Below are 144,179 nucleotides of genomic sequence, written 5' to 3' on the forward strand. Positions count from 1 at the left end.
ATGGCATGTAAACGTTATAGTGGGCCCCACGTGGGACCCACAGTGATGCATGTGTCTTACTCCCACCATCCAGGTGGACGGTGGAATCCACCATACGTGTTTTATAAATGCCGTACAGGCATTTGCTAGACCGCCAATAGGCCCCACCCTTGATGTCTTTGTTATATCCAACCGTCCTTCCATCTAGGAGGCCACACGTGTGGGGCCCTACCTTGATGAATATTTTGTATCTGCACCGTCCATTTGGATGGTGCCATGTGGGCCCTGATCTTGATGCTGGTCAGGCATCCAGACCGCCCATTCATGTGGGGCGTGTCCTGAGACACTGACACTCCCACTCTCACACATATATATGTATATGATGCATATTATATTATAATTTTATATTTTATATTTCATTGGTGGGCCACTCCCACATGGTACCCACCTGCAAGTGGATGGGCTAGCGTACGAATACACCAGCAACACACTTGCTGTGGTAGGCATCAGTAAGTTCAGTGACCCAGACCGTCCCTCTTTTCTGATGAGCCACATGTGTGGGCCCCAACATGAGGTTTGGGTCATATCTACACCGTCCCTTCGCTTGTTGACCTCAATCCAAGGCTTGGGTAATGAGGCAGATCCATCAGGTGGACCACACTGCAGCAAATAGTGGAGGATTGAACGTCAACCATTGAAATCCTTTTCAGACGTTTTGGAGTAGTATAATAATATGATTCTATATATTTACATATATTATATATATGTAGATATAATATATTATGGTGGGCCCCATGTGGGACCCACCTTTGGTGGAAACTGATGGACGGTGTACCCCCCCCCCCCCCCAACAGTAATATAGTTGTTGTATTGCCTTTGGCTGACCACGTGGACCCATCATGTGGTCCTAGTTATATGCAGCCATGTCTCCATTTGCTGTGTGGAGTCCACCTTTATTAGGCCGTCCATTTGTTGGTGTGGCGCGCACCATGATATATGGGTTTTAATCCACACTGTCCATGGGCGTGGGTCCCACCTGATGTGAGTGTTCTATCCACGTCATCGGTGGGATTCCACCATAATTAAGTGTTGTATCCTCACCGTCGGGTTCAAAGACGGTGGCATTCCACCATGATGTATGTGTTTCTCCACCCTGTCCATTCATTGGACGTGGTCCCACCATGGTAGCGTATGGGGCCCACCTTGATTTAATGTATTGCATCCATACTGTCCAATCCATGGATGGTTGATGCAGGTTGACTGGGGTACCTCACACTAGCTTGATAGCTAAGGTATTGATGCCAGCAAGTTTCGTGGGGCCCACTTGATTTATGTGGTGTATTTCACACCACTCATCTGTTTTACATCCATGACCATCCTTTCGTGCAAACTGCCATGATGAAGGTATTATATATCTATGCTGCCCGTTGATACGGCCCACATTGATGTATACGCGACACAGATATGAGGCCCATTATGATATATTTTGTGGCCCATTTGTCGAGCCCACCTTGATATATTTATGACCCATCCCTGAGGCCCACCTTAATATATTAGTGCAGCCCATTGATGCAGCTCATTTGATGTGTATGATATGAGGCCCAATAATGTGGTTTATTGATGTGGCCGACTTGATGTATATAATGCCGTTAGTGTGACGTGGCCCAATGAAATGTATACACGGCCTATGTTCGAGGCCCAATATGATGTATTTGCGGCCCATTCGTTAAGGCACAATACGAAGCATTTGGGGCCCATGAGTTAAGACCCATTAAGATGTATTTGAGACCTAGGTGCAGGGCCCACTTATTATGTATTTGAGGCCCGTGCGATGAGGCCCATGGGATGTATTTGAGGCCCAGGTGCGGGGCCCACCCGTTATGTGTTCAAGGCCCGATGTGATGTGTGATTTTACCATAATGTATGTAATGATGTCTATATGGGCTACTACTTGGGAGCAATGTTGGTTAAATGTCCACTTTGATGGGCAATGATGATTAAATGTCCATATTGTGACCTTCCCATAGGCCATGTTCGACCAATCAATGAGGCTGATTATTGATCGATTCTAATTGACATGACTGATTTGCCGATTTTGATTATTGACTACCGATTCCGATTGTCATGGCCGATTGGCCGATTATCGATCGAGGTCAATCATCGTGGCCGATCGTGGATTCCGATTGTGATGTATATTCTGCCCGTGGTTTGAGGCCCATTGCGATATATTTGGGACCCCTGGGTTAGGCCCATTGTGATGTATAAAAGCCCATGGGCGTGGCCCATTGTGATGTATATGTAGCCCATATGATGCGTATTAGCCCTATGTGACGCGGCCCATTATGATTGTACGAAACCCATTGTGGTGTATTTAAGGGCTAGGCTATGGAGCCATTGTGATGTATGTTAGGCCCATGTAAAAGGCCCATCGTGATGTGTATTAAGCTCTTGAGTGAGGCCCATAGTGTTGTATATTTGTCCCTTGTGTGAGGTCATGGGTGCACTATATGTTAGGATCTATGTGGGTCATTCCTTGGGGGCAATGTCGGTTAAATGTCCACATTGTCGAGGTCGATTGTCGATGCCGGTTATTGATACTGATTATGAGTATGTGACAGCATAGCATCATGATACATGCCCATAAGCATCATCTGCATGTTTGTTATGAGATGTGGTTGATCATTGCATATGTCATTGAGCATGTTGTTATGAGACTCCCTGATAGGCGGAGGTTATCTCACTTGAGCACGCAATATGCACAGGATTGATGCATGATTGGATTGTATGACTCATGCATCTCATGTTATGATTACTGTATACCCTAGCGACACCAGGGCCGTAGCCTCCACAGGCATATTGTGGATGGCCAAATGGGATACCGAGAATGTTTGGTTCTAGCATACGGGCGTCATAGATGTCCCTGGGTGAAAATCCCTAAACCTCCGTGGCCAGGAGACGCCCCAACGTCGAGACCGAGTGGATATATATGAGCGCATGAGGGCCGTATACCAGTAGGCCGCGTCTCCCACTGTGTCGTGGTCAGTTGGGAGGGGGTGTGACCTTACCCGCCTGAGTGAGGGGGCAACATCGAGGTTGAGTTTGACCAGCTTGAGAAATGGGTTCCCTATCGACGAGTCGAGCCCGATATTGACAGGCGGATAGTGAGGTCTCTTCCACTTACCCAGTTGTGCGCTCGGATAAGGGCGACAAGCTGACGTAGTGTAATAGACCTTGGTGATGATCCCAGAGATGAACTGTACTAATATGTGGATTTAGTGAGTAGGAGTTGCATACTCATTCATGCAATCATTTATTCACTGTCCACTCGGGTTAGTGGTGCACAATTATTTTTTACGTGTCTCTTCGCAATGGCCAGGATTTCGGTTGGGGCGCGCGACTAACCTGAAATCAGGAGTTTACCACATTGAGTCTGACTATCCAAATTTAAGTATGGGACTGGTTTGGATAGAAGTCCCTTGTGATGGACCCCATAGCCCGCGATACTACGTACTATCATCCCGACTTCACACTCCAGTATGGTTGATGAGGGTCGAATATTGCATATCAGACCCTAATTATTACCTGATTTTACGTATATGATAATGCTTAACGGAGTATTTTAATTATATTTTTGTTGCAGGATGAAATCAGGAGCGTTAATGGAAAAGGAGTACTACAAGCGTGGATTTAATGTTCCGAAGTCACCAGAGCAAGGGATGCACTCCAGAGGACCTATATTGAATAATTTACAGGCCATGGATCCGAGGAAATCAAGCCGTTCACGCCAAAAGGCCCGAAAATGGTCCAAAATGCAAGATCACAGGGTTCCCGCCATCCACTCGGCCCGAAACTTCATACATGGCCTGAGGGCCATAAATTAACCGTATATATTAAATTTCACCCATTGGATATCGCCAGAAGTGGGCCAACGGCCAGATCATCCCCTTAATTCAGTAAGTGGGACCCACCTGATAACAGTATATGCTTCAACTTTGGTCTCAACCCCTTAATCGGGGAGACAAAACAGATGGACGGTGAAGATTTCTCCAGAACATTGTAGTGGACCCCACCTAGTGCAGCGTGTACACAGTGCACATGTACACCCGCGCGAGCATCGGACCGGAATGCATTAGTCAAAGTCGGTTTGACCGACGTCTTCCGCAAAAAATGGAAATTTCCAGTTTTGAAACGGGTTCGCACATGCTTTTAATCGGTTGTAGTTGTGGGCCCCACTCATCGTCCGTACGGTTGATCCAGACCGTTCATCCATTCCCTGTGGCAGCCACAACCAACGCTTAGCTGACAGAATTTGAAGACATTACGTTATTAGTTTTTCAACTGTTTAAAAAGCAGAATAGACAGTAGGTTTAAAACTCTATGGGCCGCATCAATGAACACCCAAAAATATCCCTTCCCAAATGTTTTTTCGAGAGGAATCCAATGGACGGCTTGGATTTATCAAGATAGCAACGAAGTGGGCCCCACCAACGTCACAGCACGGTCAGTGCGAAAGAAGACGTCAGATGCTGTCCGACTTTTGCAGCGGTTGTGGCCCACCATATTTGATCAGATGGAAGATCTGATCCGTTCATCATGTAGAGAACTCGAAAACGTCCTAAGGGACGGTATTTATTTGGAAACTGAGCGAGGAAAGAAAAGCGGTTTTGCGTCTGAACTTGGCTGCGAAAAGGAGTACGCATGCTGTTGCGGAAGATCTTCCGTTGTTGCTGCGTAAATAGCTGTCCAGCTCTCCACCGCACCTAACAGCTATAAAAGAAAGAGAGCAGCAGAAGGGAGGGGGCGTTTTTGGGGAGAGAGAAGAAAGCAGAGAGAAGATAGGGGATTTTGGAACGTGAGAGCATTGAACGTGCGTGCATTCAATGTGGAGGAGCTTCCCTGAAGAGAGTTTTTTGTCTTTTTATTCTATATTTTTTTTCTCTAGCTTAATCATGTTCATGCTAGGCTAAACTTCTTAGCTAGGGTTGAGATGAAGCCCCTAATTTGAACAACTCTTGCATGTGTTGATTTTATCTGAATTTGATTGGGTTGTTTCTTTCTCTAGTGTGCTTAACCGAAACCTCTGTACTTCTCCATTCTATGAGCTTAACCAAAGTCTAGTTATGGATGTTGTTTGGAATCTTATTCTAGGTGCTTGTGTCTGATCATGAACAGGTTTCCTATAGAGGAAGAAACAGGAATCTACATCTCTTCATACCTGACCATGGATGGAAAGATGTGATCCATTTGCTTTAAGGGATTATACATTCCGTGTGCTCGACCAAGGACATAGTTTGTGATTTCTTTAATTTATATCAATCTGAATAGGGTGAATCAGCAAGTAAAACAATGGTTAGGATAATTAGGGGTGGATTCGAAAGTCCTAGTCTTCTCCTTGATTGAATATTGCTCCTTGTTCTTAGTTATTTTCCATATATTTGTGTTAGTAGTTTGCTCAATTATTTATTGGATTAGTTAAGAAGAATCGTGGATTTAAATTGTGACAACCAGTCCTCGTGGGAACGATCTCATAATACGTACCATATTTACATCTGATTCGTATACTTGCGAGTTTAAAATCAGTTAAATCAGATTGATTTAAAAATAAAACATCAAGTTTATTTAGGATAAAATAAAGAAAAAAGAGAATAAAAAAAAATGGTTCCGTTGCCGGGATCTGTTTCGGTCCAATTGGATTTAGGATTCTCTCTTATTATAATTCATAGACTTAGGATTTTACTAACTTTAGATTAAAGTTTTTTTTTAGAAACTAACCTATTTTCTGTTTTGTAGGGTCCTGACATAAACTTCTAATTTGGTAATCCCTTTCTAAATTCTCTACTTTTTCTAATTTTTACTTTTAGAATTAGGGTTTTATTTTTTAGAAATTTTCTAATTTTAGGCTTGTTTTTTTTAGAAATTTTCTATTTTGTAATTTTAGATTTAGATTCTTCTTTCAAGTAACTTTCTATTTTCTAGTTTTAGAAATTTTTCCCTTTTTTAGAAACTAACTTAGCTTTTTATTTTTAAGATTAGAAACTTTCTTTTTTAGAAATTAACCGTTGCTTAGGATTTTTCTAGCATTATTTTAGGAAATTTAATTTATTTTTATTTTTATTTTATGTTTACAGGAATTGAGGAAGGAAGCTGCTAAATAAGATTGTCTTCAAAAGGAGGAGCTCCCAAATCTTCAGACATCCATCATCTCCTTTTCCGGGTTCTTCCTTCTAATTCTCGTTTACATAGCTTTCTCTTGTTTTTAGGAATTCATAATTTTTATTTTTTTTTCTCTTAGGTTACATCTTAGTTTAGTTTTCTTTCTTACATTGCAATAACATAGTTTATGCTAGGACGTAGATCTCTGAACATAGAACTAGCACCTTTCGATCCTGAAATAGAAAGAACCTTTCGTAGAAGATTTAGAAACATCCTATTTGAAATGGTGGAAGAGAATGGAACTAAAGCTCTTAGAGATTATTCAGCTCCTGTCCAATTCAATGCGCCTTCATGTATAGTGTTGCCTGCCACCATGACAGCACACTTTGAACTTAAACCTGGGGTCATAAAATTGTTGCCCTCCTTTTATGGTTCAGATAAGGAGGATCTATATCATCATGTGAAAGAATTCTTAGACATTTGCTCCACCTTTAAGTTCCAAAACTTTTCAGACGATTCGATCCGTTTACGCCTTTTTCCTTTTTCTTTGAAGGATAAGGCGAAAGCATGGTTGAATTCTCTAGGAGTTGGGTCTATCACTACATGGGACCAACTGTCTAAGAAGTTCTTAAACAAGTTCTTCCCAGTTCACAAAACTAATGCTCTCCGTAGAGAAATTATGAATTTCACAAAAAAAGAGGGTGAGCACTTTCATGAATGTTGGGAAAGATGGAAGGATTTACTTCTTAAATGTCCACACCATGGTTTTGAAAAGTGGCAACAGGTTCAATACTTCTATGACGGTCTGACACCCCAAAACCGTCGCATGGTTGACGCCACCAGTGGAGGGTCATTCATGACCAAAAGTGATATTGAAGCTTGGAATTTCTTTGAAACCTTGTGTGAAAATTCCCAGCAATGGGACTATTCAAATAGAGGTGAAACTAGTCTTCAACCACTGAAGAAAGGGGGTATCTATGAGGTAGGAGTCACGCCAGATCTTTATGCCAAAATTGATAGCCTGACAAAGAAAGTGGATGCTTTAATGTTAAACAATGGACCTCCACAAATAACTCAAGTCGAGTCATGTGCCATATGTTCTAGTCTCACCCATCCTACGCAGTCTTGATCATCTAGTTCAGCATTTTCAGAATTTCTCTCTGAACAAGTGAACGCTATGAACACCTTTAGGAGAACTGAGAATGATCCTTACTGAAACACCTACAACCCAAGGTGGGCTAGACATCCAAATTTCTCTTGGGCAAAAGGACCACAACAAGGAGGACCATCTGAAAATCCTCCTATGCAACCTTACTCCCAAGTTGGCAGTCAACAACCTCAGCAGTTCCCACAGTATCAACAAGTACCTCCACAATCTAGGAAATCATCTCTTGAGGATACACTCAATCTTTTTATGCAGAGTTTACTTCAATTTCAAAAAGACACCCAACATACTTTACTAGCTAACCAGCAGAGTTTACATGCAAATGCGCAATCCATTGCCACTTGCTGCCACATTGAGTGAGAGAGAGAAGGGCAAGTTTCCTAGTCAACCTGTGGCAAATCCAAAAGGATAGTATGAGATTGGCTCAAATTCAAACCAAGAACAATATCATGAGCAAGCCAAATCAATCATTACCCTTAGGTCTGGTAAACAGATTGATAACAAAGTAGAGATGCCTAGGGTAGAATCAAAGTCCAATGCGGAAGATCAAAATGAAATGGAGAGACATACTAGTGCATCCAAAGTCCAACAACACTCTGACTCTCCAGGAACCACTCATGTGCCATCTTATATGCCTAAAGCACCTTTTCCTCAACGTCTGGCACCGGTTAAGAAAGGAAACAACTTTAATGAGATATTGGACATGTTTAAGCAAGTGCAAATCAACATTCCGTTGCTTGATGCTATCAAGCAAGTTCCTGCTTACGCTAAGTTTCTTAAAGATTTATGCACTCAAAAGCGTAAGATGAATGTTCATAAGAAGGTCTTCCTTGCGGAGCAACTCAGCTCCATGATTCAACACAACACTCCTCCTAAATTTAGAGATCTAGGAGCTCCTACCATTTCTTGGATCATAAGGTTGAGAAAGCATTGCTTGATTTAGGGGCGAGCGTCAATTTGTTACCATATTCTGTGTATGAGCAGTTAGGACTTGGTGAACTGAAATCAACCAAAATAACGCTCCAACTAGCTGATAGATCTATCAAGGTGCCCCGTGGTGTTATTGAAGATGTGCTAATCCAGGTTGACAAGTTTTATTTTCTAGTGGATTTCATCGTTCTAGATACTCAGCCCGTTCCAAAATCCCCTATCTTCTCTCTGCTTTCTTCTCTCTCCCCAAAAACGCCCCCTCCCTTCTGCTACTCTCCTTCTTTTATAGCTGTTAGGTGCAGTGAAGAGCTAGACAGCTATTTACGCAGCAACAGCGGAAGATCTTCCGCATGCTGTGGAAGATCTTCCGCAATAGCATGCGTACTCCTTTTCGCAGCCAAGTTCAGACGCAAAACCTCTCTTCTTTCCTTACTCAGTTTCCAAATAAATACCGTCCCCTAGGATGTTTTCGAGTTCTCTACATGATGGACGGATCAGATCTTCCATCTGATCAAATATGGTGGGCCACAACCGCTGCAAAAGTCGAACAGCGTCTGGCATCTTCTTTCGCACTGACCGTGCTATGACGTTGGTGGGGCCCACTTCATTGCTATCTTGATAAATCCAAGCCGTCCATTAGATTCCTCTCGAAAAAACGTTTGGGAAGGGATATTTTTGGGTGTCCATTGATGCGGCCCACAGAGTTTTAAACCTACCGTCCATTGTGCTTTTTAAACAGTTGAAAAACTAATAACGTGATGTCTTCAAATTCTGTCAGCTAAGCGTTGGTTGTGGTTGCCACAGGGAACGGATGAACTGTCTGGATCAACCGTACGGATGATGGGTGGGGCCCACAACTGCAACCGATCAAAAGCATGTGCGAACCCGTTTCAAAACTGGAAATTTTCATTTTTTGCGAAAGACGTCGGTCAAACCGACTTTGACTAATGCATTCCGGTCCGATGCACGCGCGGGTGTACATGTGCACTGTGTACACGCTGCACTAGGTGGGGTCCACTATAATGGTCTGGAGAAATCTTCATCGTCCATATGTTTTGTCTCCCCGATTAAGGGGTTGAGACCAAAGTTGAAGCATATACTGTTTATCAGGTGGGTCCCACTTAATGAATTAAGGGGATGATCTGGCCATTGGCCCACTTCTCGCGATATTCAATGGGTGAAATTTAATATGTACAGTTAATTTATGGCCCTCAGGCCATGTATGAAGTTTCGGGCCGAGTGGATGGCGAGAATCCTGTGATCTTGCATTTTGGACCATTTTCGGGCCTTTTGGCATGAATAGCTTGATTTCCTCATATCCATGACCTGTAAATTATTCAATATAGGTCCTCTGGAGTGCAATCCCTTGCTCTGGTGACTTCGGAACATCAAATCCACGCTTGTAGTACTCCTTTTCCATCAACGCTCCTGATTTCATCCTACAACAAAAATATAATTAAAATACTCCGTTAAGCATTATCATATACGTAAAATCAGGTAATAATTGGGGTCTGATATGCAATATTCGACCCTCATCAATAGTCATCCCATTCGCACCGTATATTGCATGACATTCGCGGCATACGACATTTTGGGTTATCGTGTCCCTACATTTATATGGTCTAGGTTCGGCTGACGCTATTTGTATTACTCATCAGGAATGTATATTGTATTGCATCCTCTGCATCTGATATTTGACTATCTATGATTCCTCATTTGCATAGTTGTTCTACATTGCATATTCTAACATTGATTGACTCACAGACTTGTCTGTATTTTCGCTTACTCTGTTATCGTATGATTTATGATCTTGTCAATATTCTAATTACTATGATAATTCATGCTCTTGTCAGTATTTCTGCTCATTTCGAAATTATACAATTTATGGATTACCAGTACTTTCGATATTGTGTGATTTATGACATTGTATCCTCGGCATCTAATATTTGGCTCGCTTTGACTCCTCATTTGCATAGTTGATTTGTGATGTGTACCCTGATGTTGTATGATCCATGGACTTGTCAGTACTTCCGCTTAATTTGATTACTCTGATATGGAATACTTAGCACTTACCTTGTGAACACACTTACACCACCCTCTAAGCTTTTTATAAGCTTATGCACGATAGATGCGTGCAGGTGATGTTAGGTTGCAGCAATGTTGAGCTTGGAGCATGCGACGGTCTTCTGGGGCTTGGTTTTTTATTTATGTATTTCCTTCCAGCATTGTACTCAACTGATTATATTATTGGATATGTGATGATGATGTTGCCTTTGTGAATTGGGTAATCTTGTGGTTATGCTTATTGCGAGTTAAAAAAAAAAAAAACCTCCTTATAGGATCTCAGGATCGGAATCTGGTATATAGACGCTGGGAGCCGAGAATGGGGTACTACGGAGGCTGTCGGCACCGAATTCGGCGATCGGGATTCCTATGAATCCGATTTTTGGGTTTGGAGCGTGACAACCCTTCCTCGTGAGAGCTTAAACAGTTAGGTTCCTTGTGTGGATCATTGGCCGGTGTGCCTAAAACTATGTGTTATGTGTTGACCCCTGCTCAGGGAACATAAACAGTCAGCCTAAGTGTAGGTTGTAAAGGTTAGAGGTGAACCTGATTTAAAACCTTGGGTTTGGGGTGAACCATGTGAAACCTCCTTAGTGAAATCCAGTACACTCAAGGGTTGAGTGCGGTTACCGGGAGTGGAGTAGACAAGTAGTCGAACCACTATAAAAATGATTGTGTTTGGGATTGCTATTGTGTTATATTTGTTTGTGTGATTTCCTTAAATACTCTTCATATTTAATTATCTGAGATCATACCTCACACACACAGTCATAACAATCATAAACTAGCTTGCATATTGTTTATCTCTTAAGTAAGCTTGTGATTGGATCCTCTACTAGGCTTGGAAGCCGGTAGGGTTAATTTTGAGTAATCTTAATATATGCTTGTTATTAGGATTAGAGTGATAGAATTTTAAATAAACCATAAAACCTTTAAAATTTCCTATTCACCCCCCTCTAAGACATATTGGCATATTCCTACTTCAACTAAAGCGATCTTCACCGCAATTTCAGTTATAAGATTCGATAACTATTAAATTTTTTATTATAATTAAATACTTTAAATTTTAATTTCTAAAATTTATCATATTTTTCTTTAAATTTACTCTAACATGCAATGGTGTGTAGAAAAAAGTAAATTATAACATAAATTTCTTAAGGGACAACATAAAATTTTCAAAATAAATTAAGAACCTAAAATTTTCAGATTTAAAATAATTAATTAACAATTAGGGATGTTTGCTGAATTTTAAAAAAAATTATAAAAGAGACCCTATAGATTTTAGGATTTTAATAAGGCACAATTTAAATCTCATATGATTATCGGGTTTGGTTTTGGGGATAATTATCGACTATATTTCTTCACGATTTATTTTATAATCTAAACCATTTAAATTTTTTTCAAGTATGTTAAGCATAAGACTTTAAAAGATATTAATTTAAACAAAATTCACACGTTATTAATTAATAATAATTTAGTTTATGAAATTTAAAGTCGAAATAAAATAATGAGAATTGATGCTTAACTTCACAGTAGAGATAATTATTAATTATAAATTCATAAATATTTTTTATTATAACTTAATAATTAATTGATCAAAATTATTTTATTTAAATTCAAATTAAATTTTTTTTATAAAATTGTAAATAAACAAAACATAGGAACTCCTAAAAGTAATTCTTATTAAATTCTGAATCTAAATAAATTAATGTATGATTTAGAATTTAACTATTCTAATTTAATTAATTTAGAAATATATGAATAAAATCTAACTATTTTATAATATTTTTTTACTTCCTTATAATAAATTGAAGGAAAATATCTACTAAATATATTAATCAAATTCCCTTTCTCTTCTCTCTATTTATTTCAAACCCTAATAATTGAATTTAAAAGATATATTAATAGATCTTAATTCAATATCATATATTAGTACATTTCGAACTATTAGGGTTATGTAAAAATATAGATTGAAAATCTATATTAATCACTAATTTTAAAGATTTAAAATCTGATTGGTTAGATATCAAATTACTAAATTATAATTAGTTATTATCTATTTATATTTAAATTTACCTAATCGAAATTAATTCTATAATCCTTAAAATTTGTAATTAAATTGCCATTAAAAAAACTAAGTTAAACAATGCTAAATTAAATATAAATTTAAATTAGTTAATTATACATAAATATTCCTAAAATGAAACTTTACATGAATTATGTTTTAGATCAATAAGTTATTAAAATTATTAAGTTTGGACATTAATTATTATTAAAATTTACGTAATATTATAAACATTATTTTTTATTAGTATGAATTATTGTAATATATTACTTTTAACTAATCTTGAAAAAAAAATCTAAGATTAATAATTTGAGTCACTTCACAGATTTACGTAAGCAAAATTAATTTAAATTTTAACTTAAGTGGGATTAAGAATAATTTCTAATTTAATTCCTACATATTTAAATAATTTATTTTTTTCGTATTAAATTCACTAATTTAGAAATTCAATGTAGATTTTTCTTTAATCTTGTTTAGCTAATTCTTTATTTTTTTATGTATGTCAGCAATAAAAAATATCAATAATAAATAATTATTTCCTGCAAATTTCAAATTTTAAGTTAATTAACAATAAAAATTAAAAAATAATTTCAAATACAAACAACTATAAAATTTTCAGATCAGGAATGGATCACCCACCTTGACAAAATTTTCACAAAACTTCTTTTATTTTCTCTCATTTTTTATTTTATTTTTTCTCACACTTTTCCTTCTCGTGCCTACACCTACGACTCTATTTATAATATAAAGGTCCCACCATATGTAATACACACAAGTGAGAAAAATAAAACAAAATGGTATCTTTAAATTGCATCTTGTGTAAGTGAAATACCTCCATCTTTTAATTTTATTTATTACAAAAAATATATCACGTGTGTATATGAAGTGATGCATGTGGTATGTGGTTGTGAATGGGCATGATCATGAATGTGCGTGGTTGTACCTGTAATTTTATTAATGTACAATGGATGGCTGATCAAGTGGATGGGTTGCCGGATCAATTAATGGATGAATTCGGTGGTTAAGGAGTTCTATAGACGGTGCCGATATTGTGTATAAATTTAACGGTTTGATTCTGTTGATTTGAGTTAATAAACAGGTGGTTGGCTAATATTATAATAAAACTAGACGATTTGAAATTGTTTGATTGGTCATTGTTATGGGTTGTTTAGATTAATAATCTCTGATCATACTCACATGCCTTTTTTTTCCTAAATATAACACTCACTTGATAATAACCTTATACTAATTAATATATATTTATATTTTACTAAAACATAATAATATTTAATACATGATATTAACTCTTTGAAATTTTAAAACTTAAATGGGCATATTACACACGTTTAAGACATACTTTATTAGAGAGTTATATCATACATGGATTGATGATTGAGATGTATTGAAAATCATATTTAAGTGGATCATACGGTACCTCAGTGAGCATAGAGGTAAATGTACAATTGGTTTTATGAATGGGTTACCCAGTTATATATGGGGCATCGGATTTACAGTTGTATATATGGATACATGGATGGTCTTCTCCTGGATACATGGATGGTCTTCTCCTATTTTAAACTTATAAGTTTACTATCAAAATATGTATATGGCTTGTGGACCTTTAAAACTTGTTAAATCATGTTTCAATGTAAGAAGTACTCCAATAAACTTGTCTAGAGAAATGTAAGAATTATCACAGTGATTTGTTTGATTTTGTTAGTGACCCAATTGGCGAATCCAGGTATGATATACGGTTGGATAATAAAATATATGTAAAATAATCAAACGATAAAGATTATAATCCAATATATACATTAATGTATGATTACTTTCATACTTAGATACGTGCAAGATGGGTTTTATTTTTAGTTGATCAGACATGTGAATCATTATATAAACGGCTTAGATGATTAAATTGCAATACTGAAAAACATATGTATGAGTGGGTGACTGCATACCCTACACGGCATATGAACGATTGGATTTAATGTATCTTTTACGGTTAAATTTGAGCTAGTTAATGAATGAACAGTTGATCTTAGGTGTATAAGTAAAGAAAATACTAAAACCATACAATTATCAATCAACGATACACTATAAATAAATCAATTACACATATCACAGCTTACATACTTTATGTATATATGAATGCATAAATAAATGGAATGATCATGCATGAATGCTTAGATTAATGTAAGTGTGCATGTATGCAGACGCATGCATATGTACCAAAATCTCGTATTATTACATTTTATCCCCTTATAAGAAATCTGTCGACAAAATTCAAACACACCCAACTTGTGGACGAGAGATGATACTCTTTTTGATTAAGGGTGTGTTTAAGTGCTTGCTAAGTTCCATATGTTGTAGAGTTTAAGTGGGTGCTAGAGTGTGTAAATCGCTATAGAAATTAGGGTTATTACAACTTAAGAACTTTTCAACGCAGCTGATTTTCTGGCAGAATCGATTAGGGGACATATTACAACATTTTTAGAAGAAGATGGATTTTAGTGAGATATAATGGTTTAGAGGAGATTTGTTGAAGTTTATTGGTCTTGGATCAGAATGGTCTAATTTATATAGGCACTAGAAGAGTGGACCGTTGCTAGGTGGCTATCAATGGTTAAGAATGTTTGAAAAACGTTTCTGACCATTGATAATGAATTTAAGCCGTTGGATTGAAAGATCTGACCATTGAATCATCAAAGTCCGTCCGTTTTTAGATTGTTGTGACTTTTAAAGTTGCTAGTTGCTCTCAAATTTGTTAACTGTTTCAGATCAATAATTTAACCATTCTTTGTAGCCTATAAAACCTAAGCTTATCTCAGATCGCTCACACCACGATTGCCTTCGTCTCGTGACAGTTTGCATAAGGTTGCGAGGGAGCGACCACTGTGCAAAGTGCGCTAACTAGAGCCATTAAAGCCACACTACCACGCTCATGCCCGAGCATGCGTGCGTTCCCGTGCATACGCAACTTGAACATCTCAACCTCCAAAACTCCAAGTAAGAATACTACATACACTTCTATATATAAAGTACAAAATTTATTTTCTTATTTCCGATGTAGGACTAAACAAAAGCCGCACTTTATAATTTTTATTTTTATTTTTAATCTCAACATCATTTTAACGACAAAACGAAAATTTGAATATTTAATTTTTTGAGTAACTAAATTTCAACTATTAAAAGGGCTAAAATTGTTGGAGCTGACCTGAAAATTGATCGGGTCATGCATATGAGGCCCATGCCCAACCTATAAGTCAAGCTTGTCCCAAAGTTGGAATAGGCTCATTGGGCAGGGTGGGTACCCAACTCAATGACACCCTTAATGAAGCCCATTACTCCCAAACTATCTATCTTTTTATTTGGTTGCTAATTGCCGACCCACGATGGCAATGACCAAGGATAAATCATTTCCTAGTATAAAAGGAATAATGATTAGCTACTGCTTTCTAGGGGTGTACATCGAGTCGAACCGAGTTGAGCTGACCTCAGCTCAACTCGGCTCGAACACTGGCTGACCTCAGCTCGAACTCGGCTCGGCTCGATCCTCGAGCCTGACTGGCCAGCTCGGTTTGGTTTGGTCAGCAGCTCGAGCCGGGTTTGAGCCAAGATCGAGCCGAGTTCGCCATTAAGGCATCTCCACAAACACTTGAACTGCAACTTCAAAATCCTACTTTTTTACAAACAGAGGCAATGATTTTACAGGTATTTTATTAAAAAAACCTTCTAAGTAACATAAAAACAAAAAATAAAAAAGAAGAAAAAAAAGGTATTTGTTTCATGTACATACCTTGCTTGCCACCAGCCAAACCTTCCTTGCCACCAGCCACATTTTGTTGAGTCAATTTTATCAAACAATTGGTGAGCAACATCAATGGGAAAGTAACTGAGTCACCGAACTAGTTTCATCTGAGTTTGATTCGAGTTTGATTCGATCTAAGTCGAGTCGAGTTGGACCTGCTTGAACTTGGCTTGAACTCATTTTCATGCTCAAAAAATTAGCTCGACTCGGTTCAAACTCAACTTCGAACCGAGTCGAATCGAGCTTTTTTGAGTCGAGTCGAGCAAGCTAACCGACCTAGCTCGGTTCATGTACGCCCATACTACTTTCCTTCACTATCTTGTTACTTAAGGGATGTCACCAAGTTATGTGAGCCCATTATGATTTATGTATTGTATCCATGATGTCCATCCTCTTGGAGAGATTATCTTAAGGCATGAGCCAAAGATATGAGATGGAAAAAAAAAACGTAAGTGTTTCCTACCTTAGAAAATAGTGAGAATTTTTCCTACCATTAAAAACTTTTTGGGCCACATAAGCTTTTGATCAAGCTGGTGTTTATGTTGTTTATGTTTTCTTGTCCACGTCTGCTTGAACTCATGAACAGGTTGGATCTCAAATAAAAATCATAGTAGCCTTAGGAAGGCTTCAATGGTGAGCGTCGCCATCCGTCTGCTTTGTGTAACGGGTTCACTTGAGTTTTTGATCTGCCTTATTCTATTCTATGGCTCATGCCCTAGAATGATCTATCCAAATGGATGGACAGTGCCGATACAACACACACATCATGATGGGGCCCACGGAACTTGGTGACGTCACTTCAGTAGTTAGATAGCCACTACTGAAGGCGTCTGTAGCTAATCCGCGTCCGTATAAAAGCCCCCCTCCTCCCGCTTCCGCGCCAACGACGAGCCTTCGCACACCGTCTCAAAAGCTAGGGTTTAGGGTTTAAGGTTTAAGCTTAACGCTCCTGAACATTTATACGGTTTCAGTTGAACAATCCTCCTATTCAAAACACTAAAAAAACCTTACAGCCCCAAAAGCCCTCCGCCAAGCATTCCTCCATGGCTTCAACGCTCGCATCTCAGCTGCAGAGGATCAAACCCTTCGTACAAGGAGAAGCAGATGGAAGGAGACCCTTCACTCGTCCTTCCGTCATCTTCGATCCCAAAGAAGCCGCCGACATCGATGTGGAGACCATCCTTTCAATTGCAGTCTCTGGTAAATTCAGAGTCCTGAAATTTCTTGCTTTTTTCATATTCCAATCCGTTCAGAGTCAATTTCGAAATGTTTGCGAGTCGGAAATTGATTTGCAGGTTTGGAAGTTCTTATAAAGTCGGATACCCGATTTGGGAAATACAAAGATACACTTTTTAGCCACAAGAGTCGTGAATTAGATAGGGAAACAATGGGAATAGAAGAAAACAAGAATATCGATTTTTCAATTGCTTCATACCTGCGGTTACTTGCTGGATACCTGCAACTCCCTTCAGCGCTAAAGACATTGGAATATCTTATTCGTCGATACAAGTATGGACACCTATGCTCTTGAATTTGGAACTCTTTGTACTATATTTGTTGTCTTTTTCTGGGATTTGAATGGGCATTGGGCATCTGCAGGGTTCATATGTACAACGTGGATGAGCTAGTTTTGTGCGCTTTGCCTTACCACGACACCCATGCATTTGTTCGGATTGTGCAGTTACTGGACTTGGGGTGAGGGAATTATCAATGGTCTACTTATTTTCATCTCTACCATAGTCAATTCATGTAGAATTCTAACCTGTTGAAGTGTGTGGGTTACTGATCCCATACCCTGTCAGAAAGTTGGATATGTCGCATGACGGTCCAATGATCAGACCATTCATCTGGTCTGTCCTACTGTGAATTGGCTACATCAATGAGTTAGTTGAGGGGATGAGTAAAACTGCATGACTTTTGAAGGGTTTGACCCCACAAAGTAGGCTTTTAAAACTGCTGGTGTTGGTCTGTGGCCTTCTCATGGTGGGGCCCAGTGGATGCATGGCCTGGGCGGGCCGGGCTGATGGATCAATGTGCCTTGCATCTGATTTGTTTTGCAGGGCACAGGATGATTTAGTTGTCCATTGGATATGGGCTAGAAAACACTTCAACTCACATTCTTTTTCTCCCTGCTCTTATGCAGAAACAAGAACTGGGCATTTCTTGAAGGTGTTAAAGCTTCAGGTGCACCACTACCAAGAAAGGTTATAGTGCAACAGTGCATTCGTGATATGGGGGTTTTGGAAGATTTATGCAACTATGTGAGTATTTTGACTCATTATTATGCTAATTTATTTAGTTAAATTTCTGATTGATTGAGCAATTAGCTGTTTTTAATAATTTCCAGGCATTGCCAACAAAGAAGTTCCAGCATTCGAGGCCGGTGTTTTGTTTTTGTTCTGCAGTTCTTGTTGAAGCTCTAGGTGCTATTCCTACTTTGGACAGTGATACTGTGAAGAGAATCATTCCTTTTGTGTTTTCTGGACTCAGCTCTGCACAAACCGGAGGCCCTGATCACAAGGTGCAACTCTGGAAACTTTTATGCAGCTTATATTAGAATTTCCCCTGCTTCTCTTCTCCATTGAATATTGGAGATGTGGTTGGTTTTATGGTGCTTCATGTTTGCATTCTATGCACTTTGCTTCTTTTGTTTGGATTGACTTGATGCTCATAAGCTTCAGTATCCCTTCTATCACGGTAAGAAAATATGAATCTCAATATGTGGTGTTGCCTGGAATTTGGATGTTCTGACTGCAGCTGCGAGCCAATGAACAGTGACACGTGTGAACCAAAAATTCCAGCTCCCTTGCCTAGTGGTTCCAACTGCTGTCGTCAGGACATGATTCTTCTTCAAACCTCAGGGGCCCATCCTCCTGTATACCTTCTTAAGCACATTATCATTTTTGGGTGTTTGTTTAAAGAGGAATTATGGCTCATATATCGAGAATTAAATACACTTTTTTTTTTTTTTTTTGTTTTTTAAAAGATTGAATTTATTAAAGCCAAAGGCAACCCGAAGAAACAAACCAAAAAAAGAGACAAAGGCCAAACAAAACAAGAAGAAAAGAACTGTAATCATTTCATTTGTAAAGTATGTAAAGTTAATTGTAATCATTATATTTTCGCATTATAAAACTACCATTTTTTTATGTAGTGATTTGTGGTTGAAACAAATGATGTAGCAAAATAATCATTGCATTCAAATGTAAGTGATATCACCAGACAATTAATTACGAGAGTAAATAATCATTTACCCATTTACAACCATTTACCATTGTAATTAGAAAAATGTGAGTTTGGGAAAAATCCCGACAGTGGATAATCTTAAGAAGAGGGGCATGGTGAAGGTTAATTGCATTGTGTGATGTGCCTTCATGAGGAAGAATCAGTCAACCATCCTTTAATCAGGTGCAATTTGGCTTGGGAAATTTGATCGAAGGTGATCCAGATGTTTGGCTTGTCCTGGGTGCTCCTGTGCTCAGTCAAGGTGGTTATTAGGGGCTCTCATCTTATGGCTTGGGAAGGCAGGGAACCCTTGGCACATGGCTATGATATCCACCATTCGGTGTATATGGCAAGAGAGCAACAACTGGGTCTTTAAGAGCTACCTCTTCAACTGCTGGGATGGTGAACAAGGTGCATTGAGCTGTGAGTGAATAGGGTAGAGTCTTGTCTGGTACTAATCAGATCGCCCAAGCTCTCCTCGATTGCGACTGGCCTGAAGTGATTAAATGGAATCAGGTCACAGGAAAAACTGCTTCAATTGGCATCCTCCCCAAATTGGTCATTTTCAAGGCTTTCGTCAACCTCAGTTATTCTGGGATTGGAAGTTTCATCTCCAATCATGAAGGCATGAGTTTGTTCGAATTGTCTGGTCCGATGGGAATTCAGGAAGCTTCCTTTGCAGTGGCCCTGGTGTTGCATTGCTTTGTTGTATCTTTATTTTTTGATTCCTTTTTTAATAAAATTTATCCTTCAGTGGAGGCTTAGCTTGTTTGTGGTCTTATGGGCGATTTGGGCAGAAAGGAACTAAAGGTGCTTTCAAAGTGCATTCAATAGTGTTGAGTGGGTTATGAACTTATGATGACGATGATAGGTTTTTTTTTTTTTTTTTAGTTGAAGGGGTGTCATACATTAAGGGTTGAAAGATTATTATTATTATTATTATTTTTCTTTTTAGGTTGTGCTTTGCACCATCTCGGCATGTCTTTTCTTCCTTTTAGTAAAGTTTTTAGTTACCTTTCAGAAAAAAATCCTTAAAAAAAAAATCACGATCAACTGGTTGAACCTTATAGTTCTTGCTTGGATTATTATATACTGTCAAACAAATTATCCTACTTGTATGTGGATAACAAAGACTCTTGGTATTTGGTCTCTATACACCAGGAGATAAAGCAATTCTTTCTGTCTTATTGTTGGTCTGGATATCACATGTACATACTAGGAGATAAAACAATTCTGTCTTCTTGTTGATCTGGATCTCACATGTACACAATGAAGCAAATTTGAAGGTTTCAGAGACAAGCAAACTTTGTAGTTGCATTCTCGTAAGTTGTAATTGAAGTGGAATTCTACAGATGGCATCTTTGGTCTGTCCTGTTGAATCTGTTCCCTGCTTTATCGAGTTTCATTATATCATTTAATAAAAATTCTCTGTTTTACATCTTTCCAAAAAAAAAAGGTTCTCTATTTGACTTGTTTTAGAAAAAAAAAACCTCTACATAGATAACATGCCTATAAAAACATAACTCTCGATGCATTCCGGGCCATGTGTAGATACCATGGAAGTTGGAATTTGATTGGATCCATGGACTCCACGGTCTAATCTGATAGAGATTCCAATTCGCATCTTTGCCGCCTATGTAGTATGTCATGTGTATACAGTAATCATAAAAGCATTTACAGTCATACGATTGACTCTGTTGCCTCATAAAATTGGCAGTCTACTCAAATCTGCTTTTACATTCAATCTGTTGGTCCTCACTCAACCCGGGGATTCACCCGACAAGCGGCTGATTCGTCTTAGCCTCTTAGGATTTGGATGGGGTCTCACTCAACGGGGGATTTGGATGGGCAAAGGGTTTTAGATTAATAAGGATGGTCAGATTCATAGATAAGATCAAAACGGTTTACTTCACCATTCAACATTGCTCACGAAAGCAATTGAAATGATGGTTTTTGCTCGGTTGATCAAGAACTAACTTCAACTACACTACACTAAATATGAGTGTTGTGCCATATCCATGGTGCGCCGTAAAGGCCGTTACGTAAAGGTAACGGTGACAACCGTTACACGTTACGGGGTCGTAACGGCCGTAATAGCCGTTATGAAAAAAAAAAGACCTGTAATTGCCGTTAACGGCACATTACGTGCCCTATAAAGGTCATAATAGCCCCGTAATGGTCTATTACGGGATAAATACATGTTTTTTTATACTTTTTAATCAACATTACGAGGCATAGACAAGTTTTTCGGGGGTTTTTTCAATAAATAAGAGAGATTGTAACGGCTGTTATGGGGCCGTAACAGCCGTTATGCCCCGTATCATAAAGGTAACGGTGGTTGCCGTTACGGCTACCGTTACCATTATGGAACACCTTGGCCTTATCTGTTCCAGAAAGAAGAGTAGAGTAAACGTAGCATGTCAAAAAGTGAACCCTTGGATTGCTATGAAAAACTCCATTGGATTTCAAAGTAGCTAGTGTTCAAAGTATCAATATCGCTATAGGTTTCGCTAGCCAGGGATATAGAAACAATATGGATATCATCGATAATATTGTTGATTTTCAGAAATGTGGGGAAACATGGGGAAAAGTTGAGTTTTTCAGTGAAACTTCAGGAGATGCTAAAATACATATATTTGCATATTTTGGAATAAAAAAATTGCAAAAAAGAATGTTTACATAATAAGTTTCCATTTAATGGGGCCTAAAAATGTGCTATCATAAGAAATCAATCAAATAATAACAAAATAGCACTTAAATCTCATTAAACCAATTAACAAGCAAACAAACATGCATAATGCATTCATACATTGTAATCCATGCATAAATCGGCATATAAACACGATATACATGTTTGATGATCCAACCATCCATCCATTCACCCGATCATCCATCCAACCATCCAATCCATCCATCCCATCTAATCATCCATACATCCATCCATCCCATCCATCCCATCGATCCATCCAACCATTCATCAATCCAATTATCCAAACATTTTTTTTTTTTAAATTTTATTTTAGTGAATAGATTTTTGGCGATATCGATACATTGGTGATATTTTCGAAATAATGTCGATACACTGGCGATATAAGTGACACTTGGAATTTATGTAGTAAAAAATATTGGTAATACATTGGCAATATTGAAACATTGGCAATACAAGTGTAACCTAAAATTTACACAGTCGAAATATGGGCGATACATTGGCATATTTATACATCGGCGATACTTAGCGATATATCACTGATCCGTAGAATTTTTGATACTACTAGTGTTACCGGTATCATCGAGCTAGAGATACAGATAATATTGGGGATATTATCATAATATCGGGGTACTATGAATAATGAAAGTATCACAATCTAATTAAAAAATTTCACGAGCGTAGAAGTCACTGGGTTCGAACAATTGAAAGGAGAATATTCTGCATGCCTAGACTTTCGAAAAGTGTACACATCACTTTTGGAGGACTAGTCGATGAGTGATAGTGGGGTTGTCTTGATCGATGAATTCTTATTTAAAGGCGACAAACTATGCATTCCCTGTACCTCCCTCTGGGATTTTTTAATTTGAGAGATTTATGTTGGAGAAGCAGTTGGTCATTTTGATAACAACAAGACTATTGCCCTTGTGGAAGATTTGTTTAATTGGCCCAGTTTTATGCTAGATGTTGCCAAGATTATTGGGCAATGTAGGACTATATATGCCTTTGCCAGTGCCACATGCTCCTTGGCAGGCATTAGTATGGATTTCGTGCCTAGACTTACCATGATGATTAAAAAGCACAATTCCAGCTTTGTGGTTATGGAACTTTTATTTATTTAAATGGCCCATTTTCTACCATGTTCTCTAACGTCTGACGCATCCAACATTGCAAAGCTATTCTTTGGGGAGGTGGTTCGCTTGCATGGATCGCCCAAAACCATTGTGTCTGATAGAGATGTGAGATTCATGGGTTATTTTTGGAAGACACTTTGGCACATGATGGGTATGAGACTTTAGTTCTCATCGGCATACTACCCTCAGACTGACAATCAAACAGAGGTGGTTAATCGAAGTGTAGGAAATCTGTTGTGATATCTCGTGGGTGACCATATTAGTACTTGGGATTTAGTCTTACTAGTTGGAAAGTTTGTCTATAATAGTTCGGTCAATAGGACAATAGGCATGAGTCCTTTTGTAGTGCATGGTCACAAGCTTAGGAAGCCTATAGATCTCATTCCTATGTCAGTCTCCCATAGACCATCAGAGTCAGCAAATGCATTTGTATGACATATCCATAATTTGCATAATGAAATTAGAAAATAGATTAATGTGAATGACAAAAAGTATAAGATATTTGCCAACTCTCACACAGAGTTGTACACGAGTCGAGTTAGCTTGGTCAGCTCGCTCGACTCGACTCGACTCGAAAAAGCTCGACTTGCCTCAGCTCGAAATTGGATTCGAACCGAGTCGAGCTGGATTTTGGAGCTCGAAATTTTTTTTTAGTAGAGTTCGAGCTTGCTCGAGCTCGACTCGACTCTGATCAAACCTCAACTCGAATCGACTTGGTGACTTGATTATTTTGATATTGATGCTGCTCGCCAGATGCTGCTCGCCAAGCGTTTGATGAAATGACTCAACGAAGTGTTGTTTCGGGTGCATACATTCTTCGCGGGATCGGCTAGTGGCGAGGAAGGAATGTATACGAAATAAATCATTATAAAAAAAAAACTTTACATTATAAGACTGTCCTCATATCTTGATTTTGATGTTGCTTGCCGAGTGTTTGATGAAATACCTGTTAAGTGCTGTTAATGTTTTGCATTCTGTGAGATATTGAAGATGCACTTTGTGTTTGAGAAAATGTCGCACATGCTCAAACTGGTCTGAGCTGTTGACCAAACTGATCCGAGTTGGCTAGTCAAGCTCGACTCAGTTCGACTCGTGTACAACTCTACTCTCACCGCAAGTTCAATGAATTTGAAGTAGGCGATGAAGTGATGATAAGGATAAGGCTGGACCGGTTTCCGCAAGGAGCTGTAAAGAAATTACAAGCTTGCAATGCTGGACCATATAAGATATTGAAATGATTAGATCCTAATGCGCATATTGTAGATCTTTTACCTCGTATGAGCATTAGTTCTACATTTAATGTGGAAGATTTTGTGTCTTTCCAGGGCCCTTTCCCTAATCCTCACATGGACATAGATGACGACACACCCAACATTTCTCATGACCCTTGGCTATTACTAGATCCCTTTTCCCAACCTTTGCCACCTTTACCATCTATACATATGAGAAGAGGAGAGATGGATGATATTTTGAACGAGCAAGTGGTTTCCACTAGACATGGAGGATTTCAGAAATATCTTGTCAAGTGGAAGAATTGGCTAGTGTCAGAGTGTGCGCGGATCATAGAGACAGAGCTTCAACGACTTGATCTAGACTTCTTGGAGCGTTATCACAACTTTATTTCGCCAAAGGCGAATTCTTCTCAGCCCGGGGGAATTGATGAGGACATCTGAGCACCTTACAAGGTATACCAGAGGAGGAGATCAGCTCCAGTTTCACTTTGGCTTAGTGACCACTACATGGGCCCAGGTGGGCCACATTGAAGACCTCACATACATGATTAGAGCTGGGCACGGGACGACTCGACTCGTCCAACTCGATCCGAACCGAGTGGGTGAGTCGATTTGAATCGAGTTGACTTCGTCCAATCTGAACTCAAACTGAGTTGAGTTCGAGTCACCTAGTAACTCGACTCGACTTGACTCGAAATCCAACTCGGTACTAACTCGACTCGATTTGAAGCTTGACTCGTACATATATATTAAAAAAACTCAGATATGACGTTTCATATCTGAAATGCCGTGTAACTGATGGAGAGGTTGCAATTCTGGCAAGTGAATCTAGGTTTTGAGTTGTGATTTCAGCCAGTGGACCTGACTTGGTGTTGACTCGATTCGACTCGGTACTTGTGACCGGGTTGGACTCGGTCCGGATTAGTCCAGGCCAGACTTGGACTCGGATCGGGTCATGCATGCTGGACTCGGTACCGAGTTGGGTCGAGTTCGTGTCAGGCCTATTTCAAAATCAGATCGAGTCAGGTTAGCCCTAACTCAGTCCGACTCGACTCGATGCCTAGCTCTATGCATGATCGTGCATCTTCGAAGACCCTACACTAGGAAGATGGATGTGGGTTACTTATTGAGGAGTTTGGACCTCTGGATTGCGAGGACACGTCAATTGGACACTTTGATCTTGAGGATGCTTTGATCGAATGGTTGGATCATTGTGATCTTAGATCACATTGATCGTAGACTTTATGTTGTTTTAGATTTATTTATTTTATTTAGTTGATTATTCATGTTGGATTTATTTTGATATTTTGTTGAGATTACGTGGTTAGGAACAAATGTTATTTTATTGAGCATCCTTATGTGAGGATTTTCATCCGAGAGCGTCTTTTCTTTCTTTCATTGTTTCTTTTTTTAAAAAAAAATTATAAAATCCCTCTTAAGACTATAAAAAGGTTTGGACGTCCAACCTTAGCCCATGATTAAACGTTTTGAATAAAAACAAACTCTCGCTTGCTTTGAGATAGAAAATCTCTTGTGAATGTAGGTTGATGGTGTGATGCCAAGGTGTGAAGCCTAATCTATCATCTTTGTTTTTCTTTGAAAATGTATTTCTCTCGTCTTTCTCATCTTCTTCTCAAATCCTTCTTTTCTTCTACTTTTCTTCTATAAACCCTAAATCCCTTACCTATTTCCTTTTAAACTTAAACCCTAGCCTAAAACCCTAGTTCCCATTCACATATAAACCCTAATTTTCTTAATTTTCCTAAGCCCTAATCCCAATTTCCTAATAAACCCTAACCCCCTATTTACTATAAAATCTTAAATTTCCAAATCCCTCCAAAGCCCTCCAAATCCCTCCAAAGCCCTAATTCCTTTCAAATCCTTTCAAATCCCTAAACTTACATGCCCAAACCCTAACAGGAGATTATCGTATCCTTAACCCTAGAAAAACCAAATCAACCCCTTTGAATTAGACCTAAGCCTATGCTAAAGCGGAAGTTCTACCTTCCATTGATCCTTTGAAATGCATGTTTTATATGGTTTAGTTCATTGTGGGATTGTGATTCGGCTTAAAATCTGAATTTTATTGTTTATTTGATTTCTTAGATTTGTGGTAGGTTAGTATATCTTATGCTTTGAATTGCTCTTTAATCCATTTATAATTATGTTGCACCATTTTTAGTCTAGGTTACACGTCTTGCATCATGAGATCATGTGATTTAGATGGGAAAATGTAGGAGGCTGGCAATTTTGGTAACATCGAGGAAAGTTTAGAACAATAGGATCTCTTTTGGGGTTTCTTATCAAGTGTGTAACCAATGGGGTTTGTCCTGCTATTAGAACTAAGCATGATGGATAGTAGTTTCATGTTATTTTTTGAATGGAAAAGAGTTCCTCTTTGGGGTTTTAAGCATGTCTTGGTTCTTGTAGGCATGTGTTGCCATCCCCTACCATCTGTTGCTTGATTCCAGCTTTAGTTGCTGGATTATTTATCATAGCATAAGGTGTATCTAAGATCTTCAGTGAGAAATTTGGCTTTTTATGGTTCCTTTGGATCCAAAATCTGGTACTCGCAGCGTGCGTGAGTACCAGATTTTCATCATTGTGCCTTGCAGTTTAGAATTTATTGCAATTAGTGTTGATTGTGCGCGCGCATTTGTGTTGCATTTTATACTATTGCAATTACTGTTGATTTCAACTCTAGCTGCATTAACTCTCAACTTTGAGCCTTCAGGTTGAGAGTCAAGTTGGTTAGTGCGCACCACTGCTAGAGGCTCCGCTTGTGTCATGATGAAAAAAATTATCCAGAAAACATAACATGCTGATAGGATAATTAGCCAATGCAACCACAGAATGCGACAAACCTCTTATCTTGTCATTTATTTTTTTTGTTTTTATTTTCACCATCTTTTGGAAATTGGAGTCAAGTTCTCAATCGGTGGTTCTAAGGAAGCTCTTCTATTTGCAGGCTGGTGCAATGATGATAGTGGGTGTACTAGCAACCAGAGCAACATTGGCTTTGAATCTTATTCAACAATTAATTCTCCTCATTGCAAAAGCAATTCTACAGGATGCCAAAGAATCGGCTGACTTGCCATGGCTTCGTACGTCAGTTATGACCATTATTAGCCTTGTCCAGGTAAAATGCCAGCTTCACTACAACAGTCAATTTTTCTTTGTTGTGTGTGGGCCAACTAGAATTTTGGGATCGATGCCGGCTTATCGAACTTTTTGAGCACCATATCATTTGCCATTACTTTGTAAAGAAATATAAAGCTGGTGTTCCACTATTTGTGAAATACTCGAGTTATATATTTTTTGTGTATCCTAACACTTCCTGAATATGAAGTTTAGAAGATCATTTATTATCTCTTCACTTTTATTGTTTCAGCAAATATAAATTACTGCTCATGGGGGCTGTATTCCTGTCTCTTGTTCTAGGAGGGATGTGTCTGTGCTTGTGCTTGTTTGGCATGTGCATGTCCCTGCCTGCCCTCTCCTTCTCTCTCTCTGTGTGGCATTGACAAACTGCCACTGATAGTTTAATTTATGCCCATTTGATTAAATTTTCCAGGGGTGCGTGTGACTTCTGCCCATTTGATTTACTTTGCTGTATGAGTGTGTGTAATTTCTGCCTATTTGATTTACTTTGCTGTATGAGTGTGTAGTTCTGCCCATTTGATTTACTTTGCTGTATGAGCATGTGCAGTTTCTGCCCATTTGATTTGCTTTGCTGTGCGCGTCTGTGTGTGCATGCATGGGTGTAGGGGCGTGCGCATGGCACTGTGTGTGTGGACATCAATCTGACGTTGTCGGGGATCATAGGTGTGCCCACTTGGTACCCACAAAGGAACTGGCACCGGATCTTTGCTCTCTATGGTCGTATACAACATACATCTACTCACACGAATTAGCATCTCTCTCTCTCTCTCTCTCTCTCTCTCTATATATATATATATATATATATATATATATATATATATATATATATATATATATGGGAAAAGGTTCTATGCGGTCGAGCTCATGGGAACTTCCCATGAGGTCAAGTTGTGTGGGCCCCACTGTGATGCGTGTCTACCATCAACACTGTGCATTTGATGGGTCGCCTTTAAATTATGGGATATTCCAAAAATCAGCCGTATACGGAACTCAGGTGGGCCATACCATCTAAAATCATGTGAAGACATGCCTAAAACATATAAAAGTACTTGGTGGGGCCCACCTGAAATATGGATGCATCTGAAACTTGGCCTGACCCCTCATCCAAGTGGGACACACAAAATGGATGGGCTGGATTTGTGAACTACATCTCGGTGGGCCCAACAAATGATTATGAATGTTTTAATGGAGGGTAACCCCTCTCACTTTTGCATGTGGTGTGGCCCACACAAGTCACGGATTGACTTGATTTTTAAGCCCCAGGCCCACCATGGAATGGTGCATCTGACTGATGGGGTAGATGGTCGACACGCATCACGGTGGGGTCCACATAGCTTGATCTCATGGGAAGTTCCCATGAGCTCGACTGCATAGAACCTTTTCCACACACACACACACACACATATATGGAGAGAGAGAGAGAGAGAGAGAGAGAGAGAGAGAGAGAGAGAGAGAGAGAGAGAGAGAGATGCTCACACAACTAGTTGGACATTGCATTTTGGTCCAACTAGCTGGGCATTTAATGAGAAATTTTTTCTCTTAAATATAGTGTACACACCTAGTTCGCATTAATTATTGCTACTTAATGTTAAGAGAGGGCATTTGCTTCACGTTAGCTTTTCAAGAGTTCTTTTGAAAATGATCCCCGGCTTGGGTGGGCCCCATCGTGGTGTTAATGTAAAATCCACCCTGACCATCATTTGTGTCACCCCATGTTATACCTAGGAACTGAAAATCAACTCCATCCATGGTTCAAGTGGACCGCACAATTGGAAATAGTGTGCAAAAAAAAAGTTCACCTTACAAAATGATTCCTTTGATGAGGCACACTTAAATCAAGTATGACCCTGATTTTTGAGTTTTATGCCTAACCTTTGGTGTGGCATCTAATGATTGGAATGGATTTCACTTACTCATAAATGTAGGTCCTGTAAAAATCAAAGGTAGACATCTCTCCCTTTACTGTTCTATTGGTGTGGCCTACCTGGATCAAAAGTCTGTATGATATTTTGTCTTGAGACGTAGAATGAGATGACACATCTAAAGGTTGTGGTGGATCTCACATGCACATCACGACGGGCTAATAAAAATAAGGTTATGCGTTCCTCTGCTGCTGCCGTTAAACTTCTTTGGCTCCGTTACAAGAAAAAAGGGCCATATTAGAAAAGTGGATTAAGTGCGGCCCCTTCCTCATGCAACACAGTTCGTCCCTGATTAGGCCACCCACCTTGATGTAGGTATTATATATCCACTCTGTCCATTGGATTTTTCAACTCATTTTAGAACATTAACCAGAAAATGAAGCAATTATAGGTCTCAAGTGGTCCACACTATAAGAAATAGTGGATATTGAACTCTTACCATTAAAATTTCCTAGGGCCCACTGTAATTTTTACTTGGCACCCAACTTATTGAATAGGTCACAAAGACCTTGATGAAGTAAAATAAAAATAAAAAAACAAATTTCAGCTTGATCCAAAACTTTTGGACCACAAAAAAGTTTTTAATGGCAATCACCAGTTTCTGTGGTGTGGTCCACCTGAGAATTTTATCTACTTCATTTTTTGAATCATGTCCTATGATGAGCTGAAAATATGGATGTAGGGCATGGATATATAGTACGTATATCAAGGTAGGCCTAGGGTTAGGGATGCACAGTATTGCGAGATAATAGGTTGCACCTAATCCACTCACACTTTTTTGGGAAGACGCACCTTTTCTCTCGGAATCGGAAGAAGTCTAACAGGAGGAGATAAGGCGATCCTTGATTTTTGATATAGCCCACCGTGTCATGTATGTAAGATCCACTCCGACCATCAGATGTGCAATCTCATTGTAAGTCTAGAGGCAAAATATAAGGCAAACTTGTAATTCAGGTGGGCCACACCAATATAAAAGTTGAAGTAGCGATGTCTACCTTCGATTTTTACAGAACCCCAATCATGATTATGTGAAATCCACTCCAACCATTAGATCCGACAGCAAAGGCTAGGTGAGGGACCCAAAAATAAGATCCACAGGTGATTCAAGTGGGCCTTATCAAACGAACCATTTTGGAGGGTGAGATTTTTCAGTACACTGTTTCCAATTGTGTGGTCCACCTGAACCACCAATGGGGTTTGATTTTTAGTCCCTAAGTCTAACATGGGGTGACACACGTGATGGGCAGGTGGATTTTACCTTAGCACCACAATAGGGCCCACCCAAGCCAATGACCATTTTGAAATGCCTGTTTGAAAGATACCGTGAAACAAAGTCCTATCTCTCTGTCAACATTAATTAGCATTAATTAATTTGAACTAGTTGGATGGTACAACTAGTTGTGTGTGAACATTTCTCTCTCTCTCACACACACACACACACACACACACACACATAGGAACTGGCACCAGATCTTTGCTTTCTATGGTCGCATACAACATACATCTACTTGCACGCATTAGCATCTCTTTCTGTGTGTGTGTGTGTGTACATAGTATGTCTATATGCATTGCTCTCTTTCCATTTTTTATATTTTGTTTTGCATGCAGAAGATATTTCATAATGCTATTCTATCTGTTTTTATGTGTACTAATTCAGTGAGGTTCTGTCTACCTCTTTTTTGGGGCATTTTCATATTATCTTTGTATTCCTTCACTTATGCTAATCTGGGGTTTTCTCTTTTTAGTTGCAGTCAGTTCAAAAGCTTACCAAGAAGGTTTTGGAGGCCCTTAATGAAATTAGGTACTTCAGATTGACTGCTGTTCGCTTTTTTTTTTTTTTTCCTTCTTGTGTCAAAGGCTGTTTTAGTGTTCATGTACTGCCAAATGAAAATTTCTTTGTTTTTTACCATGCACATGTCTGCTTTAACCCATCTTTTCCTGAAGGGATCTTGCTGCCCTGCTTATGGGACTGTCTGAAGAATTCAATATTGAGAAGTTCCTTCTTGTCTATCTGGAAGCATTGGCTGATTACAGGTGAAATGTTGTCTTCTTATTCTCCCGAGTCTTTCTTTTTACACAATAAGGTATTAACTCCCCCCTCCCTTCTTTCTCCTTTCTTTTTTCCATAGTTCCTCTGATGATTCATGCCGCCTCGCCTTGATTACCACAATAGAGACCATTCCTGTAAAAGATCTTGTTGATAATATTGTCATTAGAGTGCTTGCTGCCTGCATGAAGTTGTCACAGAAGAAGGATAATTCCAAATTATGTGAATCAGGTACCTTTTATTCGAAGCTACATTTCTTAGTGATGGTGATTCTTTCATGCACATTAATAATCTAGAATTTAATGATGCTTAGAGTTCCTGGAGCACTGGCCTCCAATGTGAATGAAAAGGTTTCAGTGGTCCACAACAGGGCAGGAGATAAGGCCTTTTGGGTCTTTTGTCATGATTTGAAGTGTTCTCTGTGCTCTAGATGTTACGATTGTTAGAGAAAATACTTCCCAAGGACTGCAGCCGATTATATGGTACGATTGTTCTACAACTTGCTGGTAAAGTTTTGTTCGTGGTGAAGGCCAAGTTATCTTTTAAAAAAAAGAAGTTTTGTTCATGGTGAAGGCCAAGTTATTCAATGGCAATAACAGTGGCCATAATGGCCACCGCTGTTACTGTTATGATATGGGACGTAACGGTCGTTATGGCCTTAATAAAAAAAGTCGGCCTGTAATGGACCACTCGCCAATTCTTCTTTCTATGGAGGAGGAAAATTGGGGTCCGAAGCCGTTTCGTTTCGATATCTCGTGGCTGAAGATTGAGGGTTTCGATAATCTCATTTCTGATTGGTGGAAGGAGATGAAGGTAGATGGCTTCGCAGGTTTTAGACTCTGTAAAAAGCTAAGCCTGTTAAAAATCAAACTTAAAGCTTGGAAATTGGATTTCCTATTCAAACGGTAGGCCGAAACCGAAGACATTTTGGGTCAAATCCATTCCATTGATGTTGCAAACGAAGATGAGTCGATAGATTGTAACATGTGGTCTAGACGTGCTGAGCTCATCAATGTTTAATCAGCTAGGATTTTAGAGGAGGAGATCTCTTGGAGGCAGAAGGCTAGGTGTAAATGGATAAAGGAAGGCGATAAAAACACTCGATACTTTCATGCTATGCCGAGTGCTCGGGCAAGAATTAATAAGATTAACTGTCTCTTGATAAATAGGGAGCGTACAGAAGATAAGCAGTTGATCTCAGATGAGGCCATCTCTTTCTTCTCCAATCTTCTCAAGTCAGACACCCATCACAGGCCCAATTTGGACTTTCGGCCTATGGATCGGATTTCTGAGCTGGATGCTGCCACTCTAGAAGTTAGTTTCTCTCCTGATGAAGTAAAACTAGCGATTCAGTCGTTGGCAGGGGACAAAGCCCCGGGCCTAGATGGCTTCCCTATCTTATTTTTTCAGCATTTCTGGGAGTTGCTGCAGGGGGACATCCTCGATTTCGTTAATGAATTTTATGAAAGAGGTCACCTATCAAACGCGCTTGGGGCTCCCTTCATCGTCCTTATTCCGAATGTACAGGGGGCAAACTCTCTCCATAACTTCCATCCTATCAGTCTTCTCGGTAATCCATACAAAATTCTCCCAAAAATTCTCGCCAATCGCCTTCAAGGAGTTATGGACAAAATTATATCTCACCACTAAAGCGCCTTCATTCAGGGTAGGCAAATTGTTGATAGTGCTCTCATGGTTGCCGAATGTCTGCACTCCAGCCATAAATCCGGGTCCAGAGGAATCTTATGCAAACTGGATCTAGAGAAGGCCTACGATCATGTTGATTGGAATTTCCTTCTGTATATGCTACAATAGATAGGATTCAATACCAAATGGTTAAATTAGATAAAGGCCTGTGTCGGCTCAGCTATATACTTGGTCCTCATCAATGGATCTCCAAAAGGCTTTTTCAAAAGTTTTATAGGTCTTCGGCAGGGAGATCCGCTATCCCCGTCCTTTTTTCTCATCGTGGTCGAGGCTTTTTCGCGTATGTTGAGGAAAGGGCAGGCGGAAGGTATTATAGGGGGTTTTCAGATTAAAGATATGGAACACCCCATCTCTCATATCCAATATGCAGACGACACGCTCCTCTTTTGCCAGGCCGACTGGGATAAAGTGGGTAATTTGCGTACAACTATTCGTTGTTTCGAAGCGGTTTCAGGCCTTAAAGTTAACCTCAGCAAGTCGATAATGATAGGTGTTAATATCAGTGAGTCCGAGATTCGTAGTTTTGCTGATTTCTTTGGTTGTTCCCCAGGCAGCCTCCCTACGAGTTTCGTTGGTCTTCCCCTATGTACTGGCAAGCCTCCGATGATGTTTTGGGATAAAATCATCGATCGTTTCGAGCTCTATCTCGCATGATGGAAATGCAGATATATTTCGCTAAGGGGACGTCTCACTTTGATAAAAGCGGCACTCTCTAATCTCCCCTTATATTTCATGTCCCTTTATAAATGTTTGACAAAGATGTTAAACATCCTCGAGAAGCTGAGACGGGATTTCCTATGGCACGGTAGTGAGGACAGAAAAAAGTTTCACTTGGTTGCTTGGACAGATGTGTGCAAACACTTTCAGGACAGAGGTGCTGGAATCAGAAATCTCAAAACCATGAATCGCGCCCTTCTCGGCAAATGGTGGTGGAGACTTGGAACAGAAGAAGGGACCCTTTGGAACAGGTTGATCAAGTGTAAATATGGGAAATTGGCTGAGGGCTGGTGGACTAAGGGCGTGCCAAGTAGCAGCGCTTCTGCTGTTTGGCGAGGAATTCTATCCTGCCATAGGGAGGTGCAGAGTCAATGTCGTTTCTCCATGGGGAAAGGGGACAGAATCCGATTTAGGGAGGATATTTGGGCGGGTTCCCAGGCGTTAAAAGAGGAATTTCCAGACATTTATAGGTTAGCCCCAAACCCGCTAATCTCAGTGGCCGATTATTACTCCTTCCAAGGAAATGTTGTGGTCTGGTCTCCTCCCTGCAGGAGAAATCTTTATGATTGGGAAGTTGAATCTTATGTGAGTCTTCTCTAGCGGATAGGGAACTGCCATCCTGACCCGAATCAGGAAGACAAGCTCGTGTGGTCCCTTGACAGCAAGGGCCTGTTCTCGGTTAAGTCTTTGTACCGATTTCTTGATAAGAAGATAGAAAATTCTGAGGAGGTGCCTACTGTGAAGATCTGGAAATACAAGGTTCCTCCAAAGATTGCTGTCTTTGGGTGGCTGGTCGGAAAGAGAAAAGTGCTCACTATAGATAATCTGAGGAAAAGAGGGATGATATTAACGAATATCTGCTGCTGCTGCCTGTCAAATGAAGAAACAACGGACCACCTCTTTGTTCATTGCCCTTACTTCAATACAGTTTGGTCGACTATCCTGTCCAAATTCGATATTTCCTGGTCCTTTCCTAATTCCACAAATAGCGTCCTCGCGGCCTGGCATGGGGTTCCCCTGGGAAAGAACAGATCCGCTGTGTGGAGATCCACTCTTCTTGCTGCTTGGTGGGCCATCTGGGAAGAAAGAAATTGCGGTTGTTTTAGAGGCGAGTCCCACTCCGTCGTTTACGTGATCAAGAGAATCCAGCACTTTCTCTCTGAATGGGCCTGCAACTCCACAAACATCAGCAACATTCCTCTTCCTTCAGACTTTCAGTCTAATGTGACATAGCTGTGCTGTGTTTTTGGTCTCTGTTTTCGTGGGTTTTTTGTTTCTTCTGTGTTCGTTCTCGAGGGGCAGTCCTATGTTTGTTTTTTTCTCTTCTTTCTCTTTCCCGTTGTGCTTTGTGTTTGTTTTTTGTTTCTTTTTTGGCTATTCTCAGTTCGTTATCTCAGCGGTCTGCTTTATTTCTTTTTAATGAATTCTTCGTTGCCTTTCAAAAAATATAATAAAATGGACCTTTCAGGCCAATTTTCCATAACAGCCATTACGGCCTCGTAATGCATAAGAGTGTCCACCTTTACTGCTACATAACAGCTATTGTGTAACCGTTTTTGCATACCATGGTTAAGTCCCCTTCTTGGACACTGTAGTTGGATATATTCTTCAACTGCCTCCCCTGTGAGAATTCTCACCGGTGACCACTTACAGCACTGAAGTCAGCAATTCCCTAATTGGTGCTTCCTTTGTTGGATGAATGATGAGACCATGAATCATCTTCCTCCTCATTGTTTTTCTGTCGCAACATCTGTTTAAGTATATTGGAGACCTTTGGGATAATCTTAGTTGCCCCCAAGTGGTTTCATTGCTGGTAGAAAATTGGTCTGATGGCGATCTGCTGATGACTGGGAACATCCTGTGAGGATAATCGTTCCAAGCGTTGGGATAGCTGGACGGAAAAAAAGAAAGGAATTTTCAAGGAGTGGGCCCTCATAAGAGAATCAGGCAGAAGATCATTGAGTGGGAAATAGCTAACAAAGAACTGAAATTGTCCAAGAGAATTATGGTCCCTTCAGTTGCAGGCTTTGATTTTAGATATGATAAGAAGCAAATATTTGAGAGGTGAAGCCTTCCACCTAAAGGTGTTCTCAAATTGAATTTGGACAGCTAGTTGTTCTTCATTCCTAGAAGAACTAGCATTTGGTGTATTATAGGAGATAGGTGTTGGAACATTTTTCTCATTATGTAGGAGTTTATCTGTAAATATGCAAAGTAGGGTCTTATGTGTAATTTCATATTCATTAGGATGTTTTTTGTAAATAGGGGAAACCCTACATATGAAAAGATAATAAGACAGAATAGGGCTTTCATGTTTTTGAGCTCCTTAATTTTCCCACCCCTCTCTCTCTCTACAATCTTTCTATTTACAAAAACTTCATGGTATTAAAGCCAAGTTGCAATTAAGGTTAAAGAGGAGAAAGTTTCCCATCTGAGCTGTACGACAATTGTACGGTTGGGTTGGGTCAAATTCCATACCCCTTGGTGTGGCCGAATGAGAGGAGCTTAATGGTGATTTTTCCTCTTTTTTTATTTTATTTTATTTTATTTTATTTTTTAAATCGTTCGATTTTTTTCCTGTATTTTCTAAGTTTTTCTAGAAACCGGCCACCCATTGTCCATTCTTCAGATATCTTCTTACTCAAGGGTTTTTTATGTGCAAAACCTATATTTCTTGGATCTTTTTTGGATGATCTACACATCGGAAGTGGTTTCGGGCAGAGTTGACGCATATACATGATGGTTTGGTAAAAAATAGGGGTCGAAATGGCTGCGTTGGGTAAGAATGGCACTTGGGACCTTGTCCCCTTACCCGTGGGAAAGCATACCGTTGGATGCAAATGTGTGTACTCTATAAAGTATCAGGCGGATGGTTCAATTGAAAGGTACAAGGCTCGCCTGGTTGCTAAGGGTTACACTTAGAACTATGGCGTGGATTATACTGAGACATTCTCTCCCGTTGCCAAGTTAAATTCTGTTTGTTTGATCATTTCCTTGGCAACGAATCTCTCCTGGCCATTATTTTAGCTAGATGTCAAGAATGCCTTTCTTTGTGGTGACCTTACTGAAGAGGTGTAAATGGATCTTTTGGCTGATTTTTAGCTCAAGGGGGAGACAGGGAAAGTGTGTAAGCTGAAAAAGGCCCTCTATGACCTTAAGCAATCTCCAAGAGTGTGGTTTGCACGGCTTAGTTTTGCGATTCTCTCGTTTGGATTCAAGTGATGTCAGTCAGATCACATTGTGTTTATTCATACTCAGAAAGAGGGTCGCACCATCATACTTGTGTATGTGGATGATATTGTCATCACTGGGGATGACTTGGAATTTATTGAACATGTCAAGCAGATGCTGGGCAATGAGATTGGCATTAAGGATATTGGTCCTCTTCGATACTTCTTAGGGATTGAAGTTGCTCGTTCGTCCAAGGGCATCTTCATATTTCAAAGAAAGTATACTCTTGATCTATTGAGTAAGATTGATAGACCGGGAGCCTGTCCCCCTTTATCTCCAATAGATCAGAAGCACTCATTACATGCATCTAAAGGTGATATTATGAATGTTTTGGGTATGTACCAGAGGTCGGTTGGCAAGTTGATCTATTTAACTATCACAAGACTAACATTACTCAAGCAGTTGGCATTGTCAGCAGATTCATGCATTCACCAAGGTCACCTCATCTAGATGCAGTATATCGTATTCTGAGATATTTGAAGTCATGTTCAGGACGTGGCATTATCTATGCTAATCATGGACATGTTGATATTATTGGGTACTCTGATGTTGTCTGCGCAGGTTGCCCAACAGATAGAAAATCTACCACTAGCTATTGTACATTCATTGGAGGGAACTTGGTGATTTGGAGAAGCAAAAAACAGTCCATTGTGTCTAGATCAAGTGCAGAAGCAAAAAGTTGACCTATGGCTCATGGGGCATCAAAAATTTTGTGGTTGAGATCCATATTGGTAGTAGTTGGATTCTCCATTTCCTCTGCGAGTCCACTTTATTGTGACAATCAAGCTGCTTTACATATTGCCTCTGATTCAGTTCTCCATGAGAGGACCAAGTATATTGGGGTCGATATTCACTTCATTCGGGAGAAGATTTCTTCTGGCGTGTTGAGTACACCATTTGTCAAATCAACAGAATAATCAGCAGATATCTTTACAAAGGCTCTTAATTCTCATATACTACAAGATGTGTCTGGTAAGTTGGGTATGATAGATATTCATACACCAACTTGAGGGGGAGTGTTGGAACATTTTTCTCATCATGTAGGGGTTTATATGTAAATATGCAAAGTAGGGTCTTATGTGTAATTTTGTGTTTATTAGGATGTTATTTGTAAATAGGAGAAACCCTACATATAAAAAGATAATAAGACAGTAGGGCTCATGTTTTTGAGCTCATTAATTTCCTCTCTCTCTCTCTCTCTCTCTCTCTCTCTCTACAATCTTTCTACATTCTCTACAAAAACTTCAATAGGCCTAGTTATAAAAGCTTCTCTAGGCCAGTTGGGGATTCAGACTCAAACGAGCTGAAAGCCTTGGACTTACTGTTGCTGTTCAGCTTTCAGGATATTTAATGCTCACTGTTTGGGCACCCTGGTAATTAAAGTGGCAACAAATTCAATTATTCTGGTTGAAGGAGGTCTTTGTCCAGCACTTAGCTGATATCATGTAGGAGGTCATTAGTTTGTGGACTCTCATCAATTCTTTGCCATGCAAATTCAGTGGGAGGCAAATGCTGAAATGGATATCCTTGGTAAACTAGGGCAAATAGATCTAAGCTTCCTGTTGGCCAATCTTTTCCTCCTGGATCATATTGTTAGGATTCATGTTGGAAGTTTTGGCGCTGGCTGCCAACCTGACGCATCCTCCTTTATCTAGGCTGGGGGACTAGCAATGAGAGCACAAAAGTCCCACAGGCGCAATGTAATAGACTATTAACTAGGCTTGCTTAAAATGAAGCGCTATCTAAATTGTCTATCGCATAGGTTGATTACAGTGAATGGGCATTTCCTCCTAGATTAGTGTCGAGGCTTTGTGTGTGTGTTAATTCTCTTATTTGTCTTCTTATTTTTCCTGTTTACTTTGTTGGGATTCTGTCTGATGCATCTTCCTTGGTGTTCGTCCCTTTAATTTTCTTCTCAATAAAGCTTTTGATATGCTTGTTGAGATGGATGAATGGTAAGATGTGTAAGGATATAATTACAAATGAACGCATTTGAGGGAACTTAGGAATAGCACCAATGGCTAATGAGATGAGGGAAAGTAGAGTTGGATGGTTTGGTCATTGTGACAGAGACTAAGAACTGCACCGGTTAGTAGAAGTGAGTCGGTTCAAGTTGAAGGCTCTAAAAGGGCAAGGGCGAGGCCCAAAAGAATGTGGGTGGAGCCGTGGAGGTAGGAAGTGAAGACTTGATGACCTCCGGTTTAACCGAGGATATGATCTTCAATAAAGTGGAATGGCAAAGCAGGATTTGTGTGGCTGACCCTGATTAGATGGAGTAAGGCCTAGATGACGACCATGATGAATAAAGCTTTTGATATCCATAAAACATAGTACTTGTTTAGCCTATGCTAATTTATCCACTTTGTGCCTCACAGCTTTTGGCTCTTTCACGAATTTATTGTTTTTCTGCTACACAAGTACATCTTGTCCTGCTTCTATTATTGTTACCCACACTTACTATTATCATCTAGTGTTCTTGTAGCATGAAAATCTTAGCCTGTTCCAACTATGATTTTGCTTTTCTCTCAGGAAGCTGGGCCAAACAAATTCTGGGTGCAATTGATAAGCATTATCCATCTGAACTGCGTGGAGCTGTGCGCAAGTTCCTTGAGGTATGGACCAGAGGGTTTTACTTATCTATCCACTTTATTGTTCTAGCGGTCGTCTGAATTTATTCTTTGATTTCTTGCATTCTTAGGATCCCAAAATGAGCTCCAAGAAAGAGGGGTTTAAATTTGAGAATTTATGCTTGATGCTTGATGGGAGTTTGGAAATGTCACTGGAGATATCGGATTCAAAAGTTTGGTTTTCCCTAGAACATCCACAGGTAGCATATCGTTGCAATGCCACATTTAAAAAATGGTTCTGTTTTCTTCAGTGAGTTTGCATTTCTTCTCAAATGCTTTCCTCTAATTTAGTGCTCCCTGGACATGACTTGTGAATGTTTATGTATTTCTTTCAATATTCAATTTTCATTAAACTCTGTTCCCTTTTACTAATTTTTTGGTAATGGCATAGGCTGAGGTTCGTCGAGCTTCTCTTTTAGGTTTAGCTTCATCTGGTACACTGAAAGCCAGTGCTTTTGATCCACAGGTATCTTTTGTTTAATTGCTTTTATAGCAAAGTGGCTCATCTTATGCATTTCATTGTTATGGTTTTTTAACAGGGGTGATATGCTGAACTTTTCCTTTTATATTCATAATCCATATTGAGTTTCTTCCTGCATCTTATTTTTAGTATTCCTTCAGCTGTTTTTTATTTACTTTAACTGGGTTCTCTTTTGTTAGCTTCTGAAGTTCCTCTTTACTACAAGTTTTGTTGTCAGTTTTGCCTATGGAGAGAGATTCTAATGTCATATTTGTTCTCAAATGGTCCAGAAACTTGTCAACGTTCAAGAAGCAATATTGCGAAGGCTTCATGATGATGATCTTAGTGTTGTTCAGGCAGCTCTATCTGTGGATGGATTGTCTGGAATCATTAATCCTGCTTGTCTTTTCAAAGCCTTTGAAGTTGTACTTTTAAGATGCATTGATATTCTGACAGGTGAGCGTTCATTATAAGTGCTTTCTCTAATGTCTTGGCTGCTTTCTTTTCCCCATTCCACAATTTTCATTGCTATGGTACAAGAGCGAGGCTCTTAGTATTCCACGACAATTAAGACTATATTCCATGACAATTAAGACTATGTACTGGATCATTGGCTCCTTTCTTAAGGTCCAAGCTGTCATAACTTTTGTTAGGTTGCTGTTGCTAGAAAACTGAGTCAACTTTTGGGCGTTAACTGAGACTTGCTCTGAAAGAAATTGGTCATGCTCACCTGGATTTAATTGATTTGCAGCCAAAGAAAGTGGTAACTTAACCAGGTTATTGTAGCTTGAGTTTTCATATCTACTTAAGCTGGCTGTAGAAGGTGTTGGTTCCAACTCTTATGCTGATGACCAGAATGCTCTATTCTCTATGCGATGGTTCTTCCTGTCTTCTTTTATATCAAGATGCTGTATAAAAATATACTGAAAGACTTATATCACATACGATTTATTTGTTGGTCTTGGAGAAATCTGCTGTTCCCTGTTTGAAGGGGAATTTGAAGAAATTATTAATGTGGAACATGCAGGTCTAAATGTCTAAATAGTGATGCCTTGACTAGTTGGTTAGCCTATCTAATCATTTTTTTTTTTATTTAAAAATTTGTATGTTAACTTGGATATGCTAGGGCTATGGTAATCGCATAATCAGCACATAATGAGTTGGTAGATGGACTAGCTTGTTATCCGACTTCATAGTTTTAAACATCTTCTGCACGGGTTTTCACCTCTCTCCAAAGCATTCTTCAGTATGTTCTGGCACACATTATGTTCAAAATGAACCTTTCTTCGCCATTAATTTTGTTGCGTACAAAGTTGAGGCATCATTGGCTGCTACAGGACAATGTTCTGCTCCAACCTCTTTAACCATTGAATATAGGAGCCTGAACAAATCTTTAGTGTCCTTCAAAATATAAAAGGTATCTATGGACCTCAAAAGCAGCAGTTCCAAATGGCAAGTGTGATGCTGATGAGGTTGCTTAATGGTGACTGCAGAAACAAAATAAATGGGAGAGGGAAAAAGCCATTTAATTTCTCATGCTTGATTATCTTTCAAAAATTAAAAATAAAAAGAAGAAGAAAAAGGAAAAGGAAAACTCGGAAAAACTCATGCTTACTTCTTAGGGGTGCACATGGGTTGGTTCGGTCTGGTTCTGGGGTGAAACCAGAACCCAACCGTTCCTAACGGTTCCAGGAAAACCGGAACCGGACTTTTCGCATCCTAGAACCGAACCAGAACCGGACCGTAAAAACTGTTTCGGTTCTATGGTTCTGGGCTTATATGTATATAATTGAGCCCATGTCCATTCGTGTTGTGATCTATTTGATGAATGGTCTAGATATTTTGTAAGGTGTGCAAAAAGACATTTACGGAAACAATCAAAGGGCGCATTGTAAGTCATAAATCATGAGTCAAATAGACAACTAAAATATATTGTAAACTAATAAAATAGACAACTAAAATATATTGTAAACTAATAAAATAGACAACTAAAATATATTGTAAACTCGGTCCGGTTCCATGTTCGGTTCTACGGTTTGGTTCACGGTTCGGTTCGGTTCTACAGGACCCCAAACCGAGAATCGAACCGAACTAATCGATTCTTTGATTTTCGGAACCGGAACCGGTGCACTTCAGAACCGGACCAAACCGTGCAGTTTGTTCGGTTCCGGTCTGGTTTTCCGGTTCTACCGGTTCCATGTGCACCCCTATACTTCTGATTGGAGTTTGTTTGGCAATTAGGGTCCAGCTAACACCGGTATGATCGGGCCCAATTGGTCAAAAGATACTAATGCGTCTGATTCATTCTCTTGGAAGCTCTCCTAGTTTATTCTAATTCCTTTTCAAGATATTTCACCATTGAACTATTGAAGGGATATACAAACGTCACTGCATAAGCCGTGGTGAACTGCTCATATGTAAAGATGGGATTGACTTGTCTGAAAGAGCAGCTATTTCTTTTAGATGCTGTTTTTTATTTCAAATTTTATGGATGTCATTTCTGTTGGACACATTCATCAGTATGCTGATGAAACCACTAATTAATTTGCAGTGAAGTGTGGCTTGATCAGCTTTATCTTTTGGTCATGTTTTGCCCCCAAATATGAGCAACGATTTTATCTCTTGCTAATAAGATGCCATTTATAAAACATGCCAGTTATCGTATCGGACACATTCATCGGTATGCTGATGAAACCACCAATTAATTCGCAGTGAAGTGTGGCTTGGTCAGCTTTATCTGTTGGTCATGCTGTGCCCTGAGCATGAGCAACTCTTGTATTTCTTGCTAATAAGATGCCATTTATGGAAAAGGTGTTTAAGCCTCTAAGGACGGAGGTTAATACCTTGCTTATCAATTTAGTAAATCTTTTACAAATTAAGCTCTTACAAAGAACCTTGTCAATGATCTAGTATTCAGACTGTCCAGCCATTGCATATGACGGTGCAGCTTTCTCATGTGATTTCACTCGGCATTTTGTTCTTCCCCTTAGAAATGTATTGCTAGTCTGATGAAAAGTCAAGACTTTAAGACTGTTAAAATTAATTAAGTCAAGGGCTTCCAGAAAGAATAGATGAACCTTTACTTAATTCAAAAGGCTGGAATATAGTCTTGAAAATTGTTCTATATCAATACGAGTGCTATCCCTGTTCTCCTTTTTGTAGAACAATTACTCTTGTATAAACATTATTGAATTTTCTCTGTTTGTAAGCTTTTACTCCTATCTTTTTTTGAGCAGTAACTTTGCTCCCTATCATGACGTACTTGAATGGATGAAATGCATTAAACAGCATGATGAGTCTACGAACTACGATCACCTAGTTCTTTTGTATGTATTGCCATAGTTGTTATTGAGCCTCCCAGTTTAACCCAAGGCTTGTTTTTACTTCCATACCCATTAATCATTTACAGTACTGTTTGAAACTTCAAGCAACATGATGCTGGACAACTAACCACTTGCTTTAAAAGTTCGAACTGATAGAGCATGGGGATTAAGCTTGTTTTTACCTCCATACCCATTAATCATTTACAGTATTGTTTGAAACTTCAAGCAACATGATGCAGGACAACTAACCACTTGCTTTAAAAGTTCGAATTGATAGAGCATGAGCCACCAGTCTCACACGGGTGGGGCCCGCCTCACACGAGCTACCCACCTCACATTGGCCGCCTACCCGAGTGTGCCCTTGCATCCCACAGGCCACCCCACTTGAGCCCGATGTGAAAATACTCCTGCATTAATCACCTCCTGTGAGGAGTCTTGAACACGAGACTCCCGCTCTGATATCAATTTGATGCAGGACAACTAATCACTTGCTTTAAGAGCTCGAACTGATAGAGCATGGCGAATTAATCACTTTATCTCATAGCCCAGGCCCCACATTGCATGGGTTAGGACCTCGGCCGAACCTCCCTCATGGGCCCCACTTCATATGGGTTCTGCTTCACACGAGCCACTTCCCTCACATGGGTTGCCCACCCTGAGTGTGCACCTGCATCCTACAGGCCAACCTACTCGAGCCCGGTGTGAAAATGCCCCAGCATTACAACATCTCTCTATATCATATATCGGTTGCTACATTTTTTGTTTTCCTTGGAAGGTGTGGTGCATCAAGAAGACAATGCTAGGGTATGCAGGTTGGCAATGACTGTTGTGTGAAAATTGCTTATCAGTAGGATTGCCGAGAGGAGGCTCCCAAACTGAATCGTGACACTTACTACATGATCATTTCTTTTTACCCAGTGGACATTCTATTAAACAGGAAAAGGTTGCAGTGCTTGTATATCTGAGGCAATTTTTTATTTTCTTTGGTATGGCAAAAAACTTATTAAATTGCAGAGAGAAAAGAGGGATACAAACTAGGGAAGAGGGAATGCCGGCCTAGCAATGAGTGACCCTCTTGTTGCTGAAGGAGTACATTCTACTCTATAATTTGTTGATATCTTCTCAGTTTATTTGCGTTTGTGTGTGGGTTATCCTGGCAATTGAATATGGGGTGAGAATTTTGTCTTTTTTCCTGGCAAAATTATCAGTGAAGCAATCAATGCCGATCAAGTGTTGGATTTGGCGCTAAAATCAAACAGCCAACAGTTAGGAATGTAGTAGTGAATTAGTGATATTTTGAGAGAAGCACTGATGTTTTTTTCTTCTTCCTTTTTTGCTTGACTCTTGTATGATGGGAAGAAAAGCATTGTTAGGAACGTAGGGGTCATGCACCACTTAACTGCAATTATGGAGTGTATATTTTGTTAGATTCGGTGGAAAATCTAGTGAATGAAAAATAGATTTTGCTGTTTAGAATAGACATGGTCATCGATTTGGGGTTATATGCTCACTGGAGTAGTCAGGTGTGGAATAGCATTTGTGGGCTTAGCTCACTGACGTGGTTATGTGTGGGGGCATTGCATAATATTTCCTTTCATTTTCACCAAGAAATCCTCCTGTGCTGGGTGCATTGAATATCTTGATGGCAACACTATTTACAGCACATATCACTTACATACTCAAGACTTGGGACATTCTTCATATTGACTGTGGAATGCATGGAGGAAGAGGAGTAACAGTCTATTCGTTTGGTGAAATACAAGCTTGAAACTGATTCACATGAAGTCTGAAAAAGGCAGTTCTGTTTTACATTTCTACTCTATGTTGCATGCAGTATTAGTTTATTGCAGCAATTTCTGTCATGTGTCTGACTTCTATATTGATTTCCATGGCTCTCTGATAAACTTGTCACCTTTTCTGGTTACACACTTGCAGGTACTTCATCCATATCATCACAAATTTGCGATGTTGCTGTCTCATGCCTCGAGTGTGCTTTGACCTTCCAACAACAGCATCCTGACTTTTCAAAAGGGGTTGCCACCATGGTGTTTCCTTTACTTCTCATTCTTCCCAAGGTCGCTTGTTTTCTCTTGAGTTGTACTGGTTTGAATTCCTTCAGTTGTTATCATAATTTTATTCATTTGCTTGCACTTTCTTTCTTTCTTTCCTTCTTTTTTTTTTTTCTTTGTTTTTTTACTTGCAGACATGGAGGATAAATATGAAGGCTTTGGAATTAGCCAAGGAAGTAAAATGGCCATTTTACTGTAACCTTTGTGATGCATGTGATCATATGGCCACTTCACAAGTGAAGGTATTGCCATGGACATGATCTTTGTTTTATCTTTTTTCTTCTGGTCATTATTGGGAATGATGATGGTCTATTTTCCTACCTTTTGTCTGTGATGTGGTTGATTCAGTTGCAAAATACCAAGCCTTTCCTTTTTGCACAAGCTTGACATATTTCTCTCAAAGATTCATTTTATTAACTCCCAAATTTCAAACTCATGATGGATAATTTTTAGTGCTCTTGGTAGTTGGTATATATGCTGATGACTCAAAACTTCCTGTGATTTAGTTTTACAGTAAGAGAATAAACAGTAAACAAATGCATTGGAGTGTCTTTGACTGGATTATAATTATGTCTTTAAAATTGCTAAATACATCACTCGCTTTGAATGCAAAAGAGAGATCACTACTGCTGTAAGTATAAGCATTCGAGAAACAACTCGATAGCTTTGATAACATGCTTTTGCTTTCGAAATAAAAGGAAATTATTAATAAGGAACCTATCTCAGTGGGCTGTGATCAGATCAGATGATTATTGTGTCTACCAGGTGGGACCCACGTGTTCAAAAGAGTATCCAATCAGCTCTCAATGTGTCAGTGCATGTATCCGTACCCTTGAAAGCCTTCAAAATTAAAAAAAAAACCCTATCTGGGAGTCCTCTGAGGTGATGCCAGGTGTCCTTATGCACCAAAGGTTCTATGATGTTATGCCATGTGCCTTTGACCTCAAAACCATCCCAAAATGACCAAAAACCTCTCCCAAACTCTATAAATAGGTCCTCTCTACAAGCAAATGGCCTTTGACCTAAAACCTTCTCCACAATCTTAGGTTCTTTACCCTTCTCTTTCTCAAGCAGGCTTTCTCTCCCCCTTTGCTAAAAAGAGAGATCAAAACTAAAGGCTTATCCCCTGGAATACCACCGTCATGAGAGGAGTAGAGATGACAAAAGGCCCAAAGAGAGAGTGGGGTGAGAGGATCTAAGAGCTTCAAGAAACTTCTCTTTAGGCATTGGAACTAGGGTAACACTTTGTCCTTGAGGAACAGCGTACTGGCCAGGAAGAGTTTGGGATCTTTCTTCCTTCCCCAAATCTCTAGTTAAGTCCCATTCCTTTAGAAATCCACCTTTTCGAAGAAGAGTAGGCGAGCTACAATGCATTAAAGAGAGTAGGGTAGGAGGATCTTAGGGCTTCAAGAATCTCCTCTTCATGTATTGGTACGGGGTACACCTTACACCTCAATCTGTACTGGTTTGAATCCTATAAAGTAGAGACTGTACATACATATGGGCAGAGAAGGTGGCTCACACCTTCCTCCGTAACCGAGGCCCTTTCTCGAATCTTTGGAAAGCTAGACCATCTGAGTTACTGAATTGAACTTCTAATCTCAACCTTTGGTTGTGTGGTTCTACGGATTCTAGCCTTCTGTAGATTCAAGATTTCAGGCCAAGTTTGGCTCTGTTTCCTGTATTTGATGGAGGCTATATTCCTTCTGGGAACTCTCTTAAACTTTCTTCTATCTATTACCATCTTGTACTTATTTGAAAAAAGAACAAAAGAAAAAATGGGAAGTAAAAGAAATTCTATTGCCACGTTGTGCCATATTTCTTTATTGCTTTCCTTTCAAAACCCCAACAATTGATTGCATTCTAATATTGAGAGTTCAAAACAATGCAGAATTTTAAACCTAGGTTTGCAGCTGCAATCAACATGAAGACAGTTGGAGCTCTGGCTGAGAGCTTCTTAACACACCCTGGAGAGTACATGCCATGGTTGGTCGAGTGCTGCAACAGCTTTAAGCTGTCAAAGACCTTATTCTTTTTGGTTATACTGCAGTCATTCACAAAACAGAAGAAAGGTATGCACTTTTTTTCTCTTTAATTTTTGCGTGATGTTTTTATGGTTCAAGCCTTAATTTCTGAATTGTTAGTTGAGCTTTAAAAAAAAAATAAATCCGAATTGTTAGTTGCATTCATTGATTGAGTTCTTAAAGTAAACACTGTAAGAAAAATTTCATTGAAAAATTGATATAAGCCTAGTTTTCCGTAACTTTAATTTATAAACTACTACAGGCTAAAAACCCTTTAAAGATTGCATTAAAAAAAGAAGAAGATTTCTTTTAAAGATCAAATGGAACATACAGATTGCTCCCTCTCTCTCCATTTTGCTCGTCATCTCGTTGCAGTGGATTGCAGGATCACATTGCCTGGCTGTTCTATTGCCCGAGCTGCCTTGGCAGTCATTCTTTGATTGGAATAATAATAACAAACTGGATTGGACTGTTTGTTTGTTGATCCTTTTCTTTTGGAATTGAGTTTATATGTTCATACTAATTAGGATATATTTATAACCCTTCAGTACAAACAAGGTTCAAAATATCAGTTGATAGCCGTTTTTGTTGGTGCAAAAATTGATTCAAATTGGTTTGTATCAGCCATATTTATGTGCGTATCAGCTGAATGGGTGTGAACTTTTTGAAGTCGGAGAACAATATGAAAAATGAAAATTACCTACTTTTATTTTGTGTTTGCTGTGGGTTTTATGCATGTATTGGTCCAGTCTGTGTAATGGACGCCATTGCTGTCTATCCATTATTCAACGTTTAGTTTTGATTTTTTCAGTGACCCTGTTAGATCTGTGGTTAACCGCTTCCCAAGCTAATGGATCTGCTATATCATTTGCCTCTCGCCTAACATGATGAAAAGAAACAGTGTGTAATCTTAGTTTTTTAGATTTGCTGTTTTAAGGTCTTTAGTATTTCATAGATCAGTCAATACAGGAGAAATGATAATGTCATCGAGCGTATGGAGAGGAAACTCTCTTCATGGAAAAGCAGGCATCTATCTTTAGGTGGAAGGATTATGCTAACCAAAGCTGCTTTTCTAATCTCCCTCTTTATTTTATTTCTCTGTTCAAATGCTCGAAATCGGTCCTGGGATTTGGAGGTAGGATCTAGAAATGGGCAAACAATGGTTAGCCTTGAATGATTACTAGGAAGAAATTTAATTTTACGGCCACTTTCAAATATTTTCACTTTATAACTTTCATGTACAACCTCCCTTCACAATAATGTGGAGACAAATCGCAGCCAGAAAAGATTTCCAACAGGAATTTCGAGGTAGGAAGCAGTTTCAGATTCCGGTTGGGAGGAGGAAACGAAGGGAAGGGTGCTAATGATGGTGCAAAAGAAGCTTTTGTAGAGGCGACTGGGGATGGATGGACAATGGTATCTCGTAGAAGATTGGAGCCATTGAAGAAGGGCAGATTCATAGCTGATGTATCAGAATATCTTACTCTGTTCGTGCAAGGATTCCCAGAGGGTTGGCTGCCGATTAACTTCTTGAGGGTGTTCGGCAGGGTGGGGGTGGTAATGGATGTCGTTTTGCCCAGAGATAGGTACACTTATGCTCCTCGGGGGTTTGCTTTCGTGCGAATGAGCACGAAGGAGGAGCTAAGTTGTGCGGTTGAAATGCTTCACAGAGAAAGCTTTAGAGGGTAAAGCTCATGGTGTAGAGAGCTAGAGAGCTAGGTTTGGGCTAGAGTTAAAACATGAGGAAATAGAAAACCCAAATTTGACGAAGAAGCAATACCACACATCAGGTGAGCGGGCAGGAAAACTTATTGGTGTACCTACCGGTCACAACCCCTCCGTAAAAGAAAGTATTTCCTACAAGTAAAAGAAAGAAGCTTCCGTAGAGGCAACCAAAGTAGCAATATGAAGATGCATGGAGACAGATGGTCGACGGCGAGAGAGTGGTGCGATTAAAGCAGGATGAGATCAATTGATCCTGGGAAACCTTGCAGCAATTGGTTGTCGCCAGTGTTTGAAATATTGATACTATCGGCCGATATATCGGCCAATATTATCGTTATTGCACCCCTGCGAGATGAAACCCTCGCGATAACCCCCGGAAGATACCAAAAAACCTAAAATCCAGATATCGGCCGATATATCCTCGATATCGCACGATATATCGTCGATATGGCAACAACCGACCATAAAAAACTGCGTATATGTGAAGAATAAAAAAAAGAAGAAGAGAGAAATCGAAGAGTACCTATATGCTGCAGCAAAGATCGGTGATCGGAAGTGGGCCATTCGACAGCAATTTCCCTCTTTCTTGGCGAGAAATCAGGCCGGATCGAGGAAACCTCACCGCGAATGTCGCTCCGGAACGCATGCGTTCGTGAAGGAGAGGGAATGTGAAGGAGAGGGGCGCGGATGGGCGAAAATGGATCGCGCGGATGGGTTTAAAGGAAATCGGGACGCGTACTGGGTTACTCAGTGCACTCTCATCGTACTGAGTAAACTCTGTTGGGCCCACTGTGAATTCATATGGTTTATCCACACCGTCCATACGTTTTTCTAGATCATTTTAGGGCTTGAGCCCAAAACCAAAGTATATCAAAAGCTCAAGTAGACCATACCAAAGGAAACTGTGGAAGGATTGATTTCCACTGTTGAAACATTTCTAAGGCCCCCGGTGATGTTTATTAGTCATCCAAACTGTTCATAAGATCAAGTAGACATGGATGAATGTAAAACACAAATATCATCTTGATCTAAAACTTTTGCGGGCCTTGAGAACTTTTCAACGGTAGACTTCAATTCACACTATTTCAGGTGGTGTGGTCCACTTAAAATTTGGATATGATTAAATTTTGGTTTAAAGCCCTAAAATTATATGATAAAGCTGATGTACGGAGTTAATACAGTGCATGAATGACGGTGGGCCCCAAAGAGTTTACTCAGTACGCTGAGTTACTCCGTACACAGTCCGTTTTGTGATAATCCAATCGGTGCATGGTGTGTTACTCAGTACGCTCTAATGGTACTCATTAAACTCACTTGTGCCCACCTTTAATGTATATGGTTTATCCACTCCGTCCATTCGTTTTTACTGATCATTTTAGGTGTTGAGCCCAAAATTAAACCATATCCACAACTCAAGTGGACTACATTACAGGAAATAGTGTTGAATGAGCGTTGACCATTAAAAACGTTTTGGGAGCCATAAAAGCTTTGGATCAACCTGATATTTCTTTCTTCCCTTCATTTGGGTCTTTAGGACCCAATCAACAGATGGTGTCAAATAAACAGTACAGTGGGCTTTAGGAGGATTTTAATGGTGGATATCCAATCATTATTGTTTTCCTGTGGTGTGGTCCACCTACGATTTACATCCCTATGATTTTTTGTATCAATCCCTAAAATGATCCGTAAAAATGGATGAATGGAATGGATGAAACAAATACATTATGGTGGGGCCCATAGAGCACTGACCACCAGCATTAAAGCAACGGACATTTAATGCTTTGTGCATTTTAATGCAACCAAGCTTATTATTTGGTGTGGTCCACTTGAGCGTTGGATCTGCCTCATTTTTGTGCTCATGCCTTAAAATAACCTGAGAAAAGGGATTGATGGCTTAGATGTACAGATACATAACGGTGAGCCCACCCACAGAACTGCCCGTTCGGAGCTAGGGACGGGCGGGAGTAGTACGCAATCCGCGTCCGGACGTAGAAGATACTGACAGGTTGCGTAGCCAGACTGGCTACTGAAGTGATGCACGAAGTTGTGGGGCCCACCATGATGTATGTGTTGTATCTACACCGTCCATACATTTGGCTATATCATTTTAAGGCATGATGCAAAAAATTAGTCAGATCCAAATCTGGAGTGGACCCCACCATAGAAAACAGTGGGGAGAGGGACGCCCACTATTGAAACCTTCCTAAGGTCCACTATGATGTTTATCTGAGATCCAACCTGTTTATAAGTTAAGACAGACATGAAAGAAGGGAAAAAACAAATTTCAGCTTGATTGAAAACTTTTGTGGCCCTTAGAAATTTTTAATGGTGGGCGTCCCTCTCTCCACTGTTTTCTGTGGTGGGGTCCACTCGAGCTTTGGATCTGACTCATTCTTTTTCTCATGGCCTAAAATGATATCTCCAAATGGATGGACGGTGTGACACATCATGGTGGGCCCTATAGAACTTGGTGACGTCACTTTAGGGTCCACCATGTCATTTATTTTCCATATGACATGCTATAAATGTAAAATCCACCATTCATCCGGTGATCCGTACATACAAAAGTTGCCTGATTAAAAAACTATGGTTGGCCACACCAATGGGAGGAATGTAAAACTGCTTCCAAATTGAGATGGAGATGATGATTACGAGCCACCACACAACTCTATGTGGGTCTAGACCACAACTAGTTCCCATCATTGATATGTATATTTCTCAAATTTTACTTATTTAGTTCTTCTTTTGCTTTTCAATGAATTGGTTGTGTTTTCATACATGACTATGATATATTTATAAATATCATGCATCCAATTTAAATATAATTGCATTAGTTCAGTTAAACATCGCATAGCTTAGGACCTTATACAAAGGAAACTTATTATGTGCATATTTTTTTTGAGATGTTATGATTTAAAAGTGTGCATTAAGGGCTTTTCTAACAATCCCCAGAGTTTCATTAAAAATTTCAACCATTTCCTCAATGTTTCCCTATGTTTCCCAAAAAGTGCGATAAATTATGCGATACAAACGATATATCCCATGCGATAACCGATACGTATCTGTATCCCAAGGGTGCGATACATAGTGCGATACCAATATTTCGAACACTGGTTGTCGCTGTAACCAAAGAAGGCGCTTTGATCCCTCAAGTTAGGAGATGGCTCAATGATTGCTATAAGACGACACCGGAGACTTACAACATTAGACCCAATAGCTGTTATGAACTTTGGATTTGCCTAAGCTTGGGGGCTAACATGGATCTTCCAATGATGGCGGGAGCATTGCATAGGGATGGTCCTATTCTCCAAATTCAGAGATGGGAAGAATTTTCTTCCTTCGGCAAGGAAGACGTTTTGCTTTTGATTGGGCGGTGCTGTTGGAATTTTGGTTTGAGGAATTGTTCTGCTTGGGAGAGATTCTTGAGTTAGATTCGAAGATGAAGCTTAGGGAGGAGGTGGGAGTGATTAGGTTTTAGATTCGACAGAGGAAGGGAACTGTTATCCCAAGCTTTATATATGCCTTGTGGGTGAAAGGAGGTTCAACATTGCTCATACAGAGGGAGGAGAAATATGAGGAGTTGCCCAAGTGGGGTGATCTCTGGAGGATGAGGGAGATGATCTCGCAGTTTGATGGCCATGGAAGAGTTGCCGTCGAAGGTGTACTGATGCCATGCTCCTCAGGTGCACTGAGTTTGGAAGCCCCGTGTGTTAATTTGGTTCGAGGAAATGAGGTAGGCGGAAGATCCAACTCTGGTAATGCGACGTGTGGTGATTTGTATCCTACGGGAGCACCTAACAACGCTTCCTCTCGCCCGAGCTGAACATTATGTCAAGTTTAATGGTGGCGCCAAATCCAAGCTTGGATCTTGCTGGTATTAGGATAGCTTGGAATCCAGGTTCGGACACGTTTTGCGACAATCCCCCCTCCGAAGCCCTGCTTCGTTCTGATCCAGATCCTGAGGCATCTAGCATATCGTAAGCCGACACGTCAATTGATGATTAACGACTGAGTAGTGAAGCATGTGCGATTGAGGACCCAGGGCCGCTACCTTTAGTCGCCTCCTTGGCATGTGAGCATGTTCTTATTTCTCTCGCATGGTCGCCTAAGTGCGTAATGTGCGAGAGTCTTTCGAAAACTCCTTTAAGTGACGCAGGAGGTTTGTGTGAGGAGCGTGATGGTGTTCAAGGTCTCCTTGGATCCATCGCTGGTGCATGGGAGCAGGGATGACCTGTTGATTTCCCTAGCTGATGATCGGCGTATGATCACAGAGTGCGACAAAGATAGTCGGGCTTTTTTAGAGGGAGATGATCTCTCAGCAGAAGGAAATCTTGCTTTAGCTAGTGAGGCGGCTGATGCTGAGTTGTTTGAGGAACAATTAGACGTCACCCCTCTTATGTGCGGAGAAAATGCAGGTAAACCTGGCTCTCCCTGATTCTCTTACAACTTCGTTTGGTCAGGAAACAACCATGAAGATTGGGATATTCTTGGTAGAACATTAGATGTGGGCAAAGGATGTCTAGAAAAGGGTAGGGGGGCTAGTGAGGATGTCTTACGGTGTTGTAAATGAAGACGTGCATGCATTTTTTGAATTCGTTCAAGCCAGGGCCTCTCAGTGCCTTTAGGAAGTTCGACAACTCAAGGCCAAGAAAACTCCTAGGGGGTGGAGGGAACTTTTGAGTCTTGAATGCTCCATCAACTAATATTCCATGGTTAGATCCTCTTGGAGGGAAAAGGGCGAGATTGGGTAAAGCAGGTGGACAATGATTATCTTATCCTGGAATGTGCATGGTCTGGGGGACAAGACCAAAATGGCTCAAATTAAGAAAGTTTGTAGAAATTCGAAGGTTGACATTATCGCTCTTTAGGAAACAAAATTATAAACATGACTCGAATTAAGCTCGACTCGGTTCGACTCAACTTGACTCAGTTGTGAGTCAGTTGCAACTTTGTTCCAACACGATGTGAACTCAATGCTCAATTCCTGCATTTGTATATTCAGCCCCGGTGGTTGGGTTTCCTGCATCATTGGACCAAAACTCAGCCTCAAATTTCTCAAATTTAGCGAGCTAACTTGTCCGAGTCGACTCAACTGGGTCCCTCTTATTCTCATCTTTCTTTTCTTTTTCTCTCCTTTCTCCCTGTCCAACGAAAGCTCTGGACTTAGTAGTGCCTGTTTTCAACAAGTTAATGACTCGTTTTGAGCCTTTCAGCGAGTCAAGGTTCAAACTGATTTCTCTCTCTTAAGCTCTCTCAACTGCAATTTCTCTTTGGGGGAGTGAACCTGCTCTTATAGACCTCCCCAAGTCTCTCTTGAGGGTTCCAAAACTTGGTTGAAAATCTATTTGAAGTAAAACTCACCATCGAGTCGCGTAGAGCTAACGCACAAGGATACTAGCGAGTTGCTCTCGATCGTTCGAAACACTTGGATGGATCTTGATTGGACTAAGTGATTGGTTACTAATCATGTGGGCCCCACCACGATTGAATTGGATTTGAAAATCGAAGGCAAGAACGGTTTTACGGTGATGTGTTCGCAGTGGAGATGAATATGTCCGTTAATGATAACTTCTTGCATGATGGGTTTCCTAATCTTCCAAATCTCCTAGATGGTCTAGATTCACCTCATGAAACTTGTGGGCAAGTGGTTTTGAGGTTTTTGGGCCGTTCAGTTGGTGGTTCACATGTTCGAACTACTTGACTCATTACTGCAAGTTGCCATGAAAGACGACAAGAAACACAATTTTTCTTCGACACTGATGAGTTATTGGAATCCCTTCGGGATTTTATGACGTGTTTGGTGAAGATTTGGATGGTTAGGATTCCGTTTACAATGTTTTTGTTTCGTAGAAGCATTGTTGCAACCAATTCAAGAAGAACAGAAGATTTCAGAAGATTTGGCTGGATTCTTTGTTCGCAACGAGTTTGGATGGCTAAGATCTATCCAACAGACAGTGAAGATCTGTTGAAACTTTGCTAGAGGTGGCCCCCTGGGCGATCATAGTTGGTTAATTCTTTGGATAGATTGGGAGAGCTTTCAAACGAACATGACTTTCATGCGTTGGGCAGAAACAATCTCCTATTCGTGCGTATGCATGCACGTGTGCATTGTTTTTTGGCCCTAGTTTGCACCTGTACATGGTTGAGAATTAGGCTATAAATCATTTTTACGTTATGATATTTGGTGGCCCACCAACGTTAAATTTGAATCGTCGAAAGACGTTTTCAATCAATTATTTGTGATCGGATGGCTTTAAGGGCTTGATCTTGAGATTTAACAGTCGGATCACCTTCAGAATCACAGATTGAGGATCTATGGGGTTCGTAGGTGTGTCTAGGTGTAGATGTACAGACAGTCTCTCGAATGGATGGTTATATTTCGATCTATCGGGTGGAGGGTGCACGATGTAGGGTGTCTGTGCGATTATCAGTTCCTTTTTAGTTCTAGAAATTGGTGGATGCATAGGATTCTTCCTGGTGGACTGGGGAACTCCAGGAATAGGTTCAGATGCGTCTCGATGCGAGGTGTGCACTGATAGATTCGTCGGGGATTGTCTGAGGATCGCAACAGTACTTGTTGTCTAGTTTTCAGGACGGTATGATGTGAAATCTGTTGGGCGATGGATCTTGTGAATTAGGTCCCTAAATTGATAATATATAACTTAATTGGACTAACTAAACATTGCTTGAAATTTCATTGCGATCGGGTTCCTAAAAATAGGTTTTTTGAGGTTCAGTATCGGGTATGAACATATATACATTGGAAAACTTTAGACGTTCAATGGTGTATATGTTACAATTGAGATTTGATTTTAACGGTGTAAAACACTCCTAAGTGTATCAAGATCATGATTTAAAGTTCAGATTCGTCGATGATCAGGTATAAATGGCTTAATTCTCGTCCATTGTCTATTTAATGATGATGTAAGGGTCCGAATTGAAATTGAACGGTTGGATAGCTTAATTTGTCCATGGAGGGTTATCTCGATGATTGGATTGATGAATTTTCAGGTGGGTTATGATATATGGGCTCGGGATACATAGAAGTATATACATATGTATGTACATGAAAGCAGGGTCTCTAAATTGTGATCTCGACGGTAGGTTAAGCATATACATGGGTGTCGAACAAGATGAACGGATCCGATTCATGATTGGATGTGTGTACGAGTTTACTATGATTGGGTGATCTAAAATTGAAGTGGACAATTAGATATCTTTATCTAACGATAAATAGTGTTTGGACGGTTGGGTTGATGAACGCTTAAGTATAGTAGGGTATCCAAGGGCCCGAAGTTCGTTACGATGTAAAAGTGAGTACAAGTGTGTGTGCATAACGTGTATTCAATGTTCGAAATATCAGTATTGAACCATGTATTACACCCTTGGGATACAAATACGCATCGGTTATCGCACGAGATATATCGTTTGTATCGCGTAATTTATTGCACTTTTTGGGAAACATGGGGAAACATTGGGAAAATTGTTGAATTTTTCAATGAAATTTCAAGGATTATTAAAAAAGACCTTAATACACACTTTTAAATTATAAAATCTCAAAAAAGAAGCGTATATAATAGGTTTGCTTTGTAAAGGGTCCTAAGCTATGCACTGGCAGGATCCTAAGCTATGCGCTGTCAGTAGGCAACCCGTATCCAAAGGAATTTTTATTTGCTATCCAACAGACTATTTAATAGAGATTGGTGGATTCCTAATTGTAGGGGTCCACTTTGATGTATGTGTATTACATCCACACCGACCATACATTTTTTATGGCTCATTTTAGGGCTTGATTCCAAAAATGAAGCAAGTCCATGGTCTTAGGTGGACCATTCCACTTGAAACGGTGGTGATTAAATCCTCACCATTAAAAACTTCATGGGGGCAACATAATGTTTATTTTCCATCCAACCTGTTGATAATGTCACAAAGACTTGGATGAAGAGACCACAAAAAATATCAGCTTGATCCAAAACTTTTGTGGCCCATGAGAAGTTTTCAATGATCGAATACCATTGTTTCTTTTATTATGTCCCACTTGAGATTTGGATCTGCTTCATTTTTTTTGGATCATGCCATAAAACAAATTTTCAAAACCGATGGATGGTGTGGATATAAGGAACATATATCAAGGTGGGTCTTACGGTCAGTGATCCCACCCACCCTGGTGAATTGGGGGTTCCACTGAAGTCACGCTCGTCTTAGTGGGGGTAGTACCCAATCCACGCACAAAATGGAACATGGAATGTGAGTGGGACCCTTACTATGGGCCCCACCATGATGTTTGTGTTGTATCCATGCCATCCATTTATTTGGAGAGATCATTTTAGTGCATGATCCAAATAATGACGTTGATCTAGAGCTCAAGTGGATCCCACCGCAAAAAAACAATGGGGACAGTGATACCTATTGTTTAAACTTAAAACCATTTCTAGGGGCTCACCATGATATTTATTTGAGATCCAACCTGTTCATAAGTTCAGTTAGATATGGAAGAAGGAAAATGAAAATATCAGCTTGATCTAAAACTTTTGTGGCCCCATGAAGTTTTTAAAGGTAGGAGTTCAATCCCCACTATTTCTTGCTGTGGGGACTACTTGAGCTTCGGATTTGTCTCAGGACCTAAAATGATCTTTAAAAATGGACGGACAGAATGTATATACAATATATACATGAAGGTGGGTCCCACTGGAAGGGCCGTACCAACTTTAGTGCAATCGAGTCACACCAAACTCACTCTCAGGAGCGGATCAGGTGTCACAGGTAATAGCTTAGGGGGTGTCTCCCTTATTGTAGGGCCCACCATGATGATATGTTGTGAATCCACTCCATCCATTCCTTTTTACAGCCCATTTTATGACTTGGTCCTAAACATTAAGCACATCCAAATCTCACGTGGACCACACCACGTGAAATAGTGATGATTGAATGCTTACCATTAAAAACTTTCCAAGGCCTATTTTAAGGATATCAATAATGTTTATTTATCATCCAACCCGTTTATAAGGTCAAACAATACTCGATGAGAATGGGTGACAGTTCAATTAAAAAAGGGAAGTCCATAGCCGAGAAAGGGAAGTCCATAGCCGCGGAAATCCATAGCTGAGGGAAGACCATAGCAGAGGAATTCTCTAGTTCTCATCGCAGCGTAGAAGGAGAATGGGTGACAGTTAATTAAAAAAAGCATGTTAGGGATCTGGTTTCTCAGGGGTGTTCAAAGTATTTCTCCTATCCGACATTATTTGTCAAAGGATATCCTCAGGGGTGGTATCCCCTTAACCTCGAAAAGATCTTTGGTCGAGCGGGTGCTGTGATGGAGGTGATCATGCCCAGAGATAAAGAGAGCGGGGAGTATCGTAGTTTCGCTCTAATCCGCATGGGGAGTGAGGCAGAGTTGGCGAGAGCGGTTAGTATGATCCATGGGTTGAGCTTTGGAGGAAAGAAGATTCTAGTGCAACGAGCTCGGTATGGTCCAGAGTCCCTATCGGGTAAACATCGACCTCTTAAACAGGCTACTTCTACCTCCATCGATCCTGCTGCTAAACCTGTGTCGGTTTATCGTTTTGTTCCTGAGGTTCCTAAGAAGTCATCAACTCCTTTCAAAGAAGCTCTGCTCCTTGGTGCTTTTGCTTTCTCTCTCTCATACGCCTGATGACCCCAACGGGGGGGGGGGGGGGGGCGCGATGGAGATAATCGATAAGCAGAGCCCTCTCTCCCGAAACGGAACCTCCGAAGCCGACCCCGATCCTACTGTTTCCGTTGATCAGGACATTTTTGAAAAAAATAGCGCTGCTCTAGCTAAGTCAATTGTCCTAATTACTAAAGGAGCTACAATCGCGTCCGTCAGGGATTCGATTCTCCTTAATTCTGGGATTAAGTTTGGTCTGTCTGATTTCAAACCACAGGGCCATAACCTCCTCTGGGTCAGGGCGGGGGAGTGTCTTCACCCCGATTTGTCGGATAATATTGTTTTTACTTTTAGTCCAGTGATCAAAGTCCTGTCATGGGAAGAATTCTCCATCTTTGGCAAAGAGAATATATGGGTTCTCATTTGGGATATTCCAATGGAATGTTGGTTTGATGAATTTTTAATCGTGGCTGCCTCATCACTGGGTTTTCTCTTGGACCTGGACGCTAATACGAAATTGGGAATAGAACTTGGAGTCATCAGAGCTCGGATCAGGAGGAAGAAAGGATTTCCATTGCCTGAGGCTGTGAAGGTAAAGGTGGACAATCGCACTATCTCTCTTCCTGTTCAGCGGGAGACTCCGGGGGAGTTTCCAGCTCGATGGGGAGAAGTTTGGAGTTGGAGAGACTCTATGTTCGACGAAGGTATCCTTCTCCCCTCCTCCCGCGGACCACCGGATGATCTTCAAGCGGGTTACATCGAAGCGAGTCATCAACGTCTATTCTCTGGTCGTCAGACTGAGACATGTATGCTTTACTGAAGCTCCACCGCCTAAAGCGCTTGACGAAATCTTTCGCTTCGCCGCCAAGGGATCGACCGGTATCGAGAGCGCTACATGTGTCTCAACCTCTGCGTCAAAAGCTCGAAAGGACACAAGCCAACTGCTGCTGAGGACCCTGGAGTCGCCACATATGCTTCGATCGTCTGCCACCATTAATGAAGGCGACGTGCCTCCCACTTCTCACCATGTGCTCGCAGTTAACGCCAAAGAGCCCATCCTACCCATCCACGTGGACAGTCGATCTTCCTCTCTACTTAAAGCTCTCGGGTCTCTTGAAGCAGGTCCGGGTTTGACCCGTATCACCCTCCCATCCGGACGTTGGGGCCTATTTAACCTCACCGAATCTGCCCCAACTAAGTCCGTCCTTCCCCTCCTTTGGTCGCAGAAATGGGGCGATGCCTCTTCAGAGGGGGCCGAATCTGATAGCTTGCTCTCTGAGAGTCAGCCTTCCAGCCCTGTGTCCCCAGCTCATACCCCTCTTCACATCTCAGACTGGACCGATACGGGTCCTCTGACACTGTTCCAGGAGAATTTCTCCAGTGAGGTGTTAGACGCGGAACCTCTGCAGGTTTATTGTCTCTTATAGCAGCAAAACGTTGGTACCTGTTCTTCTTCTCCACGGAAGGATTCCCTCTCTGCGTCTAGTTCGGAAGGGAAGAACAGAGAGGACATATTTGAAGAAATCCAGAATAAAAAGTGGATTAAAGACGCGATCGGACATGTTGGGAGAGCCCTCAGTTTATCCTTTGGAAACAAACCTGAAGACTATACCAGTTTATTCCAGTTCATCGAAACTTGAGGTAGACCTCTTCCTCCTTCCAAATCTCCTTCAAAACTTGTCCAGCGGCCTTCCAATAGAGAATTGCTTCGCCTCCAACTAAGTCCAACACCATCGCCTTCTTCGAGGAGTCGTCGAGGTCGAAAGGGAGCCCGGGGCAGCTATGTTCCCCAATGATTATTTTCTCCTGGAATGTGAGGGGGATGGGTTCCTTTCAAAAGAGGGGGCTGATAAAGGAATCCATTGGCAGAAAGAAGCCCAATATTGTCTGCCTTCAGGAAACTAAAGTGCCTCGGTTCTCAGACAAACTGATGAAATCGATTTGGAGAGCCTCCGAAATAAATCACGTTACGCTAGACGCTATCAGCTCGTCGGGTGGTATCCTGGTAGCTTGGAAATCCTCCCATTGGGGGCTGCAATCTTCTCTCATCGGAATCTTCTCTGTCTCAGTCACTCTCCAAGCTAAGTCATCTAATTTCCGTTGTAAAGTTATTGTGGTTTATGGTCCTAACGATGATTCTCTCAGGTCTTCCTTCTAAAATGAACTGATTGCCTTTAGACAATCCTTTCCAGGTTCTACCTGTTTCGTCGAAGACTTCAACGTCATTCGTTTCTCTGAAGAACATTCTCGGCTGCGGAGAATTTCGTCCGCTATGATCCAATTCTCTGATTGGATCCAAGAGCAGGAGCTCATCGATCTTCCGATGTCAGGCGCCTCTTTTACCTAGTCCAATTGCCGCATGTCTCCCCAATTCTATCGCGATTAGATAGGTTTCTGCTTTCTGCAGATTGGCTGGAGGCTTTTCCTTCGATTTATCAGGTCGCACTCCCCAGAACTACTTCGGATCACTGCCCGATTATGCTATCTATGGAAGAAGTTAACTGGGGCCCTAAGCCTTTTAAATTTAACCCAACGTGGATGCATGTTGAAGGCTTTCAGGAAAAAGTGGTAGATTAGTGGAGTTCCTTTCAGATTGATGGGTTTGCTGGCCATAGACTGTCGTGTAAACTTAGACCCCTCAAAGAAAAAATCAAGGACTGGAAGGAAAAAGAGTTCAACAAAAGAGAGAAAGAGACTGGCTGAACTTCAGCAAATCGATATTTCATATGAGGGAGACAAGATGCCGATCGAATCATTGTCCAGACGTATCCAAATTATTCAGTACTTATCTGCCCGTGCTTTGGAAGATGAAGTTAATTGGAAGTGGCTCAAAGAAGGCGATAGAAATACCAAATATTTCCATAAAATAGCCAACTTCAGAGCTCGTGGCAAAGCCATCCACACCATCATGGTGGAAGATAGGTTAATAAAAGAAAAAGACGAGATAGCGGTATGTGCGATTGATCATTTTCGGTCCATTCTCTCAACCGACGGATGGTCTAGACCTCGGCTCGACGAGATTGCCTTCTCTGTTATGCAAAGATCGGATTCCGAATTGTTGGAGGCTCCCTTCTCTGCTGAAGAAGCTAAAGCAGCTGTTTTTGCTTTAGCAGGAGACAAAGCTCCAGGCCCAGATGGTTTCACTATGATTTTTTTTTTTCCAGCACTTTTGGGACATGCTTCAATCAGACATCATGGATTTTCTTCGTGAGTTCCACGAGAGGGGGAAGCTCTCCAAGAGTTTAGGTGCTTCCTTTATCACTATGATCCCTAAAGTTTCAGGTGCATCCTCGCTTTCTGACCACAGGTCCATCAGCCTTGTTGGCGGTGCCTACAAAATCCTAGCTAGAATCCTGTCTTCAAGACTTTCTGCCGTTATGGGGAGCCTCATTTCAAAAAATCAAAATGCATTCATAAAAGGGAGACAGATTATTGATGGGGCTCTAATTGCCAACGAATGTCTGCATTCCTCTCACAGATCAGGAAGAAAAATTATATTCTACAAGCTGGATATCGAAAAGGCATATGACCATGTCGATTGGGATTTCCTTCAGTACATGATGATGCGTATGGGATTTGGGGATAGATGGCACAGATGGATCAGTTCGTGTGTGGAGTCAGCGCATTATTCAATCCTCTTAAATGGTACTCCTTTCGGCTTCTTCCTTGGCTCTAGAGGTCTGCGCCAAGGGGATCCTCTCTCCCCCCTTCTGTTCCTTTTGATTGGAGAAGCTTTATCTCAAATGAATCTTCGCGGGCAGGATGCTGGGCTGTTTAGAGGTTCTTTCGTCGCGGATGTGGTCTCTCCTATTTCTCACATTCAATTCGCTGACGATACCCTCATTATGATCGAAGCTGACCAACCTTCTGTTCACAACCTTCATACGACCCTGCGCTGTTTTGAGGCTGTCTCGGGCCTTAAAATTAACATGGCTAAATCTACGCTGCACGGTAAGAATATTTCGGATCAGGTCTTAGCGGAGTATGCTGATATTTTGGGATGTTCTTTGGCTTCGTTTCCCACCACATTCGTCGGCCTTCCCCTTACTTTTGGTCCCCCCCCCCCCCCCATGGTGATGTGGGAAAAAATAATCGCCAACACTCAAAAGAAACTTGCTATGTGGCAATGTCGATATCTGTCGTTAGGAGGAAGAATCACGTTAATTAAAGTAGCGCTATCCAATCTACCTCTTTATTATATGTCTCTCTTCAGATGTCCGCCTGTGGTCTTGAATCGTATTGATGCGCTCAGAAGGAATTTTCTCTGGTGTAATAACCATAGGAAATTCCATTTAATGGACTGGAAGGAAGTGTGCTCTCATTTCAGGAATGGGGGTGCTAACAATAAAAATCTTAAGATCATGAATGCGGCTCTTCTAGGCAAGTGGATCTGGTGTCTGGGCAACGAATCTGAAGCTATGTGGAACATCATCGTCAAAGGGAAATATGGCTCCTCTGGAGGCAGATGGTGGATTAGTGACACCTCCTCCTACAGAGCTTCCTTCGTCTGGAAAGGTATCCTTCGCCATAAAGCCAAGGTGCTGTCACATACAGGTTTCCTTCTGGGGAGTGGAACGAGAATCCAGTTCTGGGATGATCAGTGGCTGGGCGATAATATCTTGAGAAGCAGATTTCCGGGAATTTATAGTATTGCTGCCGACAAAGAGAGTATGATAGCCAGTAACTACTCTTATTCGGAAACCGGTGGGGGCTGGGAAATCAATTGTATTAGAAATCTGTGGGATTGGGAGGTGGATGAATATGTGGAGTTGCTACAAAGCCTCTCTTCTATATCTTTGGTTACTTCCTCTCCTGACAAGCTGATCTGGAATCGTCATAGGTCTGACAATTTTTCAGTCAAATCGTTATACGCGGCAATGTTCCCCACCCCTACCTCCCAAACGCAGATCAGTTCATTCATTTGGAAATACACAGCTCCCCTCAAGTTCATATGCTTTGGCTGGCTTGTAGTCATGAACCGGATCCTTACAATCGATAACCTCAGGAAGCGTGGGATGCAGATCGTTAATCTATGTCGCTGCTGTATGCGCAGTGAAGAGACAGTTGACCACCTTTTGGTCCATTGTCCTTTTATAAATTGTATTTTGTGGGACTTCTGGCCTAGATTCAACTTTATTGGCTGCACCCCAAATTCTACAGCGTCATTGCTCGCAGTTTGGTAGGGTCACAAACTCGGCAAAGTGAAAACCAAAATCTGGAGAATGGTGATTATTGCTATTTGGTGGGCTGTCTGGATAGAAAGGAATGATCGAGTTTTTAACGATTGCAGGCGACAACTAAATCTGTGGGCTCTAATGCTAAATATTTGATCTTTGAATGGGTGACGAATGTTATGGGTTTAAAAGATTATAATCTTGTTTTCTTAGGCTTCTAGTTTTGCCTTGTGCCTGCTATCTCAGCAGTCCTCTTTGTATGCTTTTTTCTCTTAATGAATTTTCTTCGTTGCCTTGAAAAAAAAAAACAAAAAAGGTCAAACAGTACTCGATGAAAGAAAAATACAAATATTAGCTTGACCCAAAGCTGTTTTGGCCTACAAAATTCTTTTAATGGTCATTCACCATTTTGTCTAGTGGTATGGTCCACCTAAGATTTGGATCTACTTGAGTTTTGGCACAGAGTCCTCGAATGATATGAAAAAACAGATGAGTGGTGTGGATTTGAACCACACTCGTCAAGATGCGCCCCACACGGTAAGGTTAACACCCGATAAGCTGTTACCCGCTTAACACCTAATCCGCTCCCTAATTTGTGAGAGAGAGAGAGAGAGAGAGAGAGAGAGAGAGAGAGAGAGACTTCTCCGTTAAAGGCAGTCCGAAGTCCGCAACCGCGAACCGAAATCCTCGCTGGAAATCTGTAGTTCCATACCCAAAATTACTAAAAATCTATCCCAAAATTCCACATTTTTTCAAATCCTAACTCAAATCCCAGTAATTCCCAGCGAAAATTCGGTTCCCTTCCAAAACAAGTATCCTCAAAGAAAAAAAAAGCGGGATTAGGGTTTTTCTTACCTGATCCGGCGATTTTGACCGTGGCCCACCAAATCCAGTCGAAAGGGACTCAAATGTAAGAGAATTTTTTTTTTTTTTTCTATATTTTTGGAATTTCTGGATGGGAAGACGAAATTTCTAATATCGTGCGATGCATCGTCAATGTCAGCCACATTTGACGATATTATGCGATATCTTGTGATATATCTCACGATACAATGAATTTCGGGATTTTCTTTTAATTTCCGAGGGCTTCTGAGGGGTTTCGTATCGCTGGCTCTTGATAACGATAATATTGGCTGATAGTATCGATATTACGAACACTGCTTGTATTAATATAAAAAATATATTGGCAAAATTACACGTGAAAGTGCACTCGTGTACTTGTCCGTAGAAATTTTCGAGTTATGCTCTTGTTGTGGCTAGATGTGGATGGGGGTCAAGCATTTAGAGATAATTTGAAATGGTCTTATTATCTGTTCCTATATAGTGATGCAGGACAATTAACCACTTGCTCCAAAAGCTCGAACTATTAGAGCATGGCGAATCAATTCCTTTATCTCATAGCCCAGGCCCCACATCTTATGGGTTAGGACTCCCTCGTGGGCCTCAAATCACATGGGTACCGCCTCACACGGGCTGCCCACCTGCATTAATCACACCCAGTGAGGAGTCTCGAACACGAGACCTCCTTCGTGGGCCCCAAATAACATGGGTACCACCTACCCCGAGTGTGCCCCTGCATCCCATAGGCAACCCCACTCAAGCCTGGTGTGAAAATGCCCCTGCATTAATCGCCCCCGGTGAGGAGTCTCGAACACGAGACCTCCCACTCTGATACCAATTTAATGTAGGACAATTAACCACTTGCTCTAAAAGCTTGAATTGTTAGAGCATGGTGAATCAATCCCTTTATCTCATAGCCCAGGCCCCACATCTCATGGGTTAGGACCTCGGCTGAACCCCCTTCGTGGGCCCTAAATCACATGGGTACTGCCTCACACCGGCCACCCACCCCGAGTGTGTCCCCGCATCTCACAGGCTACCCCACTCGAGCCCGGTGTGAAATGCCCTTGCATTATATAGTGTGTTGGTTTAAGATGAATCTGTGTGTGTTCGTAGAAAACCAGTGGTGAGCTCGTTCATGTTAGCTAGTGAGGAAGATGGGTGGTGGGCATTTAGTTAATAAAAAAGCAGTTTTCTACTTCGTTATGCTTGAATTGGGAGATGCAAATTCCATTGTGGTGGAGTTTTTAAAAGCCTGCTTTAAAGTTATAATTTGATCAACTTTTATTTCCTTGGCCTCTAACAGGTGTGGCTCACTTGGATACATGTTTTTTGTGGGGTTGCATATGCTCTTCCAAAATCAGCAAGATAATCAGACTTGCTGTTTGCATTGCCATCCCATCTTTAATGCCAGGGAATGATCATTCTCAATGAGTCCAATTCTTGTTGCTATCCCATTTTTGTGTTGCTTGGTGCTTCAGATCTGGGACCTATTGTCTACTGGAAATTCCTTTTCTATCTTCTAATGCTATTAAATGTCTTTCACGATGGGCGATGGCAGATAATTGCTTGTTTCATCAAAAGTTACCCTAAATTGCCTAGAGAGTTGATTCTATTGTCTTCTACTTAACAGTGGCTAGCAGCTTTTCAACACTATTTCAAGTTTCATTGCCAGTTCTTAAGGATGAGTGGCATGAGATGGAGTTTAGTGGCAGTGGTGTTTTCGGAGAAGAGGTTTGTCCTTACATGATACTTTCTAGTTGGGAGCTGGATTTGAATTTGGTTTTGTACATTGTGATCTTGAGATTGCTGATCCGTGGGTTCCATTCATCTGTTGATTTCTTTTTTGTCATCTGGTTTGCAGTGCAACATGGAAAATCTGGAAAAGGCTTACAGTGGAGTCATGGATAAACTGTTTGATGTGAACTTCGGAGTGCTGAATTCAAATATTTTAATTTGCATATATTGGAGCTTGCTTAAATCATTTACCACAATTTCTCTGCAGGATACCTCGGTTTGTTTACTCACCTTTGCCCCTTAGTTTATGCTGTTGTTTATCTTTGATGATTTTTCCTAGTTTTCTATATCCAGATCGTTGCTGGATCCAAAGGCATATTATGTGAAAACACCTTAGTTTGTAAACCTTCTTTCCGCAGGCTGAAAATGCAGAGTGGCTGGGTATACTTCAGGATCTGTTTGTCTTTTCTGCGACATCCCCATTAAAGGATATATTCAAGGAACATCTTCATTTGCTTGCAATAAAGAGTGACATGCCTCTTGTTAGGTTTCTATCCAAGTTTTTTACTGAAGAAGGTTTGACTATCATCACCCTTGATTGTGGACTTCATCAACCGTGTTCTGCAACTTTCTTTTGGCATTTTTGACATTCGATTTGGATGAACACTAAAATCATATATACAAATCTCTAGGTTGAATAGAGGAATAGGCTGTGGCATTTTGCTTGATTTTGTACCTTGAACTACATGTGTTAACATCAAGTGTATGCATTGCCAAAGTCATTTGTGGTGGCAAATTTTTGTTGGTTGTCCATGTTACCTGGTTATGACATTGGTTGACACGAGTAATTGAGGTATTGAACCCTTTTTGAACCCATTTTGGAATGACCTTTCTCTCTTTAGTTTTATCTAAGTGGTTGTTTGGTGATCCTGGGGTTCATTGGACCGATTCCAGTTTTGTTTTGGGTTGAATCAGGATGTCTCGCAATTTTACTAGGATTTCATAATAAAACTTATATCCATTTCTATACATCATGGTCAGTTCTATGGTGCTGATTTTTTTTTTCGATGAATAAATATTATTATGATGAAGGCTACAAGGGAGCAGAAATTCCCGAATATACAAAAATAAGCACTACAAAACCCATCTTTAGCTTATCTATCGCCCATACCTTTGGCCTCTCAATGGTTTTGAGATTTGTTGTTGCTAAAGCATAGGCAATGCAGCAGGGTTGATTTTGGTTTCCAAAGTGTTCCTTTTGTTCTTGAATTTTGCTTTTATATTTGGACTTGTCTATCACTTAATGCATGACCAGTTTTGATCTTGTTCGAGTTCCGAAACAAAAGAAATTTAAAATGAAGGAATGAATTACTGTAAAAGGGAGGTGAGGAGATCTGTCAATGTCGAGGGCTTTGTAGGATTCCAACAGGGCAAGAAGTTAAGGCTCCTGAAAGAAAAAAATAAAATATGGAAGAGGGATGTTTTTGGAAAAGGGTAAGAGAAACTAAATTTTTTTTGGATAGTATACATGATATTGATTTGAAGGTGGAAGTTGTAGTCCTTAGCAAGGAGTTGTCTCTGGAAGAAACTGGTGTAAGATTATTCAGGCCGTTTGAAAGAAGAAGAGATAAAATAGAAGCAACGATCGAGAGCTTCTTGGCTTATGGAGGGAGACAAAACAGAAAGTTCTTTCATAGTATTGCAAGTATGAGGGCTAGGTGTAACAAGATAAGCAGGGTAGTTGTGGAAGGAAAAAAGGGTTGAAGAAAAAGATAAAGTTTGCAAGGAAGTGGTTCGTTTCTGTAAGGATCTGTTGTCGGTTGAAGATTGGAGAAGGCCTAAACTCGACAATCTGCCTTCTAACAGTTTGTCGTTTGATGAGGCTGCATCCCTTGAGGCTCCTTCTTCAAAGGAAGAAGTCAAGACGTTGGTGTTTTCGATGGGCAGGGACAAGGCTCCAGGTTCAGATGACTTCCACATGGCCCTTTTTTTTTTTTTTTTTTTAATGGAATCTTGTGAAGGTGATGTGATGAACTTTATGGTGGAATTTTCTGGAAGAGGGAGGATTTCAACAGACATTGGGGGCTTTGTTTATAGCTACAGCCCTAAAGTGTCATGTGCGGAAAGTTTTGAGGATTTATGACCTGTTAGTCTTATTGGTGGGCCTTATAAAATTCTCGCCAAAGTGCTAGCTTCCAAATTTAGGCAAGATTTGGGAATTATCATATCATATAACCAAGGAGCTTTTGTGATGGGTTGCTAGATGCTGGATAGTGCATTTATTGCTTATGAGTGTATTGACTCCAGGCACAGAAGTGGGTGAAAGGTATTGTGTGTAATTTGAATATCAAGAAGGCTTGCGATCATGTCGATTGGGGCTTTCTGGACTACACCATTAGTCAGGTTGGGTTGGGTGTGGTAGTAAGTGGAGGCAGTGGATAAGGGATAGTGCAAGTATAGCCAGATTTTCGATGCTGGTTAATGGATCCCCAAAAGGCTTCTTTTGTAGTTTGAGAGGCATTAGGCAGGCAAGGAGACCCACTTTCTCCTTTCCTGTTTATCGTGATTGCGGAAGCGTTGAGTAGGATGTTGGTTTGCGGGCAAGAGACGAGCTTATATAGTGGGTTGAATGTCAAAAAATTGTCAGCTCTGGTAAGCCACCTTCAGTTTACTGATGACACTTTTTTTTTTTTTTTTTTGGGTGAAGTTGAAGTTGGAAAAGTGGACATGATAAGAATCATCAGATGCTTTGACGTGGTATCAAGTTTGAAAGTTGATGTCACCAAAATCAAGATGTCAGGTATTTGGCTATCTAAAGGGGAGTTGGAGTAGTTGGCAAGGACTTTTGGATGTGTGGCGAGGTCTTTCACATACCTTGGTTTGCCCCTTTGCATTGGAAAGTTGAGTATTCGCATGGTGATTGAGAGGTTTGAAAGGAAACGTGCGAAGTGGAAGGGCCGTTACTTGTCTCTCGGTGGTTGTATTACCCTCATTAAAGTTGCCTTATCCAATCTATCAATTACTTCATGCCACTCTTCAAGTGCCTGAAGGTGGTGCTAGATTGTTTGGAAAAAAATGAGATCGGATTTATTGGGGCACGTTTTGGAGGACAAAAAAGGTTCATATTGTAAACTGGGGGACAGTGTGCAGGGTGTTTGAAGATGGAGGGGCGGGCAATAGGGGTCTTAAGTTGATGAATTTAGCTCTTCTTGGGAAGTTGCTTTAGAGTTTCGGAGTTGAGAAGGAAGTGCTATGGAGGGAGGTCATGGTGAATAAGTACGGTTGCCAGGATGGTAGATGGTGTACTAGGACTTATTATATGCAATGTTTTCAGTTTTGACGATATCGGTAAATATATCACACGATATATCTTGTATCCGACCTATGCGATACGAAACATAAAAGTAGTGCTGATATATCCCACTTGTTAGATCCGGTGAGCATATTTTTTCGACCCATTTTTATTGATTTATTATAAATCATGTTAATCAGTGTCATATGGTTCACAAATTCATGATTCTTCATGTTTTGCATGAAAAATCATGGATTTGTAACTTCGATTTTGAGATTTGGGGGAGATGGGTTGAGTTACGGAAAATTGAAAAAAATTGAAATTTCCCAATTTCTTGCAAATTGGTTGCAATCTGTGTCCAAACACAAAATCAAACATATATGTAACCTAATCTAGTGATTCTTGGTAATTTTGGGATTTTTTTAGTTAAAAATTAATAAAAAATGTTAAAAAAATATTTTTTTTTCGAAATTCCACTTCGATTAGGGATCAATTGGCTCCTATTTCAGAGTATATACGAGTGTTTGATGAAATCATCATCATATACAGTCTAAATTTGAGATTTGGGGGGAAGATAGGCTGATTTGCTGAAAATTAAACAAAAATTAAAATTTCCCCAATTTTCTCAAGTTGGAGAGGATGAGTACTAGCGTTATTTTATAGAGTATCTTCATTGGTATCATTCTTCTATGACCTGGGCATAGTATTATTGGTTTGTGGAATAATAATATTATGCCTAGCCCCGTTGAGATGCAGATGATGATTTTGTGCCACTGCACTACTCTGTGGTTTTGAGCCACAACCACACATTATTCATAGGTATATTTCTAGTTTTTTACTTCTTCTTTTGCTTTTAAATGTATTGTTTGTGTTTTCATACATGTCTTCTTATATTTATAAATCATATGAATAAACTTTGAATGTACTTGCATCAATTCAATTAGACAACGTATAGATTAGGACCTCATACAAACAAAACCTATTATGTGCACTTGTTTTTTGTGATGTTTTTCTTTCGAAATGTGTATCGATGTCTTTTTTTAACAATCTTTGAAGTTTCATTGAAAAATTCAACTAATTTCTCAATGTCTCCCCATATTTCCCAACAACAACGATACGTTACACAATACAACCAATATGGCCCATGCGATAACTGATATGTATTTGTATCTAGAGGGTGCGATACATTATGCGATAATGATACGGAAAGCATTGCTTCTATGTATAAAGCTTTGTCTATTTGGAAAGGGGTGCTTTCTATCAATGCAAAGTTTATGGAGAATATCGGTTTCTTCCTTGGTAATGGTGAGAAAATTCAATTTTGGGAGGACTCTTTGAGTTGGTGATTGCTTATTGTAGGAGGAGTTCCCGTGTTTGGCTTGTCTTTTCAGGACTGATATGAAGGTGGTGTGTTGTTTTTCTCATATGGGGGTCGGGTCGTTTGGTCTCCTCCATGGCGAAGAGCTCTTCTTGACGATGAGGTTGAAGACTGTCGCATTACTAAATCGCATTGGATTATGTTGGCAAGGGGAGATTGACAAATTGATTTGGGGGAAGGATGACTCTGGTATGTTCTCGGGGCGGTCTTTTTATTTTGTCGTTCATGGTTTGTTGATGGGCGATAAGGAGAGAGCACCTGACAAAAATCGTGGCTTTTGGATGGTCGTAAGGAGAAGGTCCTAATAGTGGATAATTTTTAGAAGTGGTCAATGGTGATCCCAAATGTTTGTATCATGTGTATGGCAAGTGCGGAGTCAAGGAATCATCTCTTTATCCGTTGCCCCGTTGCAACCAGTGTGTGGAGTGGTATTCTAAGAAGATTTGGCATGGATTGGGTCATGCCAAGATCGATGGGGGACCTTCTATTGGCGTGGCATGGGGTGGTCTTGCGGAAGCATTCTAGGGGTTTGTGGAGACTTGGCCTTTTGGCTGGCCTGTCGGCCATTTGGGGAGTGAGGAATGGAAGATGTTTTTGAAATGAGATCAGTTCAAAAGAAATGGTTTATAGCAGGGTTTTTTGTTGTTTTTAGTAGGCTGGGCCTTATGTATAGAGGGGCTGAAAGATTGCTCTTTGCTTTTCTACGGTGTTTTTTTTTTTTTTTTTCCAGCTTGGTTTGTAGTTGTTGTGCTATCTCAGTGCTGCTTTATTAAAATTTGTGTTGGTTCGCAAAAGAAAAAAAAGTACTGTAAAAATGGTTTGACGGTTAACACAATTTATTGATTTCTACAACGAGTTCCTTGGGACTCCCAAAAGTAAATTTATAACAGAAATCAAAAGAAACTTCTCTGCAAGGTATGCATTTTTAAAAAATCAGCAACAGATTCTTTCTCGTCTATTTCAGATTTTATTTTCGACTCAGTGATGTAAGTTTCTTTATAATCGAAAGTCAGCTTACTGCCAATCAGAGATGTTTTCTTGAACAGTGCAGCACATGAGATAGTTTTGGGTGGTCATGAGTTTGATTTCTGAGTTTATATGCCTTGCTTCTAAGTGGTGTGGTTGATGACTGATGCTTGGTGTTTTAGCTTCTGTTTCCAGTGTCTTTAGATTCTAATGTTTATGTTTATCTTTTAAAACAACTAACGTTTTTTCTTATCAAATTTTACTAAACATAAAAATGTGGGTTCGTCTTGTAGATTTTGCTGTCTCAAGTCAAGTGGAGAGTCTTCATTCTTTTGTGACTCTGTGTTCCACATTTGCATCCAAAAAGGGTGGTACCAATACCAGCAGACAGAGGCAACTCCTACTTGAATTTCCTTCACTCCTTGTTCCACTTTCTAACAAGAACCAGGTTTGCGCGTTGAACTCTTGGGTTTCGTAAGTAGTAGTCTTGATAGTTTTTGAAAATTTGATTATATTATGGAAAAGCATGCTGTTTGGTGTTTATTTACATTACTTGTTTTGATATGCTTTTTATTAAACATTGCATATATTTATATATTTTTATTATTGATTCAGTTTATATTTTGCTTGATTCCAGAGGATGATGCATTGTCTTTTTAATTTTCCAGGATATACGGATGTCTGCACTGAATTGCATTGAAGCCCTTCTCAATCTAATGCAAAATATTGATATTACTACCATGAAAAATGGTATTTCCTCTGTTACAGCATTTCTAGTTGCCCCATTTGGTTTATCTTTGCTTGTTGGTATCGCTATGTTCTAATACACTTCAATGGCAGGGAACGACTCTTTTTTGGCTCATAGTGTACTGGCACCTGCTTTTGCGGATTTTTTGGGGTTGATTGTTTACCAGAAGAAGCTAATTTCTTCAGATGTGAATTTCCTTCCATCATTTCTGACATCAGTGCTTGGTTTTTCTGGTCATAGCCTTTTAGTGCCTCAAAATATCGATAAGAGGTTGTCTTCTCCTTGTCCTTGCATTTTCTGCATTTGTGTTTCAACTTATCAATGCCTTTTTCATTTTCTTTTTTGCTTTTTTGTTTTTTGTTTTTGATGAATGAGCCAAAATATTATTAGAAAGAGCAAAGAGCAACACACTACAATCAAATTACAGTCCTTAGGCAACATGAAGAGAGCGAAAACCAGATATAAAAACACCAACACAACGATGCAATCAACATCTTACTTCCACATGAAAGACGCAGCTAACAACACCTCTCTTCATGTGCCCACCTGCACCTCCGTTTGCCTCTCTGTGAACCTTAGAGAAGGAGACCACATAGTGCTCCCAAGGCTCATTTATTTCTTCCAATAAATCCTCCACCCTCCATTCACTGTGAATAACTGAAGCCACACTCAACAGTCACTGTTAACAACTGAAGCTCCAGTGCCATCCTGATGGCCTGAAGAACGGCTTCTGCCTCCGCAGCCGTTGAATCTTTAATCCTGATCAGACCCAAACAAATTGCCAATATATAGCTGTTATTCTCCTTGTGATGCCATCCACTGTTTAAATCTTAAAAGCATTCGTATTTATGTTCATTCGTCAAATGCTGTATTTACTATGACCCCAATACGTAGTTTGCTGGTGCTGGACATGATTTCTTTCTTTTCTTTTCTTTTCTTTTTTCGAAGGATAATATGCTCATTTTATTAAGAAGCTGCTCGGCGACTGACAAGACAGCAAAGAATATAAAAAAAAACAGCTAGCGAGGACTTGCACTACAGACCCATTACAGAAAAAGCAATATGAATTTTAACATGATTGATCCCTGCTGCCCATTCGAAGACATCCTGCTTAATTTTCCAAACAACTTCTTCCCAAGGCCCCGCTTTGTTACAAAAGCACCGAGTGTTACGGTCACCCCGAATGTTCCAAAGAGCTGCAAGCAAAGACAGACACCATAGAACAAGCCTCTCCTTGATAAGCCGGACGTCATGCCACATCCAAAACACTTGGTCTACTGATTGAGGCATCGCCCAATCGACACCAATAACCTTTAGCAAATGTGACCACACCTGACATGCGAATGGGCAATGCAAGAATAAGTGGTCGATCGACTTTGCATCTCCCTTATGAAGAAGACAAATGTTGGAAAGAATCATGGCCTGCTCTTGAAGATTGTCGACACTCGACAGTTAGGATGCTCTTCCTTCCTACCAGCCAAGCAAAGGAAGCCAATGACCTATTGCCACACCACCTGTCTTCCCTAATACAGATTTGATTTCCAATACCTAGGGAAAAGATAAACCTAGGTTTGACCAAAGGAGCAGCCGTCTTTATTGACTTCCAAATTCCCGGAAGCACAATAGTATGAAGACTTCTTGACCTCCCAACCCCCCTCTTTTATGCCATACTTGGATGCAATGACTTCCCTCGATAATTTTCCTTATTCGATTCCAAATCTCCAATGCCACTTGCCAAGAAGAGCAACATTCATAGCTTCGAGATCTCTGATACCACCATTGCCCTCGTCTATTGGCTTGCAAACTTTTGCTCACTTGAGCAAATGAAATCGGTGTCAAAAGCCTCTTGCCATAGAAAATCCCTTCACAATTTCTCTAACTTGTCCAAAATGGATCATAGGCATTTATACAAAGACAAAATATATAGGGAGGTTGGATAAGGCCGTCTTGATAAGTGTAATATGCCCCCCCAAGGACAAGTGCCTTCCTTTCCACCTAGATAGCTTCCACTCAAATCTTTCTATTACCCTACTCTACAAGTGCTTTGGAGGTTTACCTACAACGGTAGACCCAAGTATGTCGATGGAAAGGAACACATGTCGAATTTGACATGTTCGCAAAGGCATATAACTCTTCCTTGTTGAGCCCAATGCCAAGCATCTCACTCTTCATGACATTGATTTTTAGCCCTGATACTTGTTCAAAACACACCCCAAAATCTTCCACAAGTTTTCTATCACGGCTACATCCGCAAATAGAAGGTGAGAAAGCTTGACCCTGTTTGAAGCCCCACGAAAGCTAGAAATGAGATCCGCCTCTTGGCCCTTAGATAGCATTCTACTAAGAGCTTAAGCAACCACCATGAATAAATAGGGGGGGAAGTGGATCCCTTTGCCTTAGACCTCGTGAGGCTTTGAAGTACCTCTTAGGAGAACCACTCACCAAGATCGAAGAAGAAGCCAAAGAAACACATTCATGCATCCAACTAATCCATTTACCTCCACAGCCTAGCCGTCTCAACATATACTTGAGGAAACCACATCTGACATGATCATACGCCTTTTTGATATCCAATTTAAATACTACACCTTTTCTACCTTCCTTTTGTCTTGAGTTGATGCATTCGTGGGCTGGCAATGCACTATCTAGTATTTGCCCATCTACTACAAAACCGCCTCAATTTTCTGATATAACGAAAGATAGCACAAACTTGAATCTATTTGCTAAAACCTTTGCTGGGACCTTGTAGGGACCTCCGATTATACTAAAAGTCCGGAAGTCTGAAAGCTATGAAAGAGGCTCCCAAACCTTTAGCAAGCCTACACTTTTCACAAAACTCTTGAACGAAGTCACTACCTCCTTCTTGATCGTCCCCCAAAATACTTGAAAGAATGCAATAGGAAAGCCATCAGGCCCTGGAGCCTTGTACTCGACTCAACAACACACTTGATGTCTTCTTCTAGAACTGGTTTTCGAAATGTGATGAAAAGGCAATTGTCTAGCAATGGATGCCTCCCACCATCACTAGCTAATAGATTCGAATAGAATTCAACAACTGTGAGTTCTTTTGAAAGTCAGATTTGCGACAAGTCTATGCAAATAATTTAAAACCATAAACTTATAATTTAGTTTCATATGAAAAAAAATCTAAAAGAAATTATGGTGATGATGATAATAGTGGTAATAATGATAGTAGCACAACGGCAATAACACCAACAACAGTAGCAACAACATCATGTGCAACAACACGAATTGTAAAAAATTGCATCTTTATTATGTGAGAAGCACAACTAATATTTGGATATTGTGTAATATACTAGAAACATGTAGTTTGTACTCTTTACTCAACAACACGGTGCAATTTTAAAAAAAATCCGTGCCTTGTTATTGGGAAGCATAACTAATATGTGGATATTAGGAAATATCTCAAAACATGTAGTTTACTTTGTGCTATCTTCCCCTTCAAGTTAAAAAGTGGATGAAGCTGTGTTTTATGATATGGTGTGGAATCTCAGGATGGATGGAACTATGCAAAACAGTGTCTCTGTGTCATCATCTGTTGATGGATGTTAGAATCTCAAGTTGCATGGTACCATGCAAATTGTAGTGTTATGTGCACGCATTATCTATGATGTGCTATTGGCTGCAATCGACATCTCAATAGTGAAAAGTTTGTTTCCTTTGGTGGGTGATTCCTCTGGTTTGTTCAGTCCACTGGATCAAAGGCTAGTTGGGACTGATAGAATCTGAGAACAGAATTCGGCTCTTCTTTCCTAGTGGTGGTGGTGTGGTAAGTGGATCTTGAGTCTGTAGAGAAATTTCATTGCTGAGATGGGTTGGGTTCTGAAGGGTTGTGGTGGATAGAAAACAATGTTTGAAGTATCGATAATATTGGCCAATAAATCGGGCGATATTATCGGTATTGCAGCCCAGCATATGAAATGCTGCTGGAGTATAAAAAATCCATGATATTGCTAAATGTATCACAATGTATCGTACAATATTGCATGATACTGCAAATATCGCGATATATCATGAGATATTGTTACTGTTTCTTTAGCTTTTTCCCTATGTATCAACGATATCGTCGATAGACTCGATACCGTCAGGAACCGACATTGTTTTGAGAAAAAAAATCAAAAAAATTTGATTTTTCGTCTTTTTCCTTCTTTCTTCCCTTTTCTAAATACGTCTAGGGTGGATTTCAGTCCATCCTCTTGAATCTTTTGGGAGAAAAACAAAGTTTTCGAGCCTTCTAAATACCTCTAGTTTGCATTTTGATCATTTTTTTTTGTTTGTTTAAATCATATTAAATCAGTGCTAAAATGTTAGAAATTCTTGATTCTTCATGTTTTACAGGAAAAAAAAAAGGATATGAACCTTTCGATTTCGAGATTTGATGGTAGGTGGTCCGATTTGGGGGAAATTGGGGAAAATCGAAAAATCCTCAATGTCTCCCAAATTAGTTGCAATCTTACTGCCCAAACAAGAAATCAAACATGTATGAGGCTTTATCTACCGATTCATGTAGTTTTGGAGATTTTTTCAGAAAAAATTTATTTTTAATTAAAAACAATAAAAAAATATTTGATTTTTTTTTTTTTTTGAAATTTCTTTTATTAGCAATCAATTGACTGCTTTGTTAGAGCATTTAGGGGTGTTTGATATTTTTTTGAAAATATAATTAATAATTTAATTTAAAAATAATTAATAAATGTTAAAAACTATGGATGATTTTGAGCTACCGTGCAACTCTATGTGAGTTTGAGCCACAAGCACACATTATTCACAAGTATATTTCTGGTCTTCTAAGTCTTCTTTTGCTTTTGAATGTATTGCTTGTATTTTCATACGTCTTCTTACATTTATAAACTATATTAATAGACTTGGAATGTACTGGCATTAGTCCAGTCAAACAATGCATAGCTTAGGACCTTATACTAGTGTTCGAGTTGTCAGTATCGCTACAAGTTTTGCTACCTAGAGATAAAGATATAATATTGTTATCGCCAATAACTAGAAATGTGGGGGAAAAGGGAGAAACATGTGGAAAACAATAGATTTTTTCAGTCAAACTTCAGGACATGCCTAAATATACATATTTGCATATTCAGGAATAAAAAATTACAAAAAAAACATTAAATATTAAATTTTCATTTAATTGGGCCTAGAAAGCATGCGCTGTTATAAGAAATCCCTCCAATAGTAATCAAAACGAGTTTATATAATGCAAATGCATCTAGCATACAATAATTAAGACATAAAAGTAAATGAATCCAAAAGTTCACATTTCCGGCCATATTTCATCCCCACATGGAGGGATGAGGTGACTCGTAGTCATTATTTGGATCCTGTTGCCGTTGGGCGTGGTACTGTTGCCCAACATGTTGGCAATATTGTTCCTAGGTCATTCTCTGCTCGTACTAATTGATGAACTCTCTTAGGGGCCGTTTGGCATCTCTACTAATAAGAGCTTATTTGCTTATATTTAAAAAATAAGCTCTTAATTTCGAAATAGACCGTTTGGTAAAGTTCTAATTTTAGAGCTTATTCTTTTAGAAACTAGCCAAAAAACTCTTTAAAAAAGTGATAGGGAGCTCACTTTTTCCTTTAGAGCTTATTTGGCTTAAGCGGGTAGACATTTTTTTAAATTAATTTATGGACAAGTTTGGCCTTAATTTTTTTGACTAATTCCCATCTTACCCTCTCCTCTTTAGAATCTTTCTAAGGTTGACCCACATGATGAGCAACCCACAGTAAAGGTGGGCTCCACATGGTGAATGGTCCACATCAAGGTGGGCTCACATGATGCACGGTCACATCAAAGGTGGGCCCCACATGATGGATGCCCCACATCCAAGTGTGGCCCCACATGATGGACAACCCACATCAAAGGTGGGACCCACATGATGGATGGTGGACATTGAAGGTGGGACGACATAATAGAAGGTTGACATCAAAGGTGAGCCTACATGATGAACAACCCATATTGAAAGTTGGGCTCCACATGATGGATGGTCCACAACAAAGGTGGGACCCACATATGGACTATCCACATCATGTGGGCCCCACACGATGGACAGTCCATATCAAAGGTGGGACCCACATGATGGATGGACATCAAAGGTGGGCCTGCATGATGAACGCCCCATATTGAAGGTGCCCCCACATGATGAATGGTCCACATCAAGGTGGGCCCACATAATGCAGGGTTCACATCAAATTGTGGCCCAACATGATGGACCATCCACTTTAAGTGGGTCCCACCTGATGGACGACCCACGTGATGGACAATTGACATAACGGTGGACCCACAAGATGAATGATCCATATTGAATGGCACATAATGAATTGTCCACATCAAGGTGACCCACATAATGGACGGAGTGGACCAAACATGATAGATGACCTAGATCAAAGTGTGGCTCCTCATGATGGACAATCCATATTAAGTGGGCCCCACCTAATGGACGGTCTACATCTAAGGTCTCACATGATGGATGATCCATATCCAAAGTAGCCCAACATGATGGATGATACACATAGAAGGTGCACCCCACACTTTGGAGGGTGGACATTAAAAGTGGGCCCAACATGATAGACAACCAACTTCAAAGGTGGGGCGCCCACGCGATGCACGCATCAAATGGGATTCCATGTGGTGGGACATTGATGTAATGGAGTTTTAATCTTTGAAAATGACATCAATTACCCTTAGAAAAAGCTCTTATTTGAATGTTTTACCAAACGTGCTTATTTCATATAAGAGCTTTTTTTTTTTTTTTCCTTTTTGAAAACCTGATTTTATCGAACGAGCTTATTTAAAACAAGAGCTAGAATAAAAAGAGCTTATTAAAGTAGCTCTTATTTGAAAAACTTTTATTAGATTAGAGTAGAGATGCCAAATGAGCCCTTATTAGCCTCTCGTAGTCGTCCTTGAACTGTATGAGTATGCCTAAACGTGGGTACTGCGTGACATACATCGATGGCATTGGCCGAATAGGATCCTGAGAGAACAGATTTGAGTCTAATCCCGACTCCCTGCATATCCTCTTGTCAAAGGGTCATGACTCGAAGAGCTATTATCCGGTTGCCTGTATCCATAGTTAGACAAGTGTGACCGAATGTCCGAGTTGCCATGCCCATACCTGTGATATCACCCATGCGCATAAGGTGAGACGGAGGTGGAGCTCTCCTACTCTGAAATGATGCCCATAGATGACAAGCTGTGTGCGAGAGTGTCAACCGTGGCGCGTCTGACTTTCTTCTTCTAACGACGCTCGAAAATATGTGTGGGCTCTGATGCTCTCACATTAGATGGTGGACGAGATCCATTGTCCTCGTCCAAAAAATGAAGTAGATACAAGTTTTAGGTGGACCACACCACAAAAAACACCGGTTATTGACTACTGTAAACCTATTGTGGGCTACCAAAGTTTTAGGTCAAGCTGATAATTGTTTTTCTTTTTCTTTCATCCAAGTTTGCGTGACCTTGTTAACAAGTTAAATGGTCAACAAATATTACAGTGGACCCTAGGAAGTTTTTAATCGTGGGCTTTCAACAACCATTGTTTATTGTGGTGTAGTCCACCCAAAACTTGCATCTGCTTCATTTTTGGGATTGTGCCCTAAATTGAGTTCGAAAAATAGATGTGCGGCATGTATATACAATACGCACATCGAGGTAGGCCCCACGATCAGGGTTGCACCCTTATAACTGGTTCTGGGTGGTAGCGAAGTTGTGCTCTGTCAACTTAAGGGGGGAGCATGAATTAGGTGAGACCCCGGATCCACTGAAGTGCGTGGGACCCCAAATTGTGGGACCCATCTTGATGTATGTGACGACATCCACGTTGTCCATTTGTATTGAAAATTCATTTTAGGAGTGATCCAAAAAATGAAGCAGATCCAAATTTCACATGAACCATAGTACAAGAAGCAATAATAATTGACCATTAAAAACTTCTTGTGGGCCACAATCTTTGGATCAAGATGATATTTGTGTAGTCTCGTCATATAGGTCTTTGTGACCTTACCAAGAGGTTGGATGGTAAATAAACATTCCAGTGGACTCCATGAAGTTTTTAATGGTGGGGATTCAATCACAACCGTTTGCTGTGTAGTCCACCTAAGATTTGGGCAAGCTTCATTTTTGGTACATGACCTAAAATGAGCTTAGAGAAAGGTTGGACGGTGTGGATTTAAGGCACGTACATCACTGTGAGCCCCACAGTCAAGGGCCTCACTCACCTCTGTGGATCCGAGGTCTCTCCTAATCCCCTTTCCTTTAAAGAACCTACTTCAGCGGCGCAGGTTGAGTACTACACTCAATAGACCTAGCTAGAGATGGACGGTCATGTCAAGGGCTTTGTGGGGCCCACCATAATGTATGTGTTATCCACACTATCCATCCATTCTGATTTGTCATTTTAGGGCATGAGCCCAAAAAAGAGGCAGATCTAAGGCTCAAGTGGGCCACATCATAAAAAGCAGTGCGGATTGAATTCTTACTGTTGAAAATATCATAGGGCACATCGTGATGTTTATTTGCCATCCAAACTGTTCATAAGGTCTCGTGGACCTGGACGAAGGGACAACATAAATATTAGCTTGATCTGAAACTTCTGTCGCCCCTAAGACATTTTCAACAGTAGGCGTTCAATCCCCACTGGTTCCTATGGTGTGGTCCACTTGAGCCTTAAATTTACCTAATTTTTGGGCTCGTGCCCAAAAATGTTTTGTTAAAATGGATGGACGACGTGGATAAAGCACATATGTCACGATGGGATCCATAGAGCCCCTAACAGGATTGTCCATCTCTATCTAGGTTCTGGTAGGGGTAGTATCCAATCTGCGCCAGGCAAGGTATCCCAAATCGGTTACGTATCAGCCGTAACGGCCGATACGTAACGGTAACGGTGGGACCCGTTACGCGATACGGGGTCAAAACGGCCGTTACGGAATTCTGTGACCGTAACGGCCGTTACGGAGCCCTAAAACAAAAAAAAAAAAAAAAACATACCTTTTTTTCCTTTCTTTTCTTCTTCTTCTCTTTCTTCTTCTTCTTCTTCTTCTTCTTCTTCTTCTTCTCGAGCAGCTGCGGCTGCGCCCTGCTGAGTGCTGCGGCTTCTTCCTCTTCCTCTTCTTCTTCTTCCTCTCTCTCTCTCACTCTCTCTCTCAATCTCTTCTTTCCCCCTTTCCCTCTTTTTTTCTTCTCTTCTTTCCCTCTTTTTTTTTTTTCTTTTCGTTTCCCTCTCTCTCCATTTTTTTTTAAATTTGCAGCAGCTAGCTGCTACTGCTGTAGGTACGTGTCACGCAAAGACGAGCGCTGACAGTCCTTGAGCTCCGAGTTGTACGAACGGTTCAAAGGAGATCAAAGTTATTTGGGCTCCACAGTGATGTATTTATTACATCTACACCGTTCATCTATTTTCAGAGATCATTTTAGAACACCACCCAAAAAATGAATTATATCCAGAGATCATCTGGACCACACCAAAAATAGCAACGGAGATAATGATTTTCATGGTTAAATAATTTGTAGGGCGCACGGTAATGTTTATTTTCCATATCTGATCAGATCCGAGTGGGCCCCACTATGATGTATATTTTTTATCTATATCGTCCATCCATTTTGCCACGTCATTTTAGGTCAGGATTCAAAAAATTAATAATATCCAAATCTCAGGTGGACCACACCATAGAAAATAGTGGTTATAGAATGCTCACCATTAAAATTTTCTTAAAGTCCACTGTAATGTTTATTATCAATCTAACCTATTAATTGGGTCACATTGACGTGGATGAAGGGAAAACACACATGTTAGCTTGATCTAAAACTTTTCTAGCCCCAATAAATTTTAACGGTGAACATTTAATTATTGTTGTTTTTTATGGTGCAATCCACTTGAGCTTTGGATGTGCCTCATTTTTGGGCTCATGCCCTAAAATTGTTTGGCAAAATGGATGGACGGTGTGGATATAACACATTCATCACGGGTGGGGCCCAAAAAACTTTGACACGTGTGCTGCACTTTACATCTGAGTCCCTCCTAATTCAAGCTTTAAAAAATTGTACACGAGACATATTAACTTAAAATTTGACAATTAAATTATGGACTGCAATTGCTAACTCACAATGCCAAAATCAAATTATTTGAATAGTTTTAATTGTTAATTTGTGAGCTTTTATTTTTTAAAATAGGGCCTTTTGATTTATTTTATTTTTTTATGATTCATTATCCAATAAATGTCCACCAATTTATAAGTGGGATAATGACAATAAATGACATGAATTTGAGGCTGATTTGGAGAATAGATTGGTCCTCCAAGTCAGCCCCAAATTGGCAACGCCATCTACCTGAATTTAATTTCATTTTTTTTAAAGAACTATGGGGAGAAATGATATCAAGTTGTTAAGTATATAAATTACATATTTAAAAAAATTAAATATATGAATTTTGTAGTCAAATTCAAGTTACCTGGTTAAAAAATTAATCAGATAGTCCGATACAACTTCTCACCAAAGAGTGGACCGTTACACCATCATAAACATGTTCCAATTTATAAATGAATGCATATTTGGAATGCTTAGAATATTCCGAATTTAATCCATATTTTTTCATATTTTTTTGGCAAAAAAAAAAAAATTGCGCCGTTATGGGCCGTTACGCCCCCGTATCGCCGTTACGCCCCCGTATCCGTATCGGTTTCGGAGGGCACCGTTACGCCAACCGATACCGATACGGGACACTTTGGCGCCAGGATGTTAGCCTTACCATTGGGCCCACCTTGATGATTTATTGGATATCCACACTATCCATTAGTTTTTTCAGCCCATTTTAGTACGTGGTCCCAAACATTAAGCAAATCCAAATCTTAGATGGACCAGACCATAGGAAACAATGGTGATTGAACACTCACTAAGAACTTCCTAAGGCCCATACTTGACGTTTATTTGCCATCCAACCCATTAAAAAGGTCAACCAGACCTGGATGGAAGTAAATACATAGATTGGCTTGATGACAAGCTTGTGGCCTACAAAATATTTTTAATGGTCATTCACCACTGTTTCTAGTTGTGTGGTCCATGTCAACCTAAGATTTGGATCTAATTAATATTTCGGATCATGCCATAAGATGAACTGTAAAAACAGATGGACGATGTGGATATACAAAAAATTCATCAAGGTGGACCCCACACGGTAAAGGTAACGCCACTAAGGTGTTAGCTGATTAACACCTAATCTGCTCTTAAAACCAAAACAAGAACGCATCCCCTTTAAAAAAACCCCTAAACAGAAACCCACGTCTCCTCCCCGAAAAATCCTCCCCTGTTATGGATTTTATCTTTGTAAGGGGAAAAAAACCCAATTTCCTTAACTGAAAATCATGTTCGGAGGTTTGCAACTCCAATTCTTTCCAGAAAAATAATCGGAGTAATTTCGTCGAAAAATCTAAGCTTTTAGTGTTCATTTCGTACCTTTTGAGGAATAGTTGTGGATCCACAATGAGAAAGAAATACATGCATTTTCCCTTTTTTTTTTTTTTTTTTTCACCTTGTTGGATTTTGATGATCGATAATAGTGGGCAAAGTCACCCTTTTATCGGAAAAAAATGTGGTAGTTGGCTATAGTTCCCTCCCGTGTTAGGTGGGAACATTGTATTATCGACGATGTTTTGAAAAAACCAAAACAATCGCTATCATTTCGCAATATCTAGAAGGCAGATGAAAAAATGGGTTTCCGGTATCAACGGGCCGGCAATACTGAAAATATTGGCGTCAATTCGATATTGTTGCCAATAATTTAAACACTGCCCTATATATAGTTAACCTATTACGTGCACTTGTTTTTTGTGATGTTATGAATTAAAATTGTGTATTACTATGTTTTTTTGACGATTCCTGAAGTTTCTTTAAAAAATTCGACAATTTTCCCAATGTTTCCGCATGTTTCCCAAAAAGTGCGATAAATTCTGCGATATCATCGATATATCCCATGCGATAACTGATATGTATCCGTTTCCCAAGGGTGCGATACGATGTGCAATACCAATGCAGTAAACATTGATAGACAATGCTTTTTTTTTTTGAAAAGCCCTTCCTAAGTTTGACTGGTATGTGGGCAGGTGATTTTCAAGGGTGTGAAATTTAAAGGTTTGGAATGGCAAAAGGTTTTTTCTTATTGTTCCAAAAAAAAGTTTGTCTTTTTGAGGCTATATGGGTGAATGGGACGTGTGACAACCTTGCCAATAATTTCCCTAGGATGTATTCTCTTTTGTCGAGCGACATCCTTGTTATGATTGCTTCAGTTTTGGTAATAAGTGTTGTGGAAACTTTGGAAATCTTTCGGACCATTAGGTTCCCATGTCGATGGGTCCTCCTAGGATTCTCAATGGTGCGTTACTTCTGAAAACAATGTTGTTGATTGGATCTCTCTCCTGCACACAGGGTTGTTTTCTTCTTTGGATTTTCTGAAGGCTCTTTGACCTGGTAGTCTCTCGAGACTTGCGTTTTCCAAGTTTTGGGGTACTTTAGCCCCTCTGCAGTGAGAAGAGTTCTGTTATTTATCAATGGCTAATAAGATTGTTATCGTCAATACTTTTCAAAAAAGGGAACTTGGCTTCTCCCAGTGAAAAAAAGGAAGTGATGGTCCATCATCTTTTCCTTCGGGGTGTGGGAAATATCTTCTCTTTTTGAAGTTCTGTGGGTGCCTTTTCTTATCTCTTTTGAGAAACTGGCATGATGCGGTCAAGTTCAAGCCACATGTGTACTAGAGGTGACCCAAAGTGGGCCCTATCTGACCACGAGTTTGTTGATTTTCCATGTATGTCAGCTTTTGCTCTGGAAAAAAAAAAAACCGAGCATGGTGTGTATAGGCAGAAAATACTCAGAAAACACCACATGCTTGGTGTGTACAGTTGTATACATGACCGTACACATATCAGGGAGTTTAACCCTTGCACCCCCAATCTGAAGTTCAATGTTGATGATTGGTCCACGGATTTCTTGAATCATTGGCATGGTGAGAGACGATAAAGGTAGAATCAAGCTTGCTTTTTTGTGTCCAAATTGTTAGAGCTGCTCTTAAACTCTTTGACATAATTTTTCTGCACATCTGGCAGCGGAAGGGGACTCAGTCAAATGTGATTGTGTGGATTTCTGATGGTGTTATTCCATGGAAGGCATAGTTCTACTTCTATCATTGACGAGATTAGGCCCTTGGCTTCATCCTCTGTTTTTTTCTCTAAGGCATGATTCCAGACAAGCTAATTCCTTGGCAAATGTTCTGGCCAAGGAAGGAATTCATACTTTCGAGGCTTTTGCTTGCAAATTGTGATTGGAATTGTGTATCCATTAGGTTAATGGATAGGGATTTCCTTTCACATTTTGGGATGGAGGGACTCATCAAATGCAATTGTGTAGATTTCTGATAAAGGTGCCATTCCATGGAAGGCATGGTTCTATCATTAACGAGATTTGGATATTGGCTTCAACCTCTGTTTCTTTCTTAAGGCATGCTTTTAGAGAAGCTAATTCCTTAGCAAATGTTCTATTCAAGGAAGTAATTCACACTTTTAAAGATTTTGCGTGTGAATTATGATTGGAAGTGTTTATCTATTATCTTAATAGATAGCTGTATTCCTTTCTCTCCTTCAATAAAATTTGTTTCCCATAAGAAAAGAAAACACAGTATCTCCAACATCATGTAATTCCTATGCTGCTTTATTCCATGTCAGATTGAGACTGTCTGACTCTGTTTAGCCACAAAAGTTGACCTTGTTATCAGTTGCTACTACCAAACCTTTGTGTCCTCACCAAGGAACATGATGCAATCATATAGGTGTTCATCTCCTCTGTCTATTTGTGTCTCTCCATTCCTAGAAATTTTGATATCTTTGGGAGGGTTTCTTCTAGTTGTAGTTGGTTGAATGTTCAAGTCTTTGTTGTATCACATTGCTCAGCATCTCTACCGTGGTTGGGAGGCATAAATCAAAATCCTTCTCTCATTTCAGGTTGGATCAGCAGGCAAAGGAAGCCATATTTCATTTCGTTTTGAGATCTTCAATCAACTTTTCTCCATATGGGAAGGTCTGCACTCAATAACCTATTCATTTTTAATTTTTTAATTTTTTTTTGGTCATGCCTCAAATCTTAAAGTCTTTCTTTTCATCGGCAACAATAACCTTTCCATTTTTTCGTGCTTATTCACATCGTAAATACCATGTGAATGGTATTGCCATACTGCACTAGCTCAAGTAAAAAGCATATGATTCTCTTACATCAGTACATTTGCCTACTGGAACATCAGAAGAAATTTGGGAAATGAAAAGCAAATGATTTTGATATTTGTTTTGTAGCTTACAATACTGTCCTTGCTCAAAGGAATGGGCAGTGCCATTTTGAAAATAGAAGAAGTCAAGTTATTGTTATCTGAACTTTTGGAAAGACGCAATCAGTTCCATTTCGGGCTTGATAAATCATGTGAACAATTGTCACATACTGAAGCTGAGACCTTATGCTTGCTGTTGGAGGTGAATATACTGGAATCGTTGTTGTCTGTTTGATCCATTGGTTATTTGTATCTGTAATATTTTAGTGATGTTCATTTCTATTCAATTGCTTTGTTGTTTTCTACAAATACTCCGGCTTAGAGCTGTGCTTCTGTGCCGAGTTCATCACAAGATGGAGATGTTATCATAGGATATCTGCTTAAAGCTTTGCAAGTAAGTATACTGTGGCTAAATCTGTTTTTTTCTTTTCTTTTTCTTTTTTCTTTCACTTTGCTGGTCTAAGATCTTAGTACACTGTCAATTAGTTTTGTCCTCTTGCTACTGTAACTCTTATTTTTCTAATTTCTGTTTGGATTAATGTCACTTTTCAGGTAGGTAGAGTTTCTCTCAATGACCCTGCCATAATACGGCCTTGTGTCAATGTCTTGCAAAAGCTTACGTGTGCCTTGTATGATAGTTTGAAGACTGAGATACAGGTGATCTCCTATGAATATTGATGATTTGTTGTCATTAGTCATTGAAGTTTGGCTAAGCCATGACTGCTTAATATGTTTTAGAAAGCCTTATTCGATCTTGTTAGAGAGTATACTGTTCTGGTGTACATGAGGAGTATCAGTATGATATTGGTGAAAGAGCATATTATTCTGTAGTCCTTGAGTGTATTATATCCAGGAGATATGGTTGTATCTTGTAGATTAAATTATATTTGTTATGCTCTTTTCTATTCTCTATACCATTGTAAATAAATGCTATTCTAAGGTAGATGATATCAAATCCTCTCCTTCTCTTCTTCCTTCCACCTCTCCTTTTATATTCTCTTTCTTCTTCTCATATTTTCCAGTTTTAACCGTCCAATAAATTTGCACCACTCTTATAGTCAAATAATCAAATGAATGTAATCTTTTGGATCACAATACATCTAATATGGGATCCATAATTTGAACAGTTTAATTTGAATCATGTGTGCCTTATATGCAATTTCCAGCATTCCAAATATTGGCGATATTATCGATAATATCACCAAGTCAACAATATCGAAATTGTTGGAAGTGTTAAAATTTTCAAATCCCTTATAAAAGTTCCTTGGTATTGGTGATACTATTCATAAATCATAGCATCCCTAATACCAGTGATAATATCCTTGATACCAGGGAAACATCTGTAAATAGGCAAAAATTGACAGAAATGTGGAAAATTTTCAAAAAACTCAAAAATCTCCATTTTTTCAGGATTTTATTTTATTTTTTTTTGAAGTTTGTTCCTTATGTGGTTTCAGTCACTCTTGGTTTTTATGGAATTAGAGTTTGGATTTGGGTAGAAATCTCGACTTGAAACGAAGATAGGCCAGAACTCAAAGGTGATGAAAAATCCATAAAACTGCATTTTTTTTTTCAAATGTTAGAATGGATTGCAAGGAAATCCATGTCTATACATTATTCTCATTCATTGACATGGATTTGTGGCAAAAAATTTAACATTTAATTGGAAAATTGAGGGATCCTATTTTTTCCATTTTTATATTGACAAATGTGTTTTTCACTGTTAATTAATGTGGTAATTTTATATATTAATGAGTGTTGGCCAATCTATTGGTTGGCTACAAATATTATATATTTATTTTATATTGATTTTTTCGAAGACACATGGTTAGGCCTCTATAAAATGGAACCTTAAAATATAGTTTTTTTTTTTTTGATTTCTACATGTGTAAACATGGGTCTTTTAACATCTCTTGAAGTTTCATTGAAAAATTTCACCGATTGTTTTCCTTGCATTTCCCAATGTTTCCCTCAGACATAATATCCACGATACTGATAAATATTTCTGTACCCCCGATCATCAATACATGTAATGATACTGATTCATGTAACGATAACGATACCCTGAACACTGGCTTGTGTGCCATACTGCCATCCATCACACTTTGTTAGAGTATCAAAGTTTTTCTTATTTTTAAGTACCCATTTCTCAGTAGTTCTGCAGATCAGTGTTTTAAATAGCGTATAGCGTATAGTGTAGTGTTTGGCCCTCTATAGCATGTAGCATAAGCTACACGATACTTAATAGAAATAAAATTTAATTAAAATAATAGAAAATATGATAAAATTTACAAAATGCATAATTCCTATGAGTTCTTGACTGCTAGTCTAGATTGTCAACCACGTATTTCCATGCAAAATCTCTTTCTCTTTGCCTTTAGACATCTCTGAGTGTGACCTCTTTCTTTTTTTATTTTTTATTTTTTATTTATTTTTATTTAAATTTATTGAAACATCACAAATTCATAATATGAACTACAATTTTGATGGTCCAGATTGATTTATCTGCTCTATCCACGATGTGGAGCACAATTTTGATGGTCCGGATTGATCTAATATAGTGCCATGTGTGATGGGGATGAGTCGCCACCATTTTAAAATAAGTGTTGAATTAGCATAGAAGAATAAAAAAAATGGAAATTTCAGGTCTGCACTACACGCTACATGCTCCTGTAGCTTACGCTACCAGGGAGCTACGCTAGCTGCATACGCTACGTAGCAGTTTAGCTACGCTATGCTACGCCACGAGCGCTGCTGAAAACACCATTGCAGTTCAATATCAATTGTACTGATGGATTCGTCATGATTGGTATGGGTCAACCAGATCACTATCTATATATATATATATATATATATGAGTCATGATTCAATATGACTGACCCTAAGCCTTATCTTTGGTAATTTATCATCTCCTTTTATCTTGTAATATTATACGCTACAATAACTTGCAATCCGGGTCAACCCGGGATTGGGTCAAGTCAATCAGGCTAGGTATTTCACCAGGTGATTGGGGTTGGAAAGCCAAACCCATCCTGGTTCAGTGTGAATTGGCCTCGTTTCTCTGGTTGGCTCATGAGAATAAATGTTTAAAGTTGTTTTTTGACTCACTTGGTCGACCCACTAAGTCCGGCGATGATTCCTGGTGCCTGATCGAGTCTTAAGCCAAGCCCTAGTTTGATTCAACCTCCTATTCTTGTAAATTTTGATATATTTCTTTTGAAAGATTAGTCTGGTAATGTATCTATAATAAAATTTTACATAATATCGTTTCCTTATTTATGAAAGTTTATTTCTTTTGATCAATACTTTTGAGGTTTTAGTGTAACCATGCACAACTAGGGCTGTCAATGGCCCCAGTTTATCATCATCATCATCGCCTCATCCCAACTAATTGGGGTCGGCTACATAAATCCTTTTTCTTGCATTCCACTTTTTCAAGATCCATAACTTGAGTGAGACCATAGGTTATTCAGTCTTTTCTTACAACCTTCACCCACATCCTTTTAGGCCTTCCCCTTCTTTTAGAGCTTTCAACTAAATCATATTGTTTGGATTCATGTTGGAAGTTATGGCATATGTTTGATGCTGGCTACCAACCTGCAATCCCCTTCCTATATCCAGGCTGCCGGCAGGCAATGAGAGCACAAAACTCCCACTGGCGCAACAAAATAGACTATTACATAGGTTGGTTACAAGCAAGTGCTATTTAATAGTCTATTTCATAGGTTTATTACAATTGAGGAGTTAAAGGGCCCGGTTCTGGGAACATTAAATAAGGGCTCTGTTTTGTTCTGATCCTCGTGTCCCATACCCATCCTGATCCAGCCTTGGTCCTGTCAGATTGGGTGCTAATGGTTCTGGGTACCATATTTTAGTTCCCGAACCAGGATCTAACCAGGTTTAGGGACCTGTCTGATATTACCCTGAGCTCTATATTATGGACTTGTTTGTAGATCAATGTACATGTGGCTATCCATGTGTCATCCATTTTGTGAGCGCCATTGTGGTTAGCCCATATTAGAGAAACTACACTGTTAGGGCAATCTAGTTGTCATCCAACCATTGTGCTATTTTCAACGTTGACTCATCCTGAAATCTTTAATTTTCTTGGTGAGATGATTTTTCTGATGGAGGAAGGAAGATGAGGACTGAATAGGAATTTCCAACTATGGAGACTGGAAAGAGATGTTTGCAGTTACCAAAACGGAGATGATATGGTAGGTTTGGAGAGAATGCAATTACCAAAACAAGTTAGATGATGTGGTAGAATAGGAAGAACCAGAATACAGAATAGCCATTCTCTACACAGTATATGTAGCAGGTTGATGTATAAGTCAGGACCTTCCCTCCATGGGTTGTACTATGGATGGCAAATGAATAAAGACCTAGGTAGAAATGATCCTCACCATCTGATTAATTGACTTCAAAGCAATGGGCAAACACAAAATAGCTAATGGTGGGTTCACATTATCATACTTGTGGGCACATGAGCACATGAATAATAGATTCGATGCTCCTAGTGTGTTTCTGAGATTTTTTTAGTCCAATAATTTGGAAATGATGTCCTAAATGCTCCTACTGATTTCATTGTGGAAAAAACTAAGGAAAGGGTAGTTTGGATGTTTCTCCTAACACTAGCTTCTTTCTCAGTTTCAAGCCCATATAAGGCTAGTTGGGATGTATGACTCTCATTACGAGTTTTTCTTTGAAATAAAGAATAGTTGTTGAGTTTTCATGTTTGCTTGGTTGAGGACGGGGGGTTTGTAGATTACTAGTTTCAATTGTTGGATTGGTTTGGCGGATTGGTAAAAGGACACCAGGAGATTTTTTGGAAGATGCCATTCTTTGGAGTGCTTCTTGGTGTGTGGAAGGAGCGGAATACAAACTATTTTTTTTTTTTTTTTTATAGCAATGAATCATTGACCAAGTAAATCAAAAGAAGAATCCTTCGCATGATCATTAATTGGGTTCCGATCATGAGAATCTATGGTGTGATTCACATGATGATCGGGTCCACTCCAAGGAACCAAAACGCGGTCCTCTAACTAGGAGACCTTCCCTGGACGTCGTCGTCGATTCAGATTGATGGTGGGGCCCTCCTCCTCCTTGCGTACATGTATAGGGGGGCGTGCATGTGCGTGAGATGTCCCCATCATTTGCTTTCTTAATAAAATTATCAATTCTAAAAAAAAATAAACGCATAAAGATCACCAGTTTCAGACTGGTGGGCCATACCTTAGGGATTCATCCCCCATCCATCTGGCTGCGCAAGTATTCCATTGGTGTTGTGCATATTTTGGTGCTGAAGTTCATTTCTTATAATGGATTTCAAGAACTATTTTGTGACCCTTTCAATGTATCATTTGCTTTGATTAACACGTTTATGTAGGGGCATTTTCACACCGGGCTTGAGTGGGGTGGGATGCAGGGGCACAACAGCCTATGTGAGGTGGGTGGCTCGCGTGAAGCGAAACTCGTGTGAAGTAGGGCCCATGAGGGGGGTTTGGCCGAGGTCCTAACTTATGGAATGTGGGGGCCTAGGCTATGAGATAAATGGATTGATTCGCTATGCTCTATTAGTTCGAGCTTTTAGATCAAGTAGTTAATTGTCCTATATTAAAGTGGTATCAGAGCGGGAGGTATCGTGTTTAAGACTCCTCATCGAGGGTTATTAATGCAAGGACATTTTCACATCGGGCTCAAGTGGGGTGGCCTGTGGGATGCAGGGGCACACTCGGGGTGGGTGACCCGTGTGAGGCGGGTGGCTCGTGTGAAGCGGAACCAATGTGAATTGGGGCCCACGAGGGGGGTTCAGCCAAGGTCCTAACCCATGAGATGTGGGGCTTATGTTATGAGATAAAGGGATTGATTCGCCATGCTCTATCAGTTCGAGCTTTTAGAGCAAGTGGTTAATTGTCTTGTATCACATGTACTGCAATATCAATTTTCTGATGTGACGTTTTGAATTAGTGTTTGCTCTTATGGAGGTATAGGTTTTCATATGAGCAAACATCACGGTTGTTCTCTTGTTGCGGCTGTGCAGTCCTAATTGCACTTGAGATGCCATTGTGGAACAATTGACAGAGGACTTCTTTGTTCTCAGGTATATCCACCTAAATCTATTTTACTTCCAATATGAATCCAGAACACATACTGCAACCATGCAGTTGACGGATATCAATATGCATGCTATTCTATTGAAATTGCTGCTATGTTTCAAGTTATATTCATGATTTCTCTTTAATGTGTTGGAATTTCACATGGTTTCTCTGTTGTTTCTTCCAGGATGAACTGTTTCGAAACCTCGTTATTTTGCTCCGCAACGATAATGGTGATATACAAAATGCAGTTAGAGAAGCTCTTTTGCGGATAAATGTTAGTTTCCCTCTTGCATATGAAATTTGCAGTTCCTTTTTCTTTTCCACTTTTTCTTTCTTATCTCTCTCTCTCTCTCTCTCTCTCTTTATATATATATATATATATATATATATATATATATGGACTTCTTATTTAGTTGACATCGTTCAAGTAGATGGATAGGTGCTATCTTTTGTGCCAAAGATGTGTACTTTTGTTTGTTTTTCCATGAAGAATGTTTACCAGTCGAAAGACATTAGGACCGACATTCAGAAATTGATACTCATTGTCCGTGATGTTGTTCTTCTCATCTTTATTTTGATTTTATATTTTGTTAAACTTGCATATGTTGTTTGAATATTTAATTGTTCATTGTACTAGATTGAGCTGTTTAGCTTAAATAGTTGCTTTCTCTTTTAAATTTTGATAATTGATTTTTCTTGTTTACTATTTCTGAGCTTATTAATGGGAATTGTGAAAGAAAAACAAAGCTGGGTGACCCAATGTGGTTGTGATGAAACTTAGTATGCATGCTTTTTCGACTCTTTCAAACTTCTCAAAAAAATAAAAATAAAAATAAATAATAAATAAATAAATAAAAATCAAACTTCTCAATTTTTTTTCAAATTTCACAAAATTTTTTCAAACTTCTCAATTTTTTCCAAACTTTTTTTTTTTTTTTTTTGAATTACTCAAAATTTATTTTCAAACTTTCTAGCTTCTCAAATTTTTTTATTTTTATTTTTCAAATTTCACAATTTTTTCTTCAAACTTCTCAATTTTTTTTTCAAAATTCTCAAAAAAAATTCAAACTTCTCAATTTTCTTCAAACTTCTCAATTTTTATTTTCAAAGTTCTCAATCTTTTTGAAACTTCTCAAATTTTTTTTTTTTTTTTTTCTGAAATTCCCAATTTTTTTCTCAAACTTCTCATTCCTTTTTCAAGCTTCTCAGTTTTTTCCGACTTCTCATTTTTTTTGTTCCAAACTAGTCAATTTTTTTAATTTTTTTTTTCAAAATTCTCAAAAATTTTCGAACTTGTCAATAATTTTCATACTTCTCAATTTTTATTTTGAAAGTTCTCAATTTTTATTTTCAAAGTTCTCAAATTTTATTTTCTGAAAATTCCCATTTTTTTTCCTCAAACTTCTCATTCTTTTTTCAAGCTTCTCAGTTTTTTCTAACTTCTCATTTTTTATTTTTTATTTTTTGTTCCTAACTTGTCAATTTTCTTTTTAAACTTGTCATTTTTCTTTTCAAAATTCTCAAAATTTTTCGAATCAATATTTTTCAAACTTCTCAAATTTTTTTTTTTTCAGATCTCTTTTGACCTGGATAATTTGTGTGCCCTCTCCCAGTTGTCTATGTATTCGTTTTTATTTTTAAGGTGAGGAAACATAGAAAGTTTTGGTTTCATCTTACTATTTGGATTTATAAATAGCAAATGTGCATTTAGTTGCTGGTTTTTATGGATGGGTTTTGCTTAAATGGAATGGAGAGGCTTCCGTGAAAGTTAGCACTTTTTGCTGGATAGCTTGCTTAAATAAAATTTTGACCTTGAACAATTTGAAGAGAAGGGGCTTCGCTTTTCCAAACAGATGCATCAGTTCTTGCAAGGAGGAATAATACTTCGATTACGTGCTAATTCATCGTCTGTATGCCAGCAGCATTTCGTATTATATTTTGAGAAGATTTGAAGTGTTGCTGGCCGGTTGGAGGGTGAGGGCATGGTGTCAGTCAAGGCAGATCCTGTGGACCTTGGTCGCAAAATCAGTGGTGTGGCACATTTGTCTGGAAAGGAATGCACGGATATTTAAGGGGCAAGGTCTTCAGTGTTGATCATTTCAAAGAGAATATGGATAGGGTGTTTGAATGGGCAGTGGCTATGGTTTGCTCTTGGGAGGGTGGAGTCTGATGAACCCTTCAATCGCAGACGGCCCCCTCCGATCAGTCATTCAAACATAATTTCTATGGTTGCTCACTTGGGAACCCGGGACTTGCCGGTACTGGTGGTATAATAAAAAATCATAGGGGATTAACACCACTGGAATTTCTGGTTCTGGTGGGGGTTAGGCACTCCAACTATGCTGAAGTAGTGGATTTAGCGCAGTAGGTCAAGCTGGCGTCTCATTTGGTGGTTTCACTCTTCATTTTCGAAGGTTATTCCTGCATGGTTCTGAGATGGGTAAGGAGCGGTTCCTATTCTTGGTCTTGGCAGGTTGCAAACTTGCTTGAGGAAACAATTGGTATTTGGTCCGCCATGTTGTGAATTTTCTTCACGTGCATTGCTCAGCTAATGCCATTGGAGATTGGTTGGCAATGCGTATGTTTTTTCTCTGTTTTAGGTTGATTTATTCTTTATTGTGCTCTCTGTTGTTTTTTGAATAAAATTATACATTCATAAAGCATGCACATTTCACATGTTATGAGCTATAAATTGCTGAACCATGTTGAGAGGTTGATTTCACACATCTAGGCAGCCTACCCGGGCATATAGTGGATTTTATTGGAGAGTTTGGTAAATACTATTTATACTTGATAATGTGAATACAAAATATGAAAGAAACCCATAAATGCTGGAACTTTAAGACATTGAAGAAGCTAGAAACTTCTAAATATGGGAAAGGGCTAGGGTTTGGCTACAAAAACCAAGTACTTGATATCTTTAAGAGTCAACTAACACAAGGTTTCATCAAAATGTTTTGCTTGCTGTGAATAGTTATCCCGATTACATAAGCACATTATGGCCATGTTAGCACGCATCATAGTGCTATTAGCATTAATATACTGTTATTACGATAGATAATCTTGTTTTTGGCGCTTAAATTTTCTATGCTCATAATGTTGGTATTGCAATAGTGCTATTAACTGCCTATATTTTCTAGCATTAACTGCTGTGTTATGCTAATAACTAGATTTTGAGAATAAACTCAGAATCCAGCGATTTTCATAAGAGTGCGGTCTAACATGTGTTGCATGGTCCTTAGAGGGAGGAAAGTTAGATTAGTTCTAAACCGTCCATTAGGTGTGCAACCTCTTGTTTACCCTGAATCCCAAAATCAAGCCCATCCAAAAATTAGGAGGGTCACACCATAGGAAACAATTGAACTAAATACACCTACCATTATTTGTGTTTGGCCCACCTTTGTTTTGAATAGGTCTTATTTTTCAGATCATGTCAAAACATGGGTCGGTGCATCTGATGGACTGTGTGGATCTTATGTAAATGAGTTGTTCACCCTACCTTTTTGGTAGGCACACCCCTACCCTTCGTCATGCTTGAGAGAGATCAGGCTGATTTTTTGAAAAGGGAAGGGGACTAAAGAAAGGTTGGTGGACTATCTTAATTAATACACATGCGCTGAGAAATACATGTGTGACGGTTTTCAGAAAATCCAGACAGTCTACATCGCAGAGTCAACTATGGATGTTCCGTAAACTAAAAATGGAACTCACCTCTTACACATGTATGTGATCATTTTTCCAAACAACATATATCCATTGCATTACCAATACATGTTTATAGAAATAGATAGTATCGCTGCCAAACTCAATCAGTGTTTTAAGTATCGACGATATCGGCCGATATATCCCATGATATATCTTGTATCCCACTTGTGCGATACAAACACAAAAGTAGTGGGATATATCCCACATGTTCGATCTGGTGAGCATTTTCGATTTTCGATCCTTTTTTTTTTTCTTCTGTAAATCATGTTAAATTAGTGTTAAATTGTTACAAATCCATGATTTTTCATGCAAATTGGGAGCTTTGATTTCGAGATTTGGAGGAGATGGGCTAAGTTGCGGAAATTTGAAAAGAAAATAAAAAATTCCCAATTTATTACAAATCGTTACAATCTTTTTGTCGAAACATAAAATCAAACATGTATTTAACTTGATATAGTGATTCTTCTTTTGCTTGAATGTATTGCTTGTGTTTCCACACGCCTTCTTACTTTGAATGTACTTGCATCAATTCAATTACACAACGCATACATTAGGACCCTATACAAAGAAAACCTATTATGTGCACTTATTTTTTGTAATGTTTTAATTTATAAGTGTGTGTTGATGTCTTTTTTAACAATCACTGACGTTTCATTGAAAAATTCGGCCAATTTCCCAAAGTTCCCCAATGTTTCCAACAACAATGATACATTACGCGATACAACCGATATATCCTATTCGATAACTGATACGTATCCGTATCTTAGGGGTGTGATACGGAACACGATACTGATATTTCAAACATTGAACTCAATATCTCCATTGTCATTGTAACTTCTATTTTATTATCATAACTTCAATCATGATAAAATAATTTTCTCCAGGCAACAATATTCATATAGTTGTGTGATGTGCGCCAAATGGGGCCTATATTACTGAGTCGCGACCTTAGTTGCAGGATTCTTCTACCACGGTGCCGCTCCCACTTAGAACTTGCGCTTGGATCTCATGCTCTGCTCCTTTCAAGCCATATCTTCTTCCTAATATTATGAGACAAACATTTCTTGCTCTTGTGCCCCTCATGCTCTGTGCCACTAGGGACTAATCCAAGATGAAATCGATTACCTTGTTTTCGGTGCCTCCTTTCTCTGTTTGTCAAGATCGGAAGTTAGTTTAGACTTTGGAATCTCCCAAGCAAGATTTGATGTAATGCAACAATAAAAGTTTTCCTTCGATATGCTTATTCATTTTGTGTGCTAGTTTTGTACTTCCTTAGGCAAACTCTTAGAGCTTGAGTTTGGTCCCACCAAACAGTTGTGTAGCCTCTGAGTTTAAGAGCCATAAAATTCACCTTCTTCGCTTCGAAAACATCCATCTAGTTGATTTTTTTTTTTGGACAGACACTAATCAGTGAATTCTTCAGCATGTAGTTGATAGTTGAATTCTAGCATGACCATCATCTTCATTGCTATTTGGAACTTTATAATTCCAAGCTTAGTTTCATAGGGTCTCTTCTCTTGGCTCAGTGGTAGACATTGTGTGTCTCATCTCCGAGGTCAAGGGTTTGAGAACCCATGCGTGCATGGTGTGGTAGTGTGTGTGTGTTTCTTACCTTTCAGAAAAAAAAAAAAAAAAGAAAAGAAAAAGCTTAGTTGCATATGCCTTCTAACTAGATGTTGCTCACACTTCAAATCACGCTTCGGGCTCCTAATCTCACTCCTACTTTCTTGCTCTTTATACTTGCTTACCTTTTAAAACCGATGCTTCCTCGCTTCCACACCCAAATCTATTGACACTTTGCTTCAGCTTTGTACAACTATAGTTATGAGCTCAGAACCCTTCATCTCTTCACATGGAAACAAGTTGAGGAGGGATTATCTTGGTCTCCTAGATCCTTGATATCCCTGTCATTGTCTAGAAGTCCATGCTCCAATCCTTATGTTAGCCTCATGTTGGATCTCCTTTATCCTCACATCCTGTTGTCCTTCTTGATTCACCTTCATCTCTTCTACGATAAGATTCATTACTAGAGGATTTGGAGCAAGTTATTCCGTGAGAGTAATGGTAGCCATAATGGCCACCACCGTTATCTTTACCATACGGGCTGTAAAAGCCCCTTGTAACAGCCATTACAGTCTTTTTCTAATTATTATTGAAAAAAATCCAAAAAACCTGTATCAGCCCCGTTAATGGACCGTTACGTGGCCCTTACAGCCTTTACGGGGGGCATAATGGGCTGTTACGGGGCCCTTATGACCTTTGCAAGGGGCATAACGGGACATTACGGGGGCTATAACGGCCATTACAAGTCATTTTTTCCGTAACGGCCGTTATGATCCTGTAACATGTAATGGTCGCCACTATCACCTTTATGTAACGGCCTTTGTGGTCCCATAACAGCCTTTACGAGACACCATGATTTGGTTATCTTAAATCTACCTTTTTATTGTATAGCCATGGAATATGTAAAAATCACAGGCTTTTGAGGCCAAAACTTTAAGACTCAAAACAACTAAAAAATGCATATTGTAAGGGGCTAAAATTGGGCCAAAACAATCTCAAGGCTAAGCGTATTGTTTGGGTTACAATGCAAAATCAAACAAGACAAACTAATGAAGGAAAAATTAAATATTGTCCTTTCAATGGATAACTGAAATTTTATTGACAGAGGAAAAAAGATAGACCATCATCGTGACCATAACACAAGGGAAATGAGGATGGATCATCATCGGGAAACAAGGATGCCTCCTTACAACAACTTTCATCAAGCTACCCAAGGGATGCATATCAACTCTTCCCCTGAAAGCTTCCTTTCAACTCTTTCAATTACTACATCCCATAGATGTTTAGCCATCATTCCAATAAAAAAAAGGAAGACCAAGGTAACACGGCAGAAGTTTGCCAGATTTGTATCACAATGCCAGAGGCATAGGCCCTTGTATTTTGCTAAGTTCAATGAAATAGGGTAGTCATAACTTGCCATTCCAAATTTTGCTCTAACTCCATTAATTAAAAACCAATTCCCAATAACTATGACTTTGAAACTGAGAAATCTATTTGCCAATCTTGGAGGTCTTTCTTAGTGTGAAGGCTTCTTGGATGCCTCTCGTGGTGGAAGATTCTTGGAGGTCTTTATTTAACTTAATAACTTCAGTTTCCTAATCTTTCCTTGTTTAAATACTCTTGGAATCTCTCTTGGCAAAAGCTTCTTTCTTTCTTTCTTTTTTTCTCCTTCTAATTTTCAAGTCTGTTCTGATTCCTATGGGATATCATATTTTCCCAGCATCTTTCTTCCAGCAATACTGTATGGAATTAAAGAACTGAATAGCATCGCAGATTATGGTTTTATATTTCTTGAATAGTGGATTATGGTTTTAATCTGTTTATCCTTTCATGCGAAGCTTATAAGTATGCTTTTGAATGTTGTAGGTTAGTTGGTCTACTATTTACAGGCTTCTTGATTTAATTCTTTCACAAGAAGGTTCCCAAAGGATGAAGAGAAAGAAACCAACAAAGCATCAAAAGTTTAGTCTGCAACATGAGTTGTTTAATAATGGGGAAAGCACACTTTCTTTTCTTAGTTCTCTACTTGATGTTCTGCTACTGAAGAAAAATATAGAAAGCAGGTTTGTTACGAGAAATTTTATGACAATGGATGTGCCTAAGATGGCTAATTTGTTAAATTTACTCATACAGTGATCAGGGATCTTGTTTATACTGTCATGCTCTATTTGCTCGTTTATATTCTCAGACTAACATGATAGAAACTTTGAATGTGTAGGGCTTCTCTGATAGAGCCTCTATTTGAGCTTCTTCGATATTTTTTTAAAAGCAACTGGCTTCCTGTGCTTGTTGTCCAAGATGGAAATGGAACAGGAGATTCATCTGGCGTTTCTAACTTCAATAACTCAGTGTGTGAAATTCAACAGACGATATTGTTAATCCTAGATGATATTATCGCTTCACTCTCATCTGATCTTCCTGTTAAGGTATGTCTCATCTGTTTGTGGAATTGGAAATACCCATTTGGAAAGGCCAACATTTTCTTAATGCTTTTGTACATATTTATTCACCTTTTAGTTTAAAAATCTGATAGTGAATCCTCCCCTTGCAGGATGACATACTTAATAAGTTTGATGTGAATCTGTTGGTTGAATGTGCAAATTCTGCAAAGGATTCAACAACACGCAATCATGTATTCTCATTGTTATCTTCTGTTGCAAAGGTTACTCCTGGCAGGATTTTAGATCATATCATTGACATCTTTACTGTTGTTGGGGATTCGACGGTAATGCAGGTTGGTCATTGTTTCCTAGACTTAAAGTTAAGTTGTTTTCTGGCGAGTCTTCTTTATTTCATGCAATGTGGATGTCTAGGGGGGCCTGTTTGGCGTCCGTGCTCTAATCCAATAAGAGCTTTCCAAATAAGAGCTACTCTAATAAGCTCCTTTTGTTTTAGCTCTTGTTTTAAATAAGCTCGTTTGGTAAAATCACTTTTTCAAAACCAAAAAAAGCTCATGTTCAAAATAAGCATGTTTGGTAAAACATTCAAATAAGGGCTTTTTTAAGGTGTAGTTGATGTCATTTTTAAAGATTACAACAATTCCATTATAAGAGCAATCTAGAAGGTTATTTTGGTGGATCTCACCATAGGCGGATCATGGCTTAAATAAAACAGAATGGATGGCTACCATCTTCATGTTTTAAGACATTTGGGCTGTCTATTATGTTGGACTTTGGATGTGGATCGCCCATCATATGGAACCCACCTTTGATTTTGACCATCCACCATGTGAACCAAACATTCAAAGTGGGTCATCCATCATGTGAGGCTCGTCTTGGATGTGGACTATTCATCATTAGGGGCTCACCTTTGAGTGGACCGTCCACTATGTGGGGCCCACCTTGATGCAAGTCATCCATCATATGGGGCCTACCATCAATGATAATTGCCCTTTATGTGGAGCCCCTTGATGTCCACTACTCCACATTTGATGTGTCCATCATGTGCCCTACCTTTGAAGTGGGTTGTTCATCATGTGGGGCCCACTTTTGATGTCCACTATCCATCGTGTGGAGTGCACCTTCTATGTGGATCATCCGTCTTGTTGGGTACTTTGGATACGAGTTGTCCATGTGAGACCTTGGATGTGGACCATCCATTTTGTGGGGCCCACTTGACGCGGATTGTCCTTCATGAGGGTCCACACTTTGATGTGGGCCATCCATCATGTGAGCCCATTTTGTCCATTCTGTGGGCCCACCTTGATATTGGCCATTCATTATGTGGGGCCTCACCTTCAATGTGTCATTTATCATGTAGGCCCACCTTTAATGTCAACCGTCCATCATGTGCACCCACCTTCAATGTTCACCATCAATCATGTGGGTCCCACCTTTGATGTGGATTATTCATCAAGTGGGGCCCACTTGATGTGGCCATCCATCATGTGGGGCCCACCTTTGATGTGAACGCTGCATTATGTTGGCCAACCTTGATGTGTACCATTCATCATGTGGGGCCCACTTTCAATAGGAGTTGTTCATCATGCGGGCCCACATTTGATGTCCACCATCCATCATGTGGGTCCCACCTTTGATGTGGACCGTCCATCATGTGGGGCCCATTTGATGTGGATAGTCCATGTTGGGCCACATTTTGATGTGGGCCATCCATCACGCGGGACCCACCTTTGATGTCCACCACCCATCATGTGGTTCCCACCGTTGCTATGGACCGTCCATCATGTGGGGCCCAACCTTTAATATGTGCCATTCATCATGTGAGCCCACTTTTGATGTCAACCTTCCATCATGTGGTCCCACCTTTGATGCGGACCGTCCATTAGGTGGGGCCCGCTTGATGTGGATCACCCATCATGTGTGGTTATACTTTGATGTGGGTCATCCATCATGTGGGGCCCACCTTGGAAGGTAAAGGGTAGAGAAGAGGGCAAAATGGGAATTACTTAAAAAGTGAAAAAGTTAAAGGATAAGCTTGTCCAAAAATTACTCAAAAATGTCTACCTGCTTAAGCTAAAAAAGCTCTTAAAAAAAGTGAGCTCTCCATCACTTATTTTTTAAGAGCTTTTTTACTAGTTTCTAAAAAATTAAGTGATAAAATTAGAGCTTTACGAAACAGTCTAAGTTAAAAAGTAAGAGCTTATTTTTTTAGAATAAGAAAATAAACTCTTATTAGTAGAGACACCAAACAGCCCGTAAGTGATGAAACCACAATGGCCTAGTAATTTATGGTGGCATTATAAATGATTACTTCTATTAGGTGATCTTGATTGTGCTTTGTACTTTTTGTCCCTTCTCATTTGCCTGCCTTTCCACTTTCTGGAACCACATAAATGTTAGACATTTGTGCCAACTTTGCTGCTCCACAATTCTGGTCTAAATTTTAATTTTAATTTTATTTTATTTTATTTTTTTGACGGTTTTGTCCCTATTTTTGTGCATTATTTGTATTTTGGGCATACTTTCTCTTCAGTATATGTTCTTTTTCTTTTAGCTAATCTGGGAGCTCAATTCCTAAGGGTGTTCAGCACTAGGGAGATGACTAGCTTATCTTAGGAAGATTTCATCAGGGGTTTTGGAAACCCATACATCACAGTCCCATCTGGTTCTTATTTTTGTTTGTCATCCCTTGCCCCATGTGTACGTGGGTTAGGACCCAAATTCAGGTCGGGCTGTGTCCGGTTGTCAAGGTCTTCGGGTCAGTTTTGGGTAAAAAAACAGTAACCCGATTTGAAATCTGGTTGTGTCGAGTTGAGAAAATTCAGGCCTGGTTAGGTCGGGTTGGGAATAATCACATGTATTTGGTTCAGGTTGGGTCAGGTCAGGTCAGGTCGGATTGGGTCAGCCCAGTACAGAGGAATACAGGTTAGGTCTGGGTTTGACATCTCAGGTAGGGAGGGACTCCTTTTTCTTGATAACTCAACGTCACAATGTTTCTTCTAGTCACCGAGGCCAGGCAAAGTAGTTGGGTGCCTAATGTAGCCATGATCCAAGGCTAAGATCGTGTAAAGAGTTGACCTCACAAACGGATTGGTCCTATGTGAAGATCGGACCTACCAGTTATTATGGACGCCTCAAGTGGATGGGTCATGTGATCGTGTAAAGAGTTGACCCCACAAACAGATCGGTCCTGCGTGATGATAAGACCCACCAGTGGTCCCCTCAAATAGATTGGTCTCGTATGAAGATCAGACCCACCAGTGGACTATAGATGTTATTACTTGTTATTTTTTAGTTGCTATTTTTGTATTTTGATAAATATAGTTAATTAGGGTATATTAGTGCTTGTGTAGTGTTCAAGTTAGGGCTTGCTTAATGGTTAAGTTGGCTTAAAGGTTCAAGCAGACTTCTCCTTTGAAGAAGTTGTATGAGGGTTTTTACCAATGTTGAACTATGGGTATCCCTGGTATCAAAATCATAGATTTATCTATTTTAAGTGGTATCAGAGCGATTCCTTTCGAGATCCTGTTGCCACAATTACCTCTAGTTGATCTGAAGGTATGTGCGCATAGATCCACGTTGAATTTGTTTGAAATCAGTTGGAATTGATTTCTACCTTGATTTGGCATCCTCCAATTCTTCATTGATGAGATGTCATCAAGAGTAGTTTATGTGCATTGCAAGAATATTTGTATACTGATTTTTGTCCATAATCCATGTCTTGATTGTCCTGAACCATCATTGATGATGAAGATGGAGAAGTTGCAAATATTGAAATTATGTTTGAAGAATTGAAAGAATATGATGAAAAGCTCCAAAGATCATTGATCGTCAATGTAAAGAAAATATAATGTCAACTCTCCATCAGTTGAATCAGAAGATTCAAAAGGAGATGTGACTGAAAGTGTTGTCATACATGATGATATATGTAAAGAATCAATAATAGGGTTATTGGGAAGGTGAATGGAAAATTTGACAACTCTATTGGCTACTTCTTCAGTTATCGTTAAATTTGATGTGCCCAACAATGAGCAAAGCACACAAAGTGAAGAATCATAACGAATTGGAACACCTGGCAAAGTTTGGAAGTTGATCGAGATGAAGGAAAGATGCTATGTACTAATTATGCGGCAAGAAGACACTATTAAAAATGAAGGGGAAGCTAACATCCTAAAATTGAAAAATCATGAAGCAAAAGCAGAAGCTGTGCAATCCACAACAGCATCTAATGCAAGGGACACCGATAAGAAATGTTGGTCTCCATCATCAGCTCTTATTGAGGACCACAAAGGAGTGAGACAAAAGTGGATCATTGCATTATACCAATACTCTACTACAAAGCTCAAGGACAGTTTTATTTCCCAACTCAAATAGTCTAATGTAGCCAAGATTGAAGACTATGATCGCATAAAGAGCAGAATCTTCCACTTTACTTTGTCCCTGTTGAAGTGTTCGGTGGGTGTGCTTAAGCACATTGATAAGTTGAGAAGAAGCTTTTTGTGGCAAGGGGGAGCTTCCTCTAATAAGTTCCATCTTTTGAATTGGAGTGAAGTCTGTCGCCCTATCGTTGATGGAGGAGCGGGTATTAATTGTCTGAACGCTTTTAATGATGCGTTGCTTGGTAAGTGGGTGTGGTGTTTTGGCGTTGAGAGTGTTAGTTTGTGGAGGGAGGTTGTTGCAACCAAGTATGGGTTGGCTCCTTTACGTTGGTGGATGAAATGTTCACTATTTATCGCTACTTTTTTATTTGGAACGACATCTCTAAATTGCATCATGTTGCGTTAGAGGGTCCAGTTTCGTTATCAGGTCTAGCCGTCTAAGTCTCATGTTAGATTTTGGGAGGATGTTTGGTGTGGTGATTTCCCCATTCAGATGTGATGAGGACATCACGTTACGTACACCCTTGCGGACATATTAGAGGAGATGGGTCGCACTGATTTTCCTGTGGCTAGGCGAGTATCCGTGATCGTGCTGAAGACCTCATGTGCCTGTGTGAGCATCTGGAAGACCCCACACTGGGAAGATCCACATGGGTAGCTTCATGGAGTGATCTAGACTGTTGGATTAGAGAAACGTGACGATCGGGCCATTGGATCGCATGATTGGGCCATTGATTGTTGATCGTCCACATCAGTTTTAGACTTTATCATTTTTTAGGATTTAGTTTTTTATTATTTTATATTTGGACACATTATGAGTGTTTTGGTTGATTTTATTTAGATTAGGGCTATTTTCGTTAAGATTCATAAGACAAGAATTATTGTAAAATTTGAAACTTATTGGATCTATAAAAGAGGGGGGCGTGAGACCTCTCTCCCATTGGATTTTGTGATTAAAAAAGAGAGAGAAAAGCTTTTGCTTTCTTCTTCCATCTTCATGCGATTTGAAGATATTTCCATGCAATTTGAAAGAAAGATTGGTGCGAGGCTAATTTTCATCAATACAGAGGTGTGAGGTTTCCATCTATCCCCACACCATCTTCTATTTTCTCCCCCATCCAGGTATTTTCTTCACGTTCTTCATTCTCACCATCGCAGATCTTCTTCTCCTAAGCCCCACGCCACACGTGTGACCGTACGGCCACACGTGTGAATCCCACCTTACCCCTTTTTGGTTTCCCATCATTATTATATCAAAATCCCTTTCTTCCATTCTTGAAACCCTAATCCCAAACCTAAAATTCCTAATTTTCCTATTTTCCCAAATTACCCAAATTCTAATTTTCACCCTAGGTTGTATTAGGTTTTCTATCTTGAAATAGACTATGCCCTATGCTAAGTGGATGTAGGGACATCCATTAGATCCTGATTTCTTTTTATTTAATGATCTTGTGTTACGATGTTGGTAGCTTAGGCTAGAACCATGCATGTTGTTCTTTTGATTTTCATGATATTCGTGATGATTATAGCGATGTTTGTGTTTTTTTGTTAAATATCTTAATTCGGCTACTTGATCTCACATGTTATTTGGTTCATGCATCGGTCTTGCATCAAGATGTCTTTCCTAAATCTAGCTCGGTTATACCCTATTGCTGGTATTTCTGTTGTGGAGTGCTCCTTTGTCTCTGAGGGATCTTTCTAATGCCGAATTTGATGAGTTGCTCTTTATTGGCTTGCCTGCAGCATCTTCCCCCCTTCTTCGGGTGGAATCCCTGAGATGGCGTCTTAGTGATTCAGGATAGTTCTTGGTGCGGTCTTTATTTGTCTCTCTGATCCAGTTAAATGGCAGGAGCATTTGCAACCATACAACTTCTGTGTGGTCATAAAGTTAGGGTTTGCTCAATGGTTGAGTTAGCTTAAAGTTCAAGCGAACCTTATCTCCAAATAAGTTGCATTCGGAATTTTCTTTTTCAGTGTTTAACTATTCATAAAAAGAACGAAGAAAAAAGACATTATTCTTTTCATTGAAAGTAGAGGGACATTGAAAATTTTTTCCTTTATTTTTCCCTCATATCAAAATTTTTTATTCAGCTTGTTAGCTCCTTTCTTTGGAGAAGAGTTTAGTTTCTACTATTCTTCTCTCTAGAGGAGGAAGCTTGCTTGGAGTCAGAAATCCGTGGTCTGCTGGGATTGGATCCCATTCTCAGTGAAGGTGGATGAATCATTTCAGGTTGAAGTCCTTCATATCTTTCTTTTAAGGTGGCTTCGGCCTTTTGATCTCTCAACCAGTGTTCAACTGCCAAATTGTGCCAAATTTCAGTGACGTTTGTGAAGCTGGATATGACAGTGCAAACTTCAGGAGATTCTCTGATGTGGATTGAATGGGGATCAGTTCTATGAGTGGAAGGTGTCATTTCTCTAGATGGTAGGAGACAAGATGCTATTGTCTTTGTGGAATCAACGGTTGTGCAGTTCAATATAGGGGTTTCCTATATTAATGATGTTAGTTCTAAATGTCGAACCAAATGATGTCTGCAAAGGGACTTTTGAGGTGCTTGTAGCTGATTTTCTGATGAGGATATTTATGCAACTCTCATCAGCACCAGCTCCAGCTTATAAAAATCCTGGTCCACTCTTTGGCCAAAGCACCGGACAGGGAGTTGGCCTCTCTAGGGATAACAGTTGCCCTTTTTTTGAACTCTGATCTATCTTTTCAGGGCTAAAAAGGAAGGAAAAGTTAATTTGCTTGAACCCATCTTACTGGTGGTTTCAAAGCCATGAAACAGGAAATGCTTTTGGGGTGGACCTGACCCAAGAACCCACATGTTCTGACTAATACTCTGTCAGACTGTCTGGCCAAGCTTTAAATAAAAAACAATTTAGGTTTGTGTGCTGATGCTTATCAATTTGTTTGTTGTAGATATTCATTTTGGGGAGTTAAAAAGGATATCCAACATCGTTTTTTTCCAAGGCTGCTCTGTTCTCGCTCATGGAATTCTTTCATCGTCTGATGGTTATTTTTAATTTTTATTTTCCCCCCGGTAATCTAGCAAGAGAATAATTCCTTTGTTGGTTAATCAGGTACCTTTCCAATTCAAGCGCCTAAAATTGTCAAGATGCTAACATCCTTATAGAATTTGTTATAATTTGGCATGATGATGGCTAATAGTAGCACCTAAAATTATCAAGTTGCTAGCATCCATGTAGAAGGCCTTGTTATAGTTTGGAATGATGACAGCTTAACAAGGTATTCCATAATTCGCGTAACTGTTTTGGCATACCATGTGGCATACGGTAGCCCTTAGAGCTTTTAGTAGGGATGGCTAATGCTTTAGTGACATGTGTCATGTGCTTTGTTCATAGTATCCCTGATATTATCCATATCTCGAACCCTGTGATACCAATAATGCCAGTAGTCTTAGAAATTCTAGGTATTGAGGATGTATTGCCAATATTTTTTACAGTGTAAATTCCAGGTGTCACTTGTATAGCCAATGTATCGATACATCAATATTTTTTACTGTGTAAATTTCAGTTGTATGTAGTGTTCAAGTTGTCAATGATAATATTGATCATATTGCAATATTATTGTTATCGCAACATGGGTGATATCAAGACCATAGTCTTTCATTTCCTTTCTTGTTGTCAATGATTTCTTGGCGAAATATTATGTGTTTGTCGATATTTTGAAATATCGATGGATGTTTGGATGGAATGTTGGATGATTGGATGGATGGATGGGATGGTTGGACTGATTTCTTGTGACAACACATGCTTTTAGGCCCCCATTAAATGAAAACTTACCATATATGCATTCTTTTTGTAATTTTTTGATTCCGAAATATGCAAATGTGTATTTTAGCTTCTCCTGAAATTTCATTGAAAAATTCCACCATTTTCCTCATGTTTTCCAACATTTCCGGTTATTAGTGATAGTATCAGCAATATCGTATTGTTTCCGTATCCCCGGTCCGCAAAACTTCTAGTGATACCGATACTTTGAACACTGGTCACATGTGGATATAAACATTAGTCTTATTTAAAGAATGGAAGGCTCAATACAAGTGTACAACCAGACAAAAATAGTTGATGATGATCAGAAAGAAAGGGAATCAAACTTCAGAGTGTGGGGAACTTCTAAACGGGAGGTACAAAGTGCAGCATGGGAGAAAGTCATTGAATGGGCCCGTGGCTTTTCAATTTTGAAGAATTGTAATTGAGGAGCTCGTCTTCTGTTTATGTAATGAGGATGACATCTTGTAATCCTCGTTTATCATTGTTGTTTCATTTCTTTTGCCTTTTAATAAATAAACTTTCATTCGAAAGAAAGTGTGGGAATGTTTAAGGGAAGAAATAAGGGAGTTTTCTATGAGGAAAGAAATAAGGGAGTTTAAGGGAAGAAATGAGTTCTCCTGTCAACTTTTGTTTGGAAGAAGTGGGAGAATGTTTCCATAACAATGTTTCATGTTTCCATAACAATGTTTCATCATCAGAATCCATTAAAAGAAGAATGCTACTTTTGTGGTGGATGGGGCTATGGCAGGGCCAAAATGTCATGGTACTATGAGATTTGAATACTCCATAATTGGAAAGTGCCGTGATCAGTGGGTAGGATAATTCCTAGAGCAGGGGTTTTATTCCATGCTCCATTTGGAGCCTATCGGGTGTAGTCCGTGTGTTCTTTTTCTTTTTGCTTCTCACATTTAGAGGGGATTCCTCAAACTCATGTTCATGTGCCGGGCCTCTCCTTGTTTCTGTTTTTTGATCACTTCATGGTTTTCTCCTTTTAGTAAATTTGTGGTCTCACAAATTCAATTGATGCAGAAGCTAGGGATAGGAGATCGGTTGAGAATACTTCCATCTTTTTTGGGCCATTCATTGTTGAAGATGATTCGTATAATGTGATTAAATTGGCTTCATGTCATGTTTCCGCAGCATAGATACTCATTCATTGTTAATGATGTGACAAGTTAGCATCTGAGATTGGTTTTCTTGTTGCCATGTAGTGAGAGAGGCATATGAGTTTGCCAATTCCCTTGCCAAAGATGGTGTGGTGAGATCTGCACTTTGTATTATTGTAGTGGGTCCTCTTCATCACTTGATTGGGATAATATCTTGTTTGTCTTTTGTTTCAACAAAATCAATTCTTATTTGTCACCTTTTAAAAAAAAACAGAGTCAGGTAGAGAAAAGCAGACCAACTGAAGGGTTAAATCCTATGTTGCATGTGGTCTTTGTTTTTTTCCTGGTGTGTCATGCGTAAACTGACTATTGCGACTTTTGTTGATCCATATCTTAGAGTGACAGCCATTCACAACATGTGTTTGAGGACCTAATATCCACAATAGTTCCATGCTGGCTATCTAAAAGAGATGATGCAAAGGAACTGCTCCAGGTATTGAAATTTTCATTAGTTTGGCATGACTGTGAGTACAACGGGAAATCATCTTCGCTCATGCTTCTTTAACTTCTAATTCTTGTTTCTTGGAACACTGCCAATTGCATTGATCTTTGCTTTCAGATTTTTGTAAATGTACTTCCTGAAGTTGCTGAACACAGAAGACTGACTATTGTGGTGTATCTGTTGAGGTAGAACCAAAGTAAATTATTTGAATATAATACTTTTTATCTTTTATTTCCATTGAAATCATTGCCGTCTAGAAATTTTCTTATTTACTTTTTATTGAAACATAAAGAGTTTTTAAGTTCTCTGCGTTGTGCATAATCTTGACACGATGTACTTCTCTTTCAGGACTTTGGGTGAAAAAAAGAGCTTGGGTGCATTGCTTGTTCTTCTTTTCTGTTCATTGGTTTTGAGGACAACTAAATCTAGTCCTGATGGCAGTATATATTCAGCATCTCTTGCTTCTATTGCCTACAAAGAGTGGGAGTATGTGTTTGCGGTACAAATATGCGAACAGTATTCTTGCACAATATGGCTTCCATCTTTAGTCATGCTTCTCCAAGAAATTGGAATGGTCTATCAACGCAATGAGCAAATTATTGAATTACTGCTGGCAATTCAGTTTATTTTACATAAATTACATGATACTGAATTGGCTTTCAAGCTCGAATCTGGGCAAGATCAAGACGAACTTCAGGTACTTCATCTTCATTTTTAAATGTCCACACCTGTCCTCTTGAGTATTCATGTTATTTCAGGGCACACTTCCAAAGTCCAAGTGCCACAGTTTGAACCCCATTCACCACTGCTCTTCTTAACACTTCCTCAGAATTACCTTTTCTAATATAAGGTCCTCCCCCAATGTTTATCTTCATTTCCATATACTTGAACCAATGTTGTGAATGACTTGACATGACTGATGGGGAGATTCTAATTAATCCTGATATATCCAGAAATGTTTAAGAACTCAAGGGTTGTCATGGGCAATGTTCGAAATAACGCTATCGCGTTACGTATCGCACCCTTGGGATGCGATACATATCGGTTATCGCATGGGATATATCGGTTGTATCACGTTATGTATCGTTGTTGCTGGAAACATGGGGAAACATTGAAAATTGGTCGAATTTTTGGATGAAATTTCAGTGATTGTTAAAAAAGACATCAATACACACTTACAAATTAAAACATTACAACAACAAGTGCACATAATAGGTTTTGTTTTTATGGGGTCCTAATCTATGCATTGTCTAACTGAGTTGATGCAAGTATATCCATATAATTTATAAATGTAAGAAGACGTGTGGAAACACAAGCAACACATTCAAAAGCAAAAGAAGAACCACTAAATTAGGTTACATACATGTTTGATTTTATGTTTAGACACAAATATTTCAACCGATTTGCAAGAAATTGGGAAAATTTTGAGTTTTTCAATTTTCCACAACTCGGTCCTTCTCCTTCAAATCTCGAAATTGAAGCTCCCAATCCATGATTTTTCATGCAAACATGAAAAAATCATGGATTTGTAACAATTTGACACTGATTTAATATGATTTACAGAAAAAAAAAAAAAAAAGATCGAAAAAAAAAAAAATGCTCACTGGATTGGGCATGTGGGATATATCCCACTACTTGTGTGTTTCGTATCGCACAGGTGGGATACAAGATATATCGTGGGATATATCGGCCAATATTGTCGATATTTAAAACACTGGTCATGGGTACATGCCCATGTAAAATCTGACAAATATGCCGAGCCTAGCTGACTTCAAAAGTTGCTTGGCTGCTTGATTCACTTTTGTTTTGGTTTCATTTAAAAGTTGTCCAAGTCTTGTTTGATTGTAAGTATTTTGCTTCATCATTCATGACATAAAAATAATTTTTGGGACCTGGTACTTGGGTTGATTGCTGAGCTGTGACTCGATCGTTGTCAAATTATGAATGTCTGGTTTATGTAGGAAAGTTCACTTTTGTACAGATTCTTGATTCTGTAGTGCTCTTGCTTCTATGAGAATGTTGTGCATACTGTGGTTATCAACAGCTGCCTGTTTGAGCTATATTTTGGCGACAGATAAATTCTATAAATTTTACAGGGAACACTTGGAGCACTTATGGAGCTGGTTCTCTCTCACATGCAACTTGTAAGTGTCAAAAGCAAGAAAATAAGCATTCCTGCCAGTCTCAGGAAAGAACTAAAGGAGTGCATGCGTGGTGTATTAAAGACCATCACAAAGAGTATGGCCCCCTCCGCATATTTTAAAGCCATTACTCTATTGTTGGGGCATGCAGATGGAAACGTGAGAAAGAAGGTACTTTGTTACGATGAGTTTTTCCTGTCACTCTTATTGCTTTTTTATCGCGTATCATATTTCTTTTGGGTTGCCTTGATAGATCACATTCAATTGTTCTTGCCCTTGCAACCAGGCTCTTGGGCTTCTTTGTGAGACTGCAAAGGATCATGACATAGTTCAACAGAAACACAAGGGGACCCGAAAGAGGAATCAGAACATTTCTGAATTTCATATGGATGAAAGTGCTTGGGAGTCCTTTAACATGATGTGTTTGGAAATCATTCGATTGGTTGATGATTCTAGAGACAATTCAGATACTTCAGTGAAGCTGGCAGCTGTTTCTGCACTGGAAATACTGGCGAAGAAGTTTTCATCTAATAGTGCTGTTTTCTCAACATGCCTTTCGTCTGTTACAAAGCACATAAGTTCAGATGACTTGGCCGTCTCCTTCAGCTGCCTCCGAAGCACAGGTGCTTTGATCCATGTGCTTGGTCCAAAGGCATTAGCTGAACTTCCTTTCATTATGGAACATATGTTCAGGAGAGCTCATGATGTTTCCTCCTGTTCAGCAAGAAAATTCAAACATGGCCATGATAGGGTTCTCAGTGAACTTTCAAGCAATAAGGAGCCTCTTCTGTTGTCTATTCTTGTCACGTTGGAGGCAGTAATTGACAAACTCGGTTGTTTCCTGAATCCATATCTTGAAGATATTTTAGAGCTTATGGTGATACATCCTGAGTATGTTTCAGAATCAGATCCAAAGAGGAAACTGAAAGCCGAATCAGTGCGAAGGCTTGTCACTGAGAAAATTCCTGTACGTTTCTGCTAAAAAAACTGAGGAAGCACATAGTATTTCTGTGACTTCTTTTATTTTGGAAATTCTTTAATTAATTGTGCTTTTGTTTCACAGGTTCGCCTTATTCTGGCACCTATGCTGAAGATATATCCTGAAGCTGTCAAATGTGGGGAATCGAGTATATCGGTTGCTTTTGAAATGCTAGCAAGCACAATCAGTACCATGGATAGATCATCTGTAGGAACTTACCACGCAAAGATATTTGAACAGTGCTTGCTAGCACTCGATCTTCGCCGTCAGCATCCAATCTCGGTTCAAAATATTGATATGGTAGAACAGAGTGTTATCCATGCAATAATTGTTCTGACAATGAAACTTACTGAGACAATGTTTAGGCCTCTATTCATTCGGAGTCTTGAATGGGCAGAGTCAGAATTGGAAGAATTTGGGTCAAGTAAAAGCAGAAATTTAAGCCGGAGTATTTCCTTCTACAAGTTGGTTAATAAACTTGCTGAACAGCATCGGTAAGTAATCGAAATTTATCAACGTTTCTGGAGTTTATTTCTGCTATCGCATTTACCGATGTGGTATTACATGATGCTTGGTCCAGTCATCAGACAATTCTAGCTGCTTTTCTGGTGGCCTGCAAATGGCCTACCTTCCCCAGGTTCCACGTTGAAAAGCAAAAGATTCACCAAATGTTAGCTATGATTGTCTGCTTTTGGGAATACTTGGGGGCATCTTCAATCTGTAATGAGGCCCACCACACATTCTGGGTCTTAAAAGGTGGATTCTCTGTTTTTTTTTTTTTTTTGATAGATGGGTTCTCTGTTTAGTTGTTGGCTTGAGAAAAGAAGAATAAGAAGAAGGCTCAAACAATTAGTAGTTTCCATCTTCGCTAAGTTTTCTGTTCAATGGATCCGATCTAGAGTTGGAATAGTCGAACATAGCTCGCAGAATAAGAATCCTTTTTCTCTTTGAAAGTCTTTGCACAGGACTTTTCTTTCTATGGCTTCAAGGGCTTCGGTTCGGTGTGTGGAGTGTACACTAGGAGTTGACATGCACAGTGTTGTCATGTGCGACCGCATATGTGCATATTCATATGCAGATCACATATGCGATTGAATATGCGGCATATGCGATCGCATATGCGAAAATATGCGATCTCATATGCGATGAATGTGATCCGTTACAGCATATGCATTTGCATATTGGCCATGGCACATGAAATTTTTTATTTTTATTTTTTGCAAAAAACTACTTTTTGCCTATAAAAAGGTGCTTCCAAACCTCCTCCATTTGCAATATTCTCACCCCAAAACTCTCTTACTCTCTTCTCTTACATTTCTTAATTCCAAGTGGTCTTAAGCTCTCTCTTATATTTCCTACTTCCAAGTCTCTCTCTCTCTCTCTCTCTCTCTCTCTCTAAAGAAGATTCAAACACTTTCATGTTTCAAGGAAGATAGCTTGTTGATTTTCTATAGGGCTGTTAATGGGCTGGGCCTGGGGTTGGTCTTGGCCTGGATTTTGAACTGTTTGGGGCCGGGCCGTTCGGCTGGCTCTATTCAAAATGCTGATTTTGCAGGCCCGAGCCCAGCCCAATGACAACCCTAATTTTCAACAGTAATAAATAAATAGCTTGTTGAATTTGTTGTTACTTCTTACTTAACTATAATGTCAAATGTTGATGACTTGATGAAAATTCCTCTTAGTTTCTTATATTTTTAAACTTTTTTTAATTTAAATTTCCCATTTTTTTTTTTTTGAAAAAAAAATGTGGTCCCATATGCAATTGTGCAATCGCATATGCGATTCGACAACATTGGCCACACACCTATCTCCAACATCTCCAACACATTTCAAAATGAGAATTCAAATCCCTTCAAAGCATATTCTTGGATTTCCGTCCACAGTCTAGATGGGTGTGCACCAAGTTTTGGCACACAATCATTGTGAACATTTAGATCTCTTTATTTAAGTTACCCTTTTAACTGCATGGAGTATCTGATCTATGTCATAGTGGGTCCTCTGCTATTCAGCCATTGTGCTACAGTCAACTAATGATCAATCCTCTAGCTGCATAGTTGTATTTTCCAAGACGGCATACGAAAAAACCAATTGCTCTTTTTTAGGACATGCTGGTAACAAGCCTCACTGGTGGATATCAAAGCATTCAGTGTCAGTTTTGTGGAAAACCTAACAGTTCTTTTTCATCACTGTATCTCAGGAAGCACACTGCATAGTTATTGGATGCGTAGTTTGACTCAACTATTTATTTTGGTAAATGTCTATCATGGTAAGAGTAAGTTGCACGCATCTGATCAATCACCATTTCTGTGTAAAATATTACTTGGCATGTTATTGATGTGGTGTATTGAATAGATAATATTTTTATTTTGGTTAAATTTGATATTTGTATTGAACTGGTGTTCTTTAATAAATTATTTTTTTCCTCTGTGCAGATCCTTGTTTGTGCCCTACTTTAAGTACTTGCTTGAGGGTTCTGCGCGTTACCTAATTGATGATCAGGTACCAAAGACTATTGGTTCAACCCAAAAGCAAAAGAAGGCCAAGGTTCATGAAGAAAGCAGTAACAGAGAAACGAAAGGAGCATTGTCACCCTGCCAGTGGCATTTGAGGGCACTGATTTTATCATCATTGAAGAAATGCTTCCTCTATGATACTGGGAGCCTGAAGTTTCTTGATTCATTGAATTTTCAGGTTAGTCCTCTCACCTTTCTTTAAATCAACACTGGATAACACTTGAGAAACAGGAATTTCAAAATGGATGTCTTGGTCATTTCTGAAAGGTTTGCTGAGTTTTAACATTGAACTCAAGCATTGGGATTTCCAGCAGAAAAGTCTTGCACTTCAACTATTTACTGGATGCTAAGGATATTAAATAGTAGGGCTGCTAATGGGCCAGGCTGGCCTGTCAGACTTTCAGACCTGACCTGCTTTGGGCTGGAATATTAGGCCTGAGGGCTGGTCCTGGCCCTAGAATTAAAGCCCATTCATTGATCAGGCTGTGTATAAGAGCCCGTTGGCCTGACCCTACCCTGCCCTGCCCAGCCCATTTACCGGTTTCAAGGAAGTTTTTAATATACCATGCTTAGTGATGCACACGTAATGAACAGCCTGGATCTTACACAAAAGCAGATGGCCAGACTTGGGGCTATGTCATTGCGGAACAGGGGCTTGGGTGTGTTTGTTCTGGCTTGGCCAAGATTTTACTCTGTGAACCAGGCTTAGACAGATCCCAACACAGGCCCATCCGTTGACAGACCTATTAAATAGTTCCTGAAACTTAACTGGTGTTTTCTGATGCTGCTGCAATGAGCTGAAGTATTGGAATTCTGATACAGCTTGAATGAGCTTATCACTCTACATTTGTAGCTCTATCTACTTTTCATAAATATATTTGTTATTTCGCACAATCTAAAGATGGTATTTTGGGTTTGATTTATATAGAACAAAAAATAAGATGCCATGCATTTTCTTTATACCAAAAATAAGATGTAAACATATGTCATGCATTTTTTAAGCCTGTTTTACCTTCTTTATTTCTCACTGCTTGATTGTTGTATTTTTAATTAATTATTGAATGATACATGCACATGAAGCAGAAACAAAAAGTACGATATTATTCCTAGTATCTCTGATTTTATACATGCACACGAAGCAGAAACAGAATATATTATATTACATTCCCAGTTTAAGCTATTAAACCCATTTTTTTCCTTCATGGCATTATACATCTCTATTGGCAATATTTTTAACTCGTTGCATGTCTGGATGGAATTAACTTCAGTCAAATGAGCATATCCTGTACCATCCATCTATCAATCTATCGGCAGTCAAGATATACTAGCTGTTTGAATCATTCTTCTTTGAAAACTATCGACTTACTGTCATTTATTTCTTGATTGGAATTGTTTTTACTTATTACTGATTTATGATTGCAATTACTGCAGGTTCTGTTGAAACCTATAGTCTCTCAGCTTGTGGCAGAACCACCAGCTTCTTTAGAACAATTGCCCAATGTACCAAATGTGGAGGAATTTGATGACACGCTGGTCTCTTGCCTGGGCCAGATGGCTGTAACAGCAGGCTCTGACCTTCTATGGAAACCCTTGAACCATGAGGTGAGTGCTAAATTGTTTGTGCAAAAGGGAGAAAAATAGGGTGCATTCTCACGCACACTCATACAACGGAATAACATAGGACCCAAAACAGGCCAGACCCAGTAAAGTACCTTTTTCATTTTTCTTATAAAGATTGCAGTCATCCCCTTCAATTCTGACTGGAGGACTACAAGATGCATCTTATATTGAGTTGGTCTCAAAATCAAGTGACATAAAAGGGGGGGAAAAAAAAGAAGAAAGAATCAGGTTTAAACTAGTCATATAAAAATAGAACTAATTTTGATTCATGGCCTTTCTATTGCAGGTGCTGATGCAAACACGAAGCGAAAAGGTGCGGCCACGGATTCTAGGTCTGAGAGTTGTGAAATATCTAGTGGAACACCTGAAAGAAGAGTATCTTGTCTTCCTGGCCGAAACAATCCCGTTCCTTGGGGAGCTGCTTGAGGATGTAGAGCTCCCCGTTAAAACTCTGGCCCAAGAGATTCTCAAGGAGATGGAGACCCTCAGTGGCGAAAGCCTTCGGCAGTACCTCTGACCTCTTCCTGTCGGAGTGTATCCATACAGTGGCCAGTTTTGAGTGCAGAGAGGCTGCAAGGGAAATTGTAAAATGTATATTCAAGGCGTAGGTTATTGATCTTGATCTCTATAAATGTAAATTATTTCAACCAGATCTTGTGTTTCGAACTGGTTCAAATTTTGGAAACAAAATAATGGCATAAATGAGACTTTTGCTCTTTGAAACCCATCTGTGGAAGGAACAACTAATGGATTATGACTTTGTTCAAGACGGTTCAAACCTAAAAATGAGGAATCTTAATTAATGGAAAAGGGTAAAATGAAGAAAGTAAATATAGTGTGAAGGATTTGAACTTTAAGCAAATTTGATTAGTCTCTACCAATGTTTTCTGGGCATATTTCATGATTAATCAGTCTAATTTGCTGTATAATTTCATGACATTTCAAGAAATTTGGGGCAACCAAGCACACCCTCCCCCTCCAAAAAGAAAAAAAGAAAAGAAAAAGAAAAGAAGGCTCCTAATTCCCCATTCAGACCCAATCCTGCTTCTGCACCTGGACCATCAGGCTTTGGATCTGGCACGCTTTTGCCTGGCCCTAAAGTTCAGGCCTGGTTATTAATTAGATGGGTGTGGACCATATTTGGGTGTAAAAGCCATTGGCCTGAGCTCTGCCTGCATGCCTTTAACGTGTTCTCTTGATTTGTAAATGTATACCAACATGCAACTGGGATGGCCTGATTTTTGGGTCAGGTCATATGTGAAGTGGAGCACAACTGATGAATGACTTGGATCATGCATAATAGTGGATTTGTGATTAAGGTGGGCCAAGAAAAGGGAAACAGTGGGAGAGAATGATGCCTACCTTTGAATTTTTTTTTATAGGGCCCATTATGATGTTTATGTATAATCCATTCCAATCATTAGTTTCATCTTGGAAATTAATGTATGGATACCAAACAATAGTCCCATACGTGATGTAAGTCGGCCACACCAAAGTGAAACAATTTGGATGGTGGGCATCTCCTGCACTGTTTCCGCTCATGTGGCCCACCAGAATTATGAATGTGTGACGTTCGAGCCCTACGTCTAAATTATTGTCATGCCCCTAATGGTTGGAGTGGATTTTATATATACGTCAGGTAGGTTTACCTTCAACCAACCCGATATGGGTTGAGAGGCTGCCCAAGGTCTGAATTACACATGCCTATACCGCCGGCAGCTACCTTGGCCCTTGTTCATACTTGTGGGCCCTATAATGATGTACGTGTGTAATCTTAACTGTCCATTCATTTTGTCAAATCATTGCATGACATGAACCCAAAAACGAGTCAAAATACAAATCTCAGTTGGACCATGCCACATGAAACAGTGCAAGGACGCCCACCATTAAAATTTTCTTTGGGGCCACAAGAGATTTGCTTCGACCTCATATTTGTGAATACCCTTCATCCTGTTTTGTATGACCTAATCAAAAGGCTAGATGGAAAATAAACATTGCAATGGACCTTAGGACGTTATTAATGGTGGGTGTTCAATCACCACTGTTTTCCTATAGTATGATCCACCTGTTATTCGGATCTGGCTCATTTTTGGGCTCATACCAGAAATTGAAGTGAAAAAGTAGATGAACAGTTTGGATTAAATACATACATTATTATTGGCCCATAAACACCAACCGGTAGCAGTGTCAGCATACAGCAACCAATCCAGGTAGGGATGGAGATGGTGTGGGGATGGGCCTAAATTGACTTGTATTTGAAATCCATTCCAACCATAAGGTGTATGACAGTAATTTAGCTGTAGGAATAAAAATTCAGCCGTATCTATAATATAGGTGAGTCATATAAATGAAAATAGCGTAGAGGATTCCTACCATCCAAATAATTTCACCTGATATGGCCCGCATGAATTATATAAGGGCCTAATATTTGGTCCCCATTCATGAATTTTCGTGAAGAAGCTAATGTTTGGAGTGGATTTCATATAAACATCATGGTGGACTTGCAAAAAATTTAACGGCAGGTGTCTCCTCTCCAACTGTTTCCCTTCCCTTAGTGTAGCACACGTATATCACAAATCGGCCTGGTTTTTGAGTCACACGGCTAAATTTCCATGATGGACCTAATGATCGGGGTGGATTTTCACGAATACATCATGACAGGACCCACCCCAGCACACCTTTCTACGTGAGTACACCTTGGTGTGCAAACAGTCTCCTGCGGGATATTGGGCAGCAGACCATGTATCTGTAGAGAGAGAGAGAGTGTGTAATGCCCGCACACAATTAGCTGGACGTCCAACTAGTTGGCGTGTGGGGCCCAACATAGTGTCTATACGACATCTTACCCATTTAGCATGGTCGTTCCACTATGAAAATGGGATGCTCAAAAAATCAGGTTGATGCAACTATTAGGTGGCGCACATCATAGAAAATTAGAAAATTATAAACCACTCAAAAAACTTTATATTCATGTGGGATGTTGTTGATGTCTTAAAGCGGTAAACAAAAGGGTCCGTCAATGTCATTGACAGATCACTCGATGCTATCAAGCAGATGTCGATGACATTGACAGATGTTCGATGCCATTAGAAAAATTCAGAAAATCCATGTTTCATCGTTGGAACGTTTTGATGTTTTTCTCGATGTCATCGAAGTTATTCGATATCATCAATAGATCGTCGATGCCATCGAAGTCCCATCAAAGGTGACATCGCATGCGCAGAATTGTGTCTGGGATTTGTTTCCTATTCCAATTGTGATACAATGTTATGATATATATATCGGGTGTTCTCAGGATTTGGAAAAAAGAGAGGTGTTTTAGGTTTTTTAAATTTGTTCCTAGGGTTTTAAGGGTATAGCTTGACTTGTGAGGAAGATTCGAGGCTTGTTCGAATCAATAATCTCTCTCCCTCTTATAATTTTCTACTTTCATAGTGCATTACAGTTGCTTTGTGCCGTGGTTTTTTCCCACAAGGGTTTTTCCACGTAAAATTCGGTTTATTTGTGTTTGAACTTAGTTGTACGATTGAAGTACTTTGCTTGATTCATCTTTGTGTGCTTCCGCAGTTCCCCAACAAGTGGTATTAGAGCTAACATTGGGAAGTAAATTGAATCTGAAAGCATCATATCAATGCCATCTAATCCAAAGTTTGATGTAGAAAAACATTTCGAAAAAAATAATTTTGAACTATGGAAGGTTAAGATGATCGGTCTCCTAGTTCAGCAAGGATTGAATGATGCTCTCCTTGAAAAGTGACCGAAATCTATAACAGATGATGAATGGAACAAGATGGATAAGAAAGCGAGAACCTCTATTCAATTGTGCTTAATGGATGGGGTCCTCTATAATATCATGAGAGAGAAAACTGTAATGAGTACATGGGTGAAGTTAGAGAACATTTATGCGAATAAATCTCTTGAGAATCGCTGGTACTTGAAGCTTCAGTTATTCAATACGAAGATGGCAGAGGGGGCTGATATTGAAGCCCACATTATTAACTTCAACAAGTTGATTTGTAAATTGTTGGATGTGGAGGAAACGATGAAAGACGAGAATCATGCATGCATTCTGTTGAATTTTCTCCCGACTTTGTATGAGTCGTTCAAGGACTCATTGTGCATCGGTAGATCTACCATTAGTGTCAAAACCGTTATCTTAGCCCTTTAGTCGAAGGTGATGAGAAAAAAAAGTGGTGACGTGGGTGCCTTTATAGATGCACTGCTTATGAGGGGGTAGAATTCTGAATGGGACAATTGATATTCTCGATCGAGGTCCAAATCTAAGAGCAAGGACAAGTTGAAGTGCTTGAATCGTGGGATGTCTGGGCACATGAAAAAGGATTGTAAGAATCCTAAGGCAAGAAAAAAGAATTCAAAGGGTTCTTCCAGGGAAGCCAACACAGCGAAATCCAGTGAGGAGGTGAACGGTAGTGACGTGCTCACCATATCAAAATCTAGATACTTCGACGAAGAATGAATTTTGGATACAGGGGTTTCATACCATATGACTCCTCATCGGAGTTGGTTCACCAGTTACAATGAGTGCGATAGTGGCCAAGTTTTTATGGGCAATGATAATACCGGTAAAGTAGTTGGTGTTGATCGGTGCGCATCAAGATGTTTGATGACATGGAGCATATATTGACCGAGGTGAGATACATTCCAGAGCTGAGGAAGAGTCTGATATCTCTGGGAGCACTTAAGGCACTTGGTGTAAATTCACCGGGTTTAATTGTGTCCTTAAAATTTCAAAGGGGGTACTCATAGTCATGAAAGCATAAAGGAATGGAAACCTTTACAGGTTGATCGGGGGTACTTCATTAGGTGGAGCTACAACATCTGTAGCGGATTCCACGTCTACACGTATGTGGCATACACGCTTAGGCCACATGAGCAAGTGAGGCATGAAGTACTTTTCAATTGCTGTTTAATTTTAATTTTTAAAAGTATTGATGCTGATATATGTGAGCATTGTATATATGGTAAACAGTCAATGTTATTTTTTAAGTCTGATAAAAATATTTGTAAGGGTGTTCTTGATTATGTACATTCTAATGCATGGGGGTTGGCGCCCGTGGTTTCTGCTAGAGGGTCGTCATGATTTGTTACATTCATTGACGACTATTATAGGAAAGTGTGAGATTATTTCATGAAAAATAAATCTGATGTTTTTACCAACTTCAAGTAGCGAAAAACAATGCTGAAAAAACAGTTAGGGTGAAAGGTGAAGGTATTAAGAACAGATAGCAGTGGGGAATTTACTTTTGGGGAATTCAATATGTATTGCAAAGATGAAGAAATCATAAGGCACAACATAATGTGCCACACATTAGAGAAAAACGATATGGCTGAGTTTAATGAATCAAACTCTCTTGGAGAAGGCCCAATGCATGATTAGTAATGTTGGGTTGGGTAAGGAGATGTAGACTGAGGCCGTTAATGTAGCATCCTATTTCATGTAGCCAATTATATGTGCATGTAAACATATATATCTACCTTGCGAGGGATACATTAAAAACTTAAATATAATGATTCAGTGAGAATAATAGAAGTAATTAAATTTCAGAGACGAAATTTTGTTTATACGGGGGGGCACCTGAACTTTTCAATACCCGAGTATTGAAAGTTCTCGAGTGTTACCGTATGTCACAAATTTATCCTATCCTAACTTTACATTTATTCTCCACCATGAATCTGATCGTTGAGAATGATCTTCATCCATAGATCAAACCATCCGACCCCTGATTTTAAGACAAGATCATCATATGTCCAAGTATTCCCACTTGCCCATCATAACCAACCGTTTAGCCAACTATCTACTGATAGGTAAAGATATCTGACAGTCCACTTTGAGTTTGGACCACCCGATCATAGTAAACTAACTACCTGATATCTACATCTGCTCGTACACATATCGAATTGGGATTCTGATCCGTTCATCTTGTTGACCGCCTATGAATATGCTTAACCCACCATTAAAATTACAATCTGAGAAACTTATACATGTGAACATGTCACTTCAATCTAACTGTATACATGTTCTACTTCTTGATCACTTCAAAAACCCACTTGTGATCATCCATTTACAAAACTGACCGTACACCCACTTACATACATGATCAGAGTACTAACCATTAAGTTTTTCTATTTTAACATATCATTTTGACCACCCATTATATTGGTTGATATATGTACATTCCCTTAATTAATTTGGTGAATAATTTTTTATTCATAATGATTTAGATATAAGTTCTTTTGTAAGAATTACTTGAAAACGTACCTATAACCATGCAGAACTATTAAATTTACTAAAACTCTCATATCAGCAATAATTACGAAAATGTCATTAACCTAGGCCCGTGAATTCTAGATCACATGGTTCTTACGATCCATTTCATGTAAAATTTTATACCACATCTATAATAAATTAACCATATATGTCAAATTTCAGCCCTTAGATCATTATAAAAGTAGCCTAATTAACAAATAAGCCCCGTAACCGTTGGTTTTGGTGTCCATTGAGTGAAGAAACCTCGTGGGTAGTCGTAATAGGATATTTTCCTTCATATGAATGACTTGGATTGCCCATAATATGGACCAAGTGTGAAATATGAAGACCCCACTTTGACAGACTTTTTCTTAAGCACGAAGTTATCCTTTCGAGGCTTACCAACTCCTTATAAATCTGGATCTTCCAATTTACCACTTCCTACCGTCCATCGCAAATTAAATTTGAACCACACTTTGGTCTGATATGACTACTCGGTTATACAAAATTTAGACCCTGATCTATAATCCTACACTGTTGAATGTTGAAGCTAGTTCCTTCATTTTGGTACAAAAGGTGAAATTTTAGATTTAGGCTTTTTCCACCATCGATCAACCACCAAAGTTTGTCCAACCGTTTGCCTATCCTGACTAGACATTTCTTCCAAAATTGAGCCCTAATCATTTAGTGTGGACCGTTAATTGAGATCAAGTTCATTTTGGCACCCATTAGGAGAATTTTCAAGACAGGCCAATCTAAATTTCAGATCACCAAGAAAATTATATACCTCAGCTCTATTCGATGACCCTGACACAATGGACGAATTTGATTTAAAGAAAGATCGTCGTAGAAGGGCAAATTGGAGAAACTCAATCCAAGTGGGATGTGAAATACACCCCTCTCACATGCCCACTCGCTGAATTGTTATCTAAAAAGGATACAACTTCCTTTGATTTGAAAAATCAAAATTTCCTCCCTCTCAATTTTCAGACTAAAAATATAAAATTTTACAAGAACAGTATTGGCACGTATGAAATGGTTGACATAACCTTATATTGCAAAGTGCTTTGAAATAAAACACAAGCTTGAAATTGTGTGAGGTGGTGGGCCACGTGAGCTATATCTGTGGAAGCTTGGCTAAGCTAAGGAATGAATGGATAAGTCCTAAAGGGGGGGGGGGGGGGGGGTAAAAGTTTTTCCAATTAAATCTAATTACCTAATTATATCAATTTACCAATTAAACTAATTAAGGCAATTTAATACTAAGGCTTCAAAGCTAATAGTGGGTCCAAGCACATGAACTACAATAAATATGTCAATTCAAGAAATTAGTCCATAATCGATAGTGAACCTGTGTGTACTTAACAAGTTAAGTGCCTAGCATACAATCTAACTCATGCATTTAAATAATTCAACCAATCAATCACATAAATATACTTAAAATGTACGCAATTCACAATCACAAACATAAACACATATAGCGGTTTAGCTTTCTTACTCCACTCCCAACGGATGCACTCTCCTTAAGTGTACCGGTATTCATTATCAAAGGTTTTTAACAGGTTCATCTCTAACCTTTACAGTCATACACAAGGACCTATATCTTACACATGAACCTAATGTACACTCCTGTCGGAGGCTCCCTTGGAGACTTAGTTGGTTTTCTATCAGCTAATCAACAATCTTAGTCCTAGTCTAAGGACTTACGTTTACTCCCGTTAGAGGCTCCCTTTGATACTTAGTTGGTTTTTTATCGGCTAACAAACAATCTTGGTCCTAGTCAAATGACTTACGTTTACTCCCGTCGGAGGCTTCTACGGAGACTAACAGTGAAATTGCGGTAGAATCGCTATTATTGAAGTATGAAGTATGACCAAATGTCCTAAGGGGGGTGAATAAGACTTTTTCAAATTTATTTACTACTAAGAACAAACCATGCTTACCTTTAATTGAAAGAGTAAGGCAAAACAACTTTATGGCTTCCAAGCCAATAGAGGGTCCAAATCACCTACGTTTATATATATATATATATATATATATATATATATATATATATATATATATATATATATATATATATATATAAAGAACAAGCCTATTAGAAATAGTGTATATGATAGTGTGTGTGGGATGTGATCTCTATCAGTACTTATACATCAACTAAATCATGCATCATAAAAACATTTGATAATTATAAGCATAATTAGAACAATGTACAAAAAGCAATACCAAACACAATCATACATAGTGGCACTCTCTCTTAGAGTGTACCAGATTTCACTATCCAATGGTTTTAAATCAGATTAATCATGAACCTTCACATCTTGCACAAGGTTAATTAAGGGACCTACACAAGGTTCCCTTTAATGCCTACTCAAGGTGACGAGTCCTACCTAAGGACACAACAGGAAGCTTACCCAAGGCTATCCAAGCCTACAAAAGGCAACTCAAGCCTACACAAGGCAACTTAAGCCTACATAAGGCACCTCGTCCTACAAAAGGGACCACGCGTTCTCCTGTTAGAGGCCTAAAAAGAGGTCTTGGCAAGTTTATCACTCAAACTCTGAATCCTAATCCTACACAAGGAAAGGGCTTCAGATTCGATGAATTCTGTATACTTACAATAAATTAGTGAGCCCTTTTCTCGCATGACGTGACGATCTTCAATGATGATGATGAGTCTTCAATTCCCTTGAACTATAACTTACTTTTTAATGCTTCGATGAATGCTCTGAGGTTGTGAGGTTTAGGGTTTTGTTCTTCTCTATTTATATGATGTGATCATAAATACGGATAGAGAAGGTTCCCATGAGCTATGCATTTAAGAGTTCCAATAATAGGTTTACTCGATTGGAGACTCTGAATGCTAGAGTTCATAATTCAATTTAAGCACATAAGATGGTGAGTTAATGCATATGCTAAGATTAAATAATGAATTCTAATGAGAAAGACGGAATGAGGAAGAGGGTATAATGTATATAAAGCAACTCTCTCAAACTCTCTTGATTTTTAGCTCATTTAACAAAGAAGCAACCTATGGTATTTATAGAAGAAGAATCCCAACGGTAAAAAAACGGGTAGAAATCTGCATTGTCAATACTATCGAATAGTCTTCGATATCAATTTTGATGATATCGAATATAATTCGATTGTATTAACTTTCTACACATATATGTTCATTTTTGTGTAAAACAAATTCTACTTGATTTTATCGAGTACCCTTCGATTTTATCGACGTGCACTTTGATGTCATCGAAAGGTAGTTCGATCTCATCGGATTCTCTTTCAAAAAATTACCTTTTGGTTGCTGGAAGATTTTATCCAGATATTCAATGCTATTGATCATCATTCGATGCTATCGAATTTTGTAGTTCGATGACATCGAATGGTATTCGATGTGATTGAAGATATGTATTTTCTTGGATGACTTGTTAGACAAAATGTTCCTAATATTCAATGTAATTGAGCATAATTCGATTCAATCGAGAACTTACTCTCGATGTAATTGAAGGTAACTCAATTATATCAATGAACACTTTTGAGAATTTTTATATGTAGAAGGAGTGCCGAAAGTCGATGTTATTGAATAAGGTTCGATTCTATCGAATTTTGAATTTCAATAAGATCGAGCTATATTCGATGTAATCGAGATTTTTCAGCAGATGATTATGTTGTTGCTAGACAGAATGGGCCTATTACTTGATGCAATCGAACCATGTTCGATAGAATCGAAAATGACTTCGATTACAAATCGATGCAATCGAGTTTATCTGTGTAATTCATGTTTAACTCCTCTACCATTCTAAGTGTTCAACACTTAAGCTTACCAAAGATGATTTTTAATGAATTAAAGGCAAGACTAAGTTTAATGGGGGTAATTTAGATTAGGGTTTGGTTAAGGAAGTGAGGCTTCATTTACTTATTTGAAGCACTCGAGCTTCTTCCTGGTTGAGGTCTTGATCTTGTAATCTTCATCTTGAGGCTCACTTGAAGATTGACTCAACATTCACGTAATTTGACAAACCAGGGCACTTTCAAATAGTACGCACCCATGTCTGGTGAATTCGACCCTACACGAGCTTATGTCCTACATAATAACCTAACAATTTTGGGCCACAAACTCTCACCCTCAATCTGACATAAGGAAAGAGAGTATGGACTCATATATGACACTTGCTTGTCGAATTAAGCCCCTTTGATACACTGTGTTTTAGTCATTTCTTTAAAGCTCTCTCGTGCTTAAATTCACTCCTCAATTGCTCTCACATCCATTGATGCAAATAGTTCAGCTCCATGAACAAACACCTTGCATGTGATGCTCCATTTGAGGTGATTAAGGTGATGAGAGAGTGGTGGAATCTCCTACAACACTTGGAATGTTGTAATCCTAAGGGATTCACCTAGATGGGTGTTCTAGAGGATTTAGACAAGGCATTTGACTATTAGTTCAAGTCTAATATTCAGAACATGGTGGAGTTCAAGTTCATCTTCTCATTGGAGGTTGGAATTCTCATTTGAGTGTTAAAGCTCATAAAGGTAACTTGAAACTCATGGGATTAGAGGCCTAGGATGAGGGATATAAATATGGAATCTCTTAAGCTTCTATTACACCAAACACCCATCCAAATGCCCAAATAACGAATGTCCTTTATAAAATAATTAAGATCCTATGCTAAAAAATGGGCAGAAATCGATTATGTTGATCGATGGATTTGGTCGAATTTGGCCAGATATGTTGTTGGATAGTTTTGGCCTGTTCGATCGCTCGAGCCCGATATCGATCAAAGATCAATCGATCGATCGATCAAAGATCACTTGATGGCTCTTGTTTGGGTAGTTTGTTTCATAGCATCCTAACACCTTTAAAGCCTTTCCAAATATGTTCAATTTAGGGCACCTAAGTCTAATGAATGATCAAACAAGGTTTACTTATTAAACCATGATCATCTAGAGGTTTAAGGTTGTTTTAGGTTAAGGGTTACGATCATCAAGGCACCTTATATGCCCGTTCTTTGCTCCTTGATACTCATGTCCTCTTATATCTTTTATCTTCAGCTTTCAAGGGTTGAACCAACTCCCTAACACATCGACATACGTGATTGACGAATAAGTGCACTAATAGGGCTACCCATTATTTTCCACACAAATGGCACTAGGGCTATAGATTTAAATGAAAATAAAAATAAGGTGGCATCCAAACAAGCCCCTAGTTGATGCATGAAAAACATAGGCAAATCATCCATTGAAGTGGTGAGATTTTATCAACTTGGCTTTTGGATAAAATTATAAGTGCACTATCCAAGTTTGGTATTTAGGGGTTGTTTAGTGTGTGGTATTCGATGGGATTAGGTGGTATGTTTTAGGATCTATGGAGTCTGATCATTAGATGTGTACTATTCATCTAGCTAACACTTTTGTGAGTCAGAGCTCCATGCTGAGCTCGTTGGGGTCGCAGGGGGGTAACACCCTCTTGCTTGGGGTCAAAGGGCGTGCCTCCAATCCAAAGGGAAATTTCATAATTTCACATGAAATTTTTTATGTAAACCCTAGTTTGTTTGGGGTAATATATATTCTATCATTAGAGAGAGAGAGAGAGAGAGAGAGAGAGAGTTATCATTGTATTAAGAGTTGCTTCATCATTTTTTGCCTTTGCATCGGTGTGAATCCGTGGACGTACCAAGGGAACCACATAAATCTCTATGTTGTGGTTTGCATATTTTCTTCATACATCCTTAATAGGGCTGCCATCAGATCCTTTGTGGTCTTCTCCCTCAAGATGTAGGCCTCAATATCGGGTGTTTTGATTTTATTATCGTTACCAGACAACTGGGATAGTTTGGTGGTAGTTGTGAGTGATTCTTCCGGATCAGCGAAGTTAAAGTATGATGATATTGTAAGCCTCATTCTAAGTGAGGAATTTCAAAGGAAGCATCAGGATCTTCAAGTGAAACATCAGGAAATTCTTTGAATACTAAAGAAATGGGAAGAACATCAAACCGAGGAAATAAAAATCATGATCGATTGAGATCAAAGAAGAATAGACCATCCAAACATATGCAAGGAAAGGGTGCTGGTTGTTGGAATTGCTGCAAAAAGGGGAACATGGAGCAAGACTATGAAGCTATAAAGAAACAATAAGAAAATAATAATAACAGAGGTAAAGATTCTGTAAACATGTATGAAGAAAGTATTTCTAATGTCCTAATTCTGTCTTTCAATAATTGTTATGAATGTTAGATAACCTCATTGAGTAGGGATGTTCTTTGTAACTATGTGGAAGGTAATCTCAAAAAATTCTATTTAGGTGATGATGAACCTTATTGTATTGTTGGAAAGGGGGACCTTTAGATAAACTAGTAGAATGGGATAGTGCTGAAGCTGAAAAATGTCAGGCATGTTCCAAATCTGAAAAGAAATTTGATCTCAGTTGGCCAGCTTGCAAATTCTGGACATATGATGACTTTCATTAGTGATTCGTGGAAGATCACAAAGGGGGCTATTGTAATTGCTAGGGATAAGAAGGAATGTACCCTTTACTTGACTTCTATATCTAATAGTTCCATTGCATTTGCATCATCAAGGGTCAACACGCGTATATGGCATCAGAAAATTGGGCACATGAGGGAAAGGGGGATGAAAGTTCTACTTTTGAAAGGGAAGCTACTAGAGCTGGAATTTATTGATATGGATTTTTTTGAGGAAAGTATACATGGGAAACAGAGGAAGGTCAACTTTTCAAATGTCGGAAGGACTCCAAATTTGGAGTGATTAGAACTGGTTCATACTGATATGTGGGGACCAGCTAAGGTATCTTCTCTCGATAGTTCTCTTTATTTTGTTACCTTTGTCGATGATATTAGTAGAAAATTATGGAGTTTATTTCTTGAAGTATAAATCAAAAGTATTTGATGTGTTCAAGAAATGAAAAGCGTTGGTTGAGAATGAAATAGGTTTGAAGCTGAAGTGTCTTAGATTAGATAATAGGGGAGAATTCTACAATAATAAGTTTGATGAGTATTGTGTAGTTAATGAAATCAAGAGATAGAAAACAAATCCAAGAATGCCACAATAGAATGGTGTAGCTGAGCTCATGAACATAACAATTCTAGAGCATGTAATGAGCATGAGAACCCATGCTAGATTGCCTTAATAATTTTGGGCAGATGTCATAAATACTGCAACTTACTTGATTAATAGTGGACCCTCAATTGCTTTGGTTGGTGGATTGCCAAAAGAAGCATGGATTGGAAAAGAAGTTAACTTGCCCAATTTAAAGGTATTTGGTAGTATCTCTTACATTCATCTTGATTATGAAATAGGATCAAGCTTGATCCTAAGTCTAGTAGGTGGACATTCATTGAATGTCACCTTAATGATTTTGGGATGCTAAGAAAAAAATCATTAGGAATAAGGATGTGGTATTCAATGAAATTATCATGCATAAGCAGTTGGAACATACACACAGATCCATAACTCAAGTGGTAGACTGAGTGAAGATAACCTCATTTCAACATGCGGTCTTGGTATCAATTCCCAGGTGGGGTGTGTACTAACATGTTAACCAAAAAAAGGTATAAGTTGGTGCAACAAGAAGATAAATTTTAGCATACTGAGTTTGTAGAACTTGATGAGATACCTGACAATGATGTTCCAAGGCCCTAAGATGAAAATGTACAGGTAGAACCGGAGATCATCTAGGGTTAGCAAACCCAAAATTCGTTATTCTCCTTCTTTATATTTATTATTATTATTGACTGATAATGGTGAACGAGAATGTTATGAAGAAGCTTTGCAGATTGAGACTAGGAGCAAGTGGGAGCAAGCTATGGATGATGAGATAGATTCTCTGATATCAAACCAGACATGGGACTTGATTCAGTTACCTAAGAAAAATGCAGCTTTGTATAATAAGTGGGTTTACAAATTAAAGGAAGAGTATGGCGATAGTAAGTGATTCAAGGCCAGGTTAGTTGTGAAAGGTTTTCAACAAAAGGCAGGTATCGACTAAATTGAAATCTTTTCTCCTATTGTTAAGATTTTTTACTATTAGATCAATTCTAAGCATTGTGGTTGTAGAGGATTTACATTTAGAGTAATTAAATGTAAAAATAACTTTTCTTCATGGCAATCTTGAAAAAGACATCTATATGCGTCAGCCACAGGGATAAGTTGCACCTGCCAAGGAGAACATGATATGTAAACTTAAGAAGAGATTATATGGTTTGAAATAGGCCCTAAGACTAGTACAGGAAGTTTGATAGTTTTATGTCTACTAATGGCTTTAAGAGATGCCATCTTGATCACTATTGTTATTTCAAGAAACTTGAAAATCCACATCTCATACTTCTTTTGTGTGTAGATGATATGCTTGTTACAGGGTCAACCATTCATGAGATTTTAAATCTCAAGGAACGATTGTCTACGGAGTTTGCAATAAAGGATTTGGGTGTTGCAAAATAAATCCCTAGTATAGAATCAGTAGAGACATAAGAAACAATAAGTTGAATTTGTCATAAGTTGAATGTGTTGTAAAAGTACTCAAGTGATTTAACATGGAAGGTGCTAAGCTAGTTGGCACTCCCTTGGCAAGCCACTTAAGACTCTCAAATGAATACGGTGTGGCAATGCAAGAGGAATGTGATAAGATGGCTAAGGTTCCATATACCTCAGCCATTGGCAACTTAGTCGTCATCATGGTTTACAACAGACCAGATATTGCTCATGTAGTGAGAGTTGTCACCAGACTTATGAACAACCCAGGGAAGGAGCATTGGGAAGCTATCAAATGGATTCTTAAATACTCGAGAGGTACTACTAATGTAGCATTGTGCTATGGAAGGTTAGAAATAAGTTTGCATGGATATGTTGAATTGGATCTAATAGGGGATATTGATAGTAGAAAGAGCACTACAAGTTATATGTTCACTTTGGGCAGTGCAACCATTAGTTGAGTCTCAGAGTTATAGAAGATTATTACCATCTCGATGACAGAAGCAAAGTATGTTACTACAAGAAAGGCTTGAACGGAAATGGTATGATTACATGGTCTCATGGAAGAGTTAGGTAAGAAGCAAAAAAATTGTAAGTTGTACAGTGATAGTCAGAGTACAATTCATCTAGCAAAGAACTCAACATTTCATTCAAGAACCATACATATAGACATTAAATATCATTTCATACTATCACTTTTAGAGGATGGACAATTTACTTTAAAGAATATTCATATAAGTCAGAATCATACAAATATGTCGACCAAGGTGGTTACTATAGAGAAACCGAAGTCATGTTTAGATTCTGTTGGTCTCAAGCTTGAAGACTAGGAAGAGAATCACAATAAGTTCTCAATAAAGACATAGCTTTTGCAGATGTAGCAGATCTAGTGGGAATTGCTTTTGATCAGTCTCCAACTGGGAGATTGTTAGAATCTATGAAGCATGATCATTCGAGGTGTACTGTCCATCCAGCTAGCACTTTGTAAGTGCTATAGTTTATATCCCTGTAAGTTGTCAAATTTGTGGTGACAAAATCTCTGTTATGTTTTATATAACCTGCTTAAGTGAAGCTCTCTCAAGGATCAACATTCAAGACTTCATGAACAAGCTAAGCTCACATCAAGCAAAACTCTCAAGTACAAGACTACAAGACTCAAGATCTTGAATGAAAGAACTGATCACAAGACAAGACTCTTGAATGCAAGAACTGCTCACAAGACTCAAGCTGAAAAGAAAAAGAAAGTACAAGGCAAGACTCAAGCTGAACTCAAGACTCAAGCTGAAACTCAAGCCACTTTCATGATTGAGCTACTTCAAGGTTTAGTCTACATCAAGACTTCAAGGCTCATTCTTCATGGTCTCTTGTTTCAATGTCCATACTTCATGATTGAGGTTTGTTTGACCATAGGATGACCTTAGAAGTAGGTCATTTCGGATACATAAGTCGAATGTTATTTTACATGTGATTGGTCTGTTCTTCGACCAGTCTTAGGTCTGCTTCGACTAGTCCTAGACTTGCTTCGACCCGTCTAAGAAAATCCTCGACCAGTCGTAAGTTTGTTACAAATTCCGGATAAAATGCTAGCCTTCGACTAGTCACGGAATGCATTCGACCGATCGTAGGAGCAGTGTTTCGCATCTTCGACCGGTCGTAGAATCTACGACTCGAAGTCCACGAACCTTTGCGGGACCTACGACCCGTCGTAGGAGGGCTACGACCGATCGTAGAACGATCTGCGCTTATCCCGCCTAATCTTTCAAATATCTATGGCTTGACTAGTCGAAGAGCACTCTAGACCGGTCAAGAACCGATCTTCTCACCTATAAATAGAGCACGAATCTCGAAGAAATCATCGATTTAATTATAGTATTCAAGCCAATCTTCGTCGAACTTCGAGAGATAATTTTGTGCTCCATCTAAGCTAAGTGTGCTTATTTAATATCTTCTTTCCTTAGCTTTATTTTAATTGATTTTGTTTCTTATATTCCAATCGATTTGATAAAGAGGAATTGTTATTCCCTTTCTTTGGAATCAAAATCAATTAAGGCAAGCCCTATTTGGTTTAATTTAAAATCTATTAGAATTAGAACCATTGTAATCGAATCTTGGACATTGAACTTGGACATTCAATCATCTACTCGACTTAGTTCCGGGGTGCTACAACGAAGAAGATATTCGTATTTTACATATTGTAAATTCCTTTCTATTATTTTGGTTTCTTTCAAGATTTGCGGAAAAATCTTGTTATTTTGGTTATCCGAGGAGAGCCAGGAAAACTCGAAGTGGGGGTTTTTAATTGTGTAAGCCCACATACAAAGACACAATTGTAAGGGTTTTGGGTGAACTGGGAAAACCTATTTTTAGTGAACGCTAATATCCCTGTGTGAGGATATTAGGAGTGGAGTAGCTTTTTGTGTGGCTGTTGGATAACAGTTGGTGAACACACAGGCGAACCACTATAATCCCTTGTGTTGTGGTTGATTATTTTATTCTTCTATTTTTTTTATTCCTTTTGTGGGATGTATGTATGGTGGTGAATGTTGTAATTATTTCAAGCTTTGTGAGAATGTTGTAATAGCTTAGAATTTACTTTCTGCTATTCCTTTATAAGCTTGATTTTCAATTTCATTTTGAAAGTTGTTCCAGCAAGGTTGCCCTGCCATTTTTATGGTGTATGGCTGTCCCTAGAACAATACATTTTTAATTACAAGTTATTTCAATTCAGTTTGTATTTCTTTTTATATTCCTCTTCGATTTGAGACTTGATACAAAGACCTTTCTAGAAATAAGGTTGTCCTACCATAAACTCTGTTTTTGGTGTAAGGTTGTCCTTAGAACAACGTTTGTATCAACCTCTCAAGATCTGAATTTTGAGGTCATTTTAATTTACTGCATTGTAATTTAATTTGGCTATCATTTTCTTTATTATTCATGTTATAAGTTTTTATTTGGCATTGTCCTATTCACCCCCTCTAGGACATATAGCTTGACCTTTTCAAGTGGTATCGAGCCTAATAGCTCCTTTTAATTCTTGGATTTAATTCGAGCTAACGATTTAAGCTATTCGGATGTCAAATTTTGATAGCCTTTCACTAGGCCTCCACCCTTTGATGGCTCCAACTATGCTTATTGGAAAGCCGAATGAGGATCTTCCTCAAATCAATGGATGAAAATGTGTGGCAAGCCACGGTGAACCGAATGGAATCCTCCTATCATGGAAGTTCTGGGGTTGACGGTTCAAAATCTATGAAAACCACACCATATTACTAATGGACCACCCTTGAAAAGTGAGAGTAGTGCAAATGCTAAAGCACTAAATGCAATTACTTACGCACTATCACCGGATGAGTTCAAAAGAATCATCTCTTGTGATCTAAAGCAAGCTTGGGATATATTAGAAATGACACACGAGGGTACTACAATTGTCAAAAAATCTAAAGTCCAACTCCTCACAACCAGATTTGAAGAAATTCATATGGAGGAAAATGAGATGTTTATGGACTTTTACACTAGATTGAATGACATTGTAAACTCAATGTGGGGTCTTGGCGATAAAATCCCAGAAAGTAAAGTATGTGCAAAAATATTACGCTCACTTCCTGAACGGTTCAATTCTAAAGTAACCGCAATCCAGGAACTTCGTGATACGGATAATATGAGGGTTGAAGAACTAGTTGGTTCACTACAAACCTACGAGTTAAACTTTAAAGCTCCTAAAGGAAAATCTATCGCACTAAAATCTTCTAAATGTAATTCAGAAGAAAATTCTGATTCAGAAGATGATATGGCTCTTTTAGCTAAAAAATTTTATAAGATTTTCAAAAGCAAGAAAAGGGTTGATTTTCAAAAATCAAATGACAAAAAGAAGTTTAGACCCAAATCCCGAAAAACCTTGAAAGATAGTCAATGTTACAACTGTCTAGAATATGGGCACTTAGCAAATAGATGTCCTAAAAGGGACAAACCCAAGAAGAAGGGTATGTTGGCTACATGGGATGAATCATTTGATTCTGAAGGTTCTTCTGAATCAGAAGATTCTGAAACTGAGTCGGGCAATGAAGTCAAAGCTCTTATGACTTTAGCCAAATTCACATTTTTAGATAATGACTCTACAAGTGAAGAAAATCTGAATAGTGAATGTGAAAATGAAGATGATCTTCAAGATGCTTACAATGCCCTATATAAGGAAAGTTGTAAAATTGCTGTCAAACTTAAACTTCAAAAAGAAAAGTTTTCTAAACTCAAAAATTGTTTTGAATCGCTTGTTTTAGAAAAATCACAAATTTCAGATTGTTTTGAAAAATCAAAATGCGATTTGGAATTCAAAAACTCTCAAATTGTTGATTTAAAATTTGAAATTGAGAATCTTAAAACTGAAGTATCTTCTCTTCTAAGTTTAAAGGACACATGGAAATATGCCCAAGGTGATCCAAAGTTAGAAAAACTTTTATCCGGATCAAGAAAATGTGGCGATCGATCCGGGTTGGGCTATGATAAACATCTACCTCCTAAACAAAAGTATACTCCTCCTATGTTTGTTAAAGGAGAGTCCTCAAACTCAAAAGGGAAAAGTACTTATCAAGATTTTTCTAAAAATTCAAAAACTTTTCAAAAACCTAGAAATAGCCATGTCAACTTTAATCAGAATCGAAATCCACTAGCTGAAAAGATAGTTGATTTACTCAAGGAGCTATTAAAATCTAACTCTATAGGTCATTCCTACAAATATACACAAAAGAAGACCAACTATGTTCCTAAATCCAAAACAGTTATGAAATGGGTTCCTAAAGTCACCTGCTTGGTTGCTCACACCGCTTTCAAAGCAACAAGTCATTCAAAGTGGTACCTAGACAGTGGATGCTCCAGGCATATGACAAGTGACAAAGCTTTATTCACCGATCTGAAAGATATGACTGATGGGTCAGTCACATTTGGTGATGGTAGCAACTGCAAGATAATAGGCCAAGGTACGGTTCAACTTTTTAATCTTCCTGTGTTTAAAAATGTTTTATACGTTGAAGGTCTAAAGCACAACTTGCTTAGTATATCACAAATATGTGATAATAACCATAATGTTCGGTTTTCTAATCAAAGCTATGAGATATTAAATAATAAGGGTTCTGTAATATTAACTGGACGTAGAACGTCTGAAAATTGCTATATTATTAGTGAATCCAGCTCATCTAATCAAACATGTTACATGGTCCATACAGACGAGACCGATTTATGGCACAAACGTCTTGGACATGTACATCATCGAAATCTATATCGATTGAGCAAACGAGAACTTGTAAGAGGTTTACCCAAACTTCAGAAATTAGATAGAATATGTGGTGAGTGCCAGATAGGCAAACAAATAAAGAACTCACACAAAAAGGTGAATTCAAATACCACATCAAGACCACTCGAACTTCTCCACATGGACCTGATAGGACCTACCAGAACGAAAAGTCGTGGTGGTAAAAAGTATATCTTGGTAATAGTTGATGACTTTACCAGATTCACTTGGGTAGTCTTCTTAAGGGATAAATCTGAAACCCTTGAAGAAGTAAGAAAAGTTCTCAAAAGGATTCAAACTGAAAAATCCTCTCAAATCAGTAAAATTCGTAGTGATCATGGATCTGAATTTGAGAATAGAAATTTTGAGAAGTTCTGTACCGACCAAGGAATATTACATGAATTCTCTGCTCCTAAAACTCCACAACAAAATGGAATTGTAGAAAGGAAGAATAGGGTGCTTCAAGAAATGGCTAATGTCATGTTGAATAGCATGAAGCTCTCTAAAAATCTTTGGGTTGAAGCAGTCAACACAGCTTGCTATATTATTAACCGAGTCTACACTAGAAAAGATAATAATAAAACGGCTTACGAATTGTGGTTCAATAAAAAGCCTACTGTTAAATACTTTCGAGTTTTTGGCAGCAAGTGCTATATTTTACGTGATCGTGAAAATTTGGGAAAGTTCGATACGAAGAGTGATGAAGGTATTTTTCTAGGATACTCTTTAAACAGTCAAGCTTATAGGGTCCTGAACAAAAGGACTGGTGTGATTCAAGAATCCATTAATGTTGTCATTGATGATCATTTAAACACACCAACTTCTAATTCAGATAATGATGAAGTACTAATCATTGATAAACCTGATACTTCATCAAATCAAACTGATTCTGAGTTGAGGACTGTTAAAGATCATCCAACCACACAAATTCTTAGAAACCCTCTCACCGGTGTTCGCACCCGTAGACAAATTGAGGATATATGTAATTATGTATGTTTTACATCCCAAATTGAACCATCTAACGTAAAAGAAGCGCTTACTGATGAGAACTGGATTGTTGCGATGCAAGATGAACTCAACCAATTCATAAGAAATGATGTTTGGTATCTCGTACCAAGACCTAAAGATAAACACATCATTGGAACAAAATGGATTTTCAAAAATAAGTCTGACGAATGTGGAAATATAATTAGAAGCAAGGCTAAACTGGTGGTACAAGGTTATACTCAAATTGAAGGGATTGATTTCGATGAAACCTTTGCACCAGTAGCACGTCTTGAATCTATCAGACTATTTATATCCATTGCATGTTTTAGAAATATAAAGATCTATCAGATGGATGTGAAAAGTGCTTTTCTAAATGGCGATTTACATGAAGAAGTCTATGTTGAACAGCCAATGGGATTTGAAGATTCTAAAAATATTGATCATGTATATCGGCTTAAAAAGGCACTTTATGGATTAAAACAAGCACCTAGGGCATGGTATGAGAAAATAACAAAATTTCTTTTAACTCATAATTTTCAAATGGGATCTGTTGATAAAACTCTGTTTGTTAAGAAACATAATGATCATATCTTAATGGTACAGATTTATGTTGATGATATCATTTATGGATCAACTTGTACTAACTTGACTACTGAGTTTGCAGATTTAATGAAATCACAGTTCGAAATGAGCATGGTTGGGGAATTGACTTATTTCCTTGGATTGCAAGTAAAGCAACAATCTGAAGGAATATTCATTTCTCAATCTAAGTATGCCTTGAATCTAATCAAGAGATTTGGATTTGAGAATGGCAAGAATTTCGATACTCCTATGAGTACTACCCTGAAATTATCAAAAGACTCTAATGGTAAAAATGTTGACTCAAAACTTTATCGGAGTATGATTGGTAGTTTGTTATATCTAACTGCTAGTAGACCTGATATTTCTCTAAGTGTTGGTATTTGCGCAAGATATCAATCTGATCCAAAAGAATCTCACTTGATTCTTTGTCAAGCGAATTATTAGATATGTCGCAAGTACTGTAAATCTCGGTCTCTGGTATCCTCATGAAACCAATGTTCAATTAGTTGGGTACTCGGACTGGGCCGGTAATCTAGATGATAGAAAATCAACCGGTGGTGGTTGTTTTTATTGAAAATTGTCTAGTTTCTGGTTTAGTAAGAAACAAAATTCTATTTCACTTTCAACATGTGAGTATATTGCAGCTGGTAATGCATGTACACACTTGTCGGATGCAACGAATGCTAAGTGATTATGGAATTAAACAGGATTCTATGTTATTACATTGTGATAATTCCAGTGCGATAAATATTTCAAAAAATCCTATTCAGCATTCTCGTACTAAGCATATTGACATTAGATTTCATTATATAAGGGAATTAGTAGAAGAAAAAGTTATATCTCTAGAATATATTCCTACTGAAGATCAACGAGCTGATATTTTCACAAAACCTCTTGATAAAAGCAGATTCAAAAAGATGAAATTTGATCTTGGCATGTGCATTTTAAATTGATAATTTATGCCTTCTTGTATATTATTGTATATATTTGCTAGATTAAATTTCAATTTTTGTGTATATTGCAAGATATTGAATTTTTGGGGTTTGTACGACCAGTCGTGAGTATACACGACCAGTCGTACTACAACCGGTCGTAGATCCCCACGATCAGTCGTGGAGCACGGATTTCACTTCATATTGGGGATTTTTCACTTTCTTCCTCATTTCTTCTTTCTTCTCCTTGGAGCCGAACTTCGACTCGTCGAACCCATCCTTCAAGTTCTTCAAGGTTAGTGTTCCAAATCCGTTTTTTTTTTTTGCATATTTGTGTCAAGATTGCTTCCTTTTCTCTCTTGAAGCTTTCTATCTTGAAAATCATTGAGATTTGGGGTTGAGATTTTTAAAAATCTGTTTTGAGCAAACCCTCTTCTCAATCCTTTGCAACTTCTTTATTTCTTTAAATCCTTGTTGCAAATGGCTTCTAGAGGTAAGAAAACTACTTCACGTGGTCCTTCTTCTTCCTCCAGATCTACCCCTTTATCTAAACGTCATCTTCTTGTTCCCAATGATGATCCATCATTTGTTAAGGACATTAGATCTCGTAAGGTTATCGTTGAACATCCTGTTGATGTCAATCATATTGCTCCATTTGACATCCTTCCTATGCTTGAAGCTGTAGGTTGGACTAACTTATTGCATTGGGGTGGGCCTGCATACCGGTCCATTGCCCAATCCATGTTTTCATGTATTAGTGCATTTTCACAGGATAATTTAACTTTTCAAATTTCTACTAGAGAAGGGCCATTTGACGTTGATCGTCATTTAATTTCAGCCCTTATGGAAATTCCTGTGAATGATGAGGGTATTCCAATTCATAATTTAACTGATAAACCCTCAATGGCTGAAAAACGCATGCTCACTAGAGACTTGTGTAATATGGATGTTCAATGGACTCAAAAAGGGAATGCGCTCCCCGCAAGGTATTTGTTACCCAAATACAGAATTCTTCACAGAATCTTTGTGTCTAATCTGTATCCTCGATCGGGTAATAAATCTGATTTAACTTCATTTATGGTTCGTGTTATCCATGCTATCTCAAATGGTACTCAGATTTGTTTGCCATCCTTAATCTGTCATTTCATTATTCAGTTTCGCCTCCATCCTGGTCATAGTGACATTCCATTTGCATACTTTATGACTGTATTGGCTACTCATATGTTAGTCGATATGCCTGTTGATGAAGCACCAATCCATCATCTGATCTTCAACAATACAAATATTAATAAGATGAAGTTGGATCTGCTTCCTGAACAAGGTGGTGGTATTGATGGTGGTCCTGAAGAAGCTGGTGTTGATATTAATATGGATGATATTTTTGAGGAACTGGATTCTGACTCAGCTAATGATCCAGATTTTGTACCATCTGATGTTGATGCACGTTTGAGTGCATTAGAAGGTAGAGTTGAGAATATAAATGTTAAGTTGGAAAACATGTCTGTTGCTCATGATTTGCAATTCAAGTATATGCGCAAATATCTTAGGCGCTTAAACAAAGGCATGCACCAACTTGATCCTTCTATTCCTGCTCCATCTTCAAGTTCTAATTCTGACTAGTTTTTATGAGTCTTTTTGGTATGTAATAACTTTCTTCTTAGCACTTATTTGCTTGGGTATGAGTTGGATTCTATTTATGTATTATGCTGAATATTTGTTCTTGATGTAATGCTGGATATATGTGATGCTATCTTGAGTATCTCTATGTAGCTCTGAATATTTCTTTTGCTATACTCTCTTACTTCCTCATATCTCCTCTCATGACTTCCTTTCTTTAGTTCTCCTTTGTCATATTGTGACAAAAAGGGGGAGAATGGTTTGTTCTTAATGTGATTATGTGAGGGGAATAGCAGTGGTTATGTGGGGAGTGGGGTGTCAAGGAGAGTATCTGTGATCTTGTTAAATGAAGTTGAGCTGAGACTGGTTGAATGTTAAATGTTGAATATTGATTTGCATGTATTAACCAGTTGATTTATGTTTATCTTGGTTTTGTGTTTTGTCACTAATTTGACAAAGGGGGAGATTGTAAGTGCTATAGTTTATATCCCTGTAAGTTGTCAAATTTGTGGTGACAAAATCTCTGTTATGTTTTATATAACCTGCTTAAGTGAAGCTCTCTCAAGGATCAACATTCAAGACTTCATGAACAAGCTAAGCTCACATCAAGCAAAACTCTCAAGTACAAGACTACAAGACTCAAGATCTTGAATGAAAGAACTGATCACAAGACAAGACTCTTGAATGCAAGAACTGCTCACAAGACTCAAGCTGAAAAGAAAAAGAAAGTACAAGGCAAGACTCAAGCTGAACTCAAGACTCAAGCTGAAACTCAAGCCACTTTCATGATTGAGCTACTTCAAGGTTTAGTCTACATCAAGACTTCAAGGTCACTTGTTCCTAATGCTTCAATGTCCATACTTCATGATTGAGGTTTGTTTGACCATAGGATGACCTTAGAAGTAGGTCATTTCGGATACATAAGTCGAATGTTATTTTACATGTGATTGGTCTGTTCTTCGACCAATCTTAGGTCTGCTTCGACTAGTCCTAGACTTGCTTCGACCCGTCTAAGAAAATCCTCGACCAGTCGTAAGTTTGTTACAAATTCCTGGAATCTGTTCGACCAGTCGTAGGAACAGTGTCGACTGATATTCAACCAGTCATACAACTTTCGACTCGAAGTGCAGCGAAGGTTTACAGGACCTACGACCAGTCGAAGGGAACCTACGACCAGTCGTAGGAGGGCTACGACCAGTCGTAGAACGGTCTGCGCTTATCCCGCCTAATCTTTCAAATATCTGTTATGGCTTCGACTAGTCGAAGAGCACTCTAGACCAGTCGAAGACCTGATCTTCTCACCTATAAATAGAGCACGAATCTCAGAAGAAATCATCGATTTAATTATAGTATTCAAGCCAATCTTCGTCGAACTTCTGAGAGATAATTTTGTGCTCCATCTAAGCTAAGTGTGCTTATTTAATATCTTCTTTCCTTAGCTTTATTTTAATTGATTTTGTTTCTTATATTCCAATCTGATTTGATAAAGAGGAATTGTTATTCCCTTTCTTTGGAATCAAAATCAATTAAGGCAAGCCCTATTTGGTTTAATTTAAAATCTATTAGAATTAGAACCATTGTAATCGAGTACTGGACATTGAACTTGGACATTCAATCATCTACTTTGATTTGGTTCTACCGGGCTGCT

At 39.0% G+C, this 144,179-nt stretch overlaps 1 protein-coding gene and 1 non-coding gene across 4 annotated transcripts; one reads left to right on the top strand and one right to left on the bottom strand.

Moving 5' to 3' along the window:
- Positions 1 to 6,793: 6,793 nt before the first annotated feature.
- LOC131234127 (small nucleolar RNA R71) lies at positions 6,794 to 6,900 on the bottom strand. Its single transcript, XR_009165537.1, has one exon. It is a non-coding gene; the product is annotated as a small nucleolar RNA R71 (small nucleolar RNA).
- A 10,139-nt stretch (positions 6,901 to 17,039) lies between these two features.
- On the top strand, positions 17,040 to 119,141 carry LOC131233979 (uncharacterized protein At3g06530). 3 transcript variants are annotated; one of them, XM_058230905.1, is made up of 39 exons: positions 17,040 to 17,364; positions 17,460 to 17,673; positions 17,764 to 17,859; positions 18,308 to 18,425; positions 18,512 to 18,685; positions 27,430 to 27,600; positions 31,291 to 31,346; positions 31,490 to 31,579; positions 31,675 to 31,823; positions 39,777 to 39,859; positions 39,946 to 40,074; positions 40,266 to 40,340; positions 40,625 to 40,790; positions 45,593 to 45,732; positions 45,861 to 45,968; positions 47,618 to 47,798; positions 66,751 to 66,851; positions 66,982 to 67,131; positions 67,274 to 67,430; positions 72,784 to 72,938; positions 73,159 to 73,240; positions 73,331 to 73,508; positions 87,255 to 87,330; positions 87,600 to 87,773; positions 87,894 to 87,965; positions 88,124 to 88,228; positions 93,857 to 93,946; positions 100,807 to 101,003; positions 101,159 to 101,366; positions 101,492 to 101,674; positions 111,017 to 111,112; positions 111,239 to 111,306; positions 111,470 to 111,818; positions 113,218 to 113,433; positions 113,549 to 114,229; positions 114,326 to 114,735; positions 116,674 to 116,932; positions 118,186 to 118,356; positions 118,661 to 119,141. In XM_058230905.1, exons 1-39 carry the CDS (start codon positions 17,208 to 17,210, stop codon positions 118,889 to 118,891), a joined length of 6,516 nt encoding a protein of 2,171 aa, XP_058086888.1. In that variant the 5' UTR covers positions 17,040 to 17,207; the 3' UTR covers positions 118,892 to 119,141. The 3 variants fall into 3 exon arrangements, with proteins under 3 accessions (XP_058086888.1, XP_058086889.1, XP_058086890.1); XM_058230906.1 differs by having other exon boundaries at positions 31,297 to 31,346; XM_058230907.1 differs by lacking the exons at positions 111,017 to 111,112; positions 111,239 to 111,306; positions 111,470 to 111,818.
- The last annotated feature ends 25,038 nt before the right edge of the window (positions 119,142 to 144,179 follow it).

Source organism: Magnolia sinica, chromosome 18, assembly GCF_029962835.1.
Source record: "Magnolia sinica isolate HGM2019 chromosome 18, MsV1, whole genome shotgun sequence".
Taxonomy (NCBI): Eukaryota; Viridiplantae; Streptophyta; class Magnoliopsida; order Magnoliales; family Magnoliaceae; genus Magnolia; species Magnolia sinica.

Excerpts from the sequence above, each read along its gene's own strand:
- LOC131233979 (XM_058230905.1), top strand. The coding sequence starts at position 17,208 with ATGGCTTCAACGCTCGCATCTCAGCTGCAGAGGATCAAACCCTTCGTA. Across the intron at positions 40,791-45,592 it reads ATGCATTGATATTCTGACAG|GTACTTCATCCATATCATCA; the intron begins GTGAGCGTTCAT and ends ACACACTTGCAG. Across the intron at positions 66,852-66,981 it reads GTGGTGTTTTCGGAGAAGAG|TGCAACATGGAAAATCTGGA; the intron begins GTTTGTCCTTAC and ends TCTGGTTTGCAG.